Raw genomic sequence first — 131084 nt, forward strand, 5'->3', positions numbered from 1 at the left:
AGGAAATTAATTTTCAGGTATGAGGGATGCACTGAAAAATAAAATAAAATAAGTTTAAATAACACAGGTTAGTTCTTAGAAAAGTAAACTGTTAATACTCATGTAGATATTCAGTATGTCAATAGTAAATGGTAGCAAGTAATTAATCTAGTAATTAATAGCTCTGTCTATTTGCAGTGTATTATAAACTGATGATTCTGTACAAAACACAATATAGTAGTACAGTAATAACAAATGAACATGACTACTAACACAGTAGTAATAGTAAGTAACTCTGACTTAACACTGTATCAACAGTAATTATTGATGACTACTATCACAGTAATAAACTACAGTGATGACTCTGACAACGAAAATAGTACTAATAACTAATTAAACCTATGACTAACATAGTAGTAATAATTAATGGCTCAGATTACTAACACAGTGGTAATATACTCCGAATACAGTACCAACACAGTAGTAATGTAATAACCAATTCATACTTAAGCAGTAGTAATAACTGATGAATCAGAAAGATTACAGAGAAGACTACCTTTACCAGATGGATGAAGAGAAAAGAATTTATTTATAAAAATAAATACCTCTGCCTTAAAAAATAAGGTTGCCAATGACACAGAAAAATAATACACATAAAATATCTAAGGATTATACAGCTATAAGACTATATACAATCATCCTTGTAGATGATTGTAGGACTTGCCTGATGTCTGAGAGAATAGAGTTTGTAGTATATTTATGTATGCAACAAGCGCTTACCCAGCTAAAACCAGGTAATGCATACTAAGTACCATTCTGGCCGTACTTGTGTATTGTTTGTACGTACCTAACTTGGCCAGAACTCATGGTCTAACTATATTCTAGGCGGTGCACCAAAATAATCCAATAAACCTGATAGGTTTAAACCCATTTTATCAGAAATGGGAAAATAACAAGTTACTAATCTAGTTTTGTCAGGCCAGTGCATCAGTTATTTATTTGTCTTCGTCCGTTGTTTCATGCAACCTTCGGAATAAGGAGTTTGAAAAGAACAAACATGAAACATTCTAGTGATATGTCAATGAATAATATAATAATTTGTAGTAAAATTAAATCAATTTAGAAAGTTTTCCAAAATTCCCTGTAAGATACTTTCATAGTGATTTGATAGTTTCATGATATAGATTAGCTTAAAAACTTCCCATTACTTTCTATTTCAATTCAATGTTGATGCAAATATATATAAAGTAAATATAATGTGAAATTACTAAAAAAGTTAGTAAAGAGAGCAATCAAAATTTTCATTCAAAATACATTCAATGATTATTGAATTCTCATGTGTAGCTTAAGGAACAAAATATAAATGCTGTTTGTACTTAAAGCAGATTTATTCTATTCTATATATTCCCAATGGATGCAAAAATAAGATTTGAAATCTGTTCACAAAACTATCGAAAACAGCTTAGTTATGAACATGTAGTATTCTAGTCCATTTTTATCGGGCTTTGTAATAAAACTCAAAAGCCAAAAAGAATACGAGACCAAAATTTACTTTAGAAAAAGAGACACCAAAAATGTAAGCCCACCAGTTTAAAAGGTAATATTTCAAATTTTAAATAGTTAATCAAAGTCAGAAGCAAATTTTAAATTTACCTATGTAAATGTAAGCTAAATTTAGCACGAATGAAAAATAATGTGAAAAAGAAATAAACACATAGCTATATCCAAAAAACTTGGTTACACCCTGTAGTTTAAACCCTGAAAACAAAACCAAAACAGGAGAATTAGTAAAGATATACTCTGGCAGTTTTCTGGATGGTTTTACATTTATCACATTTGTGGAGTGATTAAATATTTAGATTAGTTAACATAAACATGGTAACATAAATGCACAAAAATCATATCAGAATAAATATCCACTTCAAAGAAATGTCGTTTGGTAATCCTCGACAATGATTTTTAAGATTTGCAAGAATTATTTTTATTTGTACACAATCTTGTGAACCCTAAAACTCACATTTCATACATACATTGATCTCTGATTTATAAGTAATAAAACGCAACTTAAATATAACGAGTACGTCAACATGAGTTTTGTAATATGTAACAAACTTTCAATGATTATGGTTGGTTGTAAACAAACATAACCTGACACGAGGTTACAAAATGCGCGAGAAACATCTGCAAAAGACAAACATATAAGTGAATATATATTTTTCTCAAACTACTGATTTACAAACTGGCAGATTTACTTAACTACATACCTTTAACTAGGTGGTAAAGTAAAGTTTTAATGTTGCACTGAATTCTAGGAATTTCAAATTACTATAAAAAGTAACTATGCGTTACAAACATTTTTTAATATATTTTAATACATGGAAGTAACATTTTTAACATTAGTTAATCTCTTACTATTGTAGAATTTTACTTTTATAACACTATTCATTACCTGTAGTAGATAAAAACTTGGTGTCATCACTTAAACCACACGTGTTTAACGCCACCTGTTATAGAAGTTTAAACTAATCCAAATAAATCCGCCTCAAGCTTTTTACATAGCTCAATTATACTGGTTGTATTTCTTCACACTTCAAAGTATAATAACTTTTTCAAAACTTTACCGCGAAAAGTGACACCGGATTATTCCGGTCGTGATTGTAAACACCAAGATTAAGCTTTAGTTAATATATTTGTACGATACATATACTTAAAAGGTGTTAATATCGTGTCTTATCACACCGGAAACTGGGTAATTAATTAAAGTGATAACTAGGTCGGAGCGGCAGAGCACGGGCGGTGGTGTCTGGTGACGGCGGTGCCTCCTCCATGAATGAGACGCGCCGAGCAGCGCCTCAGCGACTCAGCGAGCAGTATCGACCTGGGTAGGTGCGCGGCGACCAGCTCCTGGACTGCGCAGCTCTCAACATGGCCGCCCGAGTCTCCTCCACGGTATAGTCCGGGTCCGAGTGAACGTGTCGGGTGTGTCGGTGAAGTGACCGGGTACGCTGGATCCTCGAGAGAGCGGAGGATCGACCGAGCATGAGGCTCGGCGATCCTTACTTCGACGAGATTAGTGAGGTGGACCGAGGTGGACTAAGGACCTCCTCGGGCGCTAGTGATCGAGGGGATCTGCCCACAGGCGGACCTAACCGAACGAGGGCGCCAGGAATACGCTCCAGGTAAATATACGTCTTGCATAGTGATCTCGCCGTGCTGTCTAATAGCTTCTGACCTACGTGGTGATGTCCACAAGCCTGGCATCCTGGTTACGTAATTGGTCGAAAGGTTACTTTTCACGGGGTGGTTTAGACAGAGCTCCTCGTAGATACACAATCTGAATGAGCTATTTTTCGAATGTATACCTACCACTTAACTTACCAGACCTGAAAAATTGGATCAAAATGAAGTCTCGATGTCCACCTCACGATTCTACTACTCGGTCTACCCAGACGTTCTCACTAGGCCCACCAAGTATTGAGATTTATTTTATTTACTGAATTGTATCTTGTGTAATTGTTGGGTTACGTTATTGGGTTTCAAATAAAAATTAAGTACCAATTTGACATTTCTCAAGTCTCGTCCATCTCAATACAAGCAATGAAGCTAACTGAGCATCCATCTAAATCGCATCCCATGCGATCTAAATCTCTAATCCTGTAGCGATAGAATTTGAAATTGGACCTCAAATAACAATATTTTTATTCTACTTTCCATTTCCCAACTATAGTTTGTCACATATAGCCTAGAAGCGATGAAAACGAATCCCGCTGTTTCTCGTTCCTCTTAGCTTTAGTATGTAGCGAACAAATTGATAAAAATCTAAATAAGTGACAATAAAACAACCTCCAGTTTGCTCTACTGAAACTATTTTCCCTCAGATCTTTGATTGGCACTTGGTTACAACGAGCTCCATCTGACTTTTCCCCTTTTCTTTAAGTATTGACAAATTTGGTTGGGTGAAGCTCCTTCATAAACCTACAGAAAGATGTTTACAGTGAAATATGTATATTGAAGGGTAATTCTGTTGGGTTATCTTCCGTCCCACGTGACCTTGCCCCCCACCACACCCTCTATCTATCTCCCACACACACGTTCACGCCCCACACATACACACACACACACACATTAACAAGTTAATTATTTGATTTTGACGATTTTATAAGATTAACATTATTCTACTACTCGACCAAAATTGTATATAGACGTCACCCTTACGTAGGAGTTTCCAATCGCAATCATCTATATAATCGATTAACATTCAGATACCGGTAACCCCTTATCAACAATACTAGAGTATACTCTAGATGTAGCAGACATCTTGTCTGTATGGACCAGTTGTAACACTCTATATTTGGATCAGCTTACTTTTCGTTTGGTTGATTTATTAGTGTACACCAAGAAAACTTTACAACTCTGCCGGGCTTGATAAAACAATACCATTTGAAACCACTAGGTATGGTTTTCTAAAACAGCGAAATTATTAGCAAATGAAAAATGTCTTCTTAATTGGTGAACTCATTTCAATTAACCTTTATTATTCCACAAGTTTCTTACTGGATGAGGTTGTTTACTCGAGTTTATTTTTTAGAAATTAAGTTAGGTCCCCAGCCTTTAGCTCCCTTTGCACCAAAACCTGATTAAAACAGCTGTTTCTCTTTTAAATTAAAACTCGGGTTTAAGTAGAATGGTTCGTAAACAAAATGCTATACACCCTATAACAAGCAAAGCTAGTGTAATGCGTTTGTGGCTGGGGAAGCTGGTGTTATCTTGGTTTAAGTTTACTTTTCATTCAACTCCAAACCAAAATTGCAATAAAAAGTTCTTTGTCAAAACCCTTCCCTCTAAAACTGTATACATAATCCGTAGTTAGTCCTCTCTAACTGTAATTGTTAACAGTTTGTTTTATATAAAAAGCAGAACACAGAACAGTAAAACTTGATCCGATTTTCTAAAACACTAGAATTACTTTAGGTTAGGGCCAAAACTAGAAATCAACATTTTCGATGTTTCAAATTTATTTCGGACATCACACTGTATCTAAGAGTGTTGAAAATAGACGAATATTATAAATCAAGCTTATGATTAGTAAACGTAAAAAGTTCATCATAAAGCCCACCAAATCAAAGAAATCCAACTGTTTTCTATCGATTTGAGGCCCAAATAGTCCATCTAGAGTAATTAAATTTGTTTGAAACTAACTCGGTTGTATCAAAGTTATGTATACGCTCAACTACTCCCACTATCAACTTTTCTTATAATCAAAGCATGTATAGATACATACTAAGATGGAAAATATTTCCTGTTCAGTAGTAGTTGCATTTAACTCAATCTAAGATCCCTTGTATCACCTATATATTTACATCACTTCCACTTTGCATAACACTTGTTGCACTAATATACAAACCTGCAATAGATAACTTTATTTTGCACTACCCCCAAGTTATTTATTTATTGTATAACAGTTTTGTTTCCTGCCATTTTTATGAAGACACATTTCTGGCATAGTAATAGCAAGAAACTTGGTTGCATCACTCCCTTCTTTTCATTAAATCCTTCACTAAACAAACCAATCATAATGTAAGACTAAGTTACTTTTGTAATCCCGTCACATAATAAATGTTGTCAGATTAGTAGGACGTGTTAAAACACCGTAGTCAGCTTCAAGTACTTGTATAGTTGATCAATTGTCCGCTTTGTTAGGAATAAACACGAATTAAAATAAAAACTAAAAAACATTTCCTACAGTTACCTGACAAAGTGGGCTTCCTTGCACTGATTATAGCATGCAAAGTAGCTAATTGCTGCATTTACCCACTTTTGCCGCACTCATTTTTTGCCGCACTCCAGTATTCCAACCAAACAACACAAAACTGTGTGCTTTTATTAATGCTTTTATTAACGTGCGCACGTACTACGCCTATGATCAGCTGGTGGTAGCGTTTCCAAATTCGTTCAATGTTTGAATTTAATCCAACCTAAAAACGTGTTGTATAGTGCTTGAATACTCGATTAATACTAGCCTTTAATATACTTTAACCCTGATATTAGTCAGTAACAAAGCTCCCATCTCATTCTCTCAATGCTCAGAGTTAATCAATATATTTCATTCTATTGTGTCAATGCCGTAAAAATCTATCAAATCTATTATACTAATGACTTGCTCCATATTTAAATCTGTCCTCTAACTACATTTTTGAAGTCAAGTTATCCCTCACGAAATTCCCAAAAACTATGTGGACCCTAATTTTTGACATATTCGTCCTTATGTATTCCCTTTTTTAGTTAGTTTTCAATTGCAAATACTCAAAAATGCATGCACTGCAGCTCAAATACTGTTGGATTCTAAAATGTAATTCGAGAAGTTGGCTAACTTGTGTGTTAAATAATGTTCTATTCGATGGAAAGATTCCCTATCCCGTTTTGTAGTAGAACGGTAGTAGATTTGGATATGACAACATGTTATTGAGTGTTGTATTTTATATTCATCATGTTAGGACAGGTTGGTATTTTGAGTGTATCACAAAATCGTTTTAGTAATACAGGACAAACCCCTCCTCGCAAGTGCCAAAATTCGAACCGCTACCTGCCCCACCTCAGACCCTAACCATTAAGCCAACACCCCCATTTTTCTTTCATCTCCAAAATTAAAGGGATATAACTATTTCGAACATATTTTTATATAAAAAGACGCGCTGTTATTTTTTATATAAAGACTGCTAAAACGGCACTAAATCTGTTTACATGCACATCTCAATTTTAACTATGCTGTTAACTAATTATGCGATTATCCTAAAGATTTCAGAAATACACTTAAAATATCCTGATTGTTGTGAGTTCTGGACCTGGTTAAACCAAGTGGCCAGTGTGAAATTCTCATTGAATAACATCTCGATAGGGATAATTTTGTAACAATAATATATTTTTGTCTGTTCCCTTACAATACAGGGCAATCCATGGAACAATAGCAATCGGAATATTTTATGAATAGTTATTATTAACTATAAATTATTATAATACGTTCCGGTAGCTCATTTGTATTTACATATAACTAACTAATTCCAAACCACAACAATTATCAATTAACGATTTCGATGAAAACTTGCATTTTGGTAAAGTTTCTTAAATCTTCCTAAATATGATGCATACCTTAGAAAATTTCATTTACTCTCCAAAATTGTTAAAATCAAAAACTGTAGTAAGTCGCATTATTTTGGGTTCCTGATCTTAAACTGAATTATTTTCCAACATTGAACGTTGTACCTTTGAGATGTTTTGTACGAATCCGTTGCTAGCTTCATTGTTTCATTTCATAACAAAAATGCATTTATTTTACAACCTATGTATTAATCATTTGAATATACACAAAAACATTTTATAAAAAAGTAAATATTAAACATCAAAATCGTTACAAATTGCATACATACGTACTTATAAATTTGATGTGAGCAATTAAAGTAAGTAGTTGTACGCAAATTATGATGTAGATATTTAAACAAAAATTGATAGTAATATTTTCAACAATCATTATTATAAGGTGTGAAAGTTTTTAGCTTTAATACTTAACAGAAGACAAAATTGTGACTGAAAATAAAAGAGCTTCAGGGTGGGTTTGCTTGACCCTCTAATCCGTCAAGATGTCATCTGTTTCTAGGTTTCATCTTGAAATCATCACATTTGTTATTTTATATATCTTTAAAAAGTTTTTATTTAGATGTTTACCATTTTTACAATAATAGTATTGTTTGAATTTTTGCAGATTCAAACTTTTAGTTTAAAATCTCCCTTACGCCGTAAGTCTCTTACACTAATGTATAGTTCGTGTATTTAAATATTGCACGTTCTAGTCTGTGAGCACAATTCTTTCACGGATTGATAACCCCCAAATACAGGTCATGACTCATGAGTGTTTAAGGATAAAAAGATTTTAATTTTACTGCATAATATTTTTAACGCTATGATTATTTTATTGCATAACTTTAACACTTTACTTTAATACTTTTTTATGAAATGGCGACCATACAATGTAGGTATTTTAAGCCAAGTATGAATGGAGATGAGTGTAGGATGAGTGGCGCGATCTTGTAGTCTTGTTAGTGACTAAGGCCGACATTCCTTAGACACGGCTGTTAATTAATAGCCCAAACAGCTAATGGCAACTAAGGGACCTACAGTTTATAGTGGAATCCGAACCACATTTTTTCCTTGGTATATACGAATTGGTCTAATTATCAGGATAGTACTGCGGATAGTAGTAGTACTCACTAGTGCGGACGTTAATCCACACCAGGGAGTATCCCATCCACAGTGCATGCCTATAAATATCCACAATCCGTGACCTCCAAGTAGCTGGATTACAGGACGACGCCACCCGTCCCAGTCAAAACAAAAGTTACCATTCGTTTTAATAATTTTGCTACTACTAATTTTTACCTTTTTTATTTTACGTTATCTGGTGCCCAGTAAATAAAAAATGAGGTCGATAGGGTGGGGATTTGGTCTATAAAAGTATTACGGAATGTATAAAATAATCACCCAGTAGTAATTTATTTGAATTGCTAAACAGTTGATGATTTACACTATTTATCTGCCCGATTGTCATGATAGGATCTAGAGGCTTAATCGTTTGAAAAGTTTATGAGGGGGAACTTCTGATCCAGATTGTGGGCAAGTATTATACTCGGTTGAAAAACAGGTGATCTTATGTATTACATTATTAACATGCAATTTGTCTCCATGCAAATATAAACAACTATTTATAATTAAATGGAAAATCGCATGGATTAATTCTAGGTAAACCAATTCATAACTTCATGTGAGTATGTCCATAATTTGCATCTTGATACAATCTATTTATCTTTTGTCTATTAAGTCAACTGACTAAAAACGATTAGAATGTTCAGTTTTTATTTTCACATTATTATATTGCTATTTCGCCCAAAGTTTAGTATGCACATTTTTCAATTTTTTCAAAATCCATATTATTTGTCCAAGCTAAATTTGAAAATATGAATAATTTAAGTTAATCAATATTTAGATATTCATTGTAAAACTATTTTCCAAGTTACATTTTCAGTTAAAGGGGTTTTGTCTTGTTTATTTTATAAAAGAAAGATAAGGTATCATTCCCCATACATTCCCATATCATAGACATAATCATTCCATATTCTTGTTGTTTAATGCATGTGCTTATTTTATCGTTTATTAATTCAACAATAAAGTATTGCAATATCTCTGTAATTTATGTAAAATTGCGAACCCGTATTCAATTTAATGAAATTATTATCTGAACAAATACAACCAACCATATAAACTCCTCAAGAAAATGTTCAAAAATAAATTCTAACTACTAACTATAGTTATTTGTGTAACTGGTGTGCGAAGTGGCACTTTGCTGCACATGAGAGAAATGTTTACGCTTGAGCCATAGGCGAGTGTGGAAAGTCTCTCGAGTGCAGCAAAGGCAATTTTGCACTCGTGTTACCGGTACACATTATATTTTTCCTACAGTTATGATAAAACATATAATAATCATAATTCTTTCAAACACTAAAACTAAACAACTAAACAACATGTTTAGTATTCTTTCAAATACTAAACAACACGTTTTAGGTTAGGTTAAATCCAAGCGTTGAACGAAACAGGAAACACTGCAACAGCTGATCGTTCGAAGTCATAGTATAATAAGTGTTGCCAAATTAGTTTCAAGCGTACACGTATTACGTGTCTATCAAAAGCATACAGTTGTTGTCGTTTAGTTGAAATATTGGGGTGCGGCAATAGTAAAATGCAGCAATAGTAAAATTAGTGCAGCAAAAGTAAGTAAATGCAGCAATAAGCTACTTTGCGTGCTATAATCAGTACAAGAAAGCCCATTTTGTCAAGTAACTGTAGGTAAAAAGCTTTTACTTTTGGATACTAAATTAGACATCTCATGTAGACAAGCTTATTCAAATTACAACATATAGTAGTTGAATAAGCCAGGTCAGAGTGTGCTACAATCGAAGTTCGATTTCCTCTACAGTACTATCTTTTGGTACTCTAATAATTTGTTGATGTAAAAGATGTTTTATATGGAGCGTTTCTTTGAAAGGAACAGCTTGTATCTCAAGCAGTTTATGAGATGCAATATTTAGAAAATCAAACTGAACGAATTGCTAGAGTGTTTTTTAGCCATGTGGACCCCTTACTTTCTAGAATGCTTAACTCAATTAATCTTGCAATTAATCAAATAAATCAACCAAGTAATTTTACAGTTGCGTATTGTGTGTTTGTGTTCAATTTTTAGTTTTATTTTGCAATGCATAAAATTAGTACTGGCACTTTGGGGAACACTTTCCTTTTTGCTTGCGTACGCTATAAAAATATTGTCTATTGGAAAATTGGTGTTTCTTGGTGCTTTTGTTTAGTCTATCTATACTATTATATAAAAAATCTAGTGGTGTATGTTTGTTACTAATAGGCGCATGAACTACTGAACTGACTGGGCTTAAATTATAAAAAAAATAGCTTTTAGGACTATTCATACTTTGATACTGACCGTGGGCTTTGCCCCTTTGCCTTTAAAAGTTCTGAGGTGAGGATTTTTAAAGTAAATATTCATTGGTCTCCATGGCTGCCATGAGAACACATACAATGTTTGCAATTTGCTATGCCACCCAAATGTAAACAAGCTGAACTGTCAAACCACACTAATTCACAATTCTACAGCTGGTTTATAAATAGGCATATCATATTCTCTACAATCATGTGACATGTTTATTTATTCTTATATTTGATGGTTCATTGATTATTGATTTTATGAAATAAGTGAGATTGTATATCTGTTGCTGTATCTAACCCTAATTAATTATTTAAAATTTCGCGAATGTGAATAATTGTATTGAAAGATTTTGCTGTAAAAAATAGTGAAATTATAAAGTTTACATTTACTTGAATCATTTTAACGTTTTTGAACAATTAACATGTGTTTAGAGTAGGGCACACACCTTGAAAATTGAAACTTTTTTCTCGAGGTGATAATTAATTGTATATTTTTGCCATTTTGAGAGAAATATTGTTCACACCATTTGCCTTTTCACAAATTTTTAAATCATAATTTCATATTACTACCCATAGATTAGTTATGATGTTTTCTAATACAAAGGTAGCTACTACCTATCTATATTATAAATTTTGACCCTTCCTGTAGATTTCACATTCTATTCGAATAATGAATAACTTTTTACTAGCGTTTCATGGTCATTACATGTATATTTTCAACCAAGTTCCTCTTAACTTAACCTACCCTCGACATAAACATTGTTTGAATGACGTTAAATTGTCTAATTCTAAGCTTGTATACAAATATTTCAATTTAAAAACAACAATAAAAAACTAAGTTGTATATGCACTTGCCTTTGGTGCATGAATAGTAGGAGCTATAAATAGTAGGGCTAAGTACATTTCTGTTTGTTTTAGTTGTAAGAGTGTTAATATTTTTGTTTGTTCACATAGTATATAATTAGATATTTTTATAATCAATGCTAAGTAAGCAATGCTTTTTAGATTGTTTACCTAACCCGCCATGTTAAACTTCCCTATCCTAAGCGTGATGTATACAACTTCCTTACTTCTCGAGTGATGTAAAGTATCAAAAAACTCACTCGGTGATGTAATGAAACCCATTTAAATAACATTGAGTGGATAACTTAAAAAATATAACTCTATGGAGCCAACGACGTTTAACGCTAGAAATCAGCTGTGTGCTTGAATTTTATTGTTATGTTTTGAAGAATTTTCCTAACCTAGCTTTTGTTTGTAAATGAACCTTACTGTTATAAGATGAGTGAAATGGGTAATGAAAAATATTGTTCGTAACCTCCTGTATATTGTCGGGTCAGGTAAAATCTTGTACGTTACACGTTACGCAAGAGCGTGTTTACATCACTTAGGTAAATTATGCAACTCGCTTCGCTCGTTGCACAACTTTCACCTGCGTGATGTAAAAACGCTCTTACTACACTTGTAATGTAAATAGCTATTTTTAAAGTTCATAACTTTATTATGTTTCTTTTCATTCAAACCGTAATATTAACCAGATGTTGTAAATTATTGTTTGTCTATGTTTGATTTTATCATTTAAAAGTAAGTAAACGCTTTGAGTTTTTTATTTGTTTTATTGTTTGAAAATGTTTCTTTAGTAGATTTGTTTTGATATTCTTCGAAGAACTTGTCACTTTGAATAGACGAAAAAGAAAGTTTCGCAGTGTTGAATGGTGGAGTAGATAAAAAACCAGCAAAGGTCACTGCCATTGTAGCATATTATTTTACCACACCTTTTTTTATGAACTGTTATGAAAATGCCCTGAACCCTTAACTGTTGTACTAAAATAGATAAGTAATCCCTTAGTATAAACTATATAAGCAATCTTGGTATAAATATTTAGTTTTTAAGTGGTAAATTCATAAATAAAACTTAATAATAGATTAAATTACAGATTTTTGACCTTGTTAGCAAAATACTTAGTTACTAAGTGCTAGCTTGTTAATTCATACAAATCTGAAATCTTCTTTCACACTTTTTAACATAATTCATGTAGTTTAATCTAAAGGCCAACAAACTTCGAAGAAATTAGTATGTTATCTGAATCGTTAATGTAAATAGGTCACGTTAGATTGGTTACTTTTGTAGGCAATAATGTTTTAAATACATAATAATACAATTGAACAGTTTTATATTTTTGTTTTAGTTTTCTGACAAATTGATTGCAGTTAGAATTTTTTTATCAAAGACCATATATCTCTATCCTTAAAATGTTGGTAACATTTTAGCATATTCTAAATGATAAATATCGATTAATTAAATTAAATCAGCTTACTGTGTTGATTCTGATTTCAGATTTTGTCCTTGGACAATCACTTTTGATCATGTTATTTACCAAAAGATTGACGTTGGTTTATTAACTAACTTGTTATTGCAAGGACATGATTTGGACAATGGGCAATGGCAATGGTGTTAAAAAACATTGAAAAGAAAATATATAACAAATATTTCGTATTTATTGACAGTAAAGTAGCAGTAGATTTGTTCTTGTAATATGCTACTTGCCTTTTATATCAATTCGTAAAACCATTGATTTTTACTGAAGATTACTTCCAACCATGAATGGATTAGATGTATTCAATTTTTATATTCACATAGAACATTGTTGAATTAGCCGCTCACAGCTAAAGAAGTTGACGTCGACATAATTGGATGCTTATTTACAATAAGAATTTTTAAATTCTGTTTGGCTTCAAGTTGGGAAATTCGCAGAAATCGGTACTTTGAATCAGTGCACTTTCTTGGTGGTTCAATCGAACGGCAGTTTGGGAATTTGGCAATCTCTCTCTAAAACTGGTAAAAACTTCCAACATGTGTATGGAATGTCTCCTTTTATCATTAGCCAACGGTAAAACATAAATAGTACGGTGGTGTTTCATTTTTACAATTAATATTCTTTAAATTTCAAGTGTTAGTGTCCTAGCACTTTCAGTCTACTTCTCACGTGGGTCTAACATTAATGGCGTTTACCTATGACCCTTTAGCCTTTCCAATTCAGTTCTTAGAATTGAAAGTATTCACTTTACACTATTGTTTACATATTTTACAGCATTGTTTTGGTAATTTACAGTACAAGTTTGGACCAATGAGGTTCAGGGGAAATAAGTACAATTGTAATGCTTCGAACGTCAACTTATCAGCTGTTAGGGCCAATTTAATTGAACATACAATGGGTGAGCGGTTAAGACAATGAGTCGTTGCATCCACGGCCACCGGTTGCATCACCATCAATGAGAGATTATCAACAAAAACATAACCTCTAAGACGTTATGAGTAGCGATTGTTAGTAATTGAAAAACGGTCGTAGGTCAAGTAGTGAACACAACTAACGTAATTATCCTAAGACACTCGTAAAAGTTTTAATGGGTTGCGTAATTTTCCTAACCTAGCTTTTGTTCGTAAATGAACAAAAGCTAATGAACATTTCTGTTAGAAGATGAGTGAAATTGATAATGAAGCATATTGCTGTAACCTCCTGAATATTGTCGGGTCAGGTAAAATCTTGTACGTTACACGTTACGCAAGAGCGTGTTTACATCACTTCGGTGAATTATGCAACTCGCCTTTGCTCGTTGCACAACATTCACCTGCGTGATGTAAAAACGCTCTTACTACACTTGTAATGTAAATAGCTATAACACACTATACGTAGACTACACCGTCGATGAAACGAATAAGTAACTTCTGAAATACAAAATATTTTTATAGTTTTAGCTGTACTCAGCTCACCAAAACTCGGTTGTATTTATCAGTGTTTTCGTTTACTGACGGATTGCACCGTCAAAAGATTAAAAAATATGCATCACAAATTCGATCGAAATTTAATGTAAAACTTTGTTCAGTTTATTAAGTGTGAAAAATTATTTTCTTCTATCTATAACTGTCTTGGCTAGAATACCTTGTCTGACTGCATTAACAACACAAACATAAAACTACGCACATAACTGTTAATGTTATTAAGATTGTAGCAGGTTCTTTTTATAAATATCCTTTAAAAGTGTGTTCACATTGGACAACTTCTGAATGAGTAAATAAAAATTGTTTAACAAATTGAACTGGGTGGATAGAAACTTGTTATGTAGGTATTGTGCAAAGTTTTCCTCATATTTAGGCTAATTCTGGGTATTGATTGCTTATTTTGAGTTGCATACGTTAGACTTTAAATATTTCTACAAGCTATAAAATGTAAATTGTAAATGGTTCGCTAATATTTTTAAGAAAATCTGTCACTTAATAGTTAAAAAATACAAACTATTCTAATTGCGTAGCATGTATAAAAAATAAGTTTTTCATTTTAACATTAAATTACTAAACACTTAATGCCATTTCCATACAAAAGCATATCCGATTGTGTGTTAAGCTTTAGAAAATTTTTAAGGCAAGTGAATTTTCCAAAGAACTTAAAAAACGAATACATCTTGGTTTGTTTCAAAATAATAAAAAAACTAAAATTAGTAAAACAAATAATTATTGTATAGCCGAATGCACATCCCTCAACATTATTTCAGATTTAAAAATATACAAAAGATTATTTATAATTGTCACTGAATTATTTACTTACAAATACTGTTAAATCAACCAAGTTGAATAAAGTTGTTTATCTATCCCCTAATATCATTCATTCTTCCCTGGCTCTAAGGACTATTTCCTGCATTTAAATAAATCTAAGGACTTTTACGAAACATTTACTTTAATTTCCTTCAAAATAAAACTTTCAGATATAATTTTACATAGTTTTAAGGAGTCACTTTTTTCTTCAAACAAACATCCATCGCCAATTTCTCAGCACTGTTTAAACAAACTCGGTCAAAAACATCATTCCAAAGGAAGCTGTACAAACTGGAAATATTCACAAACCACTGGAACTGCACTAACCACAAGAACGTCATGAAGGTCCAGAAGATCGCAAAAGTAACGAAGTTCTCTGAAATCGGCTCTAAAAGATGGTCTGTGATAAAAGAAATCTCCTGCAATAGATTTTCCAGAGTGAACCCAAGCCACGGACCTATCAACATAGGGGACTGAAGTCTAGCGCCGACCACGACGAAGATTGAGAGTACAACACTCTGATAGACTTCAACTTGTTTCATTTTCATTTCTATTTGCTGGTTCTGCTTGTAAAAGTCAGCACAACTGAGCAAACTCACTAATACACACATGGTTAGCAGGCGGAGTGGACTGTATGTATTCCATTTGTTGTCTTCAATCAAGTAATCGGCTAAACCAGGAATCGCTACTTTTATACGTTTAATTCCAGTGGCAAATCTCAATGTGGCTATAAACATTAACATCGAGACGGTTAAATATATTGCAATTACGTCCATCCTACAATGTTTCTGCTGGTGATTAATTTTTGCAAATTGAACATAAATTTTCCGTATGGCATTCGTGAAATACGTAACTATAGCAATTGTAACAACATTTCTTACCAAACAGGTTTACATTTCTCCTGTTCATCAACCATTTAACTTTCCCAAAAATACGAGTGTATTTATTGGAGCTGAGAGACAAGCATTTCTTTAGTCTAAAAACAAAATGAGATCGCCCTTGAATTTATATAATTTAAGCCTATTATTGCGTTTAGCAAAGAATGTAACGATTAGTACTGAATGAAGCCCTGCTTCTGTCCCTACTGCAACGATTCCAATTAAGGCTAGGTTTAATAATAAAAAATGTCGTGTGTATTCATCAAAAAGCAAACATAACTGTTTATTCTCATCCGTTGGATAAATCCAGGAATGCAAGGTATGTTAGTTTGTTAATCAGCCCTAGGAGGTAAAAACCCCGTTTAAAAGTAGTTGTTTTTTTTTCAAACTTACATCTGCCTAATTTGTATCTGCTATCTTTACAGACTACAACATTTACTAAATCGACTTTGATTTTGAGGGTTGCAGTGATTAAAAGGACGCAAAATATTAAAAGATCTTTAGGTTGCTCCTATGTTTAATTTAATACTAATTAGTATTTTTTATGTTACAATAATGTAAAAATTTATGTAAAAATACAATGAAGTATGCAGGCGATAAAAATATATAAAATGCAATTGTTGTTTAAACCGCAAAGTACCTTAGTTATTAGGAATCAGTGGCTTTATTTGGACAGTATTATGCTTGTCGTTTGTGGTTTTTCACATGATTTTCGGACGTTTCTGTAAGCTACTGAGGTTGTATTCCTTGTGCATGAAGTATGTTGTATCTGGATTACTTTACCTTTCCCACCAGTTTGGATGGTCGGATTTGTTAAAGAACGATAGAAGGTTCTTTTTGACAGTTTATCTGTTTTCGTTTGAAAATAAATAAAACTCTATGCTAGTTAAAGTATTTGAAAAAATAACATAAAGCAATTATTACTTCTTGAGAAAACGTCAAGCTATCAAGTTTTTGCTAAAGATGGCAAGTTTGTTGAAAATAACAATTCCCCCCATCGCCATTCATAAAAAAAGGACTCCTTCAAACTATTAGTTTGAGCCAAAAGTAATAGAACATTAAAAAGTCTATATAAAAACTTCACACATATTTTTAATAACAAAAATAATAATAATAATAAATATTGGTGAGGTTTATTTTAAATTTTATTGAAACCAATTTTAACAGTTATTCATTAATATTAATTGATAGTTAAACTGGCAATAAAGTTCCAAGGTTAAAAAAAATATCGTACATAAATACTTTCTTTAAATTTGGCCTGACCAGTTTGGTATAATAATAATATTAATATTAATAATAATAGATATAATGTATTATGTTAAGTGCAAACCCATTCCGTAAATAAAAGATTTTTATTTTTGTAGTTCAAAATGTTTTTTTTAGAACATAGCTAATTTATAATTACGTATTTTAATACAGTTCAATATTCGTTTCCGATGCAACACGAATAGTGTGATATTCTTTTACCTTTTTATTTTATTTTGAAAACTGAGTTTATTAATAAACTTTGCCTATTAGACACAGTAAAAAAAAAAACTTAAATTTACGATATAAATAACATGTAACATAGATTAATAACGTTGTCCATATAAATGATTTTGAATGATTTTACATGATTCTTTTAGCACTTTTATGACTATTTCATTTTTTAATTTTGATGGAAGATTATATTTTTTTTAAAATTCGTCAAAAAATTTTGTAATAGTCCCTCTTGCACCAATCATTATGCCAATTACTGATATTGAATTTAGATTATATTTGTTTCTTAAATAAGTTTCACATTTACTATATTATTAACTTATTATTATTATTATTAACACATTATTAACTTCGTAAAAATAACATTTAATAAAACCATTATCCGATGAATGTAATATGTTTGTTGATGACAGTTATCAAATAAATAAAACTTTTACCCCGTTTAAAATATTTCGATCGTAGGTCAAAGAGTGACTTACCTACCTCGATCAGGTTTAAAACTAAATTAAGCCGATTAATTCTATTCTAATAAACTGTTTCGTCTTTTGTCAGTTTGCCCTTTCTGACTGTGTTTAAACATTTGACTGAATGTAATCAGTTGATGTAGAAAATACCTAGAATTCACATTAAAACCCGCTATGAATTAACCTTTGAAAGCACCATATAGAAACAAATCAAATGCTAGGGGGAAAATCGCCGAGGAAAACAACATTTTTACTTATCATTCGTCTCTGGGCTATATCACGCATTAAATTTACACCTCGAACGTAAATAGTGGGTAACTAGGACACCCGAATTATGGTTGTTACAGAGAAAATACTTTCGTGCACAATCTATGCTAACGCTTAAAGCCAAATTAAGTTGGTTTTAATAGTTTTATAAGTTTTTTAATATAAATTTCTTGAAACACTCGAAAAGGTACAAAATTCCGTCAGATCTTGTTTGTGCATGTTAGAAATTGGAATTATTTGTAAATACATTGTTTATAATTTAATACTTCATAGAAATAATTGCTTTACTTACATGTCACTTGTTTTGCCCTAACGCCAAATAAAAACAGACCTAAACAGGTAGAGGTTGTCACGTAAACGAGATTCCTAAAAACATAAATTTTTATCAAATTAAAATCATATTATTGAGGGAACAATTTAGCCTAATTTTAGCTCATTTCTTGTTTACAACAGATTTTTGTACGTTAGGTTAATGCATTCTCCAGACAATCTAACACTTTTAGAGTTGTGCCACAGGTATAACATATATAGAACATTACAACCTTCCATGGTTTAAAAATTTGTCTTAATAGCTTTGTTAAAGCTAATCCTGCTAGTGACAGTGGATGGTAATAATAATGCACTTAATAAAATGTTCAATTGTAAGCCTGCTAAGTAATCAAGGCTGTTTATTTAAATTATTAAGAAGTCCAAGGGTACCCCCACACAGTGTATGTGTGATGTACATGATGCCCAATTACATAGTACTAGGGGACCGAGCATTGCTCGTGGTGTAGAATACGATAAGAAATTCAGATAGGCCTTCATTTGAACAATTTCCATGATAATAAAAATTCAGTCTGAAATATGTAACAATTGTAACAACAAATTGTAATAATATTTTATAATGCTCACGTATTGGCTCGCATTACTGACACATTAAAAAAAATACCAAAATAAAAATTCTTCATTTAAAAATAAAATAATTACAGTGTTGTAGTTTTAAAGCTGATCTTTTGTATAAGACTTGATGTTTCAATACGAGTTAATATCATATTTCTTTGTATAAGTTTTTAAACCCTATAAAAATCCTGATCCAAATATTTTTATCAGTTCAAATTTGTAAACAAAAAGCTACCATATCAAAATTATTCGAAATCATTTAGGCTATATATACATTGTAATGATCTTTCTATTTCCATGAAAATAAGTATATTTTCATAAATATTATAATTAAACTTAGAATCTTGGAAGCAGAAACTGTACCTCTTAGACTATGCTGTTTGAACTGTCAAATTATAGTATTTACAGCTGAATTCAATAATATTTTTGACTATTTAGATTCTTCCAAAATGTAAACATTGAAACTTTTGAAGCCCATGGGGCTTAGCCCAAGGGAAATATGATAACAGGAATAGGCCTATATGTTAACCAGGTATATAAGATACCTTCATACAAAATTTGTTTTAATCGGTTCAGGGGATCTTGCGTTATTATGCAACAGACAGACACACAAACACACGCCATCTAATTTTTATATATTAGTATAGATTGACATATATTAGGCAACGATTTTCCTGTACCAATTAATGGACCTAAACTAATTAATCTACTTTAATTAATTGATTAATTAATTTCAATGAGACACATCGTACAGTTTTGTGCTAGGCCTAAGAAAAATTGTATTTTTATTCAATATTGATGAATTTCACTCCTAAATCTACTCTTAGGAATAAGTTTACAAAAAAAAATGTAAAGTAGTTAGTAAACACTGCAAATAAACACTGAATACACTAAGATGTGGTTTTCTGCTGTATAATATATTTTCAAAGGCTGTAAAGGGTTTGCGAGACAAAAAATTGCATAGCCTTTACTTTGAACTCTTTAGTCTAGATCATATATACGAGTGCTAAGAGGTTAGTTTTTATACTGAATCACATTTAGAATAAGTCGAAATAAAACAATTATCTTAAAATTAAACTATTACTTTGGATCTCTATTTAACCTATAAAAACATATACCTTATTTGTTTTACGTGTAAATCATCTTCATTTAAAATTTTGCCATGTTTAATTTAGTTGTAAAACCAATTTTTCTTCTGTAGACGTCCCCTATTTATTCCAAATTTTATTAACAATCCGAATCATACAGACGAACAATCTATATGGAAAATATCTACAATAAAGTTCAATAACAAACTCGTGATAATATCTAACATCAGCTGTTGACCAGCATTGTTGCGAGTTGCGAATATTATGTGCTTTCTGGTTGTAATGGATCGCGGAACGTCAACAATGGGGTCGTCTACGGATATTAGAACAGAAACTGCATGGATCAAAATCATAAAAGAATGACCCCACTGGATGGAATTTCATGCAATATAATCACTACATGTGTTTTGGAAGTTTTTGACAATTGCATTGAAATAATAATACAAACACGTTTATTTTCAGGTAATTTCTTTGTTTATGACCCATATCGTTTCTAATTTATAATCCGTGGGGTGGGATCAAACAACGCGCCCATCGTCGGAAACAACAGAACGTCCTTGGGGTTTTCTCAAGAGTTTTAGTTCTGCAATCTTTTGTCGTAAAATATTCTACGGTTTTTAACAGTCGTAATCATCCCATCTATCTATATAAATAAAATTAGAGTTTTGTCTGTACATTGCTCAGAATTATATATTTTTCGATTATTTTTAGGTTTCATACATTAAAGAAGCAGAAACGATTCTTATCTCTATTTCTGTCTGTCTGTCTGTCTGTAACACTCAAGATGGCATTTTACGCAATCTTCTCCGTGAAAACGAGAGTACCTATCAAGATCCAAGTCATTTTAATGTATTCACTGGATTGGCGAGAGTGTCTATAGTCGATAAAGTATGGCCTCACTACTTTGTAAATAAAATTACGGACGTTCAAAAATGCAGTTTTGTGCGATTTTTGTCAAATTTTCGTTCAATTTGTATCGCATAATCGTCTATGAAATAACGAACAGCTGTTGGGATCAAGATTATTTTTTCTAGCTGTCACCGATATGTTTACAAATGTTGTTTACAAATACCGCAACCATTTCGAATCACGTTTTAAAAGCAAATCCCTACCAAGTTAGATTAAAAACGTTTTTTCTTACATAACGGATTTAATTAATCGCAAGTGCAATATCATAGTGTAATCTTAAATGAAATTAAATAACTAGGCATCATCCAGGTCAGGAACCAGAAATTCTTTGTGTATAAAATTGTTCTTGAGTTTTGATAACCAGAAAAAAGACCTTGGATCAGTGTTGTATATGGCTGGGACACTTAATGATCGTCGCCAATAGCTTACAAACAAGGTTTCCGACTGCAGTGAGTGATTGTAACAGAGGTTTACGGATGATGCTAAACTCGCTTTTCCAATGTGTCCCTTTCTGTTTCTACTCACCGTGTGATACAATCGCTGGACCATACAGCCAATAGGCCCATAGCCCAACTCTTGGGTACGTACGCTTACCTATTTATTCATCTAACAACCTTTTCGACGACGATCCTTGATACCAGTACTTTCTCCATAGAATACATGGCCTACTTGTACCTACTTTAAAAAATAAAATTACAAATGTCCAAAAACCTAACATTGTGTGATTTTTGTCACATTCAACAGATTACTATAAGATACCCGTACGTAGAACGGGCACACAGCTAGTTTACTTAATAAAACACCCCAAGTGTATTAAATAACCAATTATAAACTTTTCTTTTGAGCTGTGTTTAGTAATCTGCCACTGTACTCTAGATGATGTTATAAGCATATTATGTATTCATTTATTGACACTTTCGCAAAGCTGTCTAGCTCTCCATAAGACCAATGTTAAAAATATTACATTTTTTCATTTAACGTTTTTAGCGAAAAACTAATTTTTTAGAACAGTTGCTAGCATGGAAATTGATTTAACCTGAAACCAAGATATTCCTATCAATTTAGAGGAAATTATATGAGCCATTTTGAAATCATTGTGCTCAAACTTTCCTCTTATAGTATAGATAAACCGTTAGGAATATGTAAGAAATGAGTAACACATATACAAATTCACAACAAAATCTCATAATATTTATATAGATTTATTTCGCATTGTTTAAATTCATATTGGTATCGTTAGCCGACAATTAATTTTTCCTACAGTTACCTAACAATGTACATGTTCTCTCGCTGATTTGAGAAAGCAAAGTGGCCAATTCGCTCACAACATTGTGTTAACATTGTCTCACTCTAATTACTTTGTCTCACTCCAGATTTGCAGCGTGAAGGCACGAAATAGTGAGCGCGTAACATGCAGACATGGTCGTATGCGCGCGAAATACGTTGGCAGCACTTGCTGTAAATCAGCTGGTCAGCTGTTGTACTGTTGTATCATTAAATGTCATATTAAAAGTTCACTTCTGTGTAAAAATATGTTACGTTTCTTTACCAATTTATTTGTTTTATGGTAACTGCAGGAAAAATATAATGTGCAACTCGAGTGCAAAGTGCAATTGCCTCACTCGAGAAACCATTCCTCACGAGCCGTGTGAGTCAATTGCTCACTTTGCTCACTAGTTGCACAAATAACTATTCTTAGTATGTGTAGTGAAACCATCCAAGTCTATTCCAATCCCAACTTGATCGTCTCAGAGCTAAGTTCAATTATGGGCTGAGCAAACTTTTCACAATACATTTTGGCTTTTTTTGGCCAAGTATGAGTAATCGTGAGGGGGGATAGGTGACAGCACTAGTTGTTATTTTGGCAGTGACGAGGAGCGAGTTATCAGTGAGTATCTGTGTAATCAATTGTGAGCGGTGAGGGTGTAGCAGTGCCGCGCATGCCCCGGGAGGGGTGACTTCATTCTATATATCGGCTCCCAACCCGGCTACACCACCCTTGTCTCGTCACCTTCAACTTTTATCATTTCATACATGGAATTGTAATATTATCTACGGATGAATTGAAAACATTCCTGAAATTTATGAAATTTTGAACAGAGTTTTGAAATTGTTTCTAGAAACATGACATTTTGAAATTATTTCCAAATAGGCTTAAACGAAGTTTCAAAATTATATACATGGAAAATCTTCTCTGGATACGTTGAATATAAAATTATCTCTGGGTACATTATACTGAAAAGCTATACTCGTAAGCATGGAATTTCGGAATAATCATCCTAAAAGTTACAAAATAATCTCTAGATATATAAAATCCAAAATGCTTCCAAATGTATGGAATTTCAAAAAGCTCCAAATGCATTATATTTTTGATGGTGTCCAGAAACGTGGAATCGGAAATTATCTTGAAATACGTCGAATTTCAAATTTATTTTAAGATACGTGGAGTTTTGAAAAGATGTGCAGAACATGGAGTTACGAAATCATCTACAGATACGTGAAATTTCGAAGTAATCCGGCATTTACTTAAATTTTGATGCGTTTGGATCCAAGTCTCACTGGACAACAGTTTAATTTTGATTAGATGACGTGAGTTTGACCCACCTCCAATAGATGAAAATCAGTGTTTGGTTGAATAGATGACCATGGGGTCCGTAATAAAGAAATACACCCTCCTCCATGGAAACCGTAATCGATCTCTGTGTAATCAAATAGAGTTATCATATTTAAAAATATGTTATCTTTGAACTTTCCCAAAGAACAACTGAACATTTATTTTGACCTTTACTTTCGAGCCGAACCAGGAAGGGGGCTGCTAAAGAAGGAGGGCAACTGAACATTACCTTTGAGATGAACAAGTGACGGGGCCAATTGAGAATTATCTTTGAGCTGACCGTGAAAGGGGAAGGTGTAACAAAACACCTTGAAGCTTAAGACAGTAGGAGTTAGTAATAAGCAAATTATCGGAATAAATTTATCGCTAGTTTAAATGTTGCTCGAAAGCAATTGCAAAGATGTAAAGTAGTTATTAAAAAACAAATAACTTATTTAAAAACTAATAGAAGTCATAATTTCCGATGAGTTTAAAAGACTCAGCTCATAGATCACGTACCTAAAAGTTCCATTTAATCAAAATTTGTTGTAAATATTTGATCATTTTTCAACAGCTGATCTGGTTTTTAGTGTATTCTACAAATAATGTTCCTCACTTACAGCCGCATTAGATTGTCCATGTTGGTCTTCGTCAATGATAATGTAGTCTGCAAGGTACCACCCATTGTCGCCAGTACGTTTACAAATTTCATTCATTTTTTATAGCAATGACATTTTGTGTATATTACTTAAGAACGGCCTGATTTTCTGCATAACCTCTCTATCACAATTTTGTATTTGCTTCAATTGGCATTAATTTGTCTACTTACTGTTATAACGTAAGTTATATTTACCTGAAAAAATCCAGTATTGAAAGGCCTAATGTTGTTCAGATGGTTTTTGTTTCCCTTAAATGTGAATAATGCAAATCCTTCAATGAAAGTTTTATCAAGGTTTCTTGGATGTAGTCATATTCTTCTCTAAATCACTTGACTTTTATGAAAAGATATATATAATGTCCTTGCCGTTCCAGTTTAATACAGCCTTGTTTTCCTTTGCCAATCATCATAAAGTTAAGTCCGCGTTTCCTACAAAATAGTAACTTTTCGGCTAACATCCTTGTTCATTGTTTGTGGGAATCTTCATATTGTAGGTGTTCTTCATTACATAGGAATTAAAATATATCAAATTGCCCAGGCTTCCTCGATTTTTTACATTGCAAATTAAAGTAGTAAATATTTAATCTATTCTATCTATCTATATATTAATAGGCAAGCATGTTTCTTTAAAACCTTTTTTCTCAGCTCGTGTACATCGCAGGGAAAATGTACGCATACTGTTGGAAAGATATTTTCATGTAGATGTGCAGAATACCTTTATAAATTAAAATAGGATAAAAAATAAGCACAAAAAATGAGTTTAAAATTTTGAAAAAATCAACATGGATCTTATCTGTTGCCATGCTGGTGACGAAATAACAACTAAATATAAACACAAAATCAAAACAAATGGAAGAAACTCCAATCACATGTTTTATTTACAGTGTGGGGTGAAAATAGAGTACATAGAGTACATTACATATTTTTTGGTCGAGTTTCGACCACTGGACGACCTCTAGTACTTATTTAATACGCAAGCAGATTTTTTGTGACAATACTCCTCCGAAACTACTGAACCAATTGACATGTTTTTGGTGTCATTGGAAAGAGCGTAATGTGAAGTAGTGCAGGAAACTTTCTTTTTAGGGAAATAATTAGAAAGTGAGGCCCTGGGGACCTTTAAGGTTTCGTATTTCTCCATAAGATTAACATGGGGAACAAAAATTAATATAAAACTCCAACTGTTATCAGAAATTAAAAGTGAGAAGAAGAGCATATGATAATTGTTAACAATCAATAAAAGTTTGCCAATTTAACAGTTTGCTACAAACATTTACTGACTAGGTAGAAATGAAATATTTACTATTTGAATTATTGTTGGCGTAAATATTACAATGGAAAAAAGCTAGAGAGCCTGGATAAATTGATATACTAAAAAGAAAACTCAATTAACACTGTGCTGCATTTCTTAGTGATCATTGAAAGAGCCGATTTGCAAACTATGGTAACATAGGAAAGTCATAGAACACCACCAAGGAGAAGAAATAGAAATCATATTTTTTATATTTATAATCATTATTATGGACAATCTAATGCGGCTATGAGTAAGGCTATTTGTAGAAAACACTAAAAAATCAAGATCAGCTTTTGAAACGATATTTACAAGAAATGTTGATTAGCCTATATCGATCTGTTATGTACATCTTGAATATTTCCGAATCTTTGAGTCGAATCTTTTAAAGTCATCAGAAATTATGGCTGTTATTCGTTTTAAAATAACGCCTGTAATACTTAGCAATTGCTCGAACTCGAGCAACAGGGACACTAGTTTCAACAAAATCAGTAAATGTACCCAATGCGTTTCGTTGAATTGAAAAATAAATAACATCAATTAAATTATACAGCTGATCAAAATGTAAACAATTATGTTCTTCATAAGGCTAACATGCGAGCTTTAAAAGCCACTGGGGCAGAGCCCAAGGGACTTTTTCAAAAATGGTCAGTTTGCAAATCTACGCTACACGCCCTTTCCAATGAGACGTCAATGGATAAAATCGGTTAAGAAATGGCGGAGGAGTTCAACCGACAAAGTTTCATGTAGCGTATTAATTATACTAGAGGTCGTCCAGTGGTCGAAACTAAACCAAAAATATGTAATGTACAGACTTCTTTATTTTCATTCCACACTTTGAATAGAACATGTGATTGGAGTTTCTTCCATTTGTTTTGATTTTCTGTTTATATTTCGTTGTTATTTCGGCACCAGCATGGCAACTCATAATATCCATGTTAAATTTTTCAAAATTTTAAATTCATTTTTTGTGCTTATTTTTGAGCCTATTTTAATTTATAAAGGGATTCTGCACACCTACAGGAAAATAGCTTTCTAACAGTATGCGTAGATTTTCCCTACGATGCACACGAGCTGAGAAAAAAGGTTTTAAAGAAACATGCTTGCCTATTAATATATAGATAGATAGAAGATTGTCAGATTTCAGTCATCAGCATATAAATTATTTAATCACTTCTCACCCTCATTTAAAATAATTTATATACCGCAAACTCATTGTTAAAAACATATTCAACGCTACGAAGCATAATATCTCATCCAAAATATTTACAACTTCATATACATTTTTCATTTATAACAACCAAACAACAAAATGAAAGTGCCCGCTTAGTCTATTTCATGGTCACATTTTTCACTATAAAACCGATCGCACTGGTGCAAAGCAATAATCATATTTAACTTTTATTCTTCTTTGACTTTTCATAATTAAAAAACCTTAACATTAAATACTAGACCTCTTGTAATGGAGTTTATGGGAGGCTTACATGGGATTGAACAGTACTAATCCACTGTTATCTAGATGTCTGTCTGTTTGTTTGTTTGCATTGGGATGGACAATGCTGACTACCCATTGAGTCAATGGACACAACAGTTACTCATGATTACAAATTGTTACACCCATACACTGCAAAGTTGCCATGTAATAACTCCAATAAAGCTATAATAGTATAAAATATATTATGGTTTCTGTCTAATTATATCAGCTTTTTTCGCATAAGCAAGTACAGTGCTCTGACAACAGTACGCGTCGAGCCCTACAACAATTTGGTGCAAAACAATTACTTAAGTTCGAACCCCGATTTTTTGAAAGACGATTTTGTTTTTGACTTTGTCTAAGGAGAATATTATTCTTGATAGTAAAATGTTTAAAGCAAATCAAAATCATTTTTGGAAAATACGTCATTGAACTTTCATTTTTACATGCCCTTAGAGGTTCGACACTTATAAGCTTAACCCATTAAAACCTTTTACCTACGACCGTTTTTTAAAGTAGCCGTTTAAGTACAGTTCTTAGAATTGAAAAGTATCTCATAACAGCATTGTTTACTTTCATAACAGCATAGTTTTACTCATAACAACACGCGTAACGGACCAATGAGGTTCAAGGATTGAGAGAGGAGAAGCAAAATTGTAATGATTCGAAATTCAACTAATCAGCTGTTCAGGCCAATCTAATTGTTGATTGGTGCAATTAGTGTTTGATATTTCAATATTTTATTTAAATTTTAATTATACTTGATATTGATAATTAAATTCAACCACGTGTGTTTATAGTAGTTTACGCAACGATTGCGTAAAGATAGTGTTAACGACACGAGTAGAAAGTTTAAGAAACTTAAAAACTTCTACGAGTGTCGTTAACTCTATTTACGCGAGTTGCGTACACTACTTTACCTACGACGGCGTTTTAATTACTAAAATCACTACTCATAACTTCTAAGAGAGGTTATGTTTTTGTTTATAACCTCTCATTGCCACTGACAGTGATTCAACGAAACTGTTGAAATTGTTTCGTTGAATCACTGTCAGTGGCAATGAGAGGTTATAAACAAAAACATAACCTCTCTTAGAAGTTATGAGTAGTGATTTTAGTAATTAAAACGCCGTCGTAGGTAAAGTAGTGTACGCAACTCGCGTAAATAGAGTTAACGACACTCGTAGAAGTTTTTAAGGCATTCGCCAAGGCTCGTACCGTAACTTTCTACTCGTGTCGTTAACACTATCTTTACGCAATCGTTGCGTAAACTACTATAAACACACGTGGTTGAATTTAATTATCAATATCAAGTATAATTAAAATTTTAATAAAATATTGAAATTGGATGAAATTTTAAAAATTACGTAAAATTTACATTTTGCTATGGTATGATGAATTGATACATTGGATTCCTCTGCAACCTCTCAAAACACAGTATGTTTAGGGTCCGAGGGGATGTTCAGCAGATGAGTCAGTTCGGACGTTGTGTTGTTTATGAACAAGCTGGGAGCCCCTAAACGGTCGTATCGTCTAAACATTCAATCGGACCTGCCATCCAACACTTACCAATCTCAACGTTATTGCTATTTACAACCGTGCCAATACACGGAAATGTTGGTAATTCCTACACAATTTTATCAACATTACTAAACGTATTAATTTGTAAAATATTAATAATATCAATCTCAAAACTAGTACTAAGGAAATTGGTCTGAAATTAAAACAGAAATGATAATCATACAGTCCATAGATACTAATACTTCTGGTCCTTGATAAGAAATAGCTGATCTTAGTGAAAGAAATTCAGATAATCTCACTACATTCTGCACTTACCAAGCTTTCATTTTCAGCTTAAAATACACCCAATCCTAATGAGAGTGATCCATACAATATAATAAATACACTACACAAACCACAATAAAAGTGGAATACAATCAAAGCATGCATCACTGCACATTGCAGAAAGAGGAATACTTATGCTTGCAGTATATGATTAACTTTTTAGTGTAAATTATTACAGCTATGACAAAATTTGAACAGTGGAGTTATATTTGATTAAATTTTTAACTGATTAAATCAGTTTCAAAGTTGAATAATGTTATTACTAATGCAAACTCATGATTACATTCTAGTGCATGCCATTATTTAATTCGATTCAAAACAAATTATATGCGTCAGCGTATAACGGTTTCAAGTGCTATAATTTGTTCCAAACATTATTCTACACAACTATTACAACTCACACAAAATGGCTGAAATTTCCATTATTCCCCATCAAAACTTGTTTCGATCAAAATTGTCAAATTATGTTCTCCAATGTGATGATCCACAGAAATTGGTTTGATATACAGTATTACATGACTTTGTCTCCCAACATATACAGTATTACATGACTATGTCTCCCCAATGCGCAACCATATACTATATTCTACATGTAGAAATCACCACTGCTAATATGTCTATTTACAAAAAGGTTTCATTGGTATATAAAAGTGTTCATTTCCAGTAATCACGGACTAAGCCAGATTTGTTTACATAATAACCAACACGGACCTCCGCCTAGCGATGTCAACTGTTTGCCGAATATTCTACAGTCCTGGGATACCGCTTGAAATTGGATGCGGAATGTTAATTTACCTTCATTTATCTGTTTGTGTACATTAGATTTACATAATTATGTAAACGTTCTTTTAAATCAGATGTACAGCAAGGAAATGTTATGTGTTCACCTGAACACATAACATTTATTATACATGCAACGTCATGTTATATAATCGATGGGTATTGAAAGTAAATAATTTAACAATCACTTAGTTGCACCTTTCAAGATGTTAGAAGAATGTAAACATTATAAGTCAATTGTTTGTAATGGAAAGTAAAAGTTATATATATATATCTATATCTTTCTGTTGTATACCTTTATCTTTTTACGTTTGGTCCTTCTATAGCCGGATCAAAACTATAGTTATCAATAGTTTTTCGTCACCTATGAATTTTTTATCAAGATAATTAATTATTATCAAACTGTTAATCTTACATCTTAATCCTGGAAAGTTGTCATGTCATCTCTGGAATCAAAACTGAATTTACAAGAATTGGCAAACGTATCAAAATGTTGGATGATCAAGGACCACTATTGGCAGTGTGCAGGTATTGTAACCTTTTACATATTTTGATTTGCATAAAGTAGCCTAAAACACAACTAAAACAATTAAACATGAAACGTAGCTATTTTAGTAACACTATAAAAGGTCCATCATTATTGTTACAGCATCATACACCACTGCAATTTATTGATAAACCTAATATTTTCTTATAAAACTTGGGAGTTATAAAAAAATGTGTCACTGCCTCTTACAAAACCCCTCTTAATATACGGTAATCCCTCCTCCATTAAAACGGATTCTACCACATTGAAAAATGGTTTCACATTTCAGAAGCTCATGGGTTTTCAAACCTTGTTTCCCAAAAATATAAAATTAAGTTACTATCGTGAATGTATTTATGTTTTGGGACATGTTTACTAAACAACCAAAAATCAATTTCAAGGCACTTAAGAAGTGTTTAACGACTAACTTCACCTTGGAGACTTTAGACTTCAGTAATTAAGATGAAACTATTTTGTCGCTTGAGTTTTGGAAGAGAGACTAGTTGTATTGTTCTTTGGAGGGAAGCCAGCTGTTTTGAACCGGTAAAACATTTTCTCAGTCACTTTCTTCCTCTTCAGATTTCTAGTAAATATTAAAATCAAGTATACCCGTTTAAAACTCAAGGGCCTTTTTTTATTTGTTGTCTTTTTATGTTAGTATCACTTTTATTAATTATGGGTTAAAATTGAAAATCTAGCAATATTTGCATTCACAGTAAGATTGTTGATTTTTCATGGAGATTAAACTGGCATGGAAATAAAAATGGTTCAGTGCAAAACATCGCAATATTTTAGTTATCTTTAAATATTGAAGTAAATATTAAATCTAAAAGGACGTTGCTCAATATTTGAGTCAACTAGAGGCTTGGTTATTTATTTTCAAACGTTCATGCCCATTATAAGCTACAAGTGATTTACGTTCAATAATGTCAGTGCTGTGTGATAGTTAAAGCAGATTACCGATTATACTCGTTGACCAGTTCATCCTCATTGACCAGTGCCTCATCGACCAGTGTCTAAATGACCAGTGCCTTATTGACCTCTATATGAGTGAATCGATATTCTTGACGAGGATCTGAAGAAGGTGACATAGTCGCCGAAACGATCCTAATCCACCATAGAGGAGGTAAAGGAATCACAAGACGAAATTAAGGTAAATTAACCTCTTATTTCTTTGAATTAAAACGAATTATGATAAACCAGCCAGGACAAAAATTAATGTTACGTAAACCAATCTCTCACTAAGCATCGTTCATGGCAAAGTAATATAAGCATTGATTATATAACACTATTATATAGTCAATGATGTTATATAGTTATAACACTGTTATATAGTCAATGATATAAGCCAGTAGTATAACGGGGGCACAGTTTTGAGGGACTGTGATAATCACTGTCGAAACAATTTTGATACGGTTTTTCTGATAAACTCCATTAACATCGCACTAACTGAATGATCAAGAAATTTCATTGGGATTAGTGCAAAAAATCTAGTTCGTAATGTTGATAAATCAGCATTTTGTTGACAAACAAAATATATAGGCCCTGGAACAGTCCAGAACAAAGATATAAATGGTTTTCGTGTGGTAATTGATGGTAATTTCCCTTGGTCATCTCAGGATGATCCGGTTGCAATAAGTTGTAAAATGTATTTAATTTATTAAATAATTTTAAAAATCTCGTGCAAATAAAAATTGTACTGTAGGTTTATTTTATAGACATTGTGTTGAGATATGATTTAATTCTTTAGAGAGATAGCTGCAGTGGGGATGTTCTTTTAATACAAGGAAGCATCGTTAATTTTATAGTTGTTATAGTTTCCAAATCAACTTGTAGAGCACATTGCAGACATTTGTTTATTAATTTTTTCACCTATTAACCTATATTTATGTTTTTTTAAATTAACAATTTTACAACTGTGTAATGAATATAAGATTGAAGAATAAGATACATAATTCAAGAGTTTTACCAGAATCAGTATTTAAAAATAATTTTTACAGTTAATAGTATTAAATGACTTGACATTAATAAAGAGTAATAATTTAACTGTCAAGCCATTCAATTTAACTCTAGGCAATATAAATTTGGTTGTGAAACTTTTTGTTTGTTTTGACTGTGGTAACTGTCTGACCTTTTCATACTATAATGAATAATATTGTAATGTTAAAATTATTTGATTTGATTTCCTGAAAAGCAATTTAACAATAGGGCGTACAAGCTACAACTAGTTCCAAATAACATAAAAGTAATAAATTTAATTAAAAGTGTTATAGGGTAATAAACTATCGGACCATTTATCAATAGTAATGGGTGCTCGTGGTCACTCTACAAATTTGGGTTTGGAACGCGGAAACGCAATGTGTAATGAAATGGGAATCCCCCTTTTACATCCCCCCACAGTTGGTCGGTGGCGACGTGGCCCGGGGCGCCTGCCCCCCCCCCCCCCCACCATCTCGTAACCGTTTCAACCCTAACCCACCGATCACCACGGTGTGTTTTTATTTCATCCACTTTGTCCATCGATGTGCCTTCTAACGCTTAACAAAGTCCCCCGTTCCGTAGTTACTGTGTGTGCGTTAGTAGTAGATGAGGGATTGTTTCGGGTTGGATTTTTAATATTACTGAACTATTCGTGATACATGAATATGGTGTAAGATTTTCAGCCTAGATTAAGCCTTAGACAAACTTTCAGTACAAAACTTGTAAAAAATGTAAATATAAACTAGTAAAATAAAAATATTGTTCCCTTTCTCGATGTTAAATACAAAAATTTGAGCCATTGAGCCAATGTGTACATGTAACTTTACCCCAAGTAGTTCTTGGAAAGTTGATAAATAATAATATTCCTCCAGGCTAAGCACATAAGTTATCAAGTCATATTCAAATTCAGTGAAAGAAACTGTAATTCCTTTTTTTTGCATTCTTGATTTGCTAACAGTTTTGCTTTTACAGTAAACGTCAATCGCTTTACTTATTTCAAATTCATGATGCCACGGAAAAACTATTTTACGCCACACTACACTATTTTGACGAACTTTCCACGCAAGGATTTAGTCCAGAAAACAGCTGTTTGCCGCCAGCTTATTCAAATGGGGTTTCATTGCGTACTACTGTGCTGCAATGAGTTTTACCGGACGCCAATCAGCTGATTATACTTGTATTTGCGTGGCAATGAGTGGTTATAAACAAAAACATAACCTCTCTTGGACGTTATGACTAGTGATTTTTAGTCCTTTAGTTGGTGGAAATATATAAGGATTTGTACGGATTAAGTAGTATGGCGTAAACTATCGTACGTAACTCGTCCAAAATGTGTGTACCGGACTCGTATGGTAATCCCGTACTCGACTTCGTCTCGCACGGGAACGACCACACTCGTCCGTTAAACACTTATTTTCAGGACTAGTAACGTAATATACTATTACGTACGACCGTTTTTTAAAGTAGCCCTTTCAGTTCATTTCTTAGAATTAAAAATTTCTCATAACAGCATAGTTTTACTCATAAAAACACGGGTAACGGACAAATGAGGTTCAAGGATTACGGGAAAATAAGTAAAATTGTAATGATTCGAACCTGAACTAATCAGCTGTTCAGGCCATTTTAATTGTTGAGTCGTGCAATTAGTGTTTAGTACAATGTACAATGTAACACTCTTAGAAGTTATGAGTAGTATATTTAGTAATTAAAACACTTAAGTAGGTAAAGTAGTGTACGCAACTCGCGTAGCGTTAACGACACTTTCTTTACGCAATCGTTGCGTAAACTACTATTACATTTAAAATTCACGGTGAGCAAATATCGCTTTAATTAATCACCATCGTTCATTTTGTCACATGAAACTATTTTATTTGTCTGATTAGCTTCAAAGCTAAAATTCATAAATCAGACAATTAATTCATAACAAATTTTGTTCAATGTGAGAATTCCGTTCCTTAGAGTTTTATGTTTCTTGGTACAACCAGTAAAGCCATTTAAAACTCAAAATAAAAAAGAAGAGTAGTCGACTAACATATAAAAAAATCGCATGTGCTTAGAAGCTAACTTCAGGGGAGTTAAAAACCTTCCCCCGTGTAATTTTTACACAAATTGGGGCCTATCTGGATGGTACGCTGTTAGTAATGCTACAAGTAATGTAATTACAGTAGTAAGTCAGTAAGGAAAGAGGGTTTACAATTGAATACAGAATAAGAATACTTATATGAGTATACAACAGGATAAAGGGTAAAGCCATATACATATTGCATTAATGGCATTTGAAATGCTTTGTCCAAAGATCAAGCAAATCCATAGGAGGCATTTTACTACTTGGATTTATCATAGGAATAGCTACTAAATTAAATTAAATTTTGTTTGTGGATTGTTTAATCATCTGAAATAATTGACACAACCGTACAATACTATAAATTATTGTATTATTGTAATTATTGTATTATTGTATTATTGTAAATTGGTTCTTGACCGTTGGAAGGTAAAATAAAATAAAATAAAATAAATACTAACGAAACAAAACACTGAATCTTGGATGATGTTTATTTATCCAGAGGTAATACCAGAGGTAATATATATATATATATATCATCTATGTGGAGTTATGTACTCTATAACAGTAATAAAACCTGTATACAGAATCAATGATTTTCTGTAGACCATTGTAAAGTTATTTTAATTTACAGTATTGCTATATTTCTCGTGATTGTACCTTTTTGCATAGCGGTAGTGGGTAAAGCTACTAGCCTGAAATAAATCATAAGTTATTTGCCATTGGTTTCACTCACAATCCCTGACGTGCTAATTTTTCCGTAAAAAATTATACTAACCTAAAAAAAACATAAAATTACAAATTACAAAATCAATTGTTTTGCGAAACATCACAAAAGTTAAACATTCTGTATACATTACTAGTGTGTGTGAAGCAATCATTGCTAAATATGACAACCAAATTACCTAATTTAATACTAATTCATACTATGTTTGTTTACCGAGATGTCTTTCCAGTGGCGTTACGCTAAGAATAAAAATAACAGTAAAGCCTGTTTAAACAATCAGTAGAAAAGCTGGAATCGGCTACAATGCCAATAAAAATGTTTACACTGTAAATAAAAATTGGGTGAAAAGCGATTCGGGTCGCAGTCAATGGATAAAGGGGTGAGGGGGGAGGGGCATGACGCCACAAAGAATTTTAGGGTCGGCTGAAATGTCCGTTTCAACAGTTGCTTGATTCTGTTTTGCTTCTTGCAATTAAAAACTGGCACTTCCCACTAGTTTACTTTGTTTTCATGTAAGGTGGCTTTATCACATTTTTATATGTCAGGGAAAGTATTTTTTGTTGTTGCAATTCTACTAACGTGTTTTGACTTAATATCATTTTTCACCTATGCACCGAATTCTTTACAACCGTTTCATTTCTGTTAAATCTAGTTGTTATTTATACTTTATATTTCAATTCTTTTAGTTATAAAATATGAATTCAGGCAGGATACAATAGAATAGATGGATTCAAGTAACCTAGGTATTAAATCAACACCAGGGAAAACCTAAATCAGGTTTATTTTAAAATTAAAATACGAGTGATTTTGTTTTAGTTATTGTCTTTACCTTTATCCCTGCTGTTAAATGTTTATCCCGTGCTGATAAATTGTCCCCGGGTCTATATCTTACCATGAGACCTACGGTAATAGCGTTGACTGTTCACGCATTCATCTTATAAATGCTGTGTCCATATTTGTTTTTGTATTAATACTTGAGCTATTAAAATAATCTTAAGTTCAAACAATTGGTATGATAACTTTTTAATTTTAATTCCTAGTTTGTTATACCGTCAGAGTTAAATGACTAACAAAAACGTGAGGTTTCAAATATGTTTTTTAACTGGGCTCATAAACCTTACTCCAGAATTTAGGAAGTTGGTACGAACATTTTCTGATATAGTTACTACTTCCTGAATGGCTCCAAAAAAGGATAATTTTATCTCAGAAATAATGAATTTAGATGATCGATTTTTACTTTCTAGCCAAACATGAAATTTACTGTAATATTATATTAGGTTTTTATTTTTGTGCCCTGTCGCCACCGGTAAACTCTGCAACACTGTAGTTGTCAGCTCTTAATCTGTGGCCTCCCTCAAAAAAAGGAATACAAAAGAGATAAGTTTTATTCTGTTCTATAATTTACATAATATTAAGATTTGGTGTATTTTTATCAGTTGTTGTTCCATCAATTTGAGTTGTCAAAAGTACAAAAGTGTGACTTATACCCTGTAACAGATTAGTTCTTCTACAAATAATAGTTTAAAGGAAAATTGCTTAGGTTTTTTGTAACGTTAAGAAGAATAATCCAACTATACTTGCATATAGCAAATCTTGCTGGTGTTTTGATTTTTAATATTTAATAACTGCTTATGCTGGTTTAATTTGCATGTTATATTGTAATTTGATAGTCTCTTAGCGTGCCTGCAACATTAGCGTCATTTACTTTTACATCTACCAAAAATCAAAGCTACGATTCAGATGTACTTTTTTGTCCTAGGAAGCTAGGCACGAGCCTGGGATTGTTTTTCACATTACATCAGGCTAGACCTAGGGGTTGCGGCATCATCACTTAGATGAAATCTAATTGTGACTTGGCTGGGATCGCCCGCGCTCTAACCACTACCACAGAAAATATACTACTATTAAAATTGAACTATTATTATTAGGTAATAGTAGTATATTTTCTGTGCCACTACGCCAGCTCGCTCCCCATCTACTTAGTTGCCCCAGATGTACTGTGTACTGCTGTTTTATAATGGAATTGACTACTAAACTAATGAAGTTGATGAAGTATCCATATCCTTATAAGGATACTAACCCATCTGAATGAGGATTGGATGGTCATCGCGAAATGTTAATACAGTAAATATAAACGTATTGACAATAATGGTGTATGTTAAGCAATATAAGTGTATAAACCGTTATTTTAGAAAATTCAAAAACGAAATCGTCAATATATTAGATTGGCAATTTGTTGTAAAACTATAGCAAGTTTGTAAATAACAAATTCCGTTTTCTAAAACTTAGAATTATATCCAATTTAAGTGGGCCGATACAAACGAAAGTTTAACAACCTAATAAAATGTTAAAATTAACTAAATGTCATACAACGACTTTTCAAAGCTTGTAAAGTTACTGACCTCTCGTCCTTTCCTGCTATAAGCTAATAAACTTTGAATGTGCTAATGTCTACAAACCTAGTATTCTAATTCAGAAAACACGTTAAACGGAAATTTCTTTTAAATAAAGGTATGAACAAATAAACACGTCTATTGAAGGACATGTTAACTCAATTTACAGACAAAGTTCAATTGATCTTTCATCGTAAATCGTCGTCAACTTGAATGACTTTGAAATACTAATTATGAGTTTTATTTCCTTAGTCAATAGTTTGGGGTAGTTCTGATAAGAAATAACAGAAATATATTAGACTGGCCAGAGGAAGATGATAAGGGGAATGTAGGGTAGGTCAGGTCGTCAGTAAGATCGGTGAGGCTGGTTCATTTCGTCCCCTCATACCTTGTGGCCCCTTGGTACATTGAAATGTATACACAAACTTCTCTCGTCTCTTATTAAATGTATTTACGTTCTGAATCGTGTGAAGAAAATCGTTGGTTGAGTTATGACTCCGTGTATTAAATAGTGATGTTATCATTACTTAATTCGAAGATTAGTTGACATAGAAGATATTTTCGCTTGTTATTGTGACGATTTTAGTGAACCGATTGTTGATATGAGTTCTCGGTTGCGCTTGTTCGTATTTAGAATTGCCATTTTCATGTAGGTTGATTTGTAATAAGATATTTATCGGATAATTGTATGTCATATTTGGCTATTATACATATGGAAATCCGTTTATATTTTAAAATATGTTGTATAAATTTCAACAAATTGAACATTGAACGTTAGGTTGTGTAAAGACGTTCTCATTATAGGTTGCTTTCTATCCTTTAAATTACAATCCATACGGACGAAGCATACTATAAAAAAATCATCAAACCTTTATATTTAACCGCAGATTATTTTAGTTTATAATTTACACCCGATAAACTCTTGTTTTCAAAGTTACTTAGTTTTGTTACGTAATAGCTACGTCATCTAATAGATTATTTTGGACATTTCCATCATGAGAGTAAAAATTCAAAGTGATCATGGCTATGCTGGGTTTGTATATTATTCTTGTACAGTAATGTGTCTTACCTAATGAAGTAGTGACAATTTTGTTATTTACTATCGTGACGATAATGTCCACTGTAGTCTAATATAAAATGTAAACTCTCCATCGTCAAATGTGAAATTTAAACAGAGAACTAACAGGCTACACGCTATAAGAGGCGTTCCAACATGGTTCTAACCTTATCAACGAGTGAGACAGGTTTTTGAATAAAGAGTAAATATAGTAACCCCCTCAATTAATATTAGGTACAAACTCTTAGGTGAATACTCGTACACACCCGTTGTATATTAACTATATCGGAATAAAAATGATCGACAAATGTGGAGCTATGTATCCAATTATGTAATTTTGCCAATTGAGGTTAGTATTTCATTTGGGTAGTAAATTAAATTAAGTGAAGGTAATCCAATGAGAGTGTAATGAGAATTTGTTTTAATGTGGGTGACAGTTATAAGGATGTAAAGTCCATGATTATAAGAATCGATTATAACGTATTATAATCTAATGAGAAACTCTTGGCAAAATTTAAGTTTAACTAGCTGCTGAACCTTTGAAGCCGCAACAGGGAGAAAATTCAGTGAGATGAATGTAGCCCCTTCATATCATAAAGCATCTTAATCGTAAAACTATCTAACAAATATTAGAAAATCAAACAATGTATTGAATTATATTAAATCTTGGATTTTATAACGAATTAAAAATAAACGTTTAACACAAGTATTATTTTGATTTGAAATATTTGAACTCAACTGGATTATCTTACTGCAAATCACTTGAAAAATGTAAATGCCGCAGTCGGCTGCAAAGTAGTTGAAAATCAAATTGTATTAGCTACTGTCGTTTTTTATTATATAAATCGTCGGCCACCCGCTTACCTGTGAATAGACACATGGTCTGATAAAAAGTAACAATTTTGCAATTTTGTAATCTTTATCTAAATGCATAATTCTGTCAAAGATGTTGAATGTTTGTGAATTTTTATTTAAACTAAATTGTGTCATACCAAAAACGAATTCAAAATGTTCGCAGCGTCAGCTAACACTTCTTAAAAATTAAATTTTTAAAACCCGAAACAAAATTAAATTGATGGCTTCGACATTCCTTTCCATTCCAAACTATTCCTTTAACAGAAGAATCGTGTGAATAAATCAAGTGGTTGATTCAGGAACATTTGGCACAAAACCCATTTTAAGCTGCAATTCGTACATAAATGATAATTTTACGAGCAATAAGGTTTCTTAAGATATAACTACAAAATAAATATTAATTATATTTTGTGTTACGCTTTACTGTGCTGTACAACTTGTAAGATAAACACTTTTCGTTTTTTTTTCAGAAGGAATGCTGCAAAAACGGGAAAATGAATTTACTATCTTCCAAAAAGATCACATCGCCAATATTTATAAGGTGAATACACTTTCGTTCTTAAATGTCTAATATCTTAACATGAGGAATCTTAAGGGGACATCTTACGTGATATTTTTAGTAAAAATGTCATTCAAACTGTACATTTGATAGTAATAACCGTAGTTTGTAAACATTTTCGTGGCTAACAGTAGCCCCTTTGGCGCAAGAGATTTTCCAATTAGTCAAAAAGTAGGCATTAAAAAATAATGGGACATTATTACAGATTTTATGATTTCAAGAGTTTGAAATATTTTATTTTGAAATTGCCCGAAAATGGTACCCTTCTACATAGTCAATCAGTTTGTAATTTGTTACAAGAAATTTCATGTATGATGTTCTCTGATTATAATTTATAGTTAAACTAATTAGTAATAGCTTAATACACCTACAATTATACATGCCTAATACAATAAGATTTTTCTCTGTTGTATCCATTTTCAGCCGTTCTACTCAACCGATTTTCATGATTGGGATTGAGGCGTCATTTTAAATCGTATGATCCATCAAAGGGACGAATGGTAACTAAAAATAATTACCTTTAGTGTATCCCCCCTAAATTGATTTATTTCTATTTATAGGGCTCGCTTTCAAAAATACTAACCCACTTTCTTTTTAACGGTAAAAATGTGAACAGCTGATTCATCAGCTAAATCTTTTACCACAGTTAAATTGTAAACAAGGAACAATAGAGTTTACAAAAGTTATTTTAAAATGTTTTTATTAGCTCGCTTTCTTGTCCGGTACAAATTTTGCAATCAATTTTATACTAACTTCCCGATTAGCTAGAGACTTGAAACTTGAAACATAGGTCACACACAAATGGATGAAAATGCAATATTGTATCATTTAATTTTCATATTTCCCTTGGGCTACGCCCCATGGGCTTGTTTTTATTAACTCGCTTTCCTGCAAATTTTGATACTTCCCGATGAGCTAGAGGCTTGAAACTTGAAACATACAAATGGATGACCATGCAATAAATTATATTATATAATTTAATTTTCATATTTCCCTTGGGCTACGCCCAATGGGCTTGTTTTTATTAGCTCGCTTTCCTAAAAACTTTGATATCAATTTTTAACGAAGTTCCCGATGTGCTAGAGACTTCAAATTTGAAACATAGCTCAAAAATGAATGACAATGCAATATTATATCATTTAATTTTCATATTTCCCTTGGGCTATGCCCCATGTCCTTTCAATTTTCCATATATACATATATCAATTAATTTAAGTCAGCTGTAAATACTTAAATTTGACAGTTCGAAGAGCAGAGGTTAAGAGGTACAGGTTATGCTTCCACAAGAGATTCTTTATAGCCTACAAACAAACATTTCAAAATAAAGATAAACAATCTGATTGCAGATATAAAGGTGTTTGTTAATAATTTCAATTGGTATTTATTTAGTATTCTATAAAGTAAACAATAAATTAAATAGTTTGGTATATTCATAGTTAGTAGGTAGGCCATACATTCAATTTAATATATAATTATATGAAAAGAAACTCCATTAAACCTTAGATTTCCCACATGCTTGTCTTAATCTGAAATATATTTAAAACCCACACACATTAAAAACTAAAAAGTAGAAAATTATGTATAAATAAAAAACATGTTTAAAAACAAAACGTTTTTAAACGCACTAAAAAGTAGAAAATAATTTATAAATATGCGGAGGGTTTCAATACTTGTAAGATTTAAAACGAAAAACGTGGGGTGCATGCAATTGATAATAATACATTAATTCAATAGGTGAAGGTAAAAGGTAATTGTAAATTATCTATTGCATGCACCCCACGTTTTTCGTTTTAAATCTTACAAGTATTTATACCCTCTGTTTTGTTTATAAAAAGTTTTGTTTTAAAAAAGATGTTATTTATAAATAATTTTTAACTGTTTTTTTTTATAATTTTAACCTGAATGAGGTATATGTCTTTAAGGTGTAGCTAAATAAAAAAAAATTATTTATCTTAGTTTAAACAGATCCTCCATGGATTAACTATCATTATAGATCAGTTGAAGACAATTTAAGATTTAACTATTAATTCCTGAGTGAGTAAATTTCTTCCCTTTATTTATAATTTATTAAATAGTTTTAAAATTATCATAACTCACAGCCAAATAGAACATACAACTCAACAATCAACATATCATCAAAACAGAACAACATCAACCAAATAGAACAATTTTTGGATGCTAGTCGACATGTGTTTATTGGATACCACTCCCTTACAAAATACCACCAGTATCCCTGATAGGATACACTGTGTGTATCGTTAATACGAATAAAATACGAAGAGTGATCGGTTTCAACAAAATCGTGTAGTTAAAAATGAACTCGGTGGTCCTAAAGAGAACTAGCTTAGACTATTTAAACGCACGCTAAAGACTACAGATAGAGGTAGTCCTCAGTTAATTTACTTATTTATTTTTGTTAGTCAATAATTTCATTTAAGTTATGTAGTGTTTGTTTTTCTTAGCATTTTCATTGTTCATACTGAAGTTTGTTGACTTGAAATTTCCAACCGCGATCTCGAGATTTCAACGCGTTGTCGTACCATGTGACTCGGCGATGGTAATGAAACTCGCAATAAATCAATTACTCCAACAACTTAGGTTCAGGTGAGCAAGGAGGCCTAACTGAGAGGCGAGAAATAGAGACGAGAGAGACAGAGACGTGTAAGTCGGCTCTCGATGGATCGAAAGCTCTCGACTTCTCCCTTCAGCCCCCCTCTACCCCTTATCCTACCCCTAAACTCAACCCCTTTTCTCGTACCCAGATTACGATTATTATTGATACCTTACCAACCCACTTTTTGCATTCTCTCCCTAAGTTTTCTGTTCATTGTACATGGCGGTGTGAGAAATGTCAAATTTCGGTGAGGCTAGAGATTCGCGATGAACACCAACAGTAGTGTTATATGGACTATATTTCATCTGCTTGAAGTTAATTGCGTTTTTTTTATTGTTTTAAACTATAAATGTAGTTAAAATATCGTATCATATTTTAAAATATTATGAACAGCATGAGTGACAAGTTTCATGTGTTTTTATATTACTGTGGTAACAGTTCATATTTGTGAAAAAAGTCAATATTAGATCTTAAATTAATTAGGACTTTACATTAAAACTTAAGTAATAGTTATCACCCAAAAATGGTATTGATATCTTATAATTTTAATCACAGTAAATTATTATATGTAATTTGGAACAAATCTATTGACGAATCATTGTATTCAATCTGAAATTACCATTAAACGTGAAAAGTTGCGGCCATTGCAGTTTTGTCAAATGAAAATTTGCACTTTTTCCAGTTTAGACAACATTTGTCTTAAGATGTTCCTAATTTGCTGAGAAAGGGGAAGCAAAAATAAGTATTGTTCCGAGATATCACACTAGTTTTAACATCCCACACATCCTTATACATATATATGATACGCCTTATGTATATAATACGTGAAGGCGTTTTCTACGAAACACTACTCCTCCGTTAATAATGGACGGATTTTTACAAACTATCAAAATTAAGTATTTTTTGTGTAGACTCCCCCTTTCACCAATTCCTGTAATAAAAGTCCTCGGGCTTTGCCCCACAGGCCATCAATATCCCAATGTATTTCTTATGAAGAAAAAATTTTGTTTACTTAAACAGACGAATAATTCGTTTTAAGTGCATATAATACTAAAACAGCTGTTCATAGTAAACACATTATACACTCAAGAGCTTTCGTTTTCAGAGTGAGTTCGTTGTCATTTTAGTTTCGATAACTAGAGTGGAGTGAGCGTTCGTTTTCAGAGTGAGTTCGTTTTCAGTTTCGATAACTGAAGTGGAGTGATTGATTACATTATCTTTGAGAAGTCAACGGAAATTGTGACTATTATTAGTTTTGAAATAACGCCTGCAATACTTTGCAATTGCTCGAATTCGAGCAAAAGGTGCACTAGTCTTGTTTAATATGATTGCACTAACTTTAATCACATTTGTTCAAGTCTCATTGATCCTACAGTTCAAACGGTACATTTATAAAACAACTATTTAAACAAATACTCACCTTAATTTGATCCAAAACAGATCAGTAATGTGGCCCAAGACTAAATTCTTACCATGAAGATAACATTTCTTACAACTGCTAATACCGTTACCTGTAATCTTGGATACGCTATTACTATTCATACAACTGTTTTTGGTAGATGAGACAAGTTAATTATCTTAGATTTCTCACAAAACAATAAATATTTTGTAATGTAACATACATTAACGTGTAACAACGCCTGCAGTGTGTTTCTTGTCATGTAAGGGTTTTGAGGGGGATGTAGAACCTTATCAATCATAGGCTTGTGACGACAGACATATCAACCCATTTGGGACCTACCACGCCTCAAATATGCATAGCCTTTCACACCGGGTCTGTGAAACTGTTCACAGCATTTCACGTGCAGTGTTTCTTTTATTGTAGTCGCACCTCTGACATTCACTCCCATAAATTGTAGGCAGTTAAAAAAATGAACGCATTTGAATTTAGACACTAACAGAGCGTGCTGGTTTTAATTACTATTTCTGTTGAATGTACCGAGTTTTTAGCCAAAGAGCACTTATTGTTAACTAAAGCATATTTTCTTTTGCTACCATCACAATAGCAAACCATGGGGAGTGAATAAGATTTTAGACTGAACAGAATCTATTTCTGCTGATTCCTCAAAATATTTCACATAACCTTAAAGTTGTAGTTGTGTTGACTGATAGTGTGCTTTATTATTGTAGTAATAGGTTATAGTGTGGTGAAAATTGTGTTCGTGCCACGGACCTAAAGGGTTTTGCAGCTCTCGATCGCGAGGGTGCGCTCTACCTCAGCTCGGGCTTCAGTAGTTATGTTGCGCCATTGACAAGCGCCGTGAGAGGCGCTTGCAAACGTTCACGGCAACTGCCTTTGTAAACTACTCATACATGGTAGTAAAAAACAATGGATGGAATTTTACAGAACAAATAACAATCTATGCGACCCTGGTTTTATAATTTTAAAATAACAATTCTATAATAAGTTAAAACAGTTTAAAATTACCGTTTTTCGTCTACTTTAAATGAAGATTTTCGCTCTTTACGGTACAATAATAAACATTTTGCAGCCATCATATTTTAAATAATTTAATTTTCTTCAAAACGATGCCCTTATTTTGAATCTACGTGAAATGTAGCTTTCGGAAACACTGTTGCCGCGGACCCTTGCGTTTACACGAAACGGTAGGGGTAGAGCGGACTTCCGAACTTAAAAATGATCTCGAGCCAGCAAAACTTCATCTTCGGCCCTAGGTACAAAATATACTATTATATCGAAACCGTGTTTTGTAGAACAATTGATCACCCTTAAAATTATAATGTGAACAAATTAAACTAAGAATAACCGTTTTTGTTTTCGCCCTATACTGAGCCCTGTAACTGTAGGGATGGGAAACTTAGCCAATAAAATCAACTAATTGAAGTTGTAAAATTAGCTGGTTGTCATGTACTGAATTTTGTACAGCATGGTTTGTGAATTTGACTCTATATTAATTAATTGTGAGTATAACATTTTGCAAAAAGCATAAAATGGAGATTTAATATTATTACTTACCAAGATTTCTTTCCGTAACAAATTGGTAACGTTCAAATATATAAGAAATTTTTGGTCAATATAGTTTGTATTGACTCCATAAAAACCTTCCAAAATTGATATATATAGAAATCCCAGTTATAAAATACTCATTTCTTACCACGAGCACAAGCGAATGAAAAACTGCAAAGTTTTGAGATAAATGGAGTTAATTTTTTGTCACGACACAATGTGCTACTTTCGTCGTTCCAAAACTTTCTACAGCCTTTGTACACTTTTCAAGGTTTAGTTGGTAACATTGCATGAAATTGAATATTATTTACATTCAACATTTCTAAATACCATTACGTAACAGGTTAACTCAAAGCCGGGATTTCTTCGGAATATAAATCATTATTAAATAAACTGTTGCCTGTTCAATATCCTATGATTCTGTTAACTTTAAGTGCACTTTACAAATCGTTCTACGAGGATTTACCTGATGATGCGACCTTCGTCACTAAACCAGTAGCCATAACAGAATCAAAGGTTATTGAACAGGTAACAGTTTATTTAATAATTTAAATATTAAATATCCAGTAGTAGGAAGATTAACTTGGTATAAATCATGCTTTTCACATTCTCTAATCAATAATATGAAACTTACTGGGCCTAGTCCTGCACAAGGTGTTTCAAAACTCCCTGGCAATATTTTAAACTGCTTGTTTCTAGGCCAAAACTTTGTAACATAATCTCGTTTTTCGAAAGTGGCTGGTTACTCACAAATTCAGCTTTTAATAATTTTTCAAAATTTCTGTTTCTATTTTGGTTATTTTTGTTTAAAATCATGTATTCTGCATTATTCTGAAAACGTGTTCAACGAATAAGGATTCTGAAGTGAAAGGTAAAACTCACACCACAGTTAAACATAGATACTTTATTAGCCAAGATCCCAAAAGTAAGTCTTCAAGCTCAAAACAACAATACAATAAAAACAAACATCAAATATGCAACATATGATAACTATAAAAATACCAAACAGCACATCTTCTCTTTTCTCTTTTTTTTAGTTTATTTATAAAAATCTGAATCACTGTATCTACGAGGTGGTTTTACACTTCTTTTAGGTCTGTCATTTTCATTGCTATTGTAATTATGTCCAGCATCAGTTTCAGTTCCTTGGTCTTCTTGGTATTGGTGTTCAAATCTATTTTCACCATTTTCAATAGGCCTATGCACAGCTATTATATGTCTCCTGTTCCTTCTGATCTTCCCTGCCTGTGTATTTATCAGGTAGGACCGAGGATGATTTGATTTATTCTCAACATGTCCATAACGTTTTAAATCTGGAATCCAAACTTTGTCATTTTGATCAAGCTGTGAGAGATCTCTTACACCTTTCCTTACATCGTAGTTTCTCTTATTTCTTTCCTTGATTGAAAAATCCTTCTCTTTAAACTTTTGCAATCTTTCCCTTGTTACCTGTCTGAAGTTATTTATTGACGGTAATGTTGATCGGAGCTTCCGTGAATAAAGTAACTCTGCAGGTGAAAGACCAGACTCTAAGGGTGTATTTATATATTCTAACAATCCAAGATTTGGATCACTACATTTCGTTAGAATCCGCTTCGCTATGTCAACTGCTTTTTCTGCTTCTCCGTTTGATTGTGGATACCTTGGGCTTGATGTCACTATACGGATACCATATTCTTCAGCAAAATTTTTAAAATCCTGAGAAGTAAATTGCGGACCTCCATCAGCAAATATATACCATATGGTACTCCATGTCGAGCAAATATATTTTTCAATCTAGCAACCACAGCCTCAGTAGTCAATGAATCCACATAAACCAGTTCAAGAAATCTAGAATAGTAGTCTTGCACAACTAAATACCATTTCGCATTACATTTCAAAAGGTCAATACCTAAAGACTCCCAGGGATTTTTTGGTAGTTCAGTCAACAGTAAAGGTTCTGATTTGTTACTTCTTTGCTCCAAGCAAACTGGACAATTTGTTACAAGTGTAGCAATATCTGTTGAGCAGCCAGGCCACCACACCGATTCATACACTCGCCTTCGACATTTGACAATTCCCATGTGACCTTCATGTATTTTACTCAGTATTTCCTTTCTCAACGATTTTGGAATAAACAGTCTTGTGCCTAAAAGGAGGAATCCTTTACTGATGTTTAGATCAGTCCTGTACTTCCAATACACCGAATTTTTATTCCAATTGTTATTCACAATCCAGGATTTAATCCTTCCGCATTCCTCATCAGTATCCTGAGCTTCTTTGATTTCCTTGAGCCTTTTGTCAGAACAAGGAATAGCATCTAAAATACTCTGAACAAACAAATCTTGTTCCAATATGTCTTCATGTTCTTCATTTGACTTAATGGGTTTCCTAGACAAAACATCTGGTACATAAAATTCCTTTCCTTTCACATATGTTACTTTATATCTAAAACAAGCCATTCTCATTCTTAACCGCTGAAGTCTTGCCGATAAACTAGCGATTTGTTTACTTCCAAGCACCTGAACTAAAGGTTTATGGTCAGTCATAAGTTCAAACTCGGTTCCTAAAACATACTGTGAAAATCTCTCACATGCCCAAGTCAGTGCCAGTGCCTCCTTTTCTATCTGAGCATAACGCATCTCTGTCGGTGATAAAGATCTCGATGCATAGGTGATTGGTTTCCACTTTCCATCCACAAATTGTTCAATCACCCCTCCTAGGCCAAATGACGAGGCATCAGCTGCAACTCTGGTTTTACGATTTTTGTTGTAGGACACCAGAACTGGATTTGAAGAAATTAGGGATTTAATTTTATCCCAAGCACTCTTTTGAACGTCAGACCAAACCCACTGATAACCTTTCTTAAGTAAAATTCGCAATGGAGCAGTAACTTCAGCCAAGTTAGGGATAAACTTCATCAAATAATTAACCATGCCAAGAAATTGCCGAAGTTCGTTAACATTATTTGGGGTTTGCATTTTCATAATGGCCTCCACTTTCTCAGGATCAGGCTTTATCAATCCATTTTCAATCAAATGTCCTAGAAATTTAACTCTGTTCACATTAATGTTACATTTATCTTTATTAAGTGTAACATTGTATTCTCTCAATCTTTGTAATACATTTGCTAGTCGATGGTCATGTTCTTCCTGTGTTCTACCAACCACAAGTATATCATCTGCTTGGTTTACTACCCCATCCAGTCCATCCAAAACTTGGTATATCCTCTTCTGGTAAACCTCTGGGCCAGAATTAATACCGAATGGTAACCTCTTGAAAAAGAATCGCCCGAAAGGAGTTATAAAAGTCGTAAGCTTGTAACTTTCGTGATGTAAAGGAACTTGAAGAAATCCATTTGTAGCGTCTAGTAATGAAAATATTTGTCCGCCTTCTAATTTACTTAGGCTTTCTTCTACAGTTGGTAGTTGCCACCTTTCTCTCTGAATGCTTTTGTTGAGTTCGGTATAATCAACACATAGCCTCACTCTATCACCTGTCTTACGCGGTACAACAACAATTGGTGCACACCAGTCTGTTGGTTCTACCACTGGCTCAATTATTCCCTCAGAATGCAGTCGATCCAATTCTTCTTTGACTTTGCTCAATAATGGAGCGGACACTCTACGAGGGGCTGCCACAGCAAAGGGACGAGCATTTTGTGTTAGTGCAATTCTGTAGTTTTCCCCTTTCATTTCACCAATAGAACCAAAAACATCAGAAAACTGAGAAAATATTTGGTTAGAGAAAATCGAATCTATGTTGAACTGAATTAGATTTAATTTCAACATTGCATTTCTACTTAAAAGTGGAGTAGGTTGTTGCTCAATGACGTAAATATCTTCTACAATAGATTTATTTCTAAACACTAAAGTAGCAACGATCTTACCAACCACTTTCAACTTTGTATTCCCCGGACCAAATAATATTTTACTTGTTTCACTCGTTTCCAGTTTTAACTCCTTGCAAAGATCATATCCAATTATAGAAACATCTGCTCCAGTGTCTAACTTAAAATAAATATCATGCCCCTTAACATTAAGTTTTACTTTACAAGGATTTTGTCCTCCAACCTATTCCCCTAAATAGGTTTTAGGTTTTTCTAATGGTTCATTACTGTTATTAATTTCTCTCACTTCAAATCCTTTGGTACAACATCTCACATAGTGTCCCTTTATTCCACATCTGAAACATGTAGACTGATTGGCAGGACAATCATTGTTATTGTGATGCCCAACGAATCCACATTTGTTACATTTACCTTTCATTGAAAAGCTTTGATCTTGACTTTTATTGCAAGAACTGTCCCTAAACCGATGTTTAGTGGATTGCTTAATCCCCTTATTGACAAACTCAATTTCTGGTGATTCCCTCACTACTTTTTGTTGTTGTTTTAAACTCTCTGCTTGTCTTGCTTTCAAAATTGCTGTACTTAAGGTTAATTTTTCATCCAACTGTAAATTTTGAAAAAGTTTATCATCATTTACCCCAATTACTATCAAATCTCTAATTAGTTCATCTTTTAATTCCCCAAGTTTACATCGCTCTGCCAGTTTGTGTAAACTATTTATAAAAGAATCAACAGGTTCCCCCTCAGACTGACGTCTTTTTAGAAATTTAGCTCTCTCATATACAATATTGATTTTGAAACCTAGGTAAGACTCAAATCTACCCTTGACAGTGTCATAACTCTGTAATTCTTCATCTTTTAATCCGAAAGATGTTAGAAGGTCTTCTCCTTCATCTCCTAGACAGTATAAAAGCATATTAACTTGATTTTCCCCACTCTTACTGTCTAATCCTGAAGCTAATCTAAACCTTTCAAATTTTCTTATCCATCTAGGCCATTCAGAAGGTTCCCTGAAATTGAAAGGCTCAGGTGTGACAAGTTGGTATTGAACTGTACTAACTGTACTACTCACTGCTTCAGCCATTCTTAGTTCTTTCTTCTCCACAAAAGTTTATTTAACCTGACACCATGAAGTGAAAGGTAAAACTCACACCACAGTTAAACATAGATACTTTATTAGCCAAGATCCCAAAAGTAAGTCTTCAAGCTCAAAACAACAATACAATAAAAACAAACATCAAATATGCAACATATGATAACTATAAAAATACCAAACAGCACAGATTCCATGTTTGGAAAGGGGGGCTGAAACCCCCGCATTAAAAATAAACTGAACATTGTCAGGAAACCCCCTTTAAACTGGTATGTGGAAAATAGATGTGATGGTTTGCATTTATATTTAATATGAGTAAATGAAATTAAAATAAATACTTAGAACAGTTATATTGAGCTATACTGCAATAATAAGATTAGATCAAATCAAATGTGACTTATGTTTCTATACACAGGGCTTGGTTGTACTTTCGATGGTTTACCAACATATCTTTTAAAATGGATTTTTCATCTTTACTGTTTTGTATTTTTCGGTGAGGGTGTTATTCAGGGGGGAAAAACAGTGGTCAACGGGTCAACCCTATATTTATTTGTAGAATTTATATTTTAAATTAAATGCGATAAATGCTCATAAAACAACAACACTCTTATTTGTATTCTCACGTTAGATAAGAATGGTGTGAACCAAATAAAACACCAACTTGGTATATTTACAGGTATTTCCTACACGTGAAGTGTCTTAAAAATACTTGAAAAATTTATTAACAAGATGAAGGTTTAGTAAGAGATTGACTCACTAAAATATAAGTAATTATATCACAGGAAAATGCTGTGGAAATCCTTTTAATTTTTAGGCCTTATCGTGTAGAAATGTTTTATCTATGGTTGTACTCGTCACTCATGCGCTATAACAATCAAATGTAGTATACAATATAAAGATAATTTATCAAATAAATTACTTTGTTCTTGCTCCATCAAGCAAGCTGCTGAACACAAAGGATGCCAAATAACAATTTTGAGGCTAAGCCGAAAAAAATTACTAATTGAAACTGTCTACTACTTAGTCGATAGTCGAAATAACATTTAGTATGGTACAATTTAGCAAAAAAGCTGTCTAACCTCAACATCCAAAGTGAAAAGCTAACTTTTGACTCCAAACGGTTCAATATAATCCCTATAAAGAGTTACACGATTTTTAGTGTCAGGTTTGATGGTGGGGGTGTTGGGGGATAAAGTTGGAGATTTGTAGTTTTTATGAAATACAGTATCTAAAACACTATGAGCCTTAGCGTTAGATTATTTTTGTATACGTATACAAAAATAATCTATGAGAAATTGTAAACAAGAATGGTCCTCTTCATAATCTTGAATAAAAGGTTACAGCTTAAAAATGTAAATTTTTCCAACATTTATACACATTTTAAAAGTCCCAGGACAGATAAATATTTTAAAAATGTATAAAGAGCAACAAAACTTGGAACAAAGTTCGTGTACATAAAAATAATTTTTTATGCAGTGACACGCATAATTATCATACGAATTAGACATCCACCATCCCAGGCAATAGGATCGTTTCCCTAGGTCAATCAGATGGATCATTTGGTAGTTTTTAAAGAACAAACATATAAATAAACTCTCGATTAGATGTCGAATTAATAATCTGAATTGACTGTTCTTTTAAATATTGGATCAAAATTTGTACGGGTGGTCAAAACTCGATTTGGTTCATGTTTTACTGATAAAATTATACATTTTTAGTTGAGTAAACTTGGTTACTGAGGTCTTCATGCGTAGGCTTTCGTGGCCGTTGTCATTGAAATCCATGGTGATGGTTTTCGGCGTCAACCGCGTCGTAAGTTGTATTTCACTGCCAGACGTTTCGCCCTTTCAGAGTCTCAGCCTAGCCACTGAGGATGCCACTTCATAGTAAGGGCGAAACGTCTGGCAGTGAAATACAACTGACGACGCGGTTGACGCCGAAAACCACCACCATGGATTGGTTAAACTGAGGTATTTGCAATTGAATAAGTACCTAGCGGTTCAAAAAAACACTTGGTTTTATGGACTATTACGGTTTTTTATTAAAACATACATTTTAAAGAACACGTAATGTTTGACATGTTATGTCAGGCTCGAACCACCCATGGTTTCATTGATTTGCTGAGGCTGGTACAAGGCGTTGGTGAGGGCTTTGTTGAGTTATCAATCATCTATTTCGCCAGCTTCGTATACTGTGTGTCATTTTATCACATTGCATATGAAGCCTTTACAAATTCCACTAAAAACTGTAAATCGTGTAATTGAATAATTGTTTGAGGTATAAATCTATTGGAATTAAAACTTCTTAATATTCTCTGAACCCATGTAGTTTACAAAATTTATTTGACTTTACTGTATGTATTTTTTTTTTATTTGTATCCACATTTTTAAACGTTGTTTGTATTTAAATTTAAATAACAAACAACATGTTTTCTGATGTACCCTTTAGTTTAAATTAATTTGCTGCAAAAGTTGTTTCCTACTAACAGTAACCAATGAAACTCAGTTGACACAATCTTTAACCCATATTATTCTTTTACCAATACAACTTGTAAATTAGAAGGACCATGAATGGATTTTTTATTGTGACTGCTAACGTCTAAAAAGTATTAACTCTCAGTTTCACATTTTCAAGATTATGCACTTAAAAAGTGTTAGTAGTGTTTAAGGAACTCACACAACTTTAGTTTCATCACTCGAAATTAAGTACGTACACTTTAATGAACGTTTAAAACTAAATCATAATACCAACACATTTAAGAAATACAAAACTTAAAATCAAATATCTCCACTTTTAAACTTGTAGGTTGTTGGTGACCTCAAAAAAATGTCACGAGGAATTCATGATAAGAATAAAATTGTTTATCCCTGGCTAGAATAAATAGCATTTGGACTACTGGGGGTAAATGTAATTGATAAACTCACGAACTGATCACATAAGATATATTTCTGAAAAATCACATAAGCTTAAAATAAAAACACATAAAATATACGTGACCTTAAAAAGTGTTGAGGGTTGTCTGCCAATCATCAATAACGTTACAATCAATCTTACTCAACGTTTTTCTGACTTTTCTTACCCTAATACTACAACACCAGATCAATAGCAAGCCCTTTTTGTACACAATCTTTAAATAAATAAGAAATGGTGTGTTAGTGATACAAAAATATACAAATTGGTCAACGAAATCGATAGTCCATGCCTTAGAAGTAAGACTTTAACACATGTTTAAGAACGGTAGAAACCTATGATACTGCATTGATAAAATACTCATCTTGCTGCATTCTTGTGATGTATGTAACAGACTCACAAATCATTGATTGGGCTAATTCGTCTGTATGTTGTCAATATAGCGAAAGTTTGGTATTATTGTTCTTTGCTTACGAATCATTGTTTGAGTTGTGTTTTCTGTATTCGAATAACACATTCACAAATCATTAATAGTTTATGCTGCTTCGTATGTATGTGATAAATACGACCACGAATCATGGATTGATCATGCTGATTTGTCTGTTTGTGATTAATGTATTTACGAATCATGGACTGAGCTGTCTCTTCTGATAAAGACATAAGTACGAATTATGAATAGAGCTGGACCATCTGTATTAAATTTAGATAATCACAAACTAAGGGTTGAGTTGGATTGTCTGTGTTTAGTTAGCATATATGAATCATAGTGTGTGCTGATTCGTCTGTATTTAATTTACATACTCTTGAATCATTGTCTAGGCTGGTTCGCATGAATGTGATCAATAATAATAACGAATCATCACACGAGCTGATTCGTCTGTATGTGGTACAGGTAATTACGAATCATTGATTGAGTTGATTTGTCTGTATTTGATTAGCATAATCTCGAAACCGTGGATTAAGCTAGTTCATCTGTATTTAATTAACATAATCACGAACCATCGGTTTAACATGGTCCATATGGATCTGTATTTTATGCATGGTTATTTTTTTAATTTCCACTAAACACAAAAACGCATTTATTCAGACACTTTTTGCCATCTCAAAAGACCCATCAAAAGTTTCCTCGTGTATATATTTATGTAAATGCACGATTACGAATCTTTTAAAACTAATATTACTCAACTGTTACAATTTAGCATGGTAGCTAAGTAGGTACGGTACAATTAGTTATCTTAAGGCCCCTATCTCAATCCTAAAAAATATGAAAGAATTTTGGTTGTTTGAAACTACTGTAGGCCTATCTGTCCATTAATCGTTGTGCCTTTAATGAGTGGTTCTGGATTTGGAAAAACAGCTGATCTTTGTTAACATCAAAGCTGTTGTCTCATTCATTCAAACACACTTCCTCTTTTCTTCTTCAACTTAAAATGAGCACACGGTTGCGTTGGCATCGTAGAAATATAATGTTAAGATCCATCTAAATCTAACTTGTAAGTTTGTCTTTAGGCACACGATGTTCTTACATTGCTGCCCATACACATTCTCATTTGTTTGTAGTTTTCAAAAGATTTTTTCCATCCTCAATACCGTTAGGGCATTAAATGCAGTATTTTCTCGACAATACTTACAATATTCAGTAGCTTAAGAAAAATAAGACCTAAACACAGAAGAAGATTCTTTGAAAGACACCTGTAACAACGGCATTAGGTTCTTCAATCCAGAATCCCCTTAAAAAGGAGCATAATGTAATAGGAAGGCGTCAGATATTGTAAAGAGGGAGTGTTTGGTAATGTTGTGCGAGTAGGCTAGAAGGGTTGTTAAACAATAACATGTGCTGATCTACAGAAGGCTGTGGCTTTAAGTAGGCCAGTGAACTTAATCAGGTTGTCGGTTTTGTATGTAGATATGATTTTGGTGTACTGGAGGACAAGATCCTGCTGGGGGAGCTGGAGCCCAAGACCCTTGGCCTTGGGTCCAGGTCCAGCTAAGACAATGTTAAGGGTTATCATAATTATTGGCGTTTATTATTTTTCAAATTGGGGTTTCAGTTTCTAACCAAATGATTTATACAGTTTCAGTCTACTCTTACTTTGTGATTATTACTGAGCTTTATGTTCTTTGTGTTGTTTTGAGTAGTAATAAAGTTGGGTTTTGTAAAACAGTTCTGTGTTGTATTCCTGAGCTACGTCACCCAGAGGTACCTACTGTTACAATAACACCGAGTGATTCAGGAGAGCGGTAGGGTGGAACGCCAACAGACAGACAGAACGAGTATAACGGACGTTTTAAGTTGTCGAGAAAATTGAGACTGGCAATTCTGTTTGAATTTATCGTTAGGTTTGAAAATCTGTTCTATTTCTACTGTATTTTTATAAATCTTTGTGAGGCTACTATACACATTTAGTAATAATATTGGTCTCTCCGCGGAAAAAACTCGTTATGGACGTGAATGTCCATAATAGTTCAGAAGTGCGTTTGTATGCGACGTGGGACTCGTACTCTACTGAAGATGATTTGATTCGATCACTCGACACTGACACCCACTATTGTTACAGGTACCAGCAGAGATGCGCCGGTCGAGTCGTCATCTAGCTACCTGTGAATCAGTGTCGGCGACTCCTCCTCGAGTCGGACCATGCCCTTGGCTCGAAACACCTGCACAGGATGGCTGGTCCTACTGTTCTTGATGTCGTCCACAGCTCACTCGCCCCTAGCGTCGGTCAACCCATGGCTATCGTCTTGTGATCTACACCAGCCCTCTCCCGACCTACAGGGTCCTTGCGCCGACAGAACGATGATCAGCGAATTCCCCGGGCCTCCACCGCCCCGCTGTCCGCCGCCGTGCTCTTCGACATCACGAAACTCAGATAATACAACTCAGTGCCTTGAATATTTGAATGAATCGCACAAAACGGTTTTGTGTGGGGCCGGTGCGGGCTCGGGGCTGGCGACGAGACTACGGTTGAGGCATTGTTGTGAACATTCGGTCCACTCATCGCTCGGAGCGGACCTGTGGAGTGACAATGCTACGTGTGAGCGTGCTGTGCAGGCGCTCATAGACACTGATAGACTAGCCGCGTCTCTGGAGTGCGCGTTCTCGGAGGTGTTGTCTAGGTACGACTGCGGCCAGAGCTACTCGGTCAACTTCCACTGTTCTCACTGTCAGGTAAGTCTAGATAAGTAACTATAGTACATAACTAACCAGAGTACATAAGTCTGACTAGTAGGAGCAATCCTGAGGTATCGAAGAAGACATCCCTGTGGACATGGACTAGCTGTAGCCTTTTTTTCAGAAAGAACATACAGTAGTTAAATTAATTAATCACAGAGTTTTTTACAGTCAAAACTATATTTCCAACAATAAATTTTGTTACCGGGATAGTTTATGTGATAAATAAGATGCTATAGATTACTAAACTTTTTTCTTTGAGTTTTTCTCGATTATAAATTCGCGTATTAGACAGAAATATTGGGAATGGAAAGTCTCCTTCCCTTCATATGAAACATTTTTACTGTGTACTCAGCAATATTCACTAAATACAATTTATTGAATAATGAGTGAGTAAACCTAATTATGCAAAGATGATTTATGAATAATTATACAAAGATAATGTCAAATGTTTGAAACCGTTTTAAGATTTAATTTTAAATTACAATAGTCTGGTACTCACACGTAACATATGAAATTAAAACACGTCATCTTCGTAATAATGCGATAAAGTTTTGTTAGTCCCTGAAATACCTAAATTTCATAGGATTTGGTAGTCATTCAAAAGAAATGCACCCAGTGTCAGTATTTCGATTGCCATCTTACAACTTTCTCTATAGTCTTTAGAGGCTAGCGGCCACCTTAAAATTAATTTAAAATATATGCTGAAGAATCATTTCTCACTTCTCAAAATATTTTTTTCAAATACCTAAGTGATTATTATCAAGAATTCAATAAAGGGGCAATATCTGGGGCACTATCAGATTAGAAGTTGTCTTTGTAGTTTTGTTGTTGTGATTTAGCAACTCTTACCACACCAGCGCGAAATGTATATTGAAACATAAGAGTTTTTCAAAGTCCCTGCTCTAAACATTGACCCAATATTTTACTAACGAACAAGTTTTGGAAGCTAACCCTTAATGTTTTGTACCTCAAATTGTATAGCTGCAGATATTTAATGTTTACCTACATCTTAAAAATAATAGCACCAGGAGATCATTTACTTTAAAGTATTGCCATTTGTGTTTCTACGCTATAAACGTTTTTGAAAAGTTGTCTGTAAGGGGACGGTGGAAACCTCATTCATGTTGGTATTAAACGTAGACCTTGTATTAGATCGTGTCTTTAACTGAAAACCCAATAGACATCTAGGCCTATAAAATATTTCGCTTGGAATCGAACCAGCGACCTTCAGTTTTCAAGGGAAGCACGATAACCATTCGAGACAACTGCATTCCCACCTGGGAGGAGAATAAGTAAAGTATTCACAGGCTCAGACTGCTGAACCTTTCATTTATCGACTTGGGAGTTTATATGAAATCGGTATAAATGTTTTCACCAAAGCGTGACTGAAACTTTTGACGCTTGATAAGCGATCTTGAGGGCTAAAAGGATGCTGAAGAACAAACAAGAAGGGGTTGAAGTTACCGTTGGGAGGGTGGGGGGAGGCGTTGTCATAGTTACCACATTGACCATTGTGACCGGAACTGCTAGGGGCTCGAACCTGAAACTACTACCGGCCTTTCGTACGTCATACGTAAATCGTAACACGAAACACAGCTGACTATCAACCCAAGAATTAAACATTAGATATTGTATGCTGCAAATATGTGTAAATCGTAACACGAAACACAGCTGAATATCAACCCAAGAAATAACGCTAGTGTATGTGACAAATATCGTACGAAAATTGTAACACAAAACACAGCTCTATCAGCCCAAGAATTAAACATTAGGTATTGTATGCGACAAATATCATACGTAGATCGTAACACAAATAATAGTATTTACGTATATTGTATACGTTTAAGTACTTACTATTTAAATATTAAATCTGTATGATGGTGTAAATGTATTGTTTGTTTATCAATTGTTTGACTCTAATTGCGGTTCTCAGTTTATAGTCAAAAGTTTCAGTTACTTGTAGAGGTCCCTACATGAAGGTACACCTTTTATTGCGCCTATTGCGGTACTATGAAGGCAACTGTGTGCATGTAAAAGAATCTCATTTAGTAAAATAAACTAATCAGTTTTACGTTTATCTTCATCAACTACAAATTGTACTTAACTATAACTATATATCTAAATCCGTGTGGCTGAAGCAAATTTTAGTCCAAGCAAAACGCAACAACTACTAAACTGGAAACTTACGTTTACCGTCACAATTAAGTACTCCATCAAAAATAATTTACTACTTAAATTTCAAATCAGTGCTCATTCTGTAAAACCGTTATTTAGTCAAGTGATGAAGAATTTACCTGATTCTAATCAGAAATGATTAACACAGTTCATGCTCACAGGTGTTTAGGGGAAAGCTTTCGATTGAATTATTCCTGTCTTAATTGCTCGGTAAGTACAACCCCTTTAGCCTTGTCGTACCCCTCCCTCCCCCGTAATAGGAGATTGAAGCTTCTCAGAAGATTCATCTGTCTTGGGTGATACGTATTTTACTAGAAATTATTTTTCAACTTACGTATGGGGTTTATGCATGTGTGATTAGTAGCTGCTGTCCATATTTCTGAAGAAACTTCTATTGAAATTTGCACAATTTATAAACAAAGCCTAAGCGTGTCTTCGGCCAAGTTTATTTAGTGCCTTGCTTCGGCTGAGGCAGACGTTGCAGGTTCGAGGCCAGCTTCCGACACTAATCTTTGGCCACTGGCTTAACCTAGACGACTTAAACGGTGAAGGTACTACACGGCCAACTCCGCTCAAATCAGTAGTGGATTAGTTTGAAAGTTGTGTTTGACTGTCCAAAACAAAATATGATCAGCCTTCTCAAACTCCTAATTTCACTCCTTTACACTCCCTCTTACATTAATATAAACTAAAAACACAGAGCCTTAAACATGAAGGTGAAAGTTTTATTCACGTTCATTTGTAGAATGGTGTTAATAGGATTTTCGAGGTTATTTACCATCACAGGTGTACAACTAAAGTTTCACTGTTGCAAAGAAGTTGCTTCAGTTGTACCATTAATAGTCAAAGGTTGTACTAATGGTGGATATTTCAGCGATAATAGTTAAACATGGTAAAGTATCATAAACACGATGGAAGGTTATATCATTGCAGGGTGTGTGTAAACCCCATCTAAGGGCAGATCTGCGGCTTAATTGTGGTTATAGGATTATTAAATTAATGGAGTGATCGCCACATGAGTATAATAATAGTAACATCCTTGCAGTACACCACACTATCGAGCCAATGGCTTGCAAACAAACTTTACATACTGCGAACAGAGAAATACATAATAAATGTAATGAATGTATAAATAATAAATGTATTTGAAATATTGTTTAGCTTATAAAGTTATGCGGGAATTTTTCGAAATAACTTTGTTCCTATGTGTGAGTCCAATTAACTCTATACGTAATGGATAGGCCTACATCTTTTTTACCGGTAAACTATACAAATTACCCATTTAAGTGTGTTTAGTAGAAGAATTAAATTGTATTTTACTTGGAAAATAATTGGCAAATTAAATATGTTAATTAAGTATTTTCTAGTAAAATTACAGACCGTTTTATGCAGTAACGTATACAATATTGATGCAATCAAAATAAATAAACCTAGTCAACTAACCTAGATTAGGTGTATAGAAATAACATTAACATCAACCTTAGGACTATATTTTCATTCCGGAACGTACATCCTAGAGTATCTTCATTTTAGATAAAAACCGGTATTTTTAATCGTCAAGTAGGCCAACAGTTTAATTTTAAGCATAAAAATAATTACAAAGTAATTGTTTTTTTTACATTCAGATGACAGTACAGTAATTTTGTTGAACAGCTTAAATTTGCTTCCATGTACATCAGATGCATACTGCTGTAAATGCACAACAAACTGTATAATCTTAGATTTTCTTCAAATAAAAAAAAAGTCAAATTATCCTTATATTCCTCAATTTCGGCCAGCCGGAAACTTCTAAAAGGATGAATATTGCATGAGCTAAGTCTAACGCCATTATCTCATCATAATGTATTTAATACAATCAAACAAACCTGCCTCTTTCAATCATTACATTATTTAAGCAGTAAATATTAAAGAAACTATTTAAATATTTTAAATCATGTAACGACACTCCTTGTACTCGACCTCAACAACCCATTCCCACCCGGGCCAATGGTTGACCCACTATAGTATAGTAGATCACAAGGACGTGATCATGAACATAATAGTTACCTAGCGTGGTTTAAACAATTTTCCGAGCGAGTCTTGAACGATAATTTTCTGCACACCTTAACAGATTTAAAAAAATAAACAACATTTAGACAACATTTTCAGTTTTTCAATAGTACCGTTTTTAAGACTTTCCAATATTATGTGTAATGCAGCTACCCAAACATGTATGACTAAAATAGTTCATTTGCTACTGAAGAAACTCGCATCTCATTTAAAAAGTACCACGTAAGAGTGTTTGGTAAAATTAGACACCGATCTATTTCTGTAAACAACAACTTTCTGGTCTACAACCAGTACACAAACCTGCTCCTTACTGTGAAGTGAGGCGAAAGAAAAATATATAGGTCATGAGATTTAGAAGATCTACTCGTGAGAGGCTGACCACGAGTCAATTTTCTCCAAATGTCCGTTAGTATTTATATAAATTATATTGTGATGGTCAAGTGCAGAAAAATTGAAGATTTCTCCAAAGGAAAGCTTTAGCGTTTTACAATATAAATTACCTTATGAAATAATAAATATGCAAACAAACAATTGTTGTGAGACATTTTGATGTACCCAGAGCAAAAAAATTCAGATTCAGATTCGTTAAAATTTATAAATATTTATATTACTTGAACGAGTTCACGAACCAGCGAGATTGGGTCAAGGGAACGGGGCGTGGGGTTTTAGAAATTGTCAAAAAAGTTTTTATTTTTATTTTCACCCGATGTGAGTTTCAATTTTTATTGTATTGTATTGTGAGAGGGGTGGACTCGTGGTCCAAGCACGTCCACCAAAGCTTATTGTGCATCCCAATTGCCGCTAACTGGGTAAGCCTATGCCTGTGTCTTTGATTGTTTTTGTCCTAAGACGCTAGGCACGAGCCTGGGATTGTTTTTCACATTACTTCAGGCTAGACCTAGGGGTTGCGGCATTATCACTTAGATAAAATCCATTGGCGACTTGGCGGGGATCGAACCCGGTACCTCAGGGACTGAAGTTCCGCGCTCTAACCACTACGCCAGCTCGCTCCCCATTGTCTTTGAATAGGTGTAGGAGATGTTACCCAATGTTAGCGTCTGGTTCATCACCTGGCTGTTTTATACCAAACAGAGCCCTTCGCCTAGCCACAAGTCCATCGCAATCCAGATTAATGTGTTTTGCAGTCTCATCGGACTGGTTGCAAAGTCGACACTCCTTATTATATTGTCATTGACAATTCCTAGAGTGTGCAGGTGCTTCCTGAAATGGCCGTGTCCAGTGATAAGAGCAAGTACCTGCAAGACCTGCCCTCTCCCCAGCTTTGTCAGCCAGCGAGTCAAGAGGGTGCTAGGTTCTGAGAGCAGTGTTTTGCTAAATTATTGTCCAGGATAGTTACGCCAACTCTCTAGGTGTTGTCCCCTGGACCATTTGTTGATTGCATGTTTAGCGGTAGCTTTGCTGATGCCACTAGATTTTTACGGTAGTATTGATTTCTGGGTAGCTGAGTGGTTATAGTGCTCGCCTTCAAATCTGAAGGTCACTGGTTTGATTCCAAGCGAGATCTACCGAACCCAGATGCCACTCGTCACTTGGCTGTCGATTAGTGCTATCGCTATCATTACTATTCAACAAAGATTGACCAGTCTTTGGACCGCCCCTCACAAAAAAGGGTAAAGAGGGTATTTAAAGCACAAAATTTGCACAATTAGGTTAGGTTGGATGAAGGTTAGGTCAATTTAGTTTACATAATCTTCATTTGCGTGTTAAAACCGAAATATAAAACGTCGTATACGCATGAGAAAATATTCTACCGATGTGTCCACCTTTCAGCGATAAATTTCAGAAATGAGAAAACTAAGCGTGTTTCGCAACGTAAACGAGACGTGGAATGCAGCAGGGTCGATACGTGCACGTGGCGTCCACGTGGACACGTGAGTCGACACGTTCCGCTATTTATACGTAGCAGCAGCAGGCACAACTCCGAACTTGCGTACAATACTATAAACTATAACGTAAATGTACGGTTCTACAATCTACAAACCTTGATCACCTCACTTTCACTCGGTACTACTGTACTTATGATAAGGAAGCCCTCCAAAAACCGTTCTTCTTCCCAAACTTAACATCTTATGTTGAAAACTATAACGTACAACTGGTGGAATATGATATTTTCCGTTTTATGATTACCACTGTATAATTTTCCTACAGTTACCTGACAAAGTGGGCTTCCTTCCACTGATTGTAGCACGCAAAGTAGCTAATTGCTGTATTTACTTTTGCCGCACTCATTTCCTTTTGCCACACAATTTTTCCCCCACTCCAGTATTTCAACCAAATAACGCAAAGCAATGCGCTTTTGTTAGGCACGTAATACGCGGACGCTTGAAAATTAGTTGGCAACACTTAGATACACTACGACTACGATCAGCTGGTGCAGCGTTTCCCATTTCGTTCAACGCTTGGATTTAAAAACGTGTTGTATAGTGGTGGAAATGCTAATAATTTATGTGCTTTATAATGACTGTATGAAAAATATAATGTTTAAGACGAGTGCAAAGTGCCACTTCGCACACTTGTTACACAAATAACTATTGTAAGCTACGATACAAAGTTGAAGTTTTAGGTAATGTCTTGGTTCCTATTTATCTAACCTAACACAGTCCTATCCTAAACCCTAGCCCTAACCCTAAATGATTTAGGCATTTTTTTTGTGTTTTACTTTTTGCAAGTAGTTTACTTCTTGATACTTAAATTGATTCGGGCTCAAGCCGAAATTGAGTAAAATTCTGAAGAAAACTGTTAACAATTTATATTGAGTTAGCCTATTGGATGGGGCACACAATAAAATAAATCATGACAGTAAATTTATAAAGATCCACACAAACAAGATTAAAGATTAAATTAAAAGATGTTGTTTTAAATGCTTTGCCAGCGATATCCATGCAATACTAATTTTATCTCCGAGAAATACAGCAAAGGTTTGTGATTGTGATGTGCTAAATTTTTGTTTAACGCCGGCAGAGTCCTAAACGGTGGCCATATTGAGATTTATTGAATATCACCAAAAACCTTTTTGAGTTTTTCCATTTGTATATATGTAAATGTCACCATGTAGTTAAACATCTAATATATAAAATTCTCGTGTCACAGTGTTTGTCTGCAAACTCCTCCGGAACGACTTCACCGATCGTTATGAAATTTGGTGTGTAAATTCTGTAGGTATGCGAATCGGACGTAAACTATTTCCCGTTTCGAAATTCTTAAAAGGGCTCCGCCCCAGTGGCTCTGGAGTTTCCCATGTTAACCTTATGAGAAATGGAATTAATGAATCTTAACAGCTGTTTCAATTAAACAAGTTGGTTCTGTTCTATGATGTTCAATAGCATTAAAGTTACAAGAATTACCAACAGGGTGCAGCACTATTATTTCTTTTACATTTATGACAACAGCTAATTTGCAACCAAAAGTTGAGTGAGCGTAGCGAACGAACTTCAACCTGGAGGCGAGTTAGCGTAGCAAACGAGCTAACCTGAAGGCAAGTGAGCGCAGCGAACGAGCTCCAACCTAAAGGTGAGTGAGCGTAGCGAACGAGCTCCAACCCAAAGGTGAGTGAGCGTAGCGAACGAACTTCAACCAGGACGTGATTGAGCGATGCGAACGAGATCATCTTGAAAATCAAACGTAACGGTACTTAAATTATAAATAGTCAAAGGCAAGACAACGTCTGCCGGGTCAGTCTGTCTTAGGGGAAACCTATAACTTAGGCGATACGAAGTTCGCCGGGTCAGCTAGTTTTTAAATAAAAATTTATTTTAAAAGTATCAGCTCTTTTTGGACCACCGCTAAATTACCTAACACAAATGTATAACAATAATTTGTTTTACATTTAACCTTTTTAGGATTTATGTACCTACATGCCACTAGTCTAACTTTAAAAGGTAACAATTTAAAAAATAGTTTTACAAAAAACTTTATAACCTCACATATAGCACTCCCCTAAAAGCAGCCTGTTTTAAATCTGAAGCGTAAAATATTATTTTATACCTTAAATTTGCTGTTAGGTATAGGATTTTACTACTTTACTCTTGGATCAGATTCAAAACTGTATCGTCAAAAACTATGCGTTATTGTTTTAAGTTTTTATAGATGAAAAATATCTACTAGTTTGAAAACGTTTTGTCCCATCAAAATGGTTTTGATCGATTTGCAATCTTTGGAGTTGGTCCAAGCAAGTTTCCGAGACATAAGAAATAGATAGAAGTCGGTCTTGGAGGAAAACGTTTACTTCCAATTGCAAGGGTTAATAATTGATAACTGCCGTGTCCGTCCGGGGGAGGTAGTTGTTGCTAAAGTGATATCAACTGCCTCTGTATTGGGTTATCTGTTGATTCCGAGCTGGCTATAAAGTGTAGGCCTATACAATGTAAAGTACAATGTAAAGTACAACCTCGATAACAAGACTCTTGTGTGGATAATTAAAATGGCTTGTTATCGAGGTATGCAATAACATATATTTATTATTTTTGTTTCAATTTATACAATATTGCATAATAAGAATTACATAGTAGGTAGTATTTTTAATCGAAGCTTTAGAATACCTAAAATAATTATAACACAAGTTTTCCAAATCGTTACATGCAGCATTTTGGGTGGAAATCGGTGGTAAAAAATCGGAGCTATAGAATAAAAACGTGTTACAATTTCTTATACAGCAAACCGGCTAAAAGTTGATTGTATGTTTTTCTTTCTTACCTAAGCTCTAGAATATTTACTAGAATATTACACTTTAAGGAAACATCATTAGTAATAAGCTCCAAAAACTTGACCAATGTTGAATTGATGTGGACTTAATTTGTTTTCCATGGGTCAGCAAAATTGTCTTTTTTATCCAGATATGCAGCACAGATGCTATGCAAATTCTATAGCTTAGCTTTTTGGATTTATCTCTGTGAAGATATATTTTTGTTTTATTTTATATTGAATCAAATTGACACCCCAGTACACTGTACACAATTTATTTTTACAACTCGAACTGTCTTCATTTTATATCTGAAGAATGTGTACGAAATATCTACTCGAAAATTCAATAAAGAGCATAGCAAGCCTTACATGTATAGCGCAGGACATAATACTCGTTCAATTGATCCGATGTCGGCTACATCGGGGCAAATCATCGTTCATAACCACTTCTCGCCAATGGGGTCGATATGGCATTTGTGGTCAACCAATCGAGTTTATTACTTTCCAAGACAATAAACAGAATGTCACTCGCTAACTTTATGTTCTACTCTTACCGTCGTTAGTCTATGTGCATACGTTTAGCCTTTACATCTTATTAGAGAATATCTTATTTTAATCTGTTAATCACATATATTCGAAAATCGCAACTTTTAACGGTTGTTTTGACGTTTTTTATATTCATTTACAAGTGAAAACCTACGAATGAATATAAATAAAATTAAATAATTTAAAAACGTCTAAACTGTAATAACAAGTATTTAATACATACCGCCTACAGTAATTAAAATAATAGTTGAAGATTGTTCTTGTGCCAAAATGTTTTCTTTCCACTTTCCCAATAAGTTAAAAATATTACATTAATTATTTTTCAATTATTGATGTCTATAAATTTATAACCAATCGAACATGATTAGGTTTGCTCAAGAAGTTCATTATTTTAATCCTTATGAAAGACTTCACTGATATTTTAAAGGTAGTAAATCGTTATTGGCGTTGTACCATTAAACGAGAGGGCCTCTTGAGAGTGTGCCTCTTGTGAAATGTCCTAGTTTCAATGTCACGAATCAATATGCGACAACAGCTTCTCAGCATTTACAGTACTCTAATCGTAATCGCTAACTTAGACTAGATTGTTTAGGCTTTTTAAATTTACTGTAAATTAAATAGTTTATCTTTCAAAATTGTATGTTGCTCGAGAATGGCATTGTCCATTGTATCATTATTTATGGCATACTAAACATGCATTGACTTTTATTTGAAAATATTGATGAAAACCTGTTAAAGTCCATAAGCTAGTTCTTATTCGTAGAGTCATATTTGAAATATTATTAGACCATGTATTTTAAATTTGTAATTTAATTTGTTACATTTATTAAAAAAAAGTAATTAATTTTTAATTTGTAAGGATACAGAATTATTTTAAAGGTCACTGATGTTTTTGGAAATTTAAAAGCAAAATTGATTAGGTAGGAATAATTAGTGACCTAATGTTCCTAATTTCACAATACTAGTAACGTTGAAATGGTTTCATAATAACAGGATATGAAAAACCAAACATTATTATTTTGTAAATGGAATAAGGTGATAGAGAGTGTGAAAAGAACACCTAATTCATATTTACCTTTAAAAGCTTAAGAGGTGTACACCACATCTTTAAAAACTGTATCAATTGCCAAGTTTTACAGTTATAAATCTGCTCAACTTGTACAATTAATAAGTTGTATTTTTGTAAATTGTCTGCTTTCCTTTAGAATAAATAAAAAAATAAAACAAACTCTAGTGCCCCGACCACACTTCGTAAAAACAAGATAAATTGTATTTTAAATGAAGGTAAATCACATTTACTACAAAAATAATGAGTGACATATCAAAAGTTTTAAGCCATGCACGTTTTGTGTCCGCTTTGCACAACTTTGGAAAACACCAAGGCCCAATGTTTTCTTTAAACAAAAAACACTTCCATTTTCCATAGTAATTAACTGAGGATGACGCTAAATACTTGGAAATTATATTTATACATTGCCTAATTGGATTTTATATTGGCAACCCTAAGACGCTTAAGCTGTCAAGCCCATTCCATTCATCAACAGGCTAGTCGGATACTTTTGTTTTAGCTTGACGACAATTCTTTTTAGAATGAATTAATGTTAACAAGATTTGTTAGACCTATTATTTTACTAATACCCACGCTGATTTTAGATGTCTAGATAACAATTGGTTTGGTTAAAAGTACCCTTGTGTTTTAAGAGATTTCATTTACGACGTAAATTCTTTTCATTTTCATTTTTTTTTTTAAGTAGCCGTTTCAGTTCAGTTTTTAGAACTGAAAAGTTTCACATAACAGCATTGTTTACTCACATAACAGCATAGTTTTTACGTGGTTTTACTCATAACAACACGGGTGACCAATGAGATTCAAGGATTGAGAGAGAAGAAGTAAAATTGTAATGATCCGAACTTCAGTTAATCAGCTGTTCAGGCCAATTTAATTGTTGAGTCGTGCAATTAGTGTTTGGTACAATAAAGGTACAATGTTTCGTTTCATCAATGTCAGTGGCAATGAGAGGCTATAAACGAAAACATAACCTCTCTTAGAAGTTTTAAGTTGTGATTTTTAGCAATTAAAACACTGTCTTAGGTAAAGTAGTGTACGCAACTCTCGTAAATGTAGAAGTTTTAAAGCTTGGTGCGTTTGATTGTTATTGTCACTAAATAATAGCTAGACACTCCGGTACTATGATATTGGCATTAAGAATTCGATTGATTCACAAGTACTAGATAGAGGTTAGCTGTAAGAAAGGGCCGAGAGGTCCTAAGTTCGCCTCAATAAAGAAGTGTTTTTATTTCATTTCATTTCAACAATGTCATGACCACATGACGTAGGTAATTCTTAATTTTATGCTAGCTAGATGCTCCGACATTCTCAAGAAGAAGATAAGTTTTCCAGTACTATGATTTGCTCCAGACTTCCGGTAATACGACGTTATCCCTTGCTTAGATTAAGCTAGATAGTGGTCAAGCGCGGTGGCTGGTCCTCACTACCAATGGCCCTCACTACATTATCCTAGGCCAAGGCTGAAAAAACAAATGTGTGTTTTCAGACTAGCAGTGTTCTAGGATGTGAAGGTGGGAGGTGGGACAAAAAAGTAGCTAGATATTCTGGTGCAACTACATAGTCTTGGTCGTATTAGATATTTGTTCCGGAACTACGATATTGTCACTCAATAAATACTCCGGGGCTCGATATTGGCCCCGGGGCTACAACACTACTCGCAGGTTGTGTAAATGAAGTGTAGGCTATAGTAATCTAACGGCCTAGGTGTATCCCCCTCAATGTGTCTTGCATGAGTGTGACAGTGAGGTGTGGTATCAGCTGGGAGGTTGGCGGGTTGGCGGGAGAGGTGGGTCACGTGATCGATCTCACAGCTGACTCTCCGCTAGCCGTGCTCTATCTGCCGCCACCTCGCCACCTCAGCACGGCTCGAGTGTCTTATTAAATTGGCCACAGAGCCGCGCAAGTCTTACTAATTAAACATTCTGTCCCTCTCACTCACACACGCACTCCCGCCAAGGTCGTGGAGTTGTGAGCGAGTTTTACGTCGAGAAATCCCTCCGACCGACTTTGTTTACTAAAAACTCATTCTTGTCTCACCTTCACATCCTAGGACGCTGGGCTAGCCCTGCATTTTTTTACACATTACTTCAGGCTAGTCCTTGAGGGTCGTGGCAATATCACGTATCAAATACATGGGTGATTTACGGGAGAGCCCCGCGTTCTACCACTAGACCAGCTCATTCCCATAACCTCATGGATGGATGTGTAATTTGTCAATCGCAAAAAGTACAGGGTGTCAACAAAAGATTACAGTACAATTTTTTAATCATGCCATACAGCCACTTATCAACCTACTAGTACTGAATTTACATTCTAACTCTGTTCCTGAGCTGGTTGTACGGCCACTAGCTAGAGTTGAGTTTTAACACGATCGTTCCTTAGTTTGTAGTAGATACAATGAACGACGTTGGCCAACCAGCTTCCACACCCAAATTTCCATGTGTGTTTTCTTCTAATTGGGTTAGTAATGGTCATCGTCTCTTCTTGAAAGAACATTTTGGGAGCTTTCCTACAGGATCTCAACGAAATACTAAAACTAAATTTCACACTCGTATGGATGGTAGTATTACGCTTTTGTGGATACCCTGTATGAACTGAATGTTTTTTATCTGTGAACATCAAGAACTCAATATAGATACCGTCCTAGTAGGGTATTCCAATCATTAAAACCTAAAAATGAAGGAGCTCCTACTTTTCTCAACAATGAACATAAAGTTATTTCTATCTTAATTTACGATTTGTGTTTACTAATACAATCTCAGACTTTATAACATTTATGATATGAAAAAGCATATAATATTTTCCTACTTTGCTCTACACTAATAACATTGGTAAGGCCGAGGTGGCAAAGTAAGACGTGAAGGATAAGGATGTCAAGTTTAAAGGGCATCTAATGATCTACCAATGCAACACTTCTAAATTGCATTTCAATCTGGGTTACACCAAATATCTCGATACTGCCTGCATTCTTCATGAATATGGATTAACAGGTGGTACAAAGTGAGGGTGGCATGTGAGTATTAATTAATTGCGATTAAGCCACTACCGTACTGTCCTGCATTTAGTTGGTGTAAGCCACTCATCTATCTAGTTCTAACTTGTTGCACGTCCGCAACACAAGATAGGCGTTTTTATATACATCTAAACTGAATTCGAATAATAGTATTTTGCGTCTCATTCAATCTAAGTCTCATCAATGAACAAGGCTTGATTAAATAAGTGAATCCATGTTTAAATGTTCACCATTTAGTGAAAACTGTGTCATGTTTGTACTTTATTTTGTAGGTGGTTAGGTTAGGTTAGGCTAATGCCCCAATTAGGTTAGGTTACTAATGCCCCAACAATATTATGATTTCTTTTGTTGCATCCATTCTTAACGTTTACAATCAAGGTTCTAAATTTGTCGTAAACAGTTTAACTTGTGACTCGAGTGTCATATAAAGTAGCATGACAAATCCTTTATTTAGTTCGTCATAATTAGATGTCCTTGTTTTTTTCTGTTGAGTGGAATCTTTTTTTATGGCCTGTGGTTGCAAACTTACAAGCATCAGGCTTTAAAGTGGATTTATCTAGTTTTGTAAGAAAGATTATTGTTGAACCTTTACAAGCTTCCAAAGCTGAAAATTCCGTTTTGAAACACTACATACAAATCATAGCTAACCTTCTACATATACAAAAAGAACGCAGTGGCAGCCGAAACGTGCCGTCGTCAGCGCCGCCGCTGCTTTGGTTTGTATTATATGAAATGATGAATGATTTGTCGTTAAAACTATGTACAAAGTTCATGACAATCGTCAAAAGAAAAACGAAACAATCAATATGGCTCTGGTATTTTGGATACATATACATTTAAACTATATCGACAATATTTAGGGAAAATAAGTATTAAACAAATATTCTTGAATAACTAAAGCGCACAGTTAAAATGTTACCTTAAAATAAGTGAGAAACATTTTAGTCGACATCAACGTAATCAAGAGTTCAACATACGTTAAAACAAAATGCACGATCGATAGTTATTTATTTGTGTAACTAGTGAGCAAAGTTGCGCTCGTGTTACACATTATATTTTTCCTACAGTCACTATTTAAACAAGTAATTTTGTAGCTTTCTTACTTACGCAGCAAGAAGAAAACAGTTCGTATGCTCGTTCATATTTCTTTCTTGATTTTTCAGGAAACAGGTTAACAGGCTTAATGAAACATACTTTTGCAGTTTCTGCTACATATTTCTTCCAAGTGTACACATATATTCACAATCACTGAGTTCATTATTCTCAAACATGTTAGGCCCACTTATATTATTCTTTAAAATACTACACTTTAGGTTATGTTCAAACCAAGCGTTGAACGAAAATAGAATATAAACACGAAATGACAGGTTAAATCGTAGTATCAATAGTCAATCAGCTGATCATATTAATAGTATCTTTAAGTGTTGCCAACCTATTTCCAAGTGTACTCTGATTACGTGCATAATAAAACCACGCTGTTTTGTGTTGTTTGGTTGGAATACTGGTGTACACCAAAGTACAAATCGTGCGACAAAGTATAAACGGTGCGACAAAACAACTAAATGCCGAAATTAACAGCTTTCTGTACTATAATCAGTGTAAGGAAGCCAACTTTGTCGGGTGACTGTAAGAAAAAGTCTTTGATTATTTGTTTGGCACTATACAAAAATGAAGTGCAACAACAAAGCCGTTAACTTGACCTATAAACCATCGAGACTTAAAAATGTATTTTCACTGTTCGAGATAGATTTTGAGTTTCATAATTGAATTGTCAAAAAACATAATGAAAGAAAATTATATGTTTAAGGGACTGGTAAGACTATGTTTCATTGTAAAACAAAGCTTACAAAAATGATTTATTATTTAGACAACGTGTTTAGAAGATCAAAACCGTTATTAACACAATATAATCAATCACTGATGAGCTACAGAGCTATCAGGATCGTTCTCAAGTCAGACCAGTTCAGCATTAAATATGTACAACCGCAACAGTTCTGTTTCCGGATCCGTTAATTTACCTTCCTTCCTGTTCCCCGATTCCTCAGGCTGTTGCGCCTATACTCCTCTAGCTTTCCTCGCAAGTTATCCAAGAAGTTCATTACTTTAGCTTCGTGACTAGTTGACTATCTACATTCATACTTGGCTTAAAATACCTACTTTGTATGGTCGTCATTTCAAAGAAAAGTATTAAAGTATATTTCCTACCATCTAGGATGACTAGTTTGTAAATATTCGTATTCTGTGACTAGTTGACTATCATTCCTATCCTCTAGCAAGTTTACTTTTCTCCCTGTCTTCTTGCGATGTGAGTAGCTGATTGTTATTCCTCTCCTCATGCGCTGTGACTAGCTGATTATTAATCCTGTCCTCTAGAGCTGTGACTAGTTGACTATTTATCCCGTCCTCTAGAGCTGTGACTAGTTGACTATTTTCACTGTCCTCTAACACGATGACTAGTTCCCTATTTTTCCTGTCCTCTAGAGCTATGACTAGTTGATATTTATCCTGTCCTCTAGAGCTGTGACTAGTTGACTATTTATCCTGCCCTCTAGAGCTGTGACTCGTTGACTATTTATCCTGTCCTCTAGAGCTGTGACTAGTTGACAGGGGCGTCATTTGGGGGGGGGGGCAGGGGGGGGGCATTTGCCCCCCCCCCTGGATCCTGGGCTAGAGAAAAAATATGCTGTACTAGCCAATATACAAATATTTTCTCCTGTCAAATCCTAAAAAGCACAGAATACTAAAATCTGTATATGTAATTTGAAACAAATATTATTACCTATTGTTTTATTGTCTTAGATAGCACATTTTGAGTTTACATAAATTAGTAGTTTTGTTATTCATTTACTTTTTCTGTTTGGTGCTGTACGATAAACCACTTACTTCTAGTTTATATATATACATAAAAATTCAGTTTTTTTAGAAGCAATGCTTTGTAATTTACTTTTATGAATTATTCAAGCATTACAATTATACATGTGTATACATTTTACGTAATAGATTTTGAACATTGTAGACTACCAATTTAATATTGTTAAATAGAACCTTTTGTGTCAAATTATTTTATTGGTGATAAAATTTGATTTGCTTTTGAGTTCTTAAATACTTGTATTTTATTTAAAAACCAAAATAAACTGTTATAAACTATAGGCTATGAACAACCATATTCATTGCTAAATGTTGCACAAGAGAAATTGGTCATGAATCTAATAACAAACATAATATTAATACATCATGGAACTACTGATCACGTTTCTTAGATGACTAACTTACCAACATAAAATTATTGTGTTTCTGTCTGTTGTCAATAATTCTTGGTTTCATAAATTTTCTGCTTAAATTTAAATAAATTTTAATCATATTTTTTTTTATTTGAAGTGGTTTTGGCAATTAAAATAAGCTTAAACCCCTCTTTTTTGTTTCAAAACTGCAAAATTCCCCGGACCCCCCTTATTTGCTGGGGGGTATTATACCCCCCGGTGTTTACCCCCCCCAAGGATTTGGTGAAATGACGCCACTGCTAGTTGACTATTTTCAATGTCCTCTAGAGCTATGACTAGTTGACTATTTTCACTGTCCTCTAACACGATGACTAGTTCCCTATTTTTCCTGTCCTCTAGAGCTGTGACTAGTTGACTATTTATCCTGTCCTCTAGAGCTGTGACTAGTTGACTATTTTCACTGTCCTCTAACACGATGACTAGTTCCCTATTTTTCCTGTCCTCTAGAGCTGTGACTAGTTGATATTAATCCTGTCCTCTAGAGCTGTGACTAGTTGACTATCCTGCCCACTTGCGCTGTGACTAGTTGGTTGTTTATCCTGTCCTCTAGAGCTGTGACTATTTGAGTATTTATCCTGTCCTCTAGAGCTGTGACTAGTTGACTATTTTCACTATCCTCTAGAGCTATGGCTAGTTGACTATTTATCCTGTCCACTAGAGCTGTGACTGTTTGATTATTTATCCTGTCCTCTAGAGCTGTGACTATTTGACTATTTTCGCTGTCCTCTAACTTAATGACTAGTTCACTATGTTTCCTGTCCCTAAGCATGGTGACTAACTGATTATTTATCCTGTCCTCTAGAGGTGTGACTAGTTGACTATTTTCCTGTACTCTAACACGATGACTAGTTCACTATTTTCCTGTCCTTAAGCATGGTGACTAACTGATTATTTATCCTGTCCTCTAGAGCTGTGACTATTTCACTATTTTCACTGTTTATGTGGTATTCCCAGATTCATGAACAAATAATTAATTATGTTGTTTACCTTTTGGTTGCCAGGTTCTTGATGAATTTATAAGTTAACGCTCTATCCAAAAGGTAAACAACGTATTTTCACTGTCCTCTCCGATGACTAGTTCAATATTTCCCCTGTCCTTAAGAATGGTGACTAATTGATTATTTATCCTGTCCTCTAGAGGTGTGACTAGTTGACTATTTCCCTGTCCTCTATTACAATGACAAGTTTACTATATTTTTCCAGTCTTTTAGCATTGTGACTAGTTAATTATTTATCCTGCCCTCTAGAGCTGTGATCAGTTGAATATTTATTATGTCCTCTAGAGCTGTGATCAGTTGACTATTTATTATGTCCTCTAGAGCTGTGATCAGTTAATTATTTATCCTGTCCTCTAACACGATGACTAGTTGACTATTTTTCCTGTCCTCTAACATGATGACTTGTTCACTATTGTTCCTGCCCTCTAACACAATGACTAGTTCACTATTTATCCTACCCTCTAGAGCTGTGACTAGGTGACTATTCATCCTGACCTTTAACACTGTGTCTAGTTCACTATCCATCCTATTCTCTAGCCTTGTGACAGAGTATGTTAATCTTCCTATCTTGTTGTCTGCAGTTCTATTAGCTAATCTATGTCCAGTTTCTCAATCTTTCTATCCTCTAGCCCTGTCCCTAGTTGATTATTCACTCTATTTTCTATTAGATAATTGTCTACGTTTCATTTGCCAATTAGTCATGTCCCTATGCCCAGTTTACAAATCTTTCAACATTATTATCTTTTAACTCTTTCATATTTCTGTACTGGTAATAAACAATAAATGAATTATCTCACATGCAGGTGTTTCTAGAAGTTAGTGATACAGTGTTTTCACCACACTATGATGTTTTTGGCTATATTACATACGTTAATTGGTGGCTGAAAGTTGCGTTTTGCTGGCCATGCCAGCTCTGTCATCGTAACTTGGGGACCGAGCAGGTTTTTACATCCCGGGGCCTCAAAATCATCTGCCCGCTATAGAATAGAATTTTTAACAATAATAGAATATTATTATCTATTATTTTTTTAATAATAGAATTTTTTTATTTTCACCGTTGCCTAGCAACTGTTTATTACTATTTTTGCCGATTCCTGAAATTACTTCTTCACATAACCTTAAAGTTGCGTTGACTATCAGTTTTAATTATTATTATTGTGAATAGTATTATAGAAACGTTTTGAGTTTGTAAGATTACGCTTGAGTGAATTTGAACTGTAAGCACAGGAATTGATTAATATGCAAGTCAAATATTTAATCAAGCTAGTCGAATATTGCAACAGGTGAGCCGGCAGTCTGATCAACAGATAGATAACACAAACTGAACACCTCTAAAGCTGACTGAGGACACTTTCTGTTAATAATGCACCTCTATCTACCTTTCTGTTCATACCTACAGTGGCCTTTGCCAACTCCAGTATTACTGTGAAACTTGTTGGCCCAAATAGTTATGTAAATGTGTTTCTTTGCTTTTGTAGCTTGGATTACAAGTTTACGACAGGTTATAGGTTGTAGTCACTAAGACCAAATTAACAAGATAGACTACTAAGATGCAATATATTAATTTTACTTGAAAACTTCTTTAAAAAAATAGATCATGTCACAGTGCAAGGATCCAACATGCAAACTGAGCTATTAACTGAAACAGATTAACAATGCAAGTGGTGTACAGTGTTGTGCGAAATCAAACAGGATTATAAAGTAAAGTGATCCTGGGTGGTTTTTTATAACATTTCATATGAACTTGTAAGCAGTCAAATCTTTTGTGACACTCTTTCACTGATTGTTATAAAAATTACTGTACTGTAAACTTGAATATAAGTTATTTTTCTTCCATTCACTCCTTCTACAACTACTTCAAACAAAACTTGATGCTGAATCCATTCAAAAAACAACTAGTATCTGAATTACCAAACTTCTTTAAAACAAATCATGCAATTACAATACCGGAGGGTTATCATCAAACATGACCAGCCTCCTTAAATCCTATCCCTTTTTGTCCAAAACGTTTAGGGTTCAAAGACACACTTTTTTGGAAGCAAATAGAGAAAACAGGAGAAAACGAAGCGATTCCCAAGGCGCAGTCATTATGAGAGTGAGTCACTGGGATTGGCTCGGGGGAACAGCTGATTACCGAATACTGACATGTCCGCTGTTGTCGCCCTCCAAAGTAATAGTGCAAGTCGCAGTGCAGTAGGATAAATCGTCCGATAATTCCACTTTAAGTAAAAAAAATCTTTAGTAGTTCAGTTAGCTTTGACTATTGATAAAACTAGACAATCCATCCCCATGTTAAAGTTTTCACCTGTTTTTTAAATCAAAATTGTCATAGTTGATGTGAGCAACGGATGATAGATTGCGCTGATCTAAATTACTAATTTCTGTTGAATACACAAACCTTTTCATCAAGTTAACTAATGTAATGACTTATTGTGGGCTATAGCAACTTTAAAAGGCTCGCAACTTGGTAAGCAACAAAAAATAAGATAGAAAATATAATTTTAGACCCTAGCACATTCTCTACGCAACTTAACTAAACACATCATTATCATGCATGACTTTCAACATACCATCAATATTAATAGCTTTTCAGCTCAAATAAAGTAAAAGAAACGGTGCAATATAAAAGTTTTTACATGAAAAAATCAAAATTAAAATAGTAAATAAAATTATTTTCAGTATCCAATAGTCAATGGTTAAGTCTTAATTGAACTATCTAATATCAGAAAGTTCTATATGTTTGTAAAATTTTTCAAGCTTATGCGGTAAACTGTACATATAATAATTGGGCTATCAATCAATGATGCTACCTAAAAAAATGTCGGTACATTCAATTCAAAACATCTTTATTCATTAGTATATATTATAGGAATACAAGAATTAATTATACATAATAACAACACCTGGGTTTAGACCACTGTCATTGGTGTAGACTGTAGATAAACACAAAAATGAATACATTTAATAAGATGTGTCTGATTAGATAAACTTGTTATATATACCTACCTGATTAGTTAGCTTCATACCAAACCTGCCATTATTTAATTTTATGCTTTCACCATCAGTGACGTAGGAAGGATAGACAGGTGCAAAGCTAGAACCCTGGAGTTTTGTGGAAAACACCAACACAGCAACCAACAAGTACTGACTTATAGGCCGAATGATGGGTAAACGAGTACCCATCCACACTAACCCTGATTGGACCAATACCACCTGTGCAGACCCACCTTAAAGGCATATCACACATTGCGACTTTGCTCGTCACTACTAGTAGTGGCAACTAATCACACTCGCCAATAATTGCTTCGTTGCCGTCACACTAGGCGACTAGTACTAGATTGGTAATAGTGAATACAGTGAAATGCTTCTATTGTGCTTCTGTGTTTTGAAGCATTGCCATGTCATCAGTGGGGATGAGCCAACAGGTCTTACGAACGTCTCTTGTAGTAAGAGAAATGTATGATGAGTTAGGAGTTGCTTCGTAACACAATGCAAGGTCAAGGAATAAGAATAAACGGAATTATGGGTATGGGATTGGATAGTAAGGAGACATAAGTTTGGCACGCTTATAAAAGAACTAGCGAGTGAGGACCCTCAATCGTATTACTATTGAAATCGTACCCAAATTCAATGAGTTGCTTGACTACCAGCGACTAGTGTAGCTTCAAAAATAGAAAATGTCCTATTACTTGCGCTACTGAATTTTTATATGGTGAGTGCTATTTACTGCTACTTACTATGTCACACCTAGCGATTTGTAGCCGCTACTCTAGTTGTCAACGTCGCTATGTTTGTTAGATGTGTTAAGAGTGACTCAGCAAATTATTTATTCATGTTATATATTAGCTCTACTCCTGCAACATTTCAATTCGACTTATCCATTAGTTTTTACGTAGTGGTCAGACTAACTCACAAAAAATCCATATCCATTTATAATATTAGTAAGATTGTTATGTTGATGTATGTCCTATCAAGAATGTGTGTATGTCTAAGACTTGATCTTAGTCCCATGGACTCCTCCTTGGGAGTCTGTCTCTCTGCACCTCACTCTGTTGTTCACTGTCTCTGTTGAAACCTTCAGGTCTTACCTTCCAGTTTCATCTCTTCCATCAATGTCCTTCTCCATTTATTTCTTGGTCTCCGACCTCTTCTTTTACCAGCAGAGTTCCATTTCAGGGCTTCTTTGGCAACATACCCCTGATCCTTTCTTATGGTTTGTCCCTTTCACCTTTCCTTCTTTTATCGGTACCTCTGGTTTGTTTGGGACCACAATTCCTCTTTTTTTTGTCTATTTAATTTTTAGGGTCTTTTTCAAGCATCCATTTATTAAGACTTGCAGTTTTTTGACAATAGGATGTGTTGATTTACTTATTTTCCAGAATTCTCAGCCATTCAATATCACACTATGGACATTTGAATTGAATATTTTTAATTTTCTTTTGACTAAGAAATTGTTTGACATCTATCTTTTGTGTGTATCCCTCCCTCATACTTCTGTTATGTCACAGGAAGCGTACCGACAGTGGGTTTGTGCCTCCCTGGTGCCTCACTGGCTACATGGCCGTCACAGAGTCAAGCCTTGTCGGTCCGTCTGCCAGAGGGTGGAACAGAAGTGTCCCTTCTTTCTACCGGGTGACCGAGCCCCCTCCTACCCCACCCAGTACGCTGGGGAACCCACATTCCTGTGCCTCGGTAAGTTGTAACTGTTTCTAAAGCTATTTGCTAGAGGATAGTTTGTGAATATCATTTTAATTTTAGTGTCTCGACTTTTTAACCAAAATTGACAATGGTAAAGTCAGATAAGGAATTATCAATTATTTAAGATGGGGACTCTATGTGCATATTTTAACCCAAATATGAGTGAAGGATGAGTGGCCCGATCTTGTAGTCTTGTTAGTTGATGAGGCCAACATTATTCCTTAGACACAGCTGTTATTTAATAGCCCATACAGCCAGTGGCAAATAAGGGACCTACAGTTTATAGTGGAATCCGAAACACATTTTTCCTTTTAATTAACGAATTGGTCTAATTATCAGGATAGTACTGCGGATAGTCGTAGTACTCACTAGTGCGGACGTTAATCCACATTCCACACCAGGGAACATCGCATCCACAGTGCATGCCTATAAATATCCACAATTCGTTACTTCCTAGCAGCTAGATTACAGGACGACGCCACCTTCCCAATCCAGTAACAAAGCAGTGCCAAAGAAAGTAATAAAAAAACTTTTTACCACGTCCTCTGTTGCAAGCTTTTTGCACACGCAAACAAACGGAGGCAAACTAAATTTCTACTCCGGACTCTACTGGCAGATTAAAGAAAATGATTTCGACTGTGCTTCTCTGCATTTCCGTGCTCGTCAAGTGTTCTTACTCCCATTAGATAACACAACCATAAAATTCTCTTTCACCTAAAACACGAGTAAATGAAATTACAGGGCCTTTATAATTTGATTATGATGAGCAAAGTGAAAGTCAAGTAAAATAATCCCAATGGTAAATTAAGGGCCGACAAGTGTCCAGTCACGATGTGAGCTCTATGTTGGTTTAAAAGTTTTTTCCTGATCGAATTATTCAACTCAGATGTAAGTTGGAAACATTTTTATGAATAAAATCAAAAATAAACTAAGATAAATTGTATTTATTTTTGTTAGAAAAAAATAGTTTGCTTTTATTGTTTTATTGTTTTAAATCTTTCTTTGCATAAATTTGTACAAAAAGCCAAAAATGTAAGAAATTACTGTACTCTATAACTGTGCTAAAAATGTAAGCAACATAATGAATGTTAATATGGGTAAATGGGAGAATAATGGATAATGTTAACACCATGAGAATCGGTTTAGAGCTCACAGAGCCGTTATAGCAGTGTTGGGGGACATTACTGTTTACTCCGATGGCTTTAACAAACACAGTAGTTTTAGCCTTCCATGTACTTGGCTAATTTAACCTAATCATTTAGTAATAAAAACTATAACCCCCACCGCAACAAACCTGCAGACTAAGCGAGTTTCCAAATACCTGGTTAGATTTGTCAGATTTGTTTTCCATTAAAATTAAATTAGTACTTACTTAGGTTTGCTGCTATAGGGAAGGAAATGAAGTGTATGTTTTATTGAAATTTTAATAGCTTAGTATGAAATAATTGGGCCAAATGTGATTAAAATACATCTCTATACAAGAATATTATATTAGTCTACTTATTCTCCATAAGAAAAAGTTGGGAATTTTAAACTTGCTTTTTGTTTAATTCTCCCCATAACTATTAGGCTTACAACAACTTCAACATACTTATCTATTTTTAGTTCAAAAAAATTATTTGGAAAGAAAGTGCAAAGTTTTAGAGGGTCGAAAATGGGAAAACCCCATTTTTACCCTAAAAACCCCTGATCCCAGTCTGATCATGCTGGTTCGCGAGCTTGTCCAAATAAATGTACTGTAGATATACACTTTTATACCAAATTTCACCAAAATCGGATAATTTTTTATTTGCCATCTATGTATTAATACTAAAGAAGGCAAGCATATTTCTTTAAAATCGTTATTTTAGCTCATGTGCATCGTAGGGAAAATTGCAAAGTTTTAGAAGCTCAAAAATTGTAAAACCCCATTTTTACCCTAAAAACCCCCTATTAGTTTTTGATTTGCCATCTATACAGGGTGTTTGTGAACTCTCTCGAAAAAATTCACGGGATTGGTCCTTGGGTTAATACAAGAATATTTTACATTATAAACATGGGTCGCCGGAGCCTCGTTTTCCGGCTGTCCGTCTGTATGTGATTTTCACAAATGAATCCATAACTTTCGAATTCCGTAAGCGATTAACTTGAAACTTGGTACGTAAGTAGTGACAGGTAAGACCAATCTTTGCGCAAAGTATCATCTTTGCTCAATAGTAACAACTGATGTTTTTCCTTTTGTACTGTATATGTAATTTGCTATTATACTGTGGATAGGCAACTTAAAAGTACTTCTTTTGTTTACTTTTAACTTGTTATTTAATTAAGCCAAGATGGTTACTTAGCAACCCATAAGACTAATGTTAAAAAAATGTGACTTTCAGTTTCATTTTTCTACGTAGTTAGATTTTTGTTAGCAGTTCTAACTGCAGTAAACTCGTTTTTAGGCCAGGAATAAACTATTTACAACATTTAAAGAAAATCGTCAGAGCCGTTTTCGAGATCTTTGTGCAAGCAAGCAAGCAAGCATACATAAGCAAACATTGCTCATATTAGAGTATAGGATAACCCAACAACTGATGTTGCAGACAAATGTTTTGTACATAGTGGACACAAGAACCATAGAGTTTGGAAAGAGACTCATGTTTCCTTACCAACTGGGGGAAAAACGTATCTGTAGAGTATTTTTGCTTGTGACATGGACATTGATAATATTAATTTACATCAAGAACAAGTGTCTTCCAGAAGTTTGCAATGGACGAGGAAATGAAGAATTATCTCATGTCTTACTTGGTTCTTTCTTTATACTGAAGATTACTCGATACATTGTAGTCAAGGGTAGCAGTGTGGAGTGTGGGATCTGTTTATGACGATTAGATTACGGTACCTATCTGCAATACTTAAATGAGATAGGAAGGGAAGAAAACAGGTCCGCGACGTAGGAAGTGATGAAGGAAGTAGTAAAGGCAAGCAGTCTGGAGTGTGGGAACTGTTTATGACGATTAGATTAAGGTATCTGCAATCCTAAAATGCTATGGGAAGGGAGGAAAACAGGTCTGTGACGTAGGAAGTGATTAAGGAAGTAGTAAAGTCGAACAGTCTGGAGTGTGGGAACTGTTTATGACGATTAGATTAAGGTATTTGCAATCCTAATATGCTATGGGAAGGGAGGGAAACAGCTCCGTGACGTATGAAGTGATGAAGGAAGTAGTAAAGGCGAATTAAAATCCATATTTTTAGCCCCTGAGCTGTGATATAACTAAAAAATTGTTTTTACCTTTTGTCTACAGCTCAATAAGTTGTAACTTCCGTTACGGCCGTTTCGGCATTAACATGCCATCATCAGACGTCTTCGGCTGAAGCAGCGTCGTCACAGTAGAAACATATAACAAGAACACAAACACATTTTACGAATACAAATACACAAAAATAAAACTAACAGGCCTGTCGCACACACGTTACCGGTTGACATGATCAGAGCTAGATGCCGACTGGAGGTTAATCCTGCATCGTTGTTGGTGTGGCGGTGTTATCAGCTGACCTTTGTACTATTATTTGCCTTTGGTCTATTATTGTCCTGGTTTAAAATGCTGTTGAATATGAAGTGTGATTTGTATTGCAGTTTCTCATTTAAAATTGTGTCATCTAAACTATTTTCTTTAAAAACTCTGTAAATTTCATATTCTTTCAGTGTATCCAGTTTATTTCCTTTCTTGCTTGTGTGGAGTATCTCTAGGCCATTGTTCAGATCGTACATGTAATGATTTTCGTCAACCAGGTGTTGTGCAAAGGAGGATTTTTGTTTGTCGGTTCTTGGGCATGGATGATGTTCTCTGTATCTAGTTCCGAATGTCCATCCAGTTTTTCCTATGTAAAAGCTTGGGCAACTTGCACATTTAATTTTGTACACACCTGACTTCTCACTTTTGTCAATAATACTATCCGACACATTTAATTTGTTAATTGTCTTGTTGTTTGTTTTAAACGCTAATTCAATACCATGTTTCTTCAACTCTTTTGTAAGTGTATACTGAATTGAGTGTGAGTATTCTACACACACATACTTCTTCTTTTGTTGTTGAACATCTCCAGATTTCTTATCATTATTATTTGTTTTCTTACTTAATAATCTGTCAATCATATTTTTGTTGTAACCATTTGATGATGCTATGTGCTTGATAATATTTAGTTCTTTATTATAATTTTCGTCTGACATGGGAACATTTAACAGTCTATATAACATGCTATTATACGCGGCGTACTTCTGTGATGGAGGATGGTAAGATGTGTTGTGGATAGTTTGGTTTGATGTGGTTGGCTTACGATAAATGCTGAACACTAATTTATTATCAGATTTTTCTATCGTTAGGTCTAGAAAATTTATTTTGTTGGATTCCTCTATTTCCATGATGAATTTCAAATTTGGGGAAATGCTGTTCAAATATTTGTGTAATAAGTCAAGTTGTCGGACATTACCATTAAACAAAAGAATAGTGTCATCTACGTATCGGTGGTACTGCAATATTTTTGGTCTCTGTTTGTTGTGATCTGATAGTATGAATTCTTTTTCAATATAATTCAAGTAAATGTCGGCAAGTATACAATGTAGGGGGGAGCCCATTGCTAGGCCCTCGGATTGCAAGTAGTATTTTCCCTCAAACTTAAAATAATTCTGCTGTAGTACTTCTTTTAAAAGGGCTAAAAATTCACTGATTGCCTCTGGTAACATATTTGAGTTAGAAGTCAGGTGAGTTTGGACTAATTCTAAAGTTTTCTCAACCGGTACATTAGTGTACAAATTAACGATGTCAAATGACACCAGTAAATCATGCTTTCTTAGGTGTAAATTCTTAGTTTTGTCAATAAAATCATATGAGTTTTTTAAGCTAAAATTATTCAGGAATTGAATCTGATTTCTTAAAATTTGGTCGAGCTTTTTAGCGAGTGTGTAAGTTGGTGCAGAGGTGTGGTCCACCAACGGTCTTATTGGGACGCCTTCCTTGTGCACTTTAGGCAATCCTCGCAACACTGGTGCAGTGGGGTTGGTAACCATCAGGCGCTTTATTTCCTAATCACTAAAAAGTATCTTACTATTATTTACGAGTTTCCTAATTTTCTTTTGGTACACTTTTGTAGGATCTTTTTTCATTTCAACAATGTTATTGTTGAACTAATAACGGTAAACGGTATTACCGTTCGGTATCGTGTGTACCAAAACGGTAACGTGTGTGCGACAGGCCTGTTAGTTTTATTTTTGTGTATTTGTATTCGTAAAATGTGTTTGTGTTCGTGTTATATGTTTCTACTGTGACGACGCTGCTTCAGCGGAAGACGTCTGATGATGGCATGTTAATGCCGAAACGGCCGTAACGGAAGTTACAACTTATTGAGCTGTAGACAAAAGGTAAAAACAATTTTTTAGTAAAGGCGAGCAGTCTGGAGTGTAGGGACTGTTTATGACGATTATATTAATGTATCTGCAATCCTAAAATGCTATGGGAAGGGAGGAAAACTGGTCCGCGACGTAGGAAGTGGTAAGAAAAGTAGTCAAGGCAAGCTGTCCGGAGTGTGGGAACTGTTTATGACGATTAGATTAAGGTATCTGCAATCCTAAAATTCTATGGGAAGGGAGGAAAACAGGTCCGCGACGTAGGATGTGGTAAAGGAAGTAGTCAAGGCCAGCTGTCCGGAGTGTGGGAACTGTTTATGACGATTAGATTAAGGTATCTGCAATCCTAAAATGCTATGGGAAGGGAGGATACATCCCGTCGTTTTTTGTCCAAGACGTAGGAAGTGGTGAAGGAAGTAGTAAAGTAAAGCAGTGTGGAGAGTTGGAACTGGAAACCGTTTGCAGCAGTTAGATTAATGTATCTGCAATACTGAAATGCTATGAAAAGGGAAGGAAACGTGTCCACGACATAGGAAATGGTGAAAGAAGTAGTGAAGGCTAGCAGTGAGGAGTCTGGGGAATGTTTGTGGCAATTAATTTATCTAATATACTGAAATGCTATACAAAAGATGAAAACAGGTCCACGATGTAGGAAGTGGCGTAGGAAGTGACGTAGGAAGTAGTAAAGTTTAGCATCGCAGAGTGTGGGAACCATGTGTGGCAGTTAGATTAATATATCTTCCATCCTAAAATGCAATGAGAAAGGAAGGAAACAGGTCCATGATGGTGAAAGAAGTAGTAAGGCCAGCAGTGCAGAGTGTGGGAACTGTCTGTGTCAATTATGTATCTGCAATTCTAAAATGGTATACGGAAGGAAGGGAAACAGATCCACGATGTAGGGAGTGGTGAAGGAAGTAGTAAAGGCGAGCAGTCTGCTTTCAGAGTAAACTAATGATTTTCCCTGAGCAAAGCTCGGTCCCCAGGTACTTAAAATATAATACTGTACGTATTTATAAGTAAACAACTGAAACAGAATTTAGAGATTAGAAAACTATCGCACATTATAAGAAAAATGCACTGTCACTTCTCTTGATGCAATACAGAAATCTATGGTAGCATTAAAATGTTAACTCAAGGATAAGTAAATAAACAAACAAAAACAAATCTAACAGCTGATGTATCTTCAATATTTTAAATGTGATTAAGGTCAACTAAAAGATAATGTAACCAATCACTCCACTCCAGTTATCGAAACTGAAAACGAACTCACTCTGAAAACGAACGCTCTTGTGTGTGTGTTTACTATAAACAGATGTAATTAATACAATTTATTCGTCTGTTTAAGTAAACAAAATCTTTTCTTCGTAAGAAATACATTGGGATTTTGATGGCCTGTGGGGCAAAGGCCGAGGACTTTTGTTACAGGAATTGGTAAAAGGGGGGGCTAATATGAGCAAACATTTATTCAACCTGTCAACCAGCGTCAACATACATTAAGCAAAAAAGTGGTGGGGGAACTTCCCCTCAAACCTCCTAAATTTTAGAACAGACTTTAATGCTGTATTGAAATCGTAGAAGTCTAATCTAATCTTTGCAAAGTTTCTAAACAGTAGCTAACAAAGAACGTCAACACTTTCTGTGATGCTAATACATTCCATGAACATGTTAATCAAAAATATCAATTGTTCCAGATCCCAACATCCCAGAGACGGGAGAGCAGTCGCGCCGGTCTACCTACTCCTCCACCTGCTGTTTCGAGCCATGCGCCGGGAACTTGTGTATGACGCCAGCGACATGCACGCCGGACTACCCGGAACAACTGGCACAAACCTGCGCCAGCGCGACGGCGCCTATCCTTTCCCAGTGTACCAGTGGCGCACCCAGGGCTAGACTAAGCATTGCGCTCTTCGCCCTACTTCTAGGCCATTTAATAGATCGGCGGTGTAGAAAAAGAACTAAAATCAGTTGGAAATAGTTTTTACTAGCAGGGAGCAATGGGAAGGGTGTGGACCGCTGTGTTAATGCCTTATTATGATATGAAAATCGGTTTGCTTCCAAAGTTCAGCAAGCATTTCGTCGCACGTTTATATTGTTTTGCAGCCCTGTTCCTATTGTTTTCCTTTAGGTGCCTGTTCTGGTCATAATAAATAGTGAAATCATATTCACTTTTAATACTTCAGGTTTGTTTTCATAAGAAGTTATAAAACACCTAACATTAGTTTCCTTCTTATTAAATTTTCAGTGGTGTCCCACTACCAGTTGTTCATATTTTTGGTAGGGTTATAGTGAAGGAAAATCTTAAGGCAAAAATGTTATATTATTTATTAAAAACAATGCTCAAGTTTAGTTTGAAATCTAACAAAAGTCAGTTTATTAAAAAATTACATTAAAACTCTTTATATGCATTTTTTTTTTAAAGGTTGTTCAGTCAATAAAAGAAAGCTAGTCATTCCAAAACTTGATTTCAAACCAAAGTTAATCAGATAGTAATGATTTGTTTGAAGAAATAATTTTGCAAGTGTTTCACAGTACAAGTGACAAAACCAAGCAGCAGTAAATTTAGATACAAACTCCATGAAGTACCTACTACTTTAAACATATACAGAACAGGCATTACTTTTCAGTCCGACCACTTAAAGAAACTAGAACTGTGAATATTCAAAGTTTTAAATTGCAACAATCAGTATGTACCAAAGCATATCACTAACTTACAGGAAATAACAGAATGGTGAAAGTAATTTAACATATTATTATTATTATAGTTGGTTTTAAAATCCAAAGCTACAATTCCCACTCCTGTTCACTAGTTCTAGTTTCTCATATAGTGGTGACATATTAGTTATCACTCTTGTCAACATGGGTTCTGCATGAAACACAGTGAAGAATGTTAATTTCCGTCAGTGCGACCGAGAACAGGACTCAAACTTCCCATCTACTCTCTGCCAGGAAAACGATTTCTTACAGATGAAAAACTTAAGACAATTGTTTAAAAATTTGTAGTGCTCTGAAGAGGACCTGGTGTTAGGACAATTTTAATATTTAAATAAAGGGATAAATAATAATTAATATAAAATTGTCGAGGGTAAATGAATAAAATAAGAAATAAGCCCAAGAATAGATAGGGAAAGCGAAGAAATGTGTGTTTGCCAGTTTGTATATTGTATAGTTATGTTTTATACTGTTACGTTGATGTGTGCGGTAGTCAGCCCTGCTATGACACATTATTGTTGCGTTCTGTTCCACTTTGGAAGGGAGAGCTCGATTTAGCCAGGATCTGTTATCGGAGCTGTTGAGAAACTAAAATATAATTGAACATAAAATCATTACGCAAAAACCCTAAAACAATTAAACGGGGAACAAATTATAAACAGATAACACCACAGTGATTAAAATTAAGACTTTCTTCACTGAAGTCCATACAATAGGTATTTTGTAAAGTTGTAACAAATTGATCAAACTAACAAAAGTACGATTTACACATTTTATAACTATTTTTTTCACTAACCCAATCAATTAAAAAGAATATTTCTCAATTTGTTTTATGTTCTCAAGTTAGTGATATTAAGGAAACCGGTTTGATTGCAGTGGAAATCTGTTCAGTTACAAAACAGTTGTTAACCATGTGTATTTTTGAAATTTCTGGTACTTTACAGGTTATATTGCAGATAGTGCACTGCTCTCGACACCAAAGTGTAAACAGTTCATTTACATTTGACAATGTTGATATTGAAAATACTATTCAAATAAAATATAAATTGCAAGACTAAATTGAAAAACCTGAATCTCAACAGTTCTCCAACACGCTAAATGGGGTACCCAGGCCTAGATTTTTTTGAAGTAACACCAAACCTATGAAAAGTTTGGTATGAACAACACGGACTGTCAACAATAGAGGTAGCTGTAACCTAGGCTAATATAGTACAATATCCGTTACACGCACAATTAAATGGTAACATTGGCCACATTAAAATTAACTAGGTTTGTCACATCATTAACATTTTCAGTTTCATTACGAATACATCATACATGTCCAAGAAGGTTTTAATGTAGGCCTACACAAATTGGTTACTGTTTAGGTTTAATCGTAATTAGTTTCTAAGGGCAGAGAGGTTGGAAAATTCTTTTTGCTGTTACATTCAATAAATAACAGTTGTAAACAAAAATTAGAAACTTCACTTAGTACAGTAAACCCTCACTTGTCCGGACTAATTGGAGATGCACTTGTTAGGATTAATGAAGGTTCGGAACAGATCCAATAAATCCAATACAAATAAAGTTTGGGCTATTCCAATACCACTTGGGTAGTCCTCATATATAAATGAATCACCTTTTATAGAGAAAAAGCTTCAATAGTGTATTGTTATGTTAAAATCAGTAAACTACTGAAGCACTATAAAATGTGCGACAAAACTCCATAATTTACAGTAGCTCATTCCTAACCTATCTGTGTCTGTCTTTTTACAAACTTCTGTCAAATTAATTGCTGTAGCTAAGCAAAGTCAATGATGTTGTTTGGATCAACAAGGGTTTACTGTATCCAACGGTTTTGTACCTTCAATGTGTGATAGGGTATAGTTTTTCAACGTTGTTAAGTAAAAGATTGTAAGTGGTTTCTAATCAGTAGGCATAAAATTTAAATGATGCGAGAATTTTACATAAGCTGAAAAAGTGTATGTAGAATTTATTAGGTGGTTAACAAAAGGGTTATTTGTGGTTTGGAGATGAACCTTTGTGTTTGTGATGTGACAAATATTCTCCTACGTTAAGATTGAGATCTGAGTGGCCGTCGCCAAATTGTATACCGATAGAAAGTATGTGATATCCGTTTAACAGTCAGATTATATAATGTTATATGATTAAAAGTATTTTATTTTATATTCCAAAACATTATTTGGGAAACACTTTTAAGCTGTTGAAGATTTTTTAATACAAAACATAGTCTCAAATGTGGGGTATATGAGACTGTCACAGTTGATACATTTTTTAAAAGCTTACACATTTTATAAAATGCTGTATAAAAGGCCTAATTAAAATGTTTTAAAGAAAAAACAATACAATCTAAATCATGGTAGATTTTTAGTTGAACCAGAACATTTAGTTGACTTATTGCTGATGGTACTTGTAAACACTGAAAGTAGTTTTGCCGTTTTTTTTTTTTTAATAACATAACAGTTCAAAACTGAGATCAAATTTAAATTTACCTTAGTTAAGCAAAACACAAACAAAAAGAACCTAAACCATTTTCATTTTTCCATATTCTAAAACTTGATTGGATCAGTGACTATTTTATTTTGATAATCAGTTGCTTTAAACTGTTAAAGTGTGTTAACTTTTTATGGCCGTTACTATAAAACCCGTTCTTATCAAGATGTTATCTAAAACCATAGGGCCACAGTACATTTAAAATTACTGGTAAAAAGTTATGTGCCCCCCACTACTTCATCAGCTTTTACAGTATGTTAAATTTATTCAAATTAGTAAAGTTAATCAGATTAATTTTTTTACCTAAGTCTTGTTTGTTGGTAGATTTATATTGGTTAAGAGACCGTTACAAACATTTGTTCTTTTTTATATAGTATTTATAAAACCCTTTGTTGTATGCATTAGACTGTTAAGATCACATTTTGTCTGTCTAAAACTGTTCAACTTGAGTAAAACCAATCTGTGTCCAGATGTCTATGCAAGTATTAGTGAGAGTGTTTCTAGACCAGCATTGGATGCTTTTTAGCACTGAAGAAAATAACCAACTGAAAACTGACAAAACCAGTCAAAGTGACCTTTAACTTTTTTTCAATTTAAATTTGAAGTACTTTCAAAATTGTAAGTTTCAAATTGCCTCTGTGCCTGATTGAACAAATTTATGACAAAAACTGTTCTGTTGTTTTATGTATTTTACAAAAATTCTAACCCACAATATTTTATAAGCATCCAGAATTTATAGTATTAAAAATAATCTGTTAAAACTCATCGACATTTAAAGATCAAATAAAGGCTCTCTGTTAAAGGTAATACTCAAAAGGATTGCAAATTTACAATTTTGTATCATACTATCCTTATTGTATTTAGAAAAACTTATCAAAATTTCTACAACTATGTAACTAGCGTTTCTGATTACTTAAATGCGTGTTGAAATCCTTGTAAAAAGTAAAACGTAGCTCGATATCTAACCATGATGTTGTGTAGTGGAGAGGCAATGTATCACAAAGACTCACATGTCACGTCGTAGGTACGTGTTGTAACGAATATTAGTTCCTCAATAGTATAGGTTACTCATGGTACTTTTATGTTGGTTACCACTAGCGGTCAGAACATTAGTTATAAGGTGTATGTATATTTTGTAAGAGCAAAATCACATTTCTCTTTGGAACTGTTATCCAGATTACTAACATCACAACAAAGTTGGCCAGTTGAAAGGGTTTTGTTGAGAAAATCTTAGTTTCAACCACATAGTAATCACAACTCGGTATGAATTTTTCAATTTAAACAGTACGCTAGGTGAATAAAATTTGATTTCTGAAACTGTAAATGAGTGCATTATATTGCTAATTAGTTTTACACTTTTATTGTAACAGATATCTAGATTCACATTCCCCAAAATTATGTCACCAGTCATAGAACAATTGCCACATGTGTTGTAAATCATGGTTCAAGGTTCAGCTATTCGTTCAACATCTTCCTCAAGTTGTTTATTGATGCTTTAAACGCAAACCTTTCTTGTTACCTTACATTTGCTGGATAGTTTTATTTTTATGAATATCTCTGTTTTTATACACTCAAAATACATTGTACACAACTCCTCTATAGCAAAACTGTAACTTACTATGCTCTGATCTCCAAAAAAATATGTGGTAAGATCAAACTTAAAGAAGCACTCGATTTTACTTAATTAGTATTCAAATCAGGCCCGTGGTTTGCATGTGATGTGCAATGGCCCCGAGAGATAATTGCGCTCTCTCCATCTACCTTGTGGGGAGAATTATCTCTCACTTGCAACCCTGGGTTCAAGCCTATTTAACAGGTTTTAAAATAAAAAAGGTTATATATTCTTTCAATAATATTTCTCAATACTATTTCACCAAAAACTATTGACATTTAGTGAGTTTTGTTCAGTTGTACCGGTTGTACTTGGGGTATTTTACACATACAATTTTAACCAATTTAAAAAATTACCAATCCTTTTTTATGCACCATATAAAAGGTATACTCAGCTCCATAGAGTATGGTGAAGATCTATATGCATTTATAATTGACACTGCCCTTCATTTATGGTTTGGTAATTTAAAACAATGCCATAGAAGCCAACGTTTTACCCAATATAAAAATAAATATATTTAAAGAATATTCAAATTGAATTGCATTTTAATAACCTTGTATGAGAAATAATTCTAGTTTTGCACAGCCTAGTTCCAAAGAGTAATGATTGTTTTTGCATTGAACTGTCCATTTCACCTCCACACGTCCATTGTTATTTTATTGTATTGCGCTAGAAACATTTTAAATTGTTACATTTTGTATGAAGCATTTATTTTGTAGAATCGAAAATGTCCAAACGAGTCAATTTGATTTGGAACTATTATAACAAAACCGAGATGTTTGAATGGTTCGTTGTAGTTTCAAACCGTATTTCTTTCGATGTGTATTATTTAGCCTAGCGGTACATGTATATTGTAATTTATTCATCCGATATAATTTGTATCGTAAATTTCATAAGATGTACGGTTATTTTTAAGAATCGGAATTTTGTACATTCAAATTACTTTCGAGGTACCAGGTATTTTATAGTGTGAGAGTTAGAATGAGTTACCAGATAAGCATTTTTATTTTAGCATTGTTTGTACAAAGCGGAGTTTATAAAGGCTCTGACAGGGTCGGGCCGAATATTAAATTAACATCGCCTTACTGCAAAAATAGAGGTTGCAAAAGGCAAGTAAGTGTGTTAACACGTTAAAATCAATTGAAGCAGTATCGTACTTTTAAAATCTCTTTTTAAAGACCAAATTTAACGAATGAAATTTTATTTTTATAATTTTGCATGTCGGATTGACAGTGGGCTCGATGTACATACGCTAGTGAGACCCTGCAGCATGGTCCTACAATGTCGACTGACTTCGCTTCACTCTACGTGAACAGGTTTTTTATCCAACAAATACTTGTAGACACAATTGTAACATATGTAGAGCAGCGCCATTGGCGCCATAGATTAGTGGGTGGCACTGCCTGACTTATGTTTCATTTCGTTGATTGTTATGAGAGAGATGAATTGTTCGTTGTTGCGACCTGTTGTTAATTCACAATAATAATGATATAATGCGAATATAGTCCCATGTTGATTTCCCTATCTGAACGGTTCCGTAGTTCTATGCGAGATAAACTAATACACAATTTTCGTTGTACATAGATAACATTATTATATTGAAATAATAAGCGGATTCACATTGAAAGGGGTTTGATTTGTCCCTAATAGCCAGATTTCATACTGGTACCAGAATAGAAGCAGTTGTTGCAGTAGGTGTAGAATGAAGTACAAAGGATTGCTTATACTCAGGTTAAGAGTAAAGTGCATCCATCAACATAGACTGTACTACTGTACTGTGCAACATACTGTAGAACTGACGTAACTTAAATGTTCATATATTAGATTGATACAAGCCATGATAGACTTAAATGTTCATATATTAGATTGATACAAGCCATGATAAGACTGGTATGTATTTTTATGTTTGTAGAATGGAAACAGCAGAGTAAGATCAATGCCATTGGTTTTAGCAAATCAATTTTATCAATGAGTTATCTACTTGACACTATTGGGGTTTTTTATTGGTGTGCAATTTTGCAAATCTTTACTTGTTAGTCGTCCATGGTGGGAGAGCTTTAGTTTCAGAAAGACGAGACAAGAGGTCACACAGCTAAAGTCATCATAAATATGTTGCTTAATTGATGAACTCAAAATTTTGTACTAGCAAACTAGCCATTACAATCCCAACTCTCACATCAGTGAATTATAATTTTCAGATTGGGTGTAATTTGACCAACAAACGCACGCACATAAGCTCAAAACTATGCCCAAACACTTAAAGAATGAAATCGTTACTATAACCTGGCATAAACTGTTGTTCCCTAACATTATTAAGTGTTCTATTTCTTTTTTAAAAGCACACAAAAACCCCCTATATTGTACAATCCAGGTGTATAAACTTTCTGCAGGTTGAATAACAGGTGTCCCCTAATGTGATCTATATAATTGTAATTAATTACTCCAAAAGTAAATTTAATTTCAGATAGTTTTTTTTTTTCCTAAGGACGCTAGGCACGAGCCTGGGTTTGTTTTTCACATTACTTCAGGCTAGACCTAGGGGTTGCGGCATTATCACTTAGATAAAATTCATTGGTGACTTGGCGGGGATCGAACCCGGGACCTCAGGGACTGAAGTCCCGCGCTCTAACCACTACGCCAGCTCGCTCCCCTCATTTAAGATAGTAAGATAAATAATAGTGTAAGTAATAGTTTTCAAGTTATTTTTGGCTGCAGAAAATTAAAAAACCAATGGAGGAGTTGCATGATCACAAGAAGATAAATAGTACTGTTAAAAAAAGTTCAAAGCACAACTTGAAAGTAGGGCAACAAAAATCAAACAATACAATTACTTAAACGATGCATTTACTCAATTGAAGGCACAATTGCACATTAAAGTTTCAAAAATGATTGAATACAAAATGGCGTATAAACATTTTGGTAAGGTAATTGATGAAGGTCAAGATAACAATGGAAATAAAAATAGCTTAAATTAAAAATAGATAAAGTTTGAAGCTCAAACGAACGTAATTGTAGTGCGTGCCTGGTTGACTTGCCAAACGTTCAGTTCTTCGTACTGTTCAATGCATTCTTCAACTTGGTCAGGTTGGTAGCCCTTGCTCGTACATTGCTCTCGAACCTCGGAGAGCTTCACAGTCTTCTTTCCCGCGGCCAGCTCTCTGATCACACTGAAAATCCTGTCCACCACGGACGGAGCCCTGCAAACATGTGATTTGGTGGTGTGGTGAGTAATTAATTGGTGGTATAAAAAAACCATAAATTATCAAATGAAACTAGATTAAAGTTTGTATTGTACCTACAGTATTACTTGAAAAGCAGTGTAGCAGAGTGTTTAGTGGGCTTAATACAAAAAAAAATCCAGTTCGATCCTAAGAAAAGTAAAAAATGTTTGATGGATCGATAAAAACTAGTGCTGATTATTATTACTGCCGGTTAAGATAGGCACATGTTGTTTTGATGGAAATATGAATGAACAGGGTGTCTACTACATTCTGGATAAAAAATTCATGGACAATTCCCGTACATTTAAGGACACTTTGCCGTAACCTTTGTCGATGTCATTAGGCCTACCGAATAATTTTCCTGATTTGTCAAACTGTATTGATCTTGTTATTAACTGTAGTTGTACCAGAGAGAAAAGTAAATAATAATAGATAGCCTAAGAGTTAAAAATTTCAAAATAGAAATTTATTGAAAGTAAACAAGCATAGGCCTACCTATACTTTAGGTAAAACTTTTATAGTGTAACAGAGAAAAGCAATCATTGTCTCCTGCGATAGCGACAAAAAAATATCTCCATCGGTCACTTTAACTTCATAACATAGCTTATCCGATCCAGGCGGATTAATTTGGCATGATTCACCCTAGCACAACGTAAGCTCTCGACTACTTTTGAAAAATAATCTTTAATGCATATTGTTACTCAGTTCTTAGTACAAAATCAAGGTATGGTAAGCGGCTACCAATAAGCAATAAGCACAGAGTAAGATTATTGTATTTTCATTTGCAAACTTAATATCGACACATAGCAATCATTAGTTGTTTATCTAGGCTCAATTACATTTTCTTGATATATTTTACAGCTCTTTCAAGAATCAAAATACCCAGGCCTAGGCCTAATTATTTAGGAGGGCCTATATAAACTGGGTAACAAACAATGAGGTTATAATAGCAGCAAAGTCACTATCATCATTCTAGTTCATAAGATTTAGATTGCTTAAAGCATACAACTCAATGAATAAGTATATGGGAAACAAAAAACATTGAAACCTGAATAGCCAACAATATAAGACAAAGATACAGAAAAAGCAATGACATAATTTGAAACCAAGCAGGCCTACATAGTGATAAAACATTAACGCAAACAACAATGTTTGTGGTTTTGTCAATTGAAAGATAAAATATCTATAAAAAAGGGGTTAACTTACAAAATAAGACTGTAGATTATTTACATGTTTAATATGAAACCATAAACAGTCAAGCCGAAAGTACAAGTAAGAAGTGAAATTTAACAGCCATTATAAAGCTATTATTTTCACATAAAATAGGTTTGGGATCTCATAATAATTCTTCATAATATAATCTCATAATAAGCCCTAGTAATAAAAAAAGAAGTTGTAAAGGAATAAAAGTGATACAACATTTATGAGCTAGCTAACTGAGTCAACAGTTCTTGGAAGTACTTGACTTGACACTTGATTGTCGTGATAAAATATTAATGGGTTTGAGATTGCTAATGGGATTTTTATTGCATAATTACTCTAGTAATAAATCATGAAAATGTAAACAAACATCTGATAAACCTTTTATGTGCTCCTAACCAACTAGCGATCAATAAAATTATGGCCCATTAAAAATTTAAGGACATAGTCTGGCATTTAAGGACAATTCCCGTACATTTCATGGGCAGTAAAAAATTAAGTACAATTCCCGGTTTTCCTGGATATCCCGGTTGGTAGACACCCTGATGAAGAGCAAGTGAACAATAGAGTAAGAAGCCTTGTGCAGCTTTGTTACTGACTAAGATGAGCTAAAAATAGTTTCGACCTTTGTCAATGGCTCAATCAGATGTAACTTGTGAGTAATATAACATCAGCGGTAAATAATAAAATAAATAGAAGGTAGCAACTAACGTTTTAAATATAAATTCCAGTTTTTTTTAGGTATTATTCCTGGTTTTTCAAAGTTTTTCTAGGTTCCCACAAGAATGTTTATTAATCCCTGTGTGAACGTTTAGTTCCGCGTACACTATAACCAATTCAAGGCCTACAGTTTAACGTTTTTTTTACACCAGTACATTCAATTGTAACTCAATACAGCTACGTTCATTTTTAATTCTCATCTAAAAAAGGTCGCAACTTAAATGTAGTAATAGAATGTCTAGATGTATGTGAGGTCAAAGGTTAAACATTTCTTCGCAAACATTAGACTCACCTTCCTCCTCTCTCTTCTGTTTGTACCAATGATATCTTGGACATCTCCAGAAGCCTCATAGCCTCTCCGACGTCTTCTCGTTCCACAGAGTCGCTGAGTCGCAGCCTCGCAAGAGCCGTGGACAGTCGCAGAATGGCCAACAAGTTACGAGCTGACGTGAAGGTCATGTCCTGCAAAATAGAACGTCACCAATGAACAACCGACATGCAAGAACTTTTGCAGATCAAACATTATAGGTTCTTCACTCATGCCGCAGACAAGAATATTTTCTAAAACTGGCTACAGCTCTGACATGACAATCTATCTAGTTCCATCCAATCAGGGTGTATACTGTTTTTTTAAGTGAAATTCCAGGGTTTTTCCTGGTTTTTCAAAGTTTTTCCAAGTTCCCTCATGAATGTTTTCTACGTGAACATTATATTAAATCCCGCGTAAATGTTTGGTACAGTAGAACCTCGGTTAACCGAGGTAATTGGGACCGAGGGTACCTCGGATACGGCGAACCTCGGATAACACGGAACGTAACCTAAAAATCGTTACCGGGGCTAAAAATAGCTCAAGATATACTAAAACATGAACAAAAGTTATTAACTGAACTGTTGTTTAGTTTATTAGTACAAGAATAGTATATTTCGTACCTAGGGCCGAAAATGAGGTTTTGCCGGCTCGAGATAGTTTTTAAGTTCGAGACGAAGTCGAGAACTTAAATCGATCGAGAGCCGCAAAACCATTTCGGTCCGTGGTACGAACGCTATTTTTCACCACACTATACCCTATTACCACTATTCACCACAATAATAATGCACACTGATAGTCAACACAACTACAACTTTAAGGTTATGTGAAGAAATAATTTGAGGAATCAGCAAAAATAAAAATATATAGTTGCTAGGCAACGGTGACAATAACACAATTCTATTGAAATGCTATGGATTTTGATTATGTATTTAAAATGCATTCATGTTTTAAGTAAGTAAGCGGACAGCTGATTTTGCGGCCCCGGCCTGTAAAAACCTGCTCGGTCCCCAAATTATGGACAGCTGGCATCGCCAGCAAAACCTAACTTTCGGCCACCAATTAACGTATGTAATACAGCCAAAAACATGATAGTGTGGTGAAAATGTTATTAGTACGCAATAAAACGTGAGAGGAAACGGTAACACTCACAATACTAAACACTGTTTTAATATAACACTCAATTTATTGCACAACTGAATACGTATGATATAGGCTACACAATGTACAGAAGTTTAGTTACAGTACAGTATTCCTGTTTACAAAATTAAATCAAAGAAATGAAAATTAATTTACTGTACATTATACAAAAATAAACAAAGTAAGCTAATCTTTTTTCCCAAAGAAATCAGTTATTGTTTTTTGACTTAGATTAGAGGATCTTAGGCTAGCCGCCCTGTTGCGCCAGCGTCGCAGCCAAACTAAATCGTTTGTTGTTGCGGTTTCTTGTTGTTCAATGTATGCCAGTCACTGAGCTAAAATTATAACTGGAGGTAGCACTGCCATTGCAGAAGTCTGTCAAAAGCGTGTCGCTGATTTTGTTAGGTTGGTATAGCAGAAGGTTTTTGCATCCAATAACATGGCTTCTATAACTAGGTTTGCATAGCAGTGAGTTTTTTCATCCAATAACATGGCTTCATTTTAACTCACACCTCACGCAAACATGGCGGCTGGCGACACGCATCTTTGACATTCAGTGCTACCTCCAGTTAGAATTATAGCTCAGTGATGCCAGTGCTCCCTCGATCATTCTTAGACCTTCTGTATGTGATATTTTCTCAGTCGTCCCATCAGATTCATCGCTGTAAAAAAAAAACTTTTGTCGAATCGGGGTGGTGGGGAGAGCGAGTGGCTCAGTCAGTCGTGTCTCGGCATTGAAACAGTTCGCATTGGTCCGGCGGCGAGCGGTGTCGGGTTACAACACCTGCAGCTGCTCTGGCGAGCGGTGTCGGGTGACAGTGCCGTATGCATTCGGCAAAGATAAGCGCTAAGCTACGCAAATATTTGGCCGAGGAAACACAACAGTTGCCAACATTTTACTGTACAGTAGTTTTAACGCATTGCAGGCTAGCGTGCGTATTGCGATAAAAGGAGCACCCAAACGCTCATTACTGTACGTAGTTTGTGCGTGTTTCTTTAGCTTTTTAAATAAAAAAAAATCGTTCGAGGACGGCCTCGGTTAACCCGGAGTCTCGGTTAAGCGAGGCTCGGTTAACCGAGGTTCTACTGTATACAGCTTACGTATACACCAATATACATCACCATCATCTATATTTCCTGCACAAGTATAGACGTTATCGTCGTGTCCCGCGGTTATGGAAATGTCATCATAGTCTTCCACAATTGGAAAAAATGTGCGTTTCACGATTGCAATCTTCTACCGGGGCTAAAAAAAATCCTGGAATCGCTCCAAAAATCCTGGCATTTCCCCTGTTTTTCCAGGTCCCCTCAAATTCACGATTTTTTCCCAGTTTTCCCGGTTGGTATACACCCTGAGCCCATAGTCAGAGGTGTATAAGTAACACACCTTGTTGTTTCGAGCATCCTTCCGCATTTCCACATAAGCGTCAACGATGTAGTCTGTGAGTGCGGGAGGTACTACAGGACTCTTGCGTTTGCACAGGTCGATGTACCTTCTCATCAGGCCCATGTCCAGTGCTGTGAACTGAGCAGGGGGTTGCTTGCAGTGCTGGTGAACATACGTGATATGCTGTGCCAGCCTACAGAATAACATTTGTCATAAAAAAAAATACAATTAAAATTGTCATTTGACAAAAGATTTCAAATTAAAATTTCTGTTTCAACATCCAGACGTGTAAAATATATACATAGATTGGAGTTTTTTCACAAGGATTATAATAAAATTAATTTCAATAAATGTTTAAAAAAATAAAATTAGTAAAATATAATAACTTTTAAGTGAAATTTATGTTTAAACTAAACTAAAACTATGAGGAAAGGAAGGCATACCAAACCAATTTAGTCTATGTAAGAAAAATACTAAATACCTCCGTATCCAGGTTCTTTTTAAATCCACAACCTGTGTGGTTTAAAGTAATGGCCGTAAGAAATCCATCAGGTAATAGAAAAGCAGACTGCCGAAGTAAACAAACCGAAATTAGCTTTTTTTCAAAGTTACTCTTAACGTTTACTGAAGACTTTGTAACTGCCATTGTTTAATCAATACTTAAACTTTTTTTAATTTTCCATATTTTTCTTTAAGTTTCAAGTGGTTTGGAACGATAGCCACAAAGATCACGTTGGTCCCAAAAACCCCCACCAACCAACTCACCTTAAGCTGTGATCTTGCCTATCACAAAACAGGATGGATTCCTTAGGCGAGAATAACATTTTTCATATTTACTAAAACCTTTGAAAAACCATACAATATTTTTAAAGGTAAAATTACTGGTACTGAAATTGTTCCCGAGCCTCCTTTTGGACTGTGAATGTCATCAAAAAAAGACAGCATGTTGTGGATATCATCAATAGCTTCACAAGTTAGACGATCTGATCCAACACACAAACATTTATTGATACAAAATAACAAATTAACATAACACACCTTAGGTCAGTGTCTCGGTCAGCTTTATCCTGGATGAGCCACAGAAGGTCGAACCGAGACAGTAGCGCAGCAGGCAGCTGAATGTTGTGTTCTACGGAGCGTTTAGGATCGTAGCGACCATACGCAGGGTTCGCTGCTGCTAAGATACTCACTCGGGCATTCAATCGAGTCATGATACCAGCCTGTAATATTACCAGTTTCAATTTTTACTTGCCAAAGATACAAAACCTTTTTCAGAAAAACTCAAGGTCATTTCTGAAATTCAGTAGTTTGGTAATCTTACCTGGAAAAATAGTACCTAATCCAGGGGCTTATAGATGTACACAATAACAGAGAGGACTAAAATATTAGTATTATTTTACATGGTCGTTTATCAACTTCAATGTGAAATTTAAAACTCATTCAGTAAACTTTATTTTGGCAAAATTAAAATTCTTTTTCCTCAAGTAGTGAGAGTAGATTTTATCTAAACACATTTATACACCCTAATGGAGTTAAATTACAATACTAAAACCAGTTTATGAATCTACAGTTCTTAAACTTGTAGATTTTTTTAGGTTTTTTTACAGGTCATGAGTGGCGGAATCTAAATTAAGACTTTTGATATCAAGAGCTTATTTGTGTGTATTTTAACATTATGCTGGTACAAGTATGTTATTACTTTGAAAATCAACTCTATTAATGAGCCGTTACAGTACTAACAAACAATTTGTATATTTTTGTCGTTGTTAAATAATGCCCAAACTAATTAATTGGAGCCCCAAAGTATCAAAAACACATGATAACTTAAGATAACTAAGATAACTTTCCTCAGCTTCCTATTTTTTTTAGTCACTAGTTTCTGTTGGTCAAACACCCTTTCAGTCGCTGTAAATTTTGAATTATTGAGTGTCAATCAATCGATTTAAAAAAACCTTTGTACATTAAGGTTCAACTGTCTCCATTTTTGCCTAGTCAAAAACTGTAAAGGCTTCTGAAAATGTAAAAATCTTATCCGGTTTTCCATTACAGGCACTTACCTTGGCAATACTGATGGTCTGTTGTTCCATTACTTCGTGGATTGCCGTACGGTCGTGATCCGCCATCTTGTCAAACTCGTCAATACAGCAGATACCCAGATCTGCCAAGACTAACGCTCCACCTTCCAGTACCTGTAGATAAAATGTGTCTTTAGATCGCAACCAAAAAAGAATTACAGTACATTTTTTGTAGCGTCAAAGTCTAGCTTCCTTATGTGATTTTCATTAGGATTATGTGGTCTACTGGTTCATATCACTTTGCTATACATTCATATTGATCCAATTGTAAAAGGTTTAGGTGACACATTTACACAGAAAGCCAGGCAGCGCTTAAGCTACTTGACTCCTGCTACTTGTCTAAGGTGGTTTGGGACTGCCTCACTATGGTATCTGCCCTGGGAAGTTGCAACATGGCAACACTCTGTTCTGTTGGGTTCCTGGACACTCAGGGATAGAAGGGAACGAGGTGACTGACAAGTTGGCAAACATGGTGTCAGCCTCAGACTTTGTGGGAACACAGCCTTTCTGTGGAGTTTCTTGTGGGTTTGCATGTCAATCAGTCATGTCATGGGCTCATGAGAACCGAAGAAGATTGGTTAGGCTTCAACGCCAAAGGGTAACCAAGATTACTCTCTTCTTCCCTTCCCAGACAGTCACCTCCAATACTCTACAATTATACAGGAAGCAACTAAGACAGATCACAGAATGGTCACAGGCCAAGGCCACCTGCACCGCTTGAGGATCTACAATGGAGACACTGCATGTAGGAAATGTGGGCAGTCCGAGGAGACTGCAGACCATCTACTCTATGACTGTACAGCTCTTAATGAAGTAAGGGAAAGCACTCTTGGACATAGATAAGGGGCAGAAACCTTCCTCAGGAGGAGCTCATATATAGGATGCTGCAGTTTATCAAGCAACTCAGGTTTGTCTGCCTCTTATGCACCAAGCAGCAAGCACTAAAAGCTCATTTGTGGCTGACGAGCACTGGTTTTATGTAAATCTTAAACAATCTATGACGTCCAAACCCACCATCTCTCCTGTCAGTGGATCCTTGAGTACAGCAGCAGTAAGACCCACGCCACTGGACCCACGACCCGTCGTGTACTGGCTGCGACGAGCCAACCTCTCTATGTAGGACAACAGCTGGGACTTGGCCACTCCAGGGTCTCCCATCAGGCAGATGTTGATGTTACCTGAAATAGTGATGAATTTGTGATAAGCCGTCCCTGAGATTTTTTCATCTTTAGGAAATTTTTATAATATTATTATAAGAAGATTGAGATACACTGCTAATTTTATGCTCCTTCAGTTGGAAATCTGTTTAAGGAAAGCCATAAATATACCGTAGGGCAAATCTTTAGGTAAAGAAATACAGTAGAATACAGCACAGTAGCCTATAGTGAAAGTGTTGCCCAATGTACCGAGTGGCACGAAAAGGATGGTCGGATTTGATCTGCGTAGTACCAGTCGTGGGGGAGGGGAGGAAGCCGCTACCGGCCGTCTGCAAGTCGGCCATTAAAGCCAGTTTGCCCAGAGATGGCGCAGTGGACGGTAGCGCACCGCGTTTATGCCGTGGAACAGTTTTTTTTAAAAACAATGAATCTTTCATTACAGTACAGCGGCTGTTTCAACAACATTTTGGTGTCGCGCGTGATGGACTGATACCAGATCGCAGATCAATATCTCGCTGGGTGAAAGCATTTAGGACAACGGGTTCCGTTATGATCCCGTCCATCCTCAACGGGTTCCTCGGTCCATCCACGAGGAAGGACGCCATCTGCCAGAAGTCATTTTTCGCACCTAATCTTTTGACTGACCGATTTATCTAACAGCTATGTAGCTAACAAGGTTCTTTTTTTGTAATTGGGTGCTTTGGAGTATTCAGAAACATGATGTACCTATTAAAAGTTCTGTATCAAACCATTTGTGTTATATTCATTTAAAATGTGACCATACTTTTTGCGCCACCCTGTACATTTGTACAAAGAACAAAAGGATACCCACATTCTACTGACATATTGGGTAGAAGTTGTGATGCAGGTGCTACATGATTGGGATAGTAAAAGTGAATAACTAAGCAACAATAAAAACTAACAAAAACTGATTACTTAGTTTACTTGTATTCTATCTAGTGACATGTATTTCATTATATAATCTCAATTTTTTTCACAATAGAGCAGAGTATACAAGTACTTACTCCCTTACCAACATTAATAATTAGCCTACTCCGTCTTCAAGCATCATTAGCCAAGAGTGAACTTTAGGATTAAATTAAGGCCTAGTGCTGAGCTACTCCAGAAATACTAGTTTTCGAGTTACACTTCTTTGTTTGTAATTGATTCAAGGAATAAATATAAAGACAATTAACCACTATTTATGTCACATAATTTGTGTTTGAAACTGTTTGGGGTTCTTACTTATCTTATCTAGCTGGAGAGTGTCTGTGTCTGATATTTCACTAGGTTAATCCAAAAACACATATTGATATATATATATATATATATATCTAATATAAATATATAAAATTCTCGTGTCATAGTGTTTGTCTGCAAACTCCTCCGGAACGACTTCACCGATCGTTATGAAATTTGGTGTGTAAATTCTGTAGGTATGCGAATCGGACGTAAACTATTTCCCGTTTCGAAATTCTTAAAAGGGCTCCGCCCCAGTGGCTCTGGAGTTTCCCATGTTAACCTTATGAGAAATGGAATTAATGAATCTTAACAGCTGTTTCAATTAAACAAGTTGGTTCTGTTCTATGATGTTCAATAGCATTAAAGTTACCTACAAGGATTACCAACAGGGTGCAGCACTATTATTTCTTTTACATTTATGACAACAGCTAATTTGCAACCAAAAGGTGAGTGAGCGTAGCGAACGAACTTCAACCTGGAGGCGAGTTAGCGTAGCGAACGAGCTAACCTGAAGGCAAGTGAGCGCAGCGAACGAGCTCCAACCTGAAGGCAAGTGAGCGCAGCGAACGAGCTCCAACCTAAAGGTGAGTGAGCGTAGCGAACGAGCTCCAACCCAAAGGTGAGTGAGCGTAGCGAACGGACTTCAACCAGGACGTGATTGAGCGATGCGAACGAGATCATCTTGAAAATTAAACGTAACGGTACTTTCTTTCCATCAGTCTGTCTTAGGGGAAACCTATAACTTAGGCGATACGAAGTTCGCCGGGTCAGCTAGTATATATATATATTTTTTAATTTAGGTGTTCACGTAATAGGGCTGCTGGCCCTACAATTAAAGTATTGTAGTAAATAAGTACAACTGAGCACTCTGAATATTATATTTTTTAAAAGAAGTAACATGTTTCGGACATAAGTCCATTTTCAAACTTCAAACACATTAAATATTTAACTTACTTAATACATTCTTACTTAACTTACAAAATTAACTACAATGATTGTGAACACTTCTACATTGGTCAGACAGGACGCTCTTTTAAATCTAGATTCAAAGAGCACGCTCTTAAGAGTAACAACAGAACATCCATGAAATCAAACTTTGCTGAACACCTTTTATCGACCAACCACAATTACACAAATTTAAAAACCAACATGAAAATTCTAAAAGTTTTAAACAAAGTAAATCGAATAGATTCTTTCATATACAAAGAAAATCTAAAAAATCCAAATCATATTTTAAATAGCCAAATTCCTTCAAGAAACCCAATCTTCAACCAAATTTTAAAATTAAATAATCAGTAACAAAAATGTCTTTCCAAATCCTGTCTAATTCAATAAATCATCTGTAGGCCTATATATAAATTATATTTATTTGCAAACAAACAATATAAACAACAGTTAAGTATTTAATGTATTTGAAGTTTGAAAATGGATTTATGTCCGAAACATGTTACTTCTTTTTTTAAATATAATATTCAGGGTGCGCAGTTGTACTTCTTTACTACAATTATTTAATATATATATATATATATAACTTGTATAGTCTATATTTTTTCAAGGAAAAACTCTAGGGCAGGATTATAATTTTTTGGAAAAAATGAATACCAAGTATTTTTAAAAGATTCAAGTAGGGACAGAAAATGCACACTATTTTGACCCCTGGGGGACTTTGTATTAAAGTAACATCATCATACTAATTGTAAAAAAAAAACTAGCTAACCTCTAATCTTCATGCCATCAGGAGTACGATCAACACCGCCAACTAACAACAACAGCAGCGCCTTCTTCACGTCCTCATGGCCGTATATCTCCGGGGCGAGACTTGCAGCCAACTTGGAGTAGAAGTCGTCTCCGATCAGCTGATGTATCTCATCCTGACTCAGTTCCCCTGCTGCGGCTGTGTCTTCTATCTTGCTGTGCGAATGCACCTTCTGTAAATACAGGCATTAAACTACAAACAAGCCACAGCCAATCGAACTGAGAAGAAGGAAAACATGTTTCACCCAGTGTTGAAGACAGTTATTAAAAATTCCTGCGGTAAAAAACAAAACAAAATAATTCCCAGGGATTTTTTTTTTACAAATTTGTCTTCATACGAGCTGCTATTGTACCCGGTAAGCAATAGTGTGAATCAAAATACTTGCAACTTCGGAAAAACAAAAATGTATATTTGAGATAACCGTAGAATAGTAATTATGTATGCTGCAAAAAAAAACTGTAACTGTGGTAGCGTAACTGTCTGAAAAAACTACAAGGGAAGCAGATTTAATTTTCATGGTACCCACCTCCACCTTAATTTAGCAGGGATTAGGATTGGTTTAGGCCTACCCAAATGCGTAAAATCGCAAAACCAAATATTTATTCTGAAGACAATATATCTAATGTTCAATAAAAACCAACAAGTGTGAGATAAGGGGAGCAAAAATTAAATGGATGTATTGAAATCTGTTTCAACCACATCCCCAGGTTAAACAAATCCATCATAACAAATTCAAATCAATTGGAAAATAGCTAGGCAATGGAAAGTGTGTGCCGTTTTGAATTGTTTAACAGTTTGTTTTATCTCTTAGAATTCCTAACAGATTAATTGTAAAAATAGGTTATCGAAAACAATTTTGCCCCCTTCATTTCGGTTAGTCAAGGTTTAACTGTAATCTGTATTGCAATGCGAGTTTAAAGAGTCAATTATACAAAATAATATAAATGGGTATGAAATAGTATCCGAGAATATTCTATTTAGTATTTTCTTCACTTACATGTGCATCCAGGTAAGTGTCAGTCAGCAGTCCTTGAGCTATCTGTCGGAAGCCAGAGCGGAGTAGAGGCAGAAAGACGCCAGTGATAGATACGTGGTCGCCGGGAAGGCACTGACGCGTCGTCTCACCTCGGCACAGCACTGTCAATGGTCGAGGGATGTTACCCACTGGTACCTCATCGCTCTACGGCAGTTGTGGATGATTAGAATTGATTGTGCTTAATAATTTAAGTACAACTAGCTGTCACCCACGGGCTTCACCCCGTTTGACTTCATAAGTATTCCTATTGATTGGTTAAGTTAAGCTGAATTGAAATAAACAAAAAAGAATACAGTAAATCAAATAAATAATTACACTTGATTTTAATAAGGCAATAAATAGAAATAATACCAAAATATAAGTACAGCTGAGGTATTTTTAACATAAGGTATATGGAAAGTCCCCTTTAGAAAGGATTTACGGCCTATTTTACACACTATTTTGACCCCTGGGGGACTTTGTATTAACCCTCCGAGTGTTATTTGTCGCTGCAGCGTTAAATAACACATTTGCAGCGTTAAGAGCAAAATAAGGTATAGTTTTGCGCAAGGTTCCTCGTCATGACAAACATTTTAAGCACGGTATATGGTTTATGGGGGTGTGACTTTTAGTTTTCTCATAAGTTCATGGGTACTTTGGGATTTATATATGGATGCCTGATTTATACAAGGAAATTTATACAAGGAAATGTTAATTGTATTAACAATACAATTTCAATGAACAGTGCAGTATTTGTTGACAGACAACCATTTAACGTGAGATTAAAACAGAGTGCTTAATCAATAATTCAACTTCATACAATTGAAACCATAACCATGTGTTTGTGTAAATATAATTAGAATAATAATGATCCCAACTGGTACTCACGTGTTCTTGGATCCTAACTTCTTGGAACTTCATGAACTTGGACCCACGAGACTGAAGATAAAGACGACCGCCGGATTTGTTTACTCGACAATCATCACTTGGACACATGACGATTGGCATGAATGTCAGGGAGTTGACCTGCAAATCCACAAAACTTACAAAAAAAACTGTACCATCAAGCTGTGGATTTTGACATAAAAAGTGCAATCATCGTATTTCAAAAATAGCATTTAATACGTTTTTTTTGCCAAGAATCTGGCAAATTTGATAACAAACAAAGTGTAATAATACAAATTAGTAACCACAAAACTGAACTCATAAAATACAATATCCATTTTATTGAACAAATAAAAATAAGAAAATAATTTGATCTTCACACTAGTAGTATTGACTTGTACTAACCGGTTGGTAGGTCTCAGCGCCGCATTGATCACATGTGTAAGTAGCCACGACCATCATCGGTTTCACCTCCGTACACCGAGTAACAACGCCTCTAACAGTCACCAGCTGTCCGACATAATCCGCCTTCACCTCCCTGATGGGCACTGGCTTCCTGGTGGTGCGGTCCGTAAAGTAGATCTCACTAAAAAAAAAAAAAACACTCAGTTAAATACTCGGAAAAAATCACGGCCCTTAATATGTGACAACCAAGGCCATAATTGGAAATTTTTAGCCAACGGGGTTACGTTACAAACACTTTTAAGAAAAAGCTTATGAACCTTTGCCACTATATTGGGGATCAAACATGTTCCTTCTGTGCTAATAGCACAAAACGTGCTTACCACAAAATTAGATTTGATAACATCTATATTATTAAAAAAATTTGTTGGACTTTTGTATTCAGCAAAAAGACCCTAAATATTTATTTGTAGGTATAGGAATATTAGGTATCAATTTACTCTTATCCTCTAGCTGTGCCTTATTGCAGCTTTGGATGATATCCCGTGAAAGCCCTTTCAGTCTTTTAAAATTTAGTTAGAATTAGTGCTGAATTCTGTTGTCAATCATCTGAACTTTTTCAAGTTTACATTTGTTTAAATCAAAACAGATGGTATGATACAATTGTCTTTAATCATTAGGAAAATGGGGTTATCTTTATGGGCAACTCATAGCCCAGTCAACAAAGCTCAAAATATTGGCACAATAGAAAATTGGAAAATTAATTCATAAGTCGTGGATATTGAAGTCACGAAGTGACGCTGGCTGCTAGTAATCATTAACTCAATAATTTACTCGTTTAGTAATATTTTTATGATTTTATTCAGAAACAAACCAACACAAAATACAGGTGTGTATTTTAAGACAAAGATAAAGTGAACAATTAATTACTAATTAATGAGTTGATTGCTTTGTTAAAATGACTATGATCAAGTTTACGTATACTTTAGCCAGGACAATTAACCCTCTAACAACTGACAATGGGCAAATTCTTTAGTGGCAAGGCATTTTTGGCGATTTTGCTGTCATATTTTTTAAAATTCGTATAAACCAAATAGAGGTGTTTTGAGTGAGGTGGCCTGAGATTTTCAATCGAGCCGAGCACGAGCCGAATTAGTAAAATTTGTAAATTTACTACCATTTTCTATTTTAAAGCTATAGCCTACTTACTATCGCCTCATGAGCTCAGGAGGATATTTGTTGTTTGTGTTCCGCACTTCACCCGGATTTCTAGTCCGCTGTTCCATCAAAACTCTGTGTTCGATGTAAATGTCCAAAGCATCTTTTGCTGTTACCTACAATATCAAAATATAAAACCAGGGTAAAAAAACGGTGGTTATCCAGTTTACTAGTACAGGGTTGCCACCATAGTGGGATGACAAAATTCATGCAGAATTCATGGTTTTCATTAGTAGTTTGAAAAAATTCATAGTCAATGCGCTCATACAGGTTGGGGCAAAAAAACCAATCTATTTTATGTAGCGCACTGTTCAGCAACATGTCGTCTGAGAGTGGTGGGGTTAGGCTAGTTGGAAAGCCTACACCATAGATGAAGTGATGCCATTATCTGTGGTCATAGAGCAGTGGTCACCTGAGCATTGTGCGTTTGTTATCGAGTCAATTTTAAAAAGTAATGATTTAGTCATCGCAACTCAGCGGCAGTTTGGTGCATTTTTTTTTATTACGGCGACGTCGATTCCGTCAAGTGGCACAATAATGTGGTGGAAAATCAACTTTAGAACAATGGCTTCTGCGTTCAAAAAGAAGCTGACAAGTCGTCCAAAGTCAGATCGGATGTCAGACAACTAACATTCGATAGAGTCTGCAGATTAATGTGTATTAATCTGTTCAATTTTGTTGATTAACCATACAGACAATCTCACCGGAACCTCTTCGTGTCGACCTAATTCAAAGAATGCATGGAAATGCCGCTGAGTTGAAATGACTGAATCATTACTTTTTTAAACGGCTCGATAACAAACACGTGTTGCTCAGGTGACCACTGCTCTATGAATACAGATAATGGCATCGTATAGGCTTTCCAACGAGCCTACCCCCACCACCCTCAGACGACCTGTCGATGAACAGTGTGCTGCGAAAAATAGATGTTTTTGTCGCACTCTGTGTAATTTCAACCCAATTGAGTTTTGCTGATTTCAGAAATTGATTTTTTTGTGTGTTACTATTGATTAAAACTTTTATACATGAAATCCAGCTATTTCATAGTGATTTATAAATATACATTCAAAACCAAGTTGAAAACAAAACAGGTCCAGCTTTTATAAATGACAAATTGGAGAAGAATCGTAAAATATATTAAGTGTAGGTCTAATTCAGTCTTGCCACTGGAATAAAACAAATATCTCGCTCACCCAGCCAAAAAGACCTGTTTTACCCTCGCCCCCTCATATGAATGTCATGAAAAATCCTCTATTCTGGTTTATCTTATTACACAATGTACTTATTGGTGTTATCACAGACTATAGACACAATTAATGGTCTATTGTCTGTGGTTTTAACCAAAAGGCTAAAATCATCAGGCGTGAGAGCCGGAAATTCAGTTTTATTGTTTTATTATGTGGCCCGTTTCAATTCTGTGTATGGTCTAAGGCTTCTGTTTTTGTGGTTTAAGTCCCCTTACCCCTTTAACCATACGCGGTGGTAGGCCACCTAATGATTTTTCGAACCATATACAGTCCTCGGGAAGACTCAGCTGACATCAGCATTTAACCTAAAATGAATTGGAATGAACTAAGCAATTGTTCCTGAACGTGGAAAATTTTAAATAATCATCACTATATGGTATTCTCTCTTAGTGTTTGTTTTTCTGAACTGTTTTTAAATATGAAATATTTTATATTTGGCAAATTTAATGGTACTGGTAGAATAATTTTTCCTGATTTTGAAAATTCATGGTCCAATGGAGAAATGCATGCATAATCCATGCCTTTTTTCATGGTCACAGCAATTCATGCATAATTCAAGCTTTTCAAGGTTTTCATGGCTGGTGGCAACCCTGTAGTATAATAATTTTAATAGGGTTCAATAAAACCTTCTCTAGGCTACAGAATTTATCCTAAATTTTGATAAAAACTAATTTAAGCACAATCAAATACAAACAAACATAAAAAAGGCTTAAGTTTTAACAATAGAATGAGAAGTCTACATGCAGTACCCAAGACTATGGCTATCACCATCGAATGAGTCAGTGGTAACGTAGTAGGTAGTATGACGGATTGCGAGTTACAGCGGCAAACATGTTACTTCTAAGCACATAGATTTACACAATAACATAGAAATACTACACCTTATGGATGTTTAAATGTCCAAGAGGAAAGCACAGAGACTTACTCTTACAAACCCAAGGTACCATAGCTGTAACTAGCCTGGTTAAAAATTTGGTATTTTAAATATTTTAAATCGTCCCTTAATGTTGTTTCATCCACTGTATGTTTTTAAGAAACACGAACCCTTGTACTTTACCTCTTTAACTTTGTAGGATGGCAGCAGCTCAAAGACCAAGTCCGACAGAATGGTTGAGTAACGTCTTGTGTTGCTGATGATGCTGTCAGAGAGGTCAGGGTCAAAAGAGTCCACATCATCCAACTCTATATTTAATGCAACCTGAAAGTCACATAACAATAGTAAATCATTTTCTATTTACCCTATTTGCCTACTAACAAAACATCATATTGAAAATGTTAGGCTTAATTAAAACCCAGACTTTACTTCAAATATACTTGTAACAATGTTAGAAACTTAACATCTCCTCTCCCAACAACAGCCACAAACAAATTAGGTACCGGAAACAAAAAGTCTTAAACACCATAAAGTCCTCTCATAATTAACCTCTAAGTTTCAGGAATTATTCATTGACTCAAATATGCCTCTTTGGGGCCGATATAAACGGAAGTGACTTTCAATTTGGACACCTTGAGTCGCTAAACCTCACAACTACAGCCATGAGGGTTGGCGACCAAGAGGATTGCATTTGTCGACAAGATGTCGATACAGACAGACAAGCAGTCATTAATCATTCTTCTTCACAAGCAGGAATGACGTAAAAATCCAAAAAGTGTTTGCTCAGGTTTGCTCTTTTATTCTAGGAATGGGTAGGCCTACCTAAGTGAATGAGTTTGTTGACTTCAAAAGTGAGTCAACAATCATAACTGGCTCCAGTAGACATGAAACTATTACTTGCACCAGCTGCAGCAACTTCGCTTGACATCTAAGCAGCCAAACACAATTTTCTATGTCATCATTTTTTGAGGTGTTGCCTTCCGGATTACTTAACGATATTATTCTAGATGTTAAATACCTTATTGTTGCCACTGTAATCCCCTGTCGTCTGGATGCCATCCAGAGTAATAATTTCTATGTCATCACATAACAACAAAGCCAATGCGTGTCACGGGTGACTAATAGTCACATCACTTGCACATCCCTTGCATGATTCCATACATAGCCTAGTATTGCATCCGAGTGACACAAATCTGTTGTTGACCCCAATGACTGATTTGTCCAGTCACGGAGCTGAGTAACCTGCAGGTGACTGATTTTGATTGCGCAGAATCCCATTCACTTTGCACTCAGGAATAGCCTACTGTATATGCGCTCCGGTACAAGGAAAAAAATAGTACCAGAGAACTGTGCAACCAGAGGTCATCCCAGTCGGGAGAGCAGACGACCAAAATCACGTCCCACCAAATAAATTCCTTAAAAATCAATTGAAGGACATACTTAAGTAAGAATGGGTAACAAGCTTACTGTCTGATCAGACAGATCTTTGTGGCATACAGTACTAAGAGAGAATCTCTTCACCAAGGGAACTTCTACCCGACCCACCCAATGTTTTAGGTGGGCCTGTTCCATCAGGCTCTACCACAGGCAAAAGAACTCCTCAAGATAAGTTAAGGTTTAATATGCATGACAAAATAGCCTACCTGATCCCGATGGGCTAGTTCAGTCAACTGAGTAGCATACTTGAACAACTTTTTTCCTTCGTTGTCTACAGTGTAGAATTCTTGGAGAAAACTCTTAAGTTTTTCTGAAATAACCATAGGTAAAATCCTATTAATAAAAGATACAAAACAATGGCATCAACTTTTTTTAATATGCCTAGGTAGCCTACCTTTACATTTTTTGGAAACCATCAATAAGTTAGGATAGTTATATTTGTTTCTATGTTTAGGCCTATTTATTATACTTACTGTCAATAGTCTAGTCCGTGAATAATCTTGGTATTTACCATTACTGTAAAGGGTAACTTACTCTACAAGGGGAATCAGACAATTTTTATTGTTGTAATTTGCAAGGTACCAGTACATGCATATGACAAAGTCAACAATGAGGTTACAAGTTCAACCAAGAAAAGAAAATTAGATAAAACATAAGTAAATAGACAAAACATTTGTTTGGGCAGTCACAATAAATCAAAAATAAAAATCTAGCTATGCAAAGAATTGGACCTATCAGATAATGACAGTAAAGGTCAAAGGTTAAGGTATTTACTCAGGGGAGGTATGGAAGAGGCTACGATGACAGCTGTGGGCTTCTTATTAGCTGAGGAAACGCCATTACTGTAACAAAACGGTCGGTAGCCATCGGCCTCGGTGGTCTATTGGTTAGCGTGCCGGGCTGATATACTGTAGGTCCCGGGTTCGAATCCTGCTGGTAGAATTAACTTTTTGTCCAAGATTTTTTTATTATCAGCAAGTTTGGTTGGTTTGGTTCGGTTATTACAGTTTAATTTTATTATTAAGTCATTACAAAATTTTAATTGAGCAAATTCTAGTTTTATTTAATAAACAGAATTATTTTTCCGATTACTAAACTTTTGTTATATTATTTCTTTATCAGCAAGTTTGGTTAGTTCGGTTAGGTTATGATAGTTTAATTGTATAATTAAAAAATAATAAAATTGAATTTCAGACATTTATAATTTTATTTTATGAACAGAACTATTTTTGCGATTAGTAAACCTTCATTGCCAAAGTGCTCTCTACTACAGCGCTGTTCACGGAGGAATTTTGAACTAAATGCCTCATTCGTACCTCCCCTAAGTCAGACCCAAAGGTTAAAGGTCAAAATGTTTAAACAAACAGATCATATGGTTATGCTCAACATGTATAGGCCTATAAATAAATACAGACTTTTAGGCATTGATGAAATAGTTGTCATGTCAAAATACCATGATACTAAAATTTTCCTCAAAATAATCGCTCTAGGCTATAAAAGGGCCTTTGAGCAAGCCACCATGCAAAACATACTTTAACTTACTCATGCTAACATTACGAGCTGTTCTAGGAAGTTTATTAAACATTGATAGTCCTACATAGCTAAACCACTTTTTTGATTTGGATAGTCTCACAAAAGGTACATCTAGCATTAAAAAAAGTGTAGGCCTAAAACTGTTAAGACATTTTCATATATGGCTTAGGAACGAGATTTATAGGTTTTCTTAAAAGATGAATTACCATATTGAGCCTAACATGCAGGGATTCAATATGGGATGGCCATGTGAGACAAGAATCAAGCCAGATTCCCAAAAGTTTTACATTTTTTCCACATCTAAAAGCCCAAGTTCAGGTTTACCAAGAGTGAATCAAATATTCTGAGTATTAGAGTCATTCAAGGTTGCAAAAATCATCTGCAAAAACAACTGAGTTTACATATCTATGTTTGTAGAAAGATCATTTACATGTACAAGGATTAAGAATGGGCCCAGTACCGAAACTAAGCTTACAGGCAATCCACGCTACCGGTACCTATCAGAATGATACACCAAGGTTAAAGTAGACCTAGTTTTTTAATGTCACCACCAGGGGCGGCTCCAGAGGGCAGGTCAAGTAGGCCCGGGCCTACCCAAAATTTTGGTAGATATTTCAAAATTATAAATAAAAAAAGGAACCTAGGCCTAATTAAGTTTTATGTAAGTAAAGGAAAAGTATTAAAACTAATTATTTTACATTTAAATTTTTAAATCCTCCCCTTTTTGAGGGGAAGCCCTGCAAACCTCTCATCGCCTAATTAGACTCTTCTTGATCCTTGTCAGGCCTACCCAAAAAATTATTCCTGAAGCCCCTGGTCGCCTCTTCCCTTGTCTTTATAGTAGAAAGATTTTTAATGTCCCTGCACCAATGGTAGGCCTAGGTTAAGAATCACAAGTCCTTTAAATGGAAAGCGGAGCAAATCAATCAGATTTCTTAACTTTTTGAACACCTTTTTACTGGTTTTAAAAAGTAATGCATGGATTTAAATAAATTGCCTAGCTGTGATCGGTAATTACCGTACTTTAGTACCATTCTAGTTTTGACAACAGTTTCAGAGCCTCAGGACATACATCAACAGGCCAACTTTAAACAACCACCTCATCAATTTATCTAAATTACAGTGTCAGTAGTCCTATTTTTGAAACACAGTCTACTCCTACTAAAAAAAGCACAGGTACAGTTTCTTAACTGGGCTACACTAATATTGATTGGAACGATCGATACGATTAGTAAACCTTCATTAGATTTGTTCATTATCAACAAGTTTGGTTTGTTAGGTTAGGGTAAGAGTTTCATTTTATAATTAAATTGATAGAGTTAAAATATTGATTATTAATCGATATTTTCAATCGATTTTAGCCTTTAGCGTAGCCCAGTTAAGAAGCTGTACCCACAAGCACAATTAACTTTTTAGCTCACGGCCTCATCATTTTCATACAGTAGGCCTAGGCCTACCCAAAGTCAGTGACTTACCTTTTTCAGCTTCATAATCCTTCACTCCATGTTTCTTCGACATTTTTCTATTTAGGCCTCCCTATTTAGCGTTTTTAGCTTAATTTATATGCTTAAAAACTAGCTTGTCAAGTATTAATTAAAACATGAATATTAAGATAAGGAATTAAAGTATTTTGTTTCAAGTTTAACTAGGCCTATGCTAAAACTGTTATATCGTCTAAAAACAAGAACGATTACAATACAATAAACTAAATACAAGTAACTATGGGGCCAATCAAGATTCAAGATCAAGAATGAATTAAGCCTATTACGAAATGAATATATGATTTTGCGAACATAGACAGATAGACAGACAGACGTTATAAAACACACTTCTTACTTCTTATAAAATAAAGAAACTTAAAGAAAAGAGAAAGAGGTTAAGTTTTGCGCGGGCTTCTCGTAGTACACTGGCGGGAAACAAAAGCTACACACAGGACACGGGCTACGGGCTTCTCTGCAACATGACACTTCACATCATACTATAAGTAAAATAATTTTTAGCAGAAAAGCAACAATGACAACAATGATACAGTAACAATAATTATTGTGGATATGGAAGTGGCACATCGATGGGACTCTTATTTTCATTTCTAGGTAATTCTACGTGCGGTAAAATATCCAAATAGTTCATTCCGATAGGAAATACTTAAAATAAAAATGTACAGATACAAAGTTTTAACACATTGATTCTGAGCGCTGATAACTACTCATTGAGTATACACATACGTATACGCAATATTGGGTACGTGTATGCGCAATATTGGGTACGTGTTCTCGTAAACGTAAATTCATCAGCATTTCAATCAATATAAAAACGCATGTGTTGGCTTTTGGCTGAATCTGAAACAATGTTTCCAACCAAAAGGCTCAATGTTGGAGCTGCCGACGCTGCCATTGCAAACTAAATAGGTACAAACCACATTGACTATTGGAATACATCATCACATCTATGGATCAGCTGTCGCCAATTTTTTACTAAAAAAGTACCTATATAGTTGTGTGAGCCATAGTCACAGATTGCGCTATAGTGTCTAAAACCATAGATAAAAACATACTCCCTTATGCTAAAACTCTATTTTGTACCTTATTTTTTGTTACTGACGTAGTTACTGGTTACAGTTAGAGACAGCTGGTTCAAGTAAACAATTTGATTCTGTGATGTTCAATAGCATTAAAAAGTTAATAGGTTTACCAACCGGGTGCAGCACTATTTTTTTTTTTATATTTATGACAACAGCTAATTTGCAACCAAAAGGCGAGTGAGCGTAGCGAAGCAACTTCAACCAGGACGTGATTGAGCCATGCGAATGAGCTCATCTTGAAAATGAACGAGCATTTGAGATAAACCCACATTAGGACAGGACAACGTCTGTAGGGCCAGCTAGTAATTGATAAAGACAACACTAACTAATGAAATTTTAGAGGGTTCCACCCGCCGCGCCGGCTGGTTACCACGTAAACATGGTCCTACAAAAAGAACCTCATGGCATTATTTAGTGTTCGAGTTGAAATAAACTGTAAAACATTCACAATGATCCAAAATATGCCCTCGATGAATTTAAACTTTGTAATTGTTTCTTTAACTATTTACAGAATAATTTAAAAATCTGTAAATTAGTCTTATGATTACATATGATTTTGGCATGAAATAAACTGTATCAGCATTCTGACACATACTTTCTCCCATAAGTTTGTCAACAACCTTTATCATGGGTAAGCGGTGATGGTAATTGGTAAATATGATATTTTATAGTTAAACATCACTAAAGTCATCAGAAGTTATTGTGAACCATATTTTTTACTGAAATGAGATTTGTGCCAATTTGTTCAGAATTTAAAGGACTATAACATACAAAATTTTTATGAAAATTTGTTTGGGCCATTTTTGAGGGAATCCGATTTCCGTTATTTATAGGGTTTTATGGAAAAACCCCCATTAAAAATCAAAATTTCAAAAAATGAAAAAACTTTCAACATTTTAAGGGCCATAACATAGGTACTAAGTTAAATCAAAACCAGCTTCTATTCTAAAATTATATTTTTTGTTAATTTATGGGAAAATTACATAATTTACAATCTAGCTTTTAAACCGTAATTTTTACAGAAATGGGAGTGGCACCATTTTGTTCAGAATTTAAAGGGCTACAACATACTAAATATTTATCAAAATCGTTCGGGCCATTTTTTAGAAAATCCAATTTTTCCGTTTTTTTTTTTTGGGGGAAAATCAACATTAAAAATAAAAAAAATGAAATAAACGCCTGGTTATACCATGGATTAGAACCTACACACCAAATTTCATCGAAATCGGACCACAGTTGTAGTCCCTAGCTCTGTACACATCCATACGCACAGACATCACTTTGAAAACCACTTTTTTGGTCCAGGGGGACCCAAAATGGATATATCCACTCACAAATCAAACTCGAAAATTTTGATATAAACAATACTTTCTCTACTATGGTATAGAGGGAGAAAGTAATAATAGTTAAACATTAATTTATACCCATTCATCGCAAGCTCTGATATTTTAAGAGCACACTTTAGCTCTCAGATTTTTTAAGGTTTTTTATTGAAAGTTTTAGATTTATAAATGTGTCCAACCGTTCCTAAACTCTAAAAGGATAAAACATTATTATGATTCTTTAAACATTTGTTTATATTAGATATTTGATCTTCATAGTTCCAGTGGCTAGAAAATATTTTTTTAATAGTTACTGATCGAGAACCAGGCTGTGTTTATTCATTAATTCTTATATTTTATTAAGAAGAATACTCTTAAAACCTTAATGCAAAAATTCAGTCCTAGCAAATCTGTCGTTTGTAATTATAACTTCAGAGTCACTACGGAGTTTGGAAGCGCCTTTGGGAAGTTCCTAAACCGAGTCGAAACTGTCAAAGTTATATTATTGGTCTATTTCCGACCAGTTACTCTCCGGTTTACTGAAAGGAAGTCTTGACAGATGTACATTCAGTCAGATAAATGCTATTGTCTTTACTAAAAGCTTAAATTCATTGCATTTACCATACCAAACTTGATACGCGATTAATTTCTTCGTTAAAATAAATCATTCTTTACACATCGACATAGGTAAGAACAGTTAGAACAGTAAGAATTTATGTGTTTCTTTTAATCCTTTAGAGAACAAAATAAAGCTATTTTCTTCAATACGACATGATTAAGGATAACTTTACCTAATATTCATGGTTAATCACCAACTGGAACTCGAATACTTTGCATGACTTTATTACTTGTAAGTATTTATTATTTATTAAGCACTTTCCAAACAACTCATAGCAAGTTGCCCATTGTGTAGAAACGTATTTATAGTGTAAGTTTAATAACTTTTAGAAGAGTAAGACATTTAGCCAAAATTGTTATCTTCCTGGGCAAGTAACATTTAACTGTATATTTGTATCCCATGACACAGGCGTACAAAATATCTTTGTATAAAATACTAAACGTTAACGAAATATTATTCGAGTTATTGATGAAATTAGGTTTATTGTAGTTAATAACAAACTGTAACAAGAAATTTCGAAATGAATAAAAAAAAACTGATGGATTGGTTTGTCAGCGACTTGGTATTAGCAAAAATAGCGTAGCTATTCATGAAAGAAATATTGTTCAGTTTATAGTGTATTGAAAAATATATTTATAAAAACAAAGCATATAAGATCCTCTTTTTGTTTATGATTATAAATCCAGTGTTGATAGATATGACCGCTGAAGTCTAAAATCCAGAGAGTAAGTGTATCAAAATATAATTTATAATTTAGAAAAAAAGTTTATTAGTATAAAGTTTCTTATTTTACCATTGTGCATGCAATAAATTTTAAAATAAATTATAAACTGAAATATAAGAAAGGCTTCTTTCTTTTTACTCTGAACTGTAAGTGAAAACAATCTTGAACTAAGGGTTCTGGGAAACTCCTATAAGTTTTAAATAACAGTCGTCATTCAATCGTCAGGGATGCATAAATCAACTAAATCTTTCTTTATTTGAAAATCAGCATCGCTCTAACAACAAGCATTCAAAGAAAACAAAATGTTCAAATAATGAGGATAATATCAACGTCGACTGAAATGTAAATACACATTTTATCAGAGGGACTGAATATTTTATTTAATGATTTATTTATTATACAACTAGCAGAGTATCCGTCCTTCGTACGAGGTTGGCATCTATAAATATAAAAGGCAAAGCCCTCACTGACTGACTGACTGACTGACTCACTCACTCATCACTAATTCTCCCACTTCCCACTTACCTAGGAGGCTGAAATTTGGTACACTGATTCTTTAGGCATTAAATAGGAAAACTAAGTGGTGTTTATTCTGATCGGACTCTCGGGCTCCGCCCCAGTGGCTCTGGAGTTTCCCATGTTAACCTAATGAGTACTCATATTTAAATGGAATTAATGAATCATAACAGCTGTTTCAATTAAACAAGTTGGTTCTGTTCTATGATATTCAATAGCATTAAAGTTACAAGGATTACCAACAGAGTGCAGCACTATTATTTTTTTTTAATATTTGACAACAGCTAATTTGAAACCAAAAGGTGAGTGAGCGTAGCGAACGAACTTCAACCCGGAGGCGAGGTAGCGTAGCGAACGAGCTAACCTGAAGGCAAGTGAGCGCAGCGAACGAGCTCCAACCGTAAAGGTGAGTGAGCGTAGCGAACGAACTTCAACCAGGACGTGTGATCGCAGCGAACGAGCTCCAACCTAAAGGTGAGTGAGCGTAGCGAACGAACTTCAACCAGGACGTGATTGAGCCATGCTCAAGTATGAAGTTAAACGGGGCAAAGCCCGCGGGTACAGCTAGTATAAGTATAAAATGCTTATTGCAGTTATACTTGTGTTTTGCGGTAACATTGTAAACGTATTTTAATTGACTAATTAAGCCATCTAAAATTATAATATGACGATTTGTTCTGAAAAAGAACAATATTTAACTTTAGTTTCTGATAGAAGGACATTATTTATATACGAGCCTTGAGGTACTTTGTTGAGCCTTTAGGCGGGTTGGATAACCTGATCACATCCCTTGGGAACATCAGTGTAGGCCTATGGATTAATAATGGCCAGGCTGAGTAGCCTATACATGTAACATGTAAGGGTAAAGAAAAATGAAGACATTAAACATGACAGCGTTCCTATGCCTGATTACTTTTCTAACAATTAATTACTTGAATAAATAATGCATTTGAAGTCTTTAACTATGAAATAAATTGGTGAGGTATTTATTATCCTCAAAATGATTCTGCTATTGTTGGTTTACAAACTACTAAGCAACAGAGTGGCAGTTAGAGTTGTTCTTGAAAACAATATTTGGAATTCCGAATGGAAAATCTGGCCTCTTAGTAGAAAAAGTTAGATTTTTATCTGTGTTGCTCACTATTTTCTTTTTTATAAATAGGAAAAAGTTCTGTTAGCTATTGAAAGGATTTTTATATAGTAGGCCTGTTATGAAAGTCTAAATGAAGGAATATTAGAGTGGTGTATATGAATGTTAAGAGTTGTCTATAAAGAAATTTTTAGGCCTACTAGACAATAACTGTTACTCGTAATTATTACATTTTAGTCATCATTTTTCAATCATTTTTCATTGTACATATTTTACCAGCAAAAGTCTAGATTAAAAAAACTGACAAAACTACTTTATGGGTGGTTGTTTAATATTCCAATTTGCCAAATAAATCAGAACTTGCATGAATTGTGAAAGTGACTGATACAATATAAGACAGCTTTTTGGGGGGATTTTGTTGCATACCATTTCTTGGATGACAATGGATTGTAATTAACAAAAAGTACAACGTAAGATTTACCGAAAATGTTTTCCAGTATTACCTATAGGTTAATTAATTTTACCAAGAAAAGTTGGTTTTATCAATAGTATTTTCAATATAAGAGCATGTTATTATGATAAATGTAAACGCTATCAAAGTATTTTAATAAGACCGACAGCAACAAAATTGGTCCCTGATTTCAGTATCGGATGTAAGATAGATTTTGCAAACTTTAGCAATATAAGTTGTGACCTGTGCTTCTAGAATAATAAAGCAGATTCCAAAGAATACTAAAACATTGTGGTATTATCAAATAACAAAGTTTTCAGGATCTCCATTTTATTTGCATTTTTCTCAATCTAACATTTCTTTGGTGTTAGTTAAACATAGTTGGTTTATTACAAGTAAATGTTAGTTATTAACCATCCTAAGTTAGTATAATTAATGATAAAACTGTCAAATTACCAAAATAAGTGATTTACATTAGTAAATAATTGAGAAATTAAAATAGTTTTAATTTTATTTGTTTATACCTGCAAAGTCAAACATCTCGAAAATATCCTTTTGGAAATGCGTAGGTAAATTGAATAGTTTAAATTCATTATAAACAAACTGTAAATACCTTTAAACCAACATTCAACTAGAACTCCATCATCTATTTTTCACCTGGCTTAGTTTTTTTTAAAAGTTAACACAACAACAACAAACAACATGTCATTTGAAGTTAATTGGTGTGTATATTACTATTGACTATTAGATACTGAAATATGCATTCCATCTGGAGCAGCTGTCGCAAATTCTTTATTAAAAAGAAGAATGTAGTTGTGTGATCTAGTCAGAGAAAGTGCTATTATCTAAAATGATATTTTCTATCTTATTTTTGTTGCTGACATAGTTGATGGGTCATAACAGTTACTATATCTCATAATAAGTCGTTCTATTAGTTTGACTTAGAAAAAAACATTTTGTTCTACAGAAGTTAGTTTTTTAGATCCGCAAAAATTTTCGTTGGCTCACATCAACTACGACGAATTTTATTAAAAAAACTGGGGACAACTGTAACCTGGGGATAGTGTGTCTAAGATATTACGCATCAATCAAGAAGTGATAAAAAATAACCTTAATACAATGTTCTTGCTTCTAGCTACCGAGGTGACGAAAGTATGCTTTAAAATTGGTGTTCACATTTTTAATAAATTTATCTATTTCAACATGCTACTCATGCTAGATTAATCATAACCTGATTCAAACCAATCAAAAATGTTATTTGCATCCTACTATTGGTGGTAGTTGTCAGTGTACTATAAAATTTGTAACTTAAAGAAATACAAATATGTTTTTTGATACCGTAAGCAAACTCCTGTAGAATGAATGTTCGTCAGACTGTCCGGAAAGCAGCCATTTTTGGTTCTCTAAATCGTCTGCAAAATGATCATTTTTTGGTAGCTTCAAATAGGGAACAGGAAAACATTTAGTACATTTTTCGGTTCGCTAACCTCAAAATGTTATCAGTTCATTATGAAAACGCTGCTAATCACCGATTTTCAATATGAAATCGAAAGTTTAAACGTAATTTGTCAAAGTGAATTATGTATTATTGTGTTGCTTCAAAATGGACAGGAAGACACCTACGCTCTACAAGATGTCTTCCTTCCTGTGCACACAGTGTGTTACTAACACAATCGCTATGGTAACAGGTAGCATTTACGGACTTAAATTGCGTTTGACAAAGCTGCAAATTTCTTATAGTCATTAAAAATAACCCATAGAAAAATAGCCGATGATATTTAAAAACTTACTGTATAGTTATCTTACACTGAAAGAACTATACATACATAGATAGGCCTACTCGGTTGGTGTTACAATTATACTCTCCATATAACACCTGGTATTAATTCAAAAACATTTTACCTGTTTAATATTTTTTTTTTGCTTTTACTATTTGAAATATTAAGTGGATTTTGGTACAAATAACTAAAACCAATGAAAAGGAGAATAAAATATATACCACCAGATGTGCTGCGGTTACCAAAGGTTCTGGCGCACACCGCTTAGAGCGCCGTGTAGTTACAGCGTACGCGCTACCTAACTACAAGGCACTCCCAGCGGTAGGCACCAGAACCTATGGTAACCATGGTAACTGCAGCACGGCTGACAGTCTATATTTAATTTTTTATCTATGCTTATCGGACGAATGTTATAGTTCCGAGTTGGGATTTCGAGAAGAAAATTTATTTATTTAGCCGGAATTCATGGATTTCCACTAAGGATGTCCAAGGGAGCGCGCCATGAGCCGAGTTCGCGTACAAACCTCGCTCGATTTTGAGAATATACATGTGAATGGGTGTTGGAGATTGAATTGAAATTATACAATATAGATATGGAGTTGTACATTTATATAGGCTTGTATAGGCCCAAGAGCAAGTTTAAGAGGTATATCCCAAAAGAAAAAGAAATGAAAATGTTAAACAACTCATACGACTAATATATATAGATAAGATAAGACAGAAATATAGACTACAACATATCAAATCAGTCAATAGAACAACTAGAAAGGGGAATGGTAGATGTACTAGCAATTAGGCATGGGCGGGGAGTTAGCCCAAAAACCCCGCTCCTCAAAAAACGGCAGCGACAAACTATACTACTATACACCGCTGGAGATGAGAAGCGCGGGCCGGGAGCGCGCTTGAGTTCTGCTGCAAATCTCACATGATTTGAAAATATATGTTGATTTGTAATGTTAATGGAGTTGTACAGTAGTATAGGGGATGTATAGGCAAAGATCAGGATTTTTGGTTTTGGTGGCCAAAAAATGATCCCATGTTATTCTTATGGGGAAAAACGCCCCAAGTGGCTTCATACCCGTAGTTCACCACTACTAATTAAGAATATGTGATCAAGGTTTTTTCGTCTAAAAGAGAAAATTGGGGATGCAGATACTGCAGATGTTACGTAGGGGAGATTCACACCCTCGAGGAAGGTTTTGGACAGTTTTTATAAAATATTCCTCCCTCCACAATATTGCTTACGCTTAAACAAAAGTAATTTAGGATTGGTAAAACTTCTTTGAATCAGTCCAATAATAGCTTTTGGTGTAGGGTTTTTATAGTATAGCGCATATATTATTTCGTGTATTCATAAGGACATATAAGTGAAGTTTTTTAATTAAAAGTCAATTAATCTTTAATTTCAATGATGTCACATAATGAATGACGTGTCTATTAACATTTTGATCATTACTTTATCATATTAAAGATCATGTTTTTAAAGAAACCTTTATTTAAACACAAATGTTTGTAGAACATAAATAGGCCAAGTCAACATATTTTCACCCAAATAAGATGAAACTTCGCTCAAACACGATTTCCGACTCTTCTGAGGGGGGGCATCCTAAATCGAACATCTACCTCTGAAAAACAGAAATATATCGTTAAAAAAAATAGTTAAATAAATGCAATTCTTTGTTTATGATAATTTTAAAATTTTAATTTCTTTGTGTTTGTAACTTGAGTAATCATGTTTATAAATTTGTGTAATTGTTTTGGATTAACAATGTATTTGAGTATTCATTGTTCTTAACTATCCTTCAATTTGTAACATTAGTCACTTTCATACCAATAAGGTAAATTTTTTCTTTGTTGCATCTGTACCATAAACAACAATTCCGTCTAATACTTTTATTAAAATATTTTAAAATCACCTTAATAACTACATAACATGCATGAAGTATGGAAGGTCTAGCATTTTGACCAAGATACGTTTCGGATTGAAAACCATTACGTTAAGGGATGCTCCTTGCTTTACTTAGGATGATCAATTATTGGGATCTAGAATGTTTAGTTGACCGCCAACCAACAACAATCCGGCATCAGGTTTGTTGACTTGCTAAACTTTTCTATCTTAATCTTTAATCAAAACAATTTAAAATATAAGTTAAGTAACTAAGGTACCCTTGACTACTACTTGAGCAAAATTTTAAACTCTCATTTTATATAAATTATCAACGGTTCATGGATATTTAGATATCTAAATAAAGTAAATAAGTAAACCTGGTACATAAGGTTTAACAAACATACTTTTTACACCATTGTACTTACGTCGGTCAATATTGTCCTCTTGGACAGGTGGTTCAACTGGTGGGGGAGGGGGGCGTCTCCCCCAGATGACATACCACAGGCCAGTGACAGCGCCTACCACAGCAGCCCCCGTGACAAATGGATGGTCGCTGGAAAAAGATTATTGTGTTATTGTTAATATTACAACCCAAATAGAAAGTCTCTCATTAATAAAAATTGAGTTTTACCAAACAATTATAGTATATTATTCTACCCATGAGATAATTGGCAAGATACAACATAACATTCCAACCCCCAAGACCCCGTCAATCATATAATCTCTACTTTTTCATGATAGCCAAAATGACGTATAGAATAATGGAAAATTTTAATCATTTCAGCTAAATATAATTAATGGCCCTTGAACGAGCTATTAGTCCATGGTAAACCATTCTTTAGGATCTATTGGTCTTTTTCAACAATCACATTTCAAAGTTAGTCAAAGTTTTTAAGTACTGTAACTAGCAAAGAAAAAATGCTTCAGGATCAACTTTAAAAAGTAACACTCATTATGATTTACATTGAGAAAATGTAGTTTGAAGCAGTACATTTTCTCGATATAAAAGTGGCGGATATAACTGAGTTACGATTCTTAATTAGACACATTTCTTTTAGATTTACTCATGAAATAAAACACAACGTTTAAAGATTACTTACTGTTAATCTGTATCATTAGAGAAGACAATTTCAACATATAGACTCATCATTCGAGTTATCAGATTGTTTTCTTACTGATTAGTATATCGATGAAGTGAACCTAGTTTGCCTTTACCCCATTTCTAAACATTGTTAAATTATATTACAACTACCATTAAATACTAAAATCATTAACAATCATTAAATTGCTGTTAAACTGGTCACTCACAAAATGAAATTGAGAATTGTTTCCATTGGTGGTCCTAACAGTTGTAGAGTCTTCTAAGAGTCTTCTAAGTCTTCTAAGAGTCTTGTAGAAGAGTCTTCTTCTAGAAAGTGGTGTAACCCTTGATACTTCTCGCTAATCAAGGTTTCCTGTTTGAATCTTTTGAAGCTTCTTTTATTAAACTGAATTAGCTGTACAGCTCAACAAATACACAAGTTTACATCAAATCCTAAAAGTTGAAGTGAAGTAAATTCGTTGCTATGGATTTGATAAAATTAAACAAATAATGGTTTTTTTTTATAGAATAGCTCTATGCAAAAGTAAATCGTTCCATTACACTTTTTTAGGTGTTTTTTTTTCAATACAGTATTATCAAGCATTTCATAAATAAAATAATTTATAAAATACACAACTTCAAGCTCCTAGTACAAAATCAAATAAATAACAGATTTATAAATACGGTGTTGTAGTTTTATTTACGCATATTTTAAATTGTAGTCAAAAGTATAACAGTACCATGGAGCGCAAAGCCGATGAGTGCTTTTCCAGGCGAAGTAAAACATTTTGCGTGCCCGGTAACACAAGCGAGGCATTTTCATGTACTAATTTTAATCGCACTAAAATAATTTAAGGATAGCTGCTAAAAAGTTTACTCAATACAATTATAATCATAATCATATTAATTTTTATTGGCACATAACGTACAGAGTTTACAGATAAATGTGTGCTTCGTCATCTTGCCTTTTTATATTTGACGAAGACAATTTTAATTATTTCATTTTCATCATGAACTACTGACCAAATCTGCCTATGTAAACCAATATTTATCCACAAACATGTTTGCTGCCTTTAGCAGGTTTAACCCTTTGGAGTAACTAAAATTATTTATTGAAAATAACATCAAAAGCAAACAAAGACAAACAACAAACTGTTTTTCACACAAAATATATGTTGTACTGGGATATCAATCCTGACACATAGTTATTTGGTTCTGAGTTTGTATATTACAATATTTTTTTTTACATTTGAGCTTTTTAGGCACCTATGTCCTTACAAGCCACTAGTATGTAATAAACATATTGCATAGCCTAACTGAAAATTGATAAAGATTGGAAGGTGGGGTTTTTGAAGTCAAGCAGACAAACGTCGTCAATAATTTCATTGTTGAAAGATGGATAGTAACGCACTGTATGGAAACAGTGAGATAATAGGCCTATAGGGTTAGTTTTTTTCATGGAAAGACTCTAGGCCAGGACTTTGACTTAAGTACATAATAAAAGTAATCCTGTAAAAAAGGGAGATAGCAACCATCTCACAAAAAAGAAGACACTAAATACCCACGCCGCAGAAAACCTGCATACTAAGTGAATTTCCATTTGTCTGGCTAGATTTCCACTAAAATATTCCCTTAAAAATGTCAGATTTATTTCCTTTTCAAACAACATTAATTTTAATAAGTAATTAGGTTTGCTGCTAATGGGAAGGTAATGAGTTATGTTTTTATTGAAATGTTAATATTAATAATAAAATTTGCCAAATTTTACTATAATATATCCATAAAGAAGAAAACTACAACAGTTTATTTATCCTCCATAATTTTTCTAGCACGCTAGGCACGAGCCTGGGATTGTTTTTCACATTATTTCAGGCTAGACCTAGGGGTTGCGGCATTATCAATTAGATCAAATCCATTGGTGACTTGGTGGGGATCGAACCTCAGGGACTGAAGTCCCACGCTCTAACCACTACGCCAGCTCGCTCCCCTATTCTCCATAATAAATTATTACATGGGAATTTATAGTTTACACTTCTCTACAAAAGCTGTTTAAAGCTGTTAGGTCAACAACGCTTCAATACCCTGAATTATTTATTTTTTAAGCTTTACAAAAAGGATACATTAACATGTTATGTTTTTGTGGTCAAAAAATTGAAAAAAAAATTTTTTTACCCCATAAACTCCCGTTCCCGAGATCCGATCATGCTGGTTTGCGAACTCATTCAAATAAACGTAGGCTTACAAAGGGAAAGGCATTTGATAAAGAAGCAGTGCTTGATTAAACCTTTGTTGTTTATACATTGTATTCTTCTTCCACCTTCCACAACGTTCTAAGAACATAGAAATAATTCTATGAGTTGTGTGGTTATTTATACATCCTCATCAGTAATTTAAGCCTGCAGTAATGTAAGGTATTACAAGGCCCAGGTGTTTTCGTTAAAAAGTCCAATTGGGTTGCGTTAAAAAAACCCTGTATAAAACATGGTTTTTTTACCACCTACCTACATTCATACATTCAAATCTGTATTGTGTAATTATCGAGGATAGTCAATTATTTATAGGTCAATAATAATTCTTTTTTTTTTCATATATCCCATAAAACCTAAAAGCATAAATATACGGTTGATTATTAAAAGTAAACATTTTATATGGAATGTACAGAATCAAAATAAACACCGGCTCGAAAATAACCAAAAGGAGTGACCTCTGACTACACTGTCCAACAACCGAACGCGGGATGCGTGTGTGCATATGTTACTAACATTACTTCCCCCTTAGGCATGGTCTGAATATACACCATTAAAGGTAAATACTTTCACTAAAATTATTATGTTCTCATTATTTTCAAAGAATTTTTAACAAAATCAATAAAATACAGTTTCAATAAATATAGGAAGGTGCACTATAATATTTATAACAAAGCTCTAACAACTGACAATGGGCAAATTCTTCTTCATCGCAAGCTCTGATATTTTAAGAGCACACTTTAGCTCTCAGATTTTTTAAGGTTTTTTTATTGAACAAGCATTTTTTAAAGGTTTGACTAGCTGGCATGCTTGTTCCATAAAAAAACCGTAAAGAAATCTGAGGAATTTTACAAATTTTAGAAGTAGGGCGATTTTTGAAGGCAAGTGTTATTTTCGGAAAACGCTGAAGAGTATTTTGTAGAAAATTTAATTCCTAACCATGAGAATTCTTTTAAATCTTTGCTAGCTCTTACCGTTTTAAAAAACGTGTTTAAAAAAAAAAACGGACGAAAAATTAAAATTTTAAACTGTCATAACTTTGTTAGGATTGGCTTAGAGATCTCTAGTTTGGGACATTCTTTTTCTTTTTCATGCCCTCACATTTAATATGTCAAAAGGGGTAGCTTGCAATATAAAAATTTTAATTTAAGGGTAGGGGGAGAAATTGGGTGAATGGGAACTTCACATTAAATTCACAACAATTGTGGCCCCTACGTCAATAGACGATTCCCGCAAACTGCATATTTCTATCTATTGCAGTTTTTACATAAATAAAGAAGCAAGTGTTTAAAAAAAAAAACACCCTCTATAGATAGATATACTAGGTTCAGTTAAGTACTTTTATGGCTCGATAATAGACCCCTGTAATTTCCTCCTAACATTAGCGTATTGAATGTTAGCCTTTCAATTGACCATGATAACAGGTCTAATCCTCATTTTTTTGTTGACAGAATAGAATAATTAACTTAAATATATTATATTTTTGGCAAAATTGTGTATGTCAACTGTTTTACTTGTCAACTTTACCTTATCATTCATATTCGCTTTTTGTTGGTTTACGCATAATTTTTATTTCAGCTGCGGTTTTTAGGTACAGACGAAATGAGTGTTAAAAAAATGAAAAGTTATTAATTTTATATTTTTTTTATAAAATTAAACTGTAATAACCTAACCAAACTTGCTGACAATGAAAAAAATTGAATGAAGGTTTACTAATCGAAAAAATAGTTCTGTTCATAAAATAAAATTATAAATGCCTCAAATTCTAACAAAAGATTTACCGTTAGGAAGTAACCGCATTCTAAGCAAAATCTTTGACAAAAAGTTTGTGTCCCCGATGGGTTTTGATCTGGATACTTCTTGACTATCAACCGAGTACTCTATCCACTACACCACGAACACCGATGGCATCACTTCGTATCGTTGGGGTAATGGTGTTCCCTCAAGAGAAGAGAGTGACGTCACACAATGACAGCCAATAGAATGCTCTCATTTCACCCGTATCGAAATCCCGCAGCTGAAATAAAAATTGTGCGTAGCATACAGATACAAATACATCCAAAGCTTTACACTGAAGCGTCATAAATGATCTTAAGAGAACTTTTTAAATGCTTTTTGGGGGATTCATAAAAAAGATTCTAATTAAATTACCTTTATTGTTTTGTATAGACATTTTTGTAACAGCAGGCAAAATGCTCACCATGCAGTTACAGGTAACATAAAAAAAAAATATATATATAATAAACAATATTAATCTTAAACATATTAATGATTAAATATGTGTAGCCTACTGGAAATGCCACTTTTGGTACTACTGTAGTAAAAAAATGTAAGTCGAATAAGGTTTAACACAATTTTTAGTAAATAAAGAGAATAATTGCTAGGAAAACGAATCTCAAACACCCTCTCAAGTTTCATTTTATACAAGAATAAATTACGCCTTTAAATATTTTCTTTAATTAGTCCGTAGCTCTAAAATGAATACATTGAAGAATCAATTTAATTGAACATAATCTTTAAATATTATCCTAAGAAAGGTTGTCTCAGCATAGTAAACTGTAGATTTAAATCATCTATCAGTGTAAATAATAAATACAGTATACATATTTGATCAATTAGAGCTTCATGTCGACCAAAGAGTCTATCCAAAATGGGTGAGGTTCATAATGTCCAAATTTCACAAACTCCAACGCCTAAAATATTAAATAAACAGTGCGTTTCATAACCTCCAAATGTCATAAACTCCAAAACTATAACTTTCAAATAAGCACCGTTTCACAATGTCCAAATTTCAC

General features: G+C 34.3%; 2 protein-coding genes and 1 long non-coding RNA gene across 5 annotated transcripts; 1 reads left to right on the top strand and 2 right to left on the bottom strand.

Moving 5' to 3' along the window:
- The first annotated feature begins 2877 nt into the window (after positions 1-2877).
- Positions 2878-92786, top strand: LOC128991533 (NALCN channel auxiliary factor 1). Of its 3 annotated transcripts, none has more exons than XM_054414498.1 (5): positions 2878-3158; positions 39788-39858; positions 55849-56459; positions 78806-78989; positions 86055-92786. In XM_054414498.1, the coding sequence occupies exons 3-5, from the start codon at positions 55929-55931 to the stop codon at positions 86336-86338; spliced, it is 999 nt and encodes a 332-aa protein (XP_054270473.1). In that variant the 5' UTR covers positions 2878-3158; positions 39788-39858; positions 55849-55928; the 3' UTR covers positions 86339-92786. The 3 variants fall into 3 exon arrangements, with proteins under 3 accessions (XP_054270473.1, XP_054270474.1, XP_054270475.1); XM_054414499.1 differs by having other exon boundaries at positions 39791-39858; XM_054414500.1 differs by lacking the exon at positions 39788-39858.
- A 1217-nt stretch (positions 92787-94003) lies between these two features.
- LOC128992716 (DNA replication licensing factor Mcm7) lies at positions 94004-115875 on the bottom strand. Its single transcript, XM_054416437.1, has 14 exons — positions 115469-115875; positions 112667-112770; positions 111207-111347; positions 108894-109018; positions 107688-107868; positions 107286-107423; positions 106380-106562; positions 105344-105554; positions 102242-102405; positions 101210-101341; positions 100191-100372; positions 99153-99345; positions 96611-96780; positions 94004-94374 (listed from the first exon to the last, which is right to left on the bottom strand). Exons 1-14 carry the CDS (start codon positions 115509-115511, stop codon positions 94173-94175), a joined length of 2169 nt encoding a protein of 722 aa, XP_054272412.1. The 5' UTR covers positions 115512-115875; the 3' UTR covers positions 94004-94172.
- An 8693-nt stretch (positions 115876-124568) lies between these two features.
- LOC128991401 (uncharacterized) lies at positions 124569-126411 on the bottom strand. Its single transcript, XR_008490633.1, has 3 exons — positions 126271-126411; positions 125388-125515; positions 124569-124699 (listed from the first exon to the last, which is right to left on the bottom strand). It is a non-coding gene; the product is annotated as an uncharacterized LOC128991401 (long non-coding RNA).
- Positions 126412-131084: the final 4673 nt, after the last annotated feature.

This window comes from Macrosteles quadrilineatus, unplaced genomic scaffold (assembly GCF_028750875.1).
Source record: "Macrosteles quadrilineatus isolate MER2022 unplaced genomic scaffold, UCM_ALF_1.0 Scaffold_4__1_contigs__length_99947679, whole genome shotgun sequence".
Lineage (NCBI taxonomy): Eukaryota > Metazoa > Arthropoda > Insecta > Hemiptera > Cicadellidae > Macrosteles > Macrosteles quadrilineatus.

Bases quoted from the DNA above. Each gene is read 5' to 3' on its own strand.
- LOC128992716 (XM_054416437.1), bottom strand. From the start codon at position 115,511: ATGTCGAAGAAACATGGAGTGAAGGATTATGAAGCTGAAAAAG. The intron at 107,869-108,893 runs GTAAGTAGGCTA...TTTTTTTTTTAG, and splicing joins CCTGAGCTCATGAGGCGATA to TGAGATCTACTTTACGGACC. The intron at 106,563-107,285 runs GTGAGTACCAGT...CAACTGCCGTAG, and splicing joins AAGTTAGGATCCAAGAACAC to AGCGATGAGGTACCAGTGGG.
- LOC128991533 (XM_054414498.1), top strand. From the start codon at position 55,929: ATGCCCTTGGCTCGAAACACCTGCACAGGATGGCTGGTCCTACTGTTC. The intron at 56,460-78,805 runs GTAAGTCTAGAT...GTTATGTCACAG, and splicing joins TCCACTGTTCTCACTGTCAG to GAAGCGTACCGACAGTGGGT. The intron at 78,990-86,054 runs GTAAGTTGTAAC...CAATTGTTCCAG, and splicing joins ACCCACATTCCTGTGCCTCG to ATCCCAACATCCCAGAGACG.